The sequence below is a fragment of the Haliotis cracherodii genome, unplaced genomic scaffold, assembly GCF_022045235.1.
Source record: "Haliotis cracherodii isolate W230 unplaced genomic scaffold, xgHalCrac1.p SCAF_15, whole genome shotgun sequence".
In the NCBI taxonomy this organism is placed as follows: domain Eukaryota; kingdom Metazoa; phylum Mollusca; class Gastropoda; order Lepetellida; family Haliotidae; genus Haliotis; species Haliotis cracherodii.
In genome coordinates, this window is record NW_027266270.1 from 1,139,899 (window position 1) to 1,284,077 (window position 144,179).

The 144,179-nt window shown below is 42.9% G+C and overlaps 7 protein-coding genes across 13 annotated transcripts in view; 2 read left to right on the forward strand and 5 right to left on the reverse strand.

Moving 5' to 3' along the window:
* Positions 1–1,227: 1,227 nt before the first annotated feature.
* Positions 1,228–29,419, forward strand: LOC139462160 (uncharacterized). 7 transcript variants are annotated; one of them, XM_071243687.1, is made up of 5 exons: positions 1,228–1,528; positions 9,832–9,955; positions 18,973–19,167; positions 25,280–25,869; positions 26,384–29,419. In XM_071243687.1, exons 1-5 carry the CDS (start codon positions 1,319–1,321, stop codon positions 27,710–27,712), a joined length of 2,448 nt encoding a protein of 815 aa, XP_071099788.1. In that variant the 5' UTR covers positions 1,228–1,318; the 3' UTR covers positions 27,713–29,419. The 7 variants fall into 7 exon arrangements, with proteins under 7 accessions (XP_071099788.1, XP_071099789.1, XP_071099786.1 ...); XM_071243688.1 differs by lacking the exon at positions 1,228–1,528 and adding an exon at positions 4,072–4,404; XM_071243685.1 differs by lacking the exon at positions 1,228–1,528 and adding an exon at positions 4,638–5,578.
* A 5,651-nt stretch (positions 29,420–35,070) lies between these two features.
* LOC139461690 (neuronal acetylcholine receptor subunit alpha-2-like) lies at positions 35,071–39,963 on the reverse strand. The gene is made up of 4 exons (XM_071243151.1): positions 39,873–39,963; positions 37,215–37,348; positions 36,442–36,596; positions 35,071–35,899 (listed from the first exon to the last, which is right to left on the reverse strand). The coding sequence occupies exons 1-4, from the start codon at positions 39,928–39,930 to the stop codon at positions 35,542–35,544; spliced, it is 705 nt and encodes a 234-aa protein (XP_071099252.1). The 5' UTR covers positions 39,931–39,963; the 3' UTR covers positions 35,071–35,541.
* Positions 39,964–46,871: 6,908 nt separating this feature from the next.
* On the forward strand, positions 46,872–64,473 carry LOC139461691 (endothelin-converting enzyme-like 1). Its single transcript, XM_071243152.1, has 14 exons — positions 46,872–47,643; positions 49,994–50,059; positions 51,462–51,608; positions 52,597–52,686; positions 53,262–53,401; positions 54,435–54,657; positions 55,453–55,551; positions 56,775–56,852; positions 58,083–58,365; positions 60,009–60,166; positions 60,886–60,957; positions 61,555–61,653; positions 62,022–62,098; positions 64,202–64,473. The coding sequence occupies exons 1-14, from the start codon at positions 46,954–46,956 to the stop codon at positions 64,299–64,301; spliced, it is 2,322 nt and encodes a 773-aa protein (XP_071099253.1). The 5' UTR covers positions 46,872–46,953; the 3' UTR covers positions 64,302–64,473.
* A 4,014-nt stretch (positions 64,474–68,487) lies between these two features.
* LOC139461692 (endothelin-converting enzyme homolog) lies at positions 68,488–81,852 on the reverse strand. The gene is made up of 14 exons (XM_071243153.1): positions 81,139–81,852; positions 80,424–80,489; positions 79,496–79,642; positions 78,898–78,987; positions 77,937–78,076; positions 76,738–76,960; positions 76,194–76,292; positions 75,293–75,370; positions 73,886–74,168; positions 73,231–73,391; positions 72,351–72,422; positions 72,114–72,212; positions 68,934–69,010; positions 68,488–68,587 (listed from the first exon to the last, which is right to left on the reverse strand). The coding sequence occupies exons 1-14, from the start codon at positions 81,850–81,852 to the stop codon at positions 68,488–68,490; spliced, it is 2,349 nt and encodes a 782-aa protein (XP_071099254.1).
* Positions 81,853–116,177: 34,325 nt separating this feature from the next.
* Positions 116,178–117,125, reverse strand: LOC139461693 (inversin-like). Its single transcript, XM_071243154.1, has one exon. The coding sequence runs from the start codon at positions 117,123–117,125 to the stop codon at positions 116,178–116,180; it is 948 nt and encodes a 315-aa protein (XP_071099255.1).
* A 23-nt stretch (positions 117,126–117,148) lies between these two features.
* LOC139462607 (ankyrin repeat domain-containing protein 50-like) lies at positions 117,149–122,882 on the reverse strand. Its single transcript, XM_071244442.1, has 4 exons — positions 122,832–122,882; positions 119,282–119,417; positions 117,222–118,405; positions 117,149–117,181 (listed from the first exon to the last, which is right to left on the reverse strand). Exons 1-4 carry the CDS (start codon positions 122,880–122,882, stop codon positions 117,149–117,151), a joined length of 1,404 nt encoding a protein of 467 aa, XP_071100543.1.
* A 19,138-nt stretch (positions 122,883–142,020) lies between these two features.
* Positions 142,021–144,179, reverse strand: part of LOC139461694 (ankyrin-1-like) — a 4,616-nt gene continuing 2,457 nt past the window's right edge. Inside the window, exon 3 of the mRNA XM_071243155.1 lies at positions 142,021–144,179. This exon is cut by the window's right edge and continues 270 nt beyond it. Within this exon, the coding sequence (XP_071099256.1) occupies positions 142,021–144,179 (2,159 nt within the window).

Genomic DNA, 144,179 nt, shown 5'->3' on the forward strand with positions numbered 1-144,179 from the left:
TGTACCACCGACTTTAATTACATGTAATTAAAACCCGAGCTGAAGCGTTTTGGCTGAGAATCTGAAACGACCATATACGCTAATCGCGGTATAGCGAGGGACGATCTGGCACAGGCCATGCAGATCTGGCACAATGTCAAGGGCGATTCAGCACAGGATGCCTCGCTTTTAAGCTGTGTGTTAAATAGCGTTATCAGCACAAGACATGTAAGCAGACGTGTGTGTGTGTCTTGGTTAAACGTATGGTTTGATGCAACTATTTCTAAGTTGTAAAAGACCTTATTTGGAAAATATGCAATTTGAGAAAAGCGTGACGACCCGAGGGGCGGACTGTATAACGCACAGTGGCTATAAGTACAGTTACCACTATAAAAGTATAGCGGGAAACATCACGTGGCGATGCACGACCAGAGGCTGTTCGGCCATGGTGATCACCAACAGTGAGTGTGTGTTCGAGACCGACAACAACAAGGGACACAACCACCAACCCTCCAGCGGGAGACGGAGGAGATCTAAGGCAAGTCTCCATACTTCCCGGTAGATGGGGTGGATACAACATAGCATACCCATAGAGGGTAAAATTATATTGGAGTATCGGGTGGGTATAGCATTTTGATTGGGTGATACATATTGGGGTGGATATAGCTTTGCATATCCGGTGTGCGCGCGCGCGTGTGTGTGCGCGTGTGTGTGTAACGGCTGGGTATAGCATTTGGTTGATATGTATTGGTGTTTTGGGTGGTTATAACGTTGCATATCCGGGGTGGGGGGTTGTCTGATAGGGGATAGGTTTGGGGATAGGGGTGGATATAGCGTTGATTATCCATGGGTTTCAGAATATTTTTAGGGTAGGGATGTATATGGCGTTGCATACCCATAGGGGGTCAGAATATATTGGGGATAGGGCGTCGATATAGCGTTGCATACTCATAGGGTCAGAATATATTTGGGATAGGGGTCGATATAGCGTTGCATACCCATGGGGTCAGAATATATTGGATCTATGTTTGGGTCAGTGCTTGTAACAGATAAACAGAACGTAAGCAAAGGGGATCTGACGAAGCGGCCTAAACGACATCGTGCGTGTTCAACATGAAAATCGTTATCGCGGATCTGGAAGCTCCTCGTGGAGAGACCCGCTAGTCACGTGGTGTCTTTGAACTCCCTTACTGTCGGTCGGTCTCAAGGGGAGTGCATATGCCGTTATTGAACTGCCCACATCTCTCAGACGCGAGTCAAGGCAGGAGTCGGTGCTGGTGAAGACGATTCAGGCAAGGATAGCTTTGAGAATCCCTGTGCTCCCTCCCGCCTGTCTGAGATGGGCAAGACGAAGCGCTGTGTGTGGGGAGACTGCAACAGCGATACAAGGTATCGGCACAAGGGTCACATGACCGACGTGACCTTTCACCCTTTTCCCAAACCCAAGAGGAGGCCCCATGACAGCATGCGGTGGATTGTCGCATGCGGGAGGTCGTTCGAACGTCTCAACATTGACAAAATTAAAAAATATCATTTTGTCTGCTCAAAGGTAAGTTAAATGGGGTGTTGCGATCATGGGGAAATATGCAGGGACTGAACAGACATGAAGTCTGCATGCTCTTGAATTACTATTTAGTGCTGGGCACTGTGCTTGTGCCTCCGAGTGAGTGAGTGCGTGAGTATGCTATGTACGTCCCGAGAGTCTCAGTGGGCTATAGCAATCCAACCAAGACATCCATTGCGGAGAGTGAGTGAGTGAGTGAGGCAAACCCCGCTTTGAACTGAAATATATTTTTATCAGTTATGTTACAGTATATGTTTGTGCCAAAAGACAATAAAGCAATAGTATTGGACTTGACCTGAGACAATACTTGGGCTGGATCTGGGACAAGTAGATCCTGGTACTGATAAGGGACACAACTCGACTACAAGTTAGAAATTATGTTATTAAATTCATGCATATTGATTGTTGCCGGATTGTGTCAACGTTGACCCTTACAACGTGGATTGTGTGAACATCAACAACGTGGCTTGTGTCAACATCTACCCCTACAACGTGGAATGTGTCAACGTCTACCCCTACAACGTGAATGGTGTCAACATCTACCCCTACAACGTGGGTTCTTTCCAAAGTCTAACCTTACAACGTGGTTTGTGTCAACATCAACAACGTGGATGGTGTCAACATCTACCCCTACAACGTGGATTGTGTCAACATCTACCCCTACAACGTGGATTGTGTCAACATCTACCCCTTCAACGTGGGTTGTGTCAAAGTCCACCCGTACAACGTGGTTTGTGTCAATATCAACATCGTGGATGGTATCAACATCTACCCCTACAACCGTGGAATATGTCAACGCCTATTCCTACAACATGGATTATGTCAACGACTACCCCTACAACGTGGATGATGTCAACATCTATCCCTACAACGTGGGTTGTGTCAACATCTACCCCTACAACGTGGATTGTGTCAACATGTATTCCTACAACGTGGATTGTGTCAACATGTACCCCTACAACGTGGTGTCAACATCTACCCCTACAACGTGGATTGTGTCAACATGTATCCCTACAACGTGGATTGTGTCAACATGTACCCCTACAACGTGGATTGTGTCAACATGTACCCCTACAAAGTGGATTGTGTCAATATGTATCCCTACAACGTGGATTGTGTCAACATGTATCCCTACAACGTGGATTGTGTCAACATCTACACCTACAACGTGGATTGTGTCAAAGTCCACCCGTACAACGTGGTTTATGTCAATATCAACATCGTGGATGGTATCAACATCTACCCCTACTACGTGGATTGTGTCAACATCTACCCCTACAACGTGGTTTGTGTCAACATCAACAACGTGGATGGTGTCAACATCAACAACGTGGATTGTGTCAACATCTACCCCTACAACGTGGATGGTGTCAACATCTACCCCTACAACGTGGTTTGTGTCAACATCAACAACGTTGATGGTGTCAACATCTACCCCTACAACGTCGATTGTGTCAACATGTATCCCTAGAACGTGGATTGTGTCAACATCTACCCCTACAACGTGGTTTGTGTCAACATCTACCCCTAGAACGTGGATTGTGTCAACATCTACCCCTACAACGTGGATTGTGTCAACGTGTATCCCTACAACGTGGATGGTGTCAACATGTATCCCTACAACGTGGATTGTGTCAACATCTACCCCTACAACGTGGTTTGTGTCAACATCTACCCCTACAACGTGGTTTGTGTCAACATCTACCCCTAGAACGTGGATTGTGTCAACATCTACCCCTACAACGTGGATTGTGTCAACATGTATCCCTACAACGTGGATTGTGTCAACATCTACCCCTACAACGTGGTGTCAACATTTACCCCTACAACGTGGATTGTGTCAACATGTACCCCTACAACGTGGATTGTGTCAACATCTACCCCTACAACATGGAATGTGTCAACGCCTATTCCTACAACATGGATTATGTCAACGACTACCCCTACAACGTGGATGGTGTCAACATCTATTCCTACAACGTGGGTTGTGTCAACATCTACCTGTACAACGTGGTTTGTGTCAACATCAACAACGTGGATGGTATCAACATCTACCCCTGCAACCTTGGATTGTGTCAACATCTACCCCTACAACGTGGTTTGTGTCAACATCTACCCCTACAACGTGGATTGTGTCAACATCAACAACGTTGATGTTGTCAACATCTACCCCTACAACGTGGTTTTTTGTCAACATCAACAACGTGGATGGTGTCAACATTTACCCCTACAACGTGGACCAGCCACTGATTACAAAACGCCGTGGTATCTCGGTAACATAGCTTACTACTACATAAAACAGCATAAGCTCGTATCGGTAAAACCTGGGTGAGCACCCCAATGGTTAGTTTGTACAATTAGGATTAACCCACTTCCCTGTACCTGGTCTTCAAAGGGAAAGAGAAACAGTCCACCGCAGTGTATTCCTCGTTATAACGCCTGTTATATACATCCTGTTATCCCTTCCCTGTAACGTGAACCTCACAACAACCGTGTGGGGATATGGTCACGTGACAAGGTGCTGCTCGCACCTGCTCTTTCCGGATGCAGTGAGGATCATTGACCGTGGACCGCGCTTTGCACATATCAAATCAAATCGTCATGTTGTGTGTGGCTTTCTTTGACGACTTGGGACAGGATTAATTGTTTTCATCATGGTGAAAAATAAGGCTTGTGTGTGGGGCGATTGTCATTGCGACTCCCGGTATCTACACAGGGAACAGCATCCAATCTCGTTTCATCCGTTTCCTAAACCCAAAACGAGACTTCAGGATTGTCTTCGGTGGATAGCAGCTTGTGGTCGTCCGTCAGATAGACTTAACGTGCACAAAATAAAACCATACCACTTTGTATGCTCCAAGGTAAGATTGAACACATAACACATAGTATAGTTTTGTTGTTAAATGTGTGCTAATTGAAACATGACATGATATCATACCTATGGCTACACCAAATAAATCTTGTCCCAAGTCGTCTGCTGTGACGTCTGCTGCAATGTGACCTGCAATACAAACGACCAGACACACCACCACTGGTGTTGACCTAGTTATTCGCGGGAAAGCGTGCAGTGCGTGTCGGTTTCCTCTGTGTGGTTGTTAGTGCATAAGTCCATGCAAGGATAACCTCAGATCAAGTTGGGATATGGGATACGAGTGTGTGGTGTGTCTGTTTTAATCGATAGGCCTGTATTACGGTCGTGAGTGTTCAGTGTGAGGATTAGACGGGATAGACACCACCACCTCGGCGATCGCTCGCTCGCTGTACGTATATATCCCTCCAAGCCTCGCTATAACGCTGGTTGTGTACCGCCGGTTGGGTAGGTTCAACCAGAATTGTGAGAGCAGGCGGCACGCGGGTAGTGGATCACCATGGTAACGACAGAACTAGGGATCAAGATGCACCACCAGAACACATAAAGACGATCATCTGAAAGGCAGAAGGTTATAGTGTGCTTGTACTTGTCTGGTGACCACAGAAGAAACCGAATTCACTATACCGAGGAAATCCGACGAAGTGGATACCGAATTCAGCCGACTCGTCAGACAACCCACCCGGCGTTAGGTGCCACTATAGTTTTTAGAGTTCCACGTTATGGTACTAAGTGTATTATAGTATTAAGTCCCACGCAGTTACGTTTGGCGTCGTCATTGGGTAACGTGAACAGTTATTACAATATCCCAGATAACGTGGTGACCTTTAACCTTGAACATGGTGTTCTGCATGGCGTTCGGGTGTTCCAACAAAAACGATGCTTACGAGAGGGGGGTCAGCTTCCACCGTCTCCCCTTAAACCAAGCAGCGTTGCTAGAACAGTGGTTGGTGTCTATGAGGTTGGAAAACCCCCACGTGACCCAGCATGCGCGGGTATGCTCGGACCACTTCAGTCCAGGCTGTTACCTGCCGGACAAGAAGCTCGACCTTGGCATGGGAGGGAAGCGGAAACGCCTGCTTAAGCCGAATGCTGTACCAACATTGTTCGACTTTCATAAAGTTACAAAAATGAACAGCAGAAGTACGAAAAGGATTCGAATTGAGGTGAGTGAGGATATTAGATGCTTTCATGCCCGAATGCTCATGTGGACTGTCATAAAAACAAAACAAATGTGGACTGCCAAGTGTTTATAAGGGCCCGATTCTTGGAGGTTTTCGTGCAGTCAACCTTTACTCGGGACACGTATGGCCACTATAGTACGCTCTGCAGAGTTACGTCCCTTTAGAACTACAAGGATCCGCTAGACGTTGGTTTGAATCTATGATTCCTCCTGGTTATGATCCTGGTTTGTCCGCACCATAACCGTCCTCGTGGTTCCAGGGCAGTGGTTCACGTCGACGCCCGGCACTACTCGGGCACTCTACACACTTTAAGTTGACACACGGTGCTACCGTTTTGTTTGTACAATACATATGTACAATATGTGAAGCCATTTTTTGGTTTCCCTGGGTCCCACTGTAGTATGCGGTGTACAAATCACGCACTTAAACACCACCAACAAGAAGAAAGAAACTTCTGTAGCTCTAAAATTACTGTTCTTGAAACAAGTTTAGAGCTGTCCCGTGTGTACACAGATCCGACATAGGTCTAGGCGACCAATGGGGTCGGGGGGTCGGGTGGTTAGGCTCGCTGAGTTGGTTGATACATGTCATCGTGTCCTAATGTTAGCGTAGATCGATGTTCATGATGTCAATCACGTGATTGTCTGGTCCAGACTCGATTCTTTACAGACCGCCGTCATATAGCTGAAATATTGCTGAGTGCGGCGTTAACAACAAACAAACACACAAAAACAAAACAACTTAGTGTTGAAAAACAAGCCGGGTATAGAAACGAGAAAGAAACGAGAAAAGTTTTATCTTGTTACACTTTCTTTTGATACTTATCTCAGTGACAGGCATTCACGTATACATAATTTGCATCGTTAGGATGAACATAGGTTTATAACACTAAAATGTTACAGTTGCGTTAGCGCAGACGAGACGCGAAAAGCTCAACAGAAATGTGTATACATGTAGCCTACACTTAACGCTTAAGTAACGCACCCGTCCAGCGCCCCACAGTAGATTGTGTTGTCACGTGACCCATTACTCCTCGGCAATAACCATCACGTGGGCATAGGGAGTATATATTTTCTTCCTCGTTGTTATATATCGTTATTGCCCTAGCTGCAGCCTCGTTGTTGCTGCGTGTCGTCATATACTTCTGTATAGAAGATTCGTTCAGAGGACAGTGACCATGGTCAAGACGAAGCACTGTGTCTGGGGGGACTGTAACAGTGACACGCGCTACATGTTTAGAGAGGAAACGGAAGTGACCTTTAACCCTTTCCCAAAACCCAAAACCAGGACGGAGGATTGTGCACGCTGGGTGAAGGCTTGTGGTCGGCCGCACAACAAACTCAATTTAGACAAAATAAAAAGATATCACTATGTTTGTTCAAAGGTAAGGACTATACTCACATTTAGTGTCTGAATTTGGAAATATCTAGAGATATCATTTTTTCTCAGTTTTCTTTTGATATATCAGAAAGGAGGCGAGATAACGGAGTGTCTTTATTTTCACATCTGAAGAAATCTAGACTTGCTCGGGATTTCGGATATTTGTTTTATTTCAGGTTCCTTTTGACATTTTACATGGAATTGCTTGCAACTCGTGTTCGCGTTCAACGTGTTATTAGTTCCTAATTAAAATCTCCATAAGCACGTGGCATCTGTTCAGGTCCCCACAAAAGGCGGTGGTCTGTGTGCAAACCGTGGTACAGCGACACTCGTAGAACAGACTTCCATACAGTCTCTGAAATGAAACTATATATTTCAAAGATATTTGTGACCAACCGTGGGATAAGAGACCTTATGGGTGAAAAATCACATTTTGACTTTTCATTATATTTTAAAACTTCCTCATCTTCGAAACACTAAAATACACTTCACAAGCTTCTATTTATTACAGAGATACATGACATCACACATGGCGACCTTGACTAAGTAAGTTGACGTCAAACGTCTGTATGACGTCATAAGACACTTGTATCCCAGCACCCATAAGGTCCCTTTTCTCCAGCTTGGTCACATGTCTTGTTTCAATGCTGGGTTATATTATTTCGACCAACCTAGTTTTGTCTGAAGAGGCGAATACATGGATCGGGTGGTCGGGCTTCGGGGATTTGTTGGGTATCATCGTACCCCGACAGCGGTGGGGTTGCTTATAATATCAATCACTGGTTTGTATGGTCTAGAGTCGATTATGTACAGGCCGCTGCCGTGTCGCTGGAATATTGCTGACAGTCGCTTAAACAACAAATTCAGCGTTGTATTTTACAATAAGTAATGGAGCGCAGACAATATTCAAAGGTTCGGATTATTCAGGGTTCGGGTTTGACAGATTCAACTTTCCAGTTATTAAAATGTTTCAAATTCAGTTAATGACAACTGATATATCTTAAAAAAACCATAATGTTAAAAGTCATTTGAGCTTTTTGAAGACGATTTAAGAAAAAGCCACGTCGGTCCAGGTTCTAAAATAAAATTCCACAAAAGTCAACTATTTAATCAGCACATTTGACAATGAGAATTCGATAGTAGAGCACCCTTCTTGGGCCTCACTGCCAGCTGACTGACACGTCAAGAGCCCGGATGCAAGGCGAGGTCAGACAAGCAGACATTGTACGCCGCCCTCAGCAGTTGTTGTTCAAAACTCGAGTTTCCCAGCAAGGACACAATGGTTAAACGGTGCATGTGGGGCGCCTGTAAGAGTGACACGCGGTATCATTTCAAGGAGTCGATGGCCGGCGTAAGCTTCCATCCTTTCCCCAAACCCAAGACTAGACGTGACGCGTGTCTGAGGTGGCTGGCCGCATGCGGGAAACCAGTCGAGAAACTCAATGTGTTCTCCGTCCGGAAGTATCACTTTGTATGCTCCAAGGTAGAGTATAATCCACACACAGCCTATTTTCCCCCTTTCGAAAGATCTTTGATTATGTCACAAATCATTAATTAAACAAATCACTTATCGGTTTTGTTGTCGGTATACCGGGGCGGAGACAGTATACCGGGGACGGAGGGGAGTAGCAGGGGACTGTGACTCGCTCAGATCTGTTGTATTGTTGTGTTGAACGCCTGGCTGAACGCTGAACTTACTCAGTTTAGCCCCGTCGCTGTGGCAACAGCTGGGGGCGTCTGTCTGAACGCGCGCCGCCTTGAAGGCTGTTTGGTCGACACCAGGCAAGCATTATCACGAGCTAGGCGTTGTTTATCAGCCAATTTTAGTTCTACTTTCTAACTCCTGCGCACTGCACACATACACGCACGGGTTCCAGCCAGGGCCTTGGCGGTCCTCACAAGCAAGGCGTGTGTTTGTTCCTAGAGTGTTGCACTCAGGACGATTTCTAATCTAGGCTGTGCGGATCCACAAGCCAGGACGCCATAGCAAAATATCGATGTTTATCAGCCAACCAAGGTCACCCTCGCTCGTGTGATGGAGATGGATTTCCCAGGAAGCTGTGCTGATGACAGCTTCAAGTGCTCCGCCTGTGGCAAGGAGTTCACAACAAGGGCATCTCTAATGCGCCATATGCAGACGATACATGAGACACGGCAAATCTTCCCATGTCGACTTTGTCATTTGAGCTTCAAGAGGAAGTACGACCTCGCCCGTCACACCCGAGTTCATGACAAGGCCCGCCAGTTCCTCTGCGACAACTGCGGTCGCGCGTTCTCCCGAAAGGACAACCTCAATCTACATCGACGGATGAAACACGGTACGGGACCTGCGAAACGAGTTCAAGGTCAAGCGGGTCAAGGTCAGGTCGCGAGGGATAAGGTTGAAGGTGAAATGATGGCAAAACGAGGTGAAGGTCAAGCGTTGCAAGGTCAGGTCGTTGGTGGTCAAGGTGAAGGTCAAGTGAGAACTCGACATGGACCACTATCCAGCATACATCAACGGGTAATACAGACGAGGAAGATGTACAATATATTGATTATAGAAGCATGTTCATGTGGATGTGGGCCGAATCTTGCTTCAGCCTCTAAGATCTGATTGGTTCAAATTTACTCAACTTAGCAATTTGACCAACAAAATCAGGTTCATCACTGTAAATCGAGAGCTGTCTGTGTGTCATTAGATCAGGCGCCTGGTTTAGTCGTTTTCAGAGGGGCGTGAGCAATGGTTGTTTTCAGTTTTATTTTGTAATCATGTTAGAGGGATGAACGAACGTTTGTGCCAATTTAAGACAGAAGCCCATTGGTGTATTTGCTGCAGTTTTCGAAAGTCCGTAACGTACTCTCATTTCTTTCAGCACTTCGTGGGAGGCCGAGGCCCAACCCCCGAACACCCTGACCCTGTGCCCTTCAACCCCCTCAATGCTGCCAGACCCGAATCCAGTCGATTCCAGGCCAACATAGCCGGTTTCGGAGTTTCAGGTAGGACCCCTGTGCTGTAACCATTCTATAGGGGATTCTTTGTTTCATGAACCACCACGCCAGCAGTATCAGTGACCGGTCGTCACGTCGAGATGGAGGCTCCACATGGCCGATTATGGAAACCCATTGCTTGTTCACACTTAGATTTCTTTAATCATCTAAAAATACGCCATACATTCCAGTGAGTGAGTGAGTGAGTGAGTGGGCTTTAAGGCTGATTTGAACGGTATGATTGTTTTAGTGTATTTCTCCAAACCACATGCATGGTAGGGGCGGTCGGGTGGCCTAGTGGTTATAGCGTTCGCTCGTCACGCCGAAGACCCGGGTTCCATTCCACACGTGGGTACAATGTGTAAAGCCCATTTCTGGTGTCCCCCGTCATGATATTGCTGGAATATTGCTAAAAGCGGCGTAAAACCATACTCACACACTCATTTGCATGGTTTCACCAAAGTGGTAAACGTCAGAGACCTGCATCACTTCAGGCTTTCCACCCACATTAAGCTAACACGAGGTGTTACAACTGAAATACTGTTAAAAGTGGCATTAAACCAACTCACTCACTCACTACATGATAAGTCTACAGTATATCTGGCAAGATGTCTCAGATCCTATAGTGCTACTAGAATTTAGTAATCGGGCTTTTATCCCGGCCACGAAGAGGAGAGGGAAATACAGGAACGGAGACCGTCCGTCCGTCCGTCCGTCTGCTTCTTAAAGGGGACGAATTTTCTCAAAGTTAGAAGAATGAAATTTTGCACACTGATATTACTGGTCATAATCTCAAATAAGTTCGAACATTTGGGTCTTAAATTCATTTGTACCGAGTTACAGCCTCTGCTTCGTGCTTTTCAACAAAGTTCAAAGCGTCTGCAATGGGGATTATGTTTCTCAGAAACTACTATAGTGACATGAATGACAGTTTGCTTGCTTGTCTATGGCATACTTGTCAAGACTGTTCGAAAATTGGTTACGTTATTTTTTTTCAGAGCTACACTTCCCTTGCTACATGTTTTTAGATTTTGAGCATACACAGTTACGGCTCTTGATTTAATTTTACAAATTGCATAGTGTCAGCGGTGGGAACAAGTTTCTCAGAAACACAGTCGCCTCTTACAGCAAGCATGGGTTGCTGAACACACATTCTCCCCCCGGATCTTCACTGGTGGTATCATTAGAAGTGATTCGTGTGGCGTTATGTAATGAGAAAATCGATTTTCGAACTCAGTCTTGATAAGTATCAACCGATTTCTAATGTGCCCCATAACGGGGGATAGTGATAACGCTTATTTCTTGTTCTGCTTTGTTGTAACCCACGAGTTGGTTTTCCGGGCATGACAAAGCAAGAATCATGATCTGTGCCAATCTTGAAATCGAATAACAATCGGATTCTGACCATCTTCCCGAGGCAAGGGAATTAACTGTCCAGTTTCCACCCTTGCCGAACTAGGCTGGTATTATGGAGTTACATTTTGGCTGGACTAAAGAGTCTATGCATAGTCCAATCGAAATCCGGTTCGTAAACTGTCGTGCAGATTTCGGGATTTGCAAAGCATGTGCACCGCCAACTCGTCAGCAGATATTTTCCGAATCTTTTCATGTTTTTAATCAAGTTGCTCACGTGATTTGATGCATTTCGCGATGTAAGACCTGTTTTATCATAGATAATATACATCTTGATTATCGATCAGATCGTCCTGACTCGGCGCCACCATTTTGTGTGAAACAAACGCAAGTGATACGAGAGGTGGAATCTGATTGGTCCATAGGAGAGGCTTAGAAGGGACATAACTGGTAATAGCCACTGGTGGCTGTACGATCGAGCCCAGTAATTCCTGCCAAGTTCGGCAAGGGTGGAAACTGGACTTTTAAAGTCAGTTAACTCTCTTGCCTCGGGAAGATGGATTCTGACACGATATAAGGGAGGCAACTCTGCAATGTAAATTACAGCGCTATAGACGATATATGATATAACAAAATCCTCACCTGGGCCCCGTTCCACAAAGCGATCGCAGCTCTAAGACAATCCTAACTCCCATATTTTAATATACGACTTTCGACCGTCGTAGCACTACGATCACTTTGTGGAACGGAGCCCTGTAAAACAGCCATGGATTAAGAGAGAGAGAGAAATGTTGCAAATCAAATAGTTGATGGAACATTCCCACGATTCACATCCGATGTGAATTTGACGCCGCCATATTCCATCGAAAATATGTCTTCAACAGAGCACCATACATTAGCGCCGGCGTGACCTACTTGGCGGTAGCGAGAAGCGAGGGCGCCAAGCTCGGGTTTGCATTGGTGTTATAACGAAGCTTTAATGGAAGTGGACTGCAGTGGACCGCTATTTAACTGCTTTGTCTGCGAAGGCTGTATTCGGAGTTACAGTGTTGGCGTTTAATATCGGATCTTGTGTTGTCATCGACGTGATTGCCAACGTGCTGCTTCGTGGAGCTGGCGTTTCATCGAGTCTCGGTCAATGTCAACCGCCATCTTTGTTGTAAATGCTGATTCACGGACCACAGCAAGAGCGCCGTTTACACCTATGACGTTTCGCGAATTGATTTACCTTCATCATGCGGACCACTGTGATTTAGCCCTTGGATCCTTTGTTGTTTTAATTAACGTTTGATGTGTGGAGACTTTTATAATTTGCCATCTTTACTTCGGATTAGAGTGCGGCGCTAATTAAAATGCAAAAAGGGCGCCCAAGCACATCCTCCACTCCCAACAAAAGATGCATTTTAGACGTCAGTCAGAAGAGGGAAATTGTGGAGTTTGCCACAAAAAACCCAAAGGCGTCCCAGTCGCAGATTGCCACAGTCTTTTCCAACATGTGGGGTACTCCGATTGTACGGAGAACTGTCGGGGGCATCCTCAGTCAGCGCGAGAAGTGGGAGGATGCGTTCGTGCAGCCCGGCGTGAAGAAGATCAGGAATGCCCGTCACGCGGACATGGAGGCAGCCCTGTTTTTCCGATACACGGAGGCCGTCACAGCAGGTGCGCCCATGTCCGACGCCATTTTACGAGAAAATGCCCAGACTTTGGGAAGTGAACTGGGAATATCTGAATTTGCATATTCTAAGGGTTGGCTGCTGCGGTTCAAAATGAGATACGGAATTGTTCAATGGCCTTCTGCGAGTGAAGGTTCTGTGCAAATGCCTGTAGATGGCGCAGTGGAAGCAGCGGAACATTACGAGCAGGATACGGGGTCTTGTGAAGGTTTGTTAGTGTATATTGTGGAGTGAGTAAGTGAGTATTGTTTTACGCCGCTTTTAGCAATATTCCAGCAATGTCAAAGCGGGGGACACCAAAAATGGGCTTTACTCATAGTACCAATGTGCGGAATCGAACCTGGATCCTCGGCATGACGAGCGAAAACTTTAACCACTAGGCTACCCAACCGCCCCGTTTATTGCAGAAGCACCTCTACTTGTGTATAGTCTGGCTGTGAAAGCTATATAGGTTCGGCTCCAGTGCTGCTGTCAGACGTTGTAGGTCCCTCATATCCCCCACGGGGCGGTCGGGTGGCCTAGTGGTTAAAGCGTTCGCTCGTCATGCCGAAGACCCTGGTTCGAATCCCGACATGGGTATAATGTGTGAAGCCCATTTCTGGTGTCCCCCGTCGTGATATTGCTGGAATATTGCTAAAAGCGGCGTAAAACCATACTCACTCACTCACTCATATCCCCCACGAATCATCTTCAACTATACCCACGGGGTGGTAGGGTAACTTGCTGGTAAAAGCGTTCGCACATCACGCCGAAGTTCCGGGTTCGATTGTGTGAAGCCCATTTCGGGTGTAACGTATGCTATATTGTCGCGACATTGCTTGAAGCCAGCGTTGCTATTTATAGTAATTAGTATGCAGATGAGCCGATTCTCAACTCCTTCGCAATTCCACGATAAAATACTGTTCTGAATTGGTTATAATGGTTTGGGGACTGGGGTATGAATATGTACATGGTATTTTTCAAGATCTTTGACGACCATGGGTCTAAACATTCCCACCATTAATTATCCTTGTTAATATTAATATACAGAGACAGAATATAGATTGCTCTTCAGAGTTGCTATGTTATAAGCAAGGAAGTCTCCGGTGCATTCTGACTGATAATACTTTCTAAATTTGTGTACACTGTATTGAAACAAGCGATATTATCAGTACTATTGTTTTTATGCCCGCGTAATAACGATGCTGGGCTTCCATACATTCTTGTACATGTCACGTGACCTATTTAGCTCGCGTAGACGCGCTACAGTGAATGTAGCTCATTCAAAGATGGAGACGAAAGTTCGTTCTCACTTCATCCGGACTTCCAAGAATTGCCGTGGGCTTGTATTAGGAGGGTACGAGTATAGACGCTACAGGGAAAGGGGAACCCGCGAGTACTGGCGTTGTAAGCGAGTCGGATGCTTGGGAAAAGCCATCACTGTGTTCGACACGGTGACCTGTGTGACGGGACAACATGGCCACCCGCCAACATTCACCGCTGTCTTTGGTGAGTTTATTTCTTTATTAGCGGCTAAATGTGAACGAAGCTAGCCATTCCTGGGCGTATCCTGCACATGTTTGCAAATTAGACTGTTGCACTATGGCGGTGTAGCATTATCGATTTGTTTGGGCGTGTAGCGAATGACTGGTCGAGCGAGCTACACATTATAATTGTGGGCCCTGAGGCTCTTGAACGGGCAGTAGTATCTACGTTAAATTATATTTTACATTTTCCATCTTTTAGTTTGTGAAAATTTAATTATCGTAACATACCACATATGTAAAACTGTTCAAAACTAATTTTACGTGTCGTTCCGATTTGTCCTACGTTCATGGATATCAGATTAATGAAATTCTATATTATACACGTTCACGTGACATGAAGAAATCTCATACAATTCAAAAGCCTCGAACAAAAGAATGCGTTTGTGGTATATGTTTTTTTCTCCCCAACTAAATAAATTCCTGTTCCATTTTTCACTAGATTGTCGGATTTATAAACCAAATGTTTCAACCATTCTTACAGGTACAGCGAATAGATATCATATTTATATGTCTGGAACGACAATACATGTGTCATGATGATATACCTTCACTGCAGTACAGGTCGGTGGGGTAGTCTGGTGGTTAAAGCATTGGCTCGCCACATGGGTACACTGTGGGAAGCCCCAGCCGTGATATTGCTGGAATATCGCTAAGAGGACACAGTGTCGGACCTGTATGGTTGCCGTGGTATTTTGAGTGTTATGCTATCAACTAATTGTTTGCCATGCCGAGTCTCGACTATTTACGGATCGTCGTGGGTAGCGGAAATCGTAGCGGTTACAGCGTAAAACAATATACCAACTTAGTCACTTCATCTTGCGTCACTTCAGGATAATGTTGAATAGTAGTAACGCCTTAATGTATTGTGAGGTAAAATGATTTTTAACGAAGAGGACGATAAGACCGGGCCATCCAACAAATTATCCGAAGTAGAACCCGATATTTTGAATTATTATATTTTTGTTTGTTTTTGAACACGGAACTCGGCAATATTTCAGCTATATGACGGCAGTTTGTAAATAATCTGGGCCAGACAATCCAGTGATTGACACGCAGTCATCTGAGTTACCGAGCCTGACCTCCCGACCAGTTTTGTCTTCTTTAGGGAGCATGCATTTTGATTTGTGTCGGGGTTGGTGGGGGGTGGGGGTCCCAGCTATATCTGACAAACTATTTGTTTACCATCGAACAGCAATCCAATTTGTTGTTTGACGTCTAAGTGATTTTTATACACCACTGCCATTAAACTATTCATTTGGAGCATATTCAATTTAATTCAGTTTATTCCTATATAACTGTAAGACCACAGGCCCATAGTACAAAATACATGACAATGTGGAAGCGGTTAAACAATGTTACAAGGATTCATTTCTTAATAACATGGCATGATATATGAACAGAGATAGATTTCGTATAGCCGTTTTGCTCACATGTGATATTAACCAGATAAACCGGTATTTTTGGGATGTACTTAGTATTTTGTTTTTTTCCATTAATAATCCTATTTACAACATACAAGTAAAAAACTTAAATTCGCCATTGAGGCCCATTGTCTACATAATCTTAAGCATTTTGGTATTTTTTGTGCCTGCCAACTTCAACTATTATCCTGTGTGAGCTGCATCTAAATCTAAATTGTGCTAAAGAAATTTTGCATTATCTTATAGTAACATTAATTAAATAATAACCCCCCCCCCCCCCCCCCCCCCCCGATAATGAAATTTAATGGGTGCTCCTCAAGATTGCTATCTTACGATATTCCTATAGTCTAACCCGGAATCAACTTAGAGTATATACTCGAGTAAAATATCTGATTTTAATGCGATGGTTTTACAATCATATCTGGTCCCTGGTTCCGTGGATCAGGACACCCCTCGGGAGCCTCACTGGTTTCTAGTGACTGGTCCGGGCAACTGTCTGGCTCTTGGTTTATATTGGCTTTGTGAACGTTCTCAATTCAATCATGCCCAAACACTGCGTTGCAAATGGGTGTTACAGTCGGTTTGGGAACACAGACCAGGTTAAGATGCATCGTATACCGTGGAAGCACCAAATCCTGGCGTCCAAGTGGGTGGAGAGCCTGATGGAGGCTGGTACCACGCAGGACAAGGTGACCAGGGATAGTCGTGTTTGCTCAAAGCATTTTATCGGAGGGTTGAAACTTCCGGGCGCCGTGCCGGTCCTGTTCGGTACACTGCTGCACCAAGGTAGGCTATTAACCCAATGCCTCGTCCTCCACCGCTGCCTGGCTCCGTTATTTAAAGAGAATAATTACTTCCACGGAACCAGATAGGGAAAATGATTTATATTATTTTCGAAAGATTAGGTTAATTTGTTTTTGCTTTTACAGCCAGGAAAGAAATTTCAAGATTTGCATTGGAAGCGCAGTGATTTTTTTTTTCAATAAATGAAACTGCGCTTGATGGGTGGGTCGGTATACACCCTCTTGGTTCCCGGGACCGAGGTAGCCAGAGGTATCATCGACTGGAATCGTGCATTTCCGGTTGGGAGTTACCGACATTTTGGGGATGAAATGGGAAATTGACAGTTCTTCTGCTGTCAGTATTAACGTACGATACCACAGTGCCATGCGCTGGACATTCGTGTCTAGATTAAACTTTGATAGCTCATACATGTTGAAGGTAAGAACGACTCTGCTGACGGTCGGCTTTGACAGTTTGGAAGTGGACTGTGCGCACGAGATGACAAGCGCTTTGTTGCCATAAATAATCACAAGTGAATCACGGGAGTTAACCGTGCTTAGTGGATGTGCGGATTACACGCATTATAAAGTAATATGTTATGTTTGTGGTTATTGGTCAGATTAATATGCGTTAACGTTTATTTCACTGTATTAAATACAAACAACGATTACCTTATAAGCAGTCATGTGGTCCAGATTGTTATTTTTTCTGTTTAGTCGATGTTGAATCCGATGTTTCAATCAGTTGTATAATGAGTGATAAGGTCACGTTAATAAAGTTTTAAGCCTTCTTATAACGGAAACATAATGTAAAAGTCAACATTGTAAAATAATACGATTCAACCTGTTGTAAATTAAAGTATACTACGTTGCTAGAAATACTCAATCGAACGTATTTTCAGGTGCATGGGTTCATGGTGAATGTACAATATATCTTTTAATTCGTTGTGTACAACATTATATGAAACATTCACAAACAATTATGTGTTAAGGCGTTGTATTGTATGAGGCTGACCACTTTATCCCGGTAGTCACCTTAAGACTAACCCTGTTTATAGAATTGTCTAATGTGAAACATCAAGTTTTATGTGTGTATTGTTTGTTCACTTGTATGCAAGAACTGTTAAAAAGGTTTACTGCCACACAGAGAATAAGTCTTAGGAACATAGTATTTTCATAACAGTTTACAGATTTCAGAGAAATTTGATTACTGGTAAATATTTCTGAAATTTAATTATTTTTTTATTGTTTGATTTGAAAATTGAATGACATAAATAGGTGTTTGTTTTCTAATATCCTATAGGATATCTTTTGAAATGTCTGAGTAAAGAATACATAAGATAAGTTCTTTTCTTATTTTTATAAGAGAACATGTGGATGTACCATGTATACTGGTAAATAATCTGTAAATAATTGAGCCTGGACCAGACAATCCAGCGATTGACATCATGAGCATCGATCAACGCAATTGGGCTACTGTGACATGCATCAACCAAGTCAGTGAGTCTGACCACCCGATCCCGTTAGTCGCCTCTTATGACAAGCATAGTCGCCTTTTATGGCAAGCATGAGTTGCTGAAGACCCGTTGAGAACAAGTAATTTTAGAGGTGTGTGTCTAGGACTTTGAAAACAGGGTGCATGCACATGGTCACATTTGACATGTAAGGTGTCGTAAATCTGTGGGGGACTCACACACACATGCATGCAAACACACTAACACACACAGTGAATTTTTAGTGAATACTAAAATATTTTGAAAATAAACCCACAGAAAAGAGTTGGAAGGTGTATATTATAGATGTGTTATGCTCTCATCCTCTTGAAATGACATCACACTCCTATATCAGCCTTTGTTTGTTGCAGAGAAAGCAAAAGATTATCAGTTTGTCGTAGTTGTGAAAGTCTCAACAAGCACCTGCGTTGTTCATTAAACGAATGACACACTGGCGTGATCTACGTGCCAGTTCTTGGAGTGAAACAATTGTAATGTGGAGATTTCCACTGGGTTGGGTGTAATTCTGTCTGCAGGGGCTTGTTGGTAGCCTGCAAAGACATTTGAATAGAATAAACTAGACGTTTTTTTCCCACAGCACATTTTATTTAGAATAAATTGTTCTTTTTAGAGATCTAACAATTTATTTCTGTAAAGACACCTTTAACACATGCACACATGCTATGGGGTTCTGGATGGACCTGACAGCAGGTTATATAGTTTCTTGAATGAGGGTCCGAGTTTGTAAGACTTGTTTAACCTTGACCTTTTGTTGCAGGGGAGCCCAGTGGAACGTCGAGTGTGGTGGATCCCTCCGTGTCCATCCAGGAAGTGAAGCCCCATATCGTCAACAGACTGGACCTGGACCTCGTTGGTCAACCCAACTCTCTCCCACATCCAGCTCCTGCACCAGCCAATAGGAATCCCAGCTACACCTTCAGACCAAGTTTTGCACAGCAAAGAATCGCAAGAGGTAGGTTGGTTGTCTCCATCTTTACTAACTCTTACTTGTGGTACCTGTTTTTCTGTTCCTGTTTTTGTAACTAACATTTATTTGCTGTGTGTTTGCACATGGTACATATTTATTCCCATGTTTTTTTACCGTGATTTTATGTACAAGACAATATTCCATTGCACGAGAATTTGGTCCTGTGACATAGGGTTAGAGGTCATCCATCACAAGCATGCATTGGGTGTATCATTGTTCAGTTGGCCTTCAGCAAACTATGTCTGGCATGCCAACGATATTTCATTGAGGTCCTTATTTACCAGGCTGACCTTGACCTGCCCTTGACCTGAAATGGACCAGTGCGATGGCATCCAGTTCATCACGACCCGCAGAGGCAAGACTGCTGTTCAGTTTCGTGGGTATCGTTATTACAATGTACGAGCTCTTGGACATAAGATCTACTGGCGGTGCTGCACGCGCACCTGTTCAGCCACATTGGTCACAGCGAACGGTGTGCTGACGAAGGTCGGCGATGACCACAACCACCTGATGGACCTGACGCTGTCGTCACCCTGCCAGGAGGACTTAGCGGCCGTGCAGAGAGTTCTCAATGAGGAGACGGTCAAGTCTTTGTTTAACATCAAGAAGGAAATAGACCCAGGGGTTGAGTTGGAAGACAAATTCAATTCAAATTGTCATTCGGTTTCTTGTCCTGAGGAGGAAATGGACTCCCTTCAGCCATCTTGTGTGAACAGATTTGTCGGGAGGAGGTTATCCATTGAACAGTCAATGCAGATCAGTAAGGATGGAGCTTCCAGATTCAGGAGAGACGTAGCGACTCGACTCAGTTTAGTGGAGAAAACGGGAAACAATTCCCGGAGATTCTCAACAAGTGATATGGACAAGCAATCAGTGACTTCCCCCAACACGACGTGTAATTCAGGAAGCGAGAACCATACCCTGTCCGTCCGGAGGTCCCCCATCCAAAGTGTGGCTGATGTTGTTGGCATGGGTGAGGGTGGCCCAGTAGGTCAGGCTGCAGCACCGGATCAAACTCGGGCAACTCTGTTTACAGGCAGAAATGCTGCCTTCCCTGACTTCCTGAAGAAAGGTATCTGGTTAGGTGTGAAATACAAGTTGTGACGTATAGAACATCTCCTATATCGGCAGCATGCTATTGGATTTTTTTACGTATATAATATAACATACAATATAATAAGGGTGCCTGGTAAATTGAGGTCCATTCCTTCCAAGATACGTATCACAATATCATTTTTAATGCTTGGTATATCGTGTGATTTCAAATAGCAATTTCTTTCCTATGTTTAATATTATACTCTTGGCAAATATTTTCAAAATGATTCCATATTTGCAAACTGCAAATTCGCGAAGGTAGAGGTTAATTCCCAGTTAGCTCCTTAATAGGTGCATGTGCATTCGTACACTTTCCTCATCAACATCGGGGGCCCCAAGATGGAGATTTGGTCAGTTGTATGAAATGTGAAGGTTAAGCCATAGTGTGGAAGCGCTTTGGTCTAAAACAAACGGATGTCAAAATTAATGATGCAAATATTGCAGTCTGTCCGATTTCAGAATTTAGAATTATATAATATATCGTGATACGTATCGCAATACGTCCTTGTGCATCGCAAAAAATTGTGAAACACCCTGTAAACCTTCAATAACCATCCCTTCAATGTAATGTGTCTCTCTCCCTTCCTCCCTCCCCCAATGGGACCCCAACAGTCTGTTGCTGATGGGAGACAACGTTCAGACAAAACACAAATCATAGGTACTTAGAAACTTAATATCAAAATAGATAAGGTGAACTTGGTTAGATAGTTTGGGAAGGGGCATAAAATATTTCCAGGATATTTTGTAATTTGCACTCTGATGGAGCTTGTGGAGGTTGGTACAAATTCAGCATCAGACTCCAGGAGAATGTTGTGAAGGTGTGGATTGTGGCTGTGTACGAGTGACCTGTGGACGTCAGATAACAGCGGAGCAGTATAAAGTGACGGTGTTGCAGATGATACTTTGCTATCTATATGGTATGCTGTCTCACTGAAGTTCCTGTTCGGGAGATACTTCTCAATTTAGGAAATGAAGAAATGAAATGCCAGGCAAATTAGTTAAGAATCCTAGATGAAAACCTTTAATATCAATCACTAGCTTGTGATGACTTCACTCACTCACTCACTAATATCAGATGTTGCATGAACCATGCATGTATTATCAAAAGGGGGTATGTATTTATGCAAAGTGATCAAATGACAATTTGTTTTTAACCTAACATATTGGATACCATCTGTAAAGATCTATAATATCTAAACATGACAGAGCGAATCAGCGTTTATTTGGGGGGTAGTGGTCACAGGGTATATGTTGCCATTAACAGATCTGTGCGGCAGGTGACATGTGACCTCCACCTGGGCCCTGCTAGCTGGCTCCCTGTCTGACTGACCTCCAGGTGTAGGTCAAGATCTTTGGAGTGTAGCAGTCACACAGGACCTCCATCTGGGCCCTGCTGTCTCCCTGACCTCCAGGTGTAGGTCAAGATCTTTGGGGTGTAGCAGTCACACAGGACCTCCATCTGGGCCCTGCTGTCTCCCTGACCTCCAGGTGTAGGTCAAGATCTTTGGGGTGTAGCAGTCACACAGGACCTCCATCTGGGCCCTGTTGTCCCCCGACCTCCAGGGGTAGGTCAAGATCTATGGGGTGCAGCAGTCACACAGGACCTCCATCTGGGCCCTGCTGTCTCCCTGACCTCCAGGTGTAGGTCAAGATCTTTGGGGTGTAGCAGTCACACAGGACCTCCATCTGGGCCCTGCTGTCTCCCTGACCTCCAGGTGTAGGTCAAGATCTATGGGGTGTAGCAGTCACACAGGACCTCCATCTGGGCCCTGCTGTCTCCCTGACCTCCAGGGGTAGGTCAAGATCTGTGGGGTGTAGAGGGTCACACCTGACCTCCACCTGGGCCCTGCTAGCTGGCTCCCTGTCTGACTGACCAGTGTGTGTAGGTTCAGAACTATGGGGGGAGGGGGAGGCGGAGGCTGTGTTGCTGGTCACACCTGACCTCCACCTGACCTCCACCCGATCCCACCTTGGCACTGCGTGACTATGACCTGCCATCTGGAGGTCCACGCCCTGAGTTGAGAGGGCAGGCTATGTTGCAGGCCACACATGATAACCCATCTTAGCCCAGCTAGCTGTCTCCTGTAGCCCGCTATTGGTGGATCAATACAAGCTATATTTAGCCTCATCTTCAGCCCAGCCCAGAATGTAGCACACATTAGCAGGTTTGCTGTGCGAGGAGGTGGAGTTTGTCCTGGGCTTGCTGGCTCAGATTGACTGCTGCCTCAGACATACAGATGGGGTGAGGTCTGTTGGAGATAGCTTCAACATAGTGACACATTGTGCACATAGTTCAACACTGGGACTGTATTATTGTGTTACGTGTGGAATAATAGATTTGTTGGAAGGTTCCTGCTGCTATAGAAAGTGTTTGGATGTATTCTGATTGGATCATTTTGGAGGGGATATATCCACTTGTATATCAATTGCACTGATATATCACAGATGGGATGAAGACTACAAGGAATTACCTATTATTTTGTGTTACTTTAAGAATGGTGGTTGAAGATTGCGAGAAATCCGATTGACATTTTGTGCCTGTTGCTTGCATAACTCGAGGGACAAAGACTTTCCAGGTTTGGATTCTGTGGTACTTTAAAAACCTGCATTTGTATATATGCCTTTTGAATGGAGGATTCAACTCAGAAGCGCGCCTACAATTGGTCAGAATCTGAGGTGCTGACATTGTTTGAACTGTGGAGTGACCCGTTTATCCAGAAGGAGCTGAAGCACCTTTACCGCAACAAGACGGTGTACGAACACATTGCCCGCCTCCTCAACACGGCCGGCATCAGGCGCACCTGGGTCCAGTGCAAGGAGAAGATCAAGAAGTTAAAGAAGGAGTTCTATCGTGTCCAGAGAATTTGTGGTGACCTTGACCCTGATGCAGGACCAGTCACTGGGTGCCGATTCTACAAGGAGTTATACCCACTACTGGCGTCGAAGTCGGGGAAAACACGTTTGTGGATTATATATTTTCACTGTTCCATGCGAGGTCTTGGTACACAATGCTCATCTTCCTGTGTGGCTGCTTTAAGAGAATAGGCCTCTAGTACACCATGCTTGTCTCCCCGTGGGGATTCTTGGACAGAATAGGTCTCTAATGTCCCATGCTTGTCTCCCCTAGGGATTCTTGGACAGAATAGGTCACTAGTACACCATGCTTGTCTCCCTGTGGGGATTCTTGGACAGAATAGGTCTCTAGTACACAATGCTTGTCTCCCTGTGGGGATTCTTGGACAGAATAGATCTCCAATGTCCCATGCTTGTCTCCCCGTGGGGATTCTTGGACAGAATATGTCTCTAGTACACCATGCTTGTCTCCCTGTGGGGATTCTTGGACAGAATAGGTCTCCAATGTCCGTTGCTTGTCTCCCCGTGGGGATTCTTGGACAGAATAGGTCTCTAGTACACCATGCTTGTCTCCCTGTGGGGATTCTTGGACAGAATAGGTCTCCAATGTCCCATGCTTGTCTCCCCGTGGGGATTCTTGGACAGAATATGTCTCTAGTACACCATGCTTGTCTCCCTGTGGGGATTCTTGGACAGAATAGGTCTCTAGTGCACAATGCTTGTCTCCCTGTGGGGATTCTTGGACAGAATAGGTCTCCAATGTCCCCTGCTTGTCTCCCCGTGGGGATTCTTGGACAGAATATGTCTCTAGTACACCATGCTTGTCTCCCTGTGGGGATTCTTGGACAGAATAGGTCACTAGTACACCATGCTTGTCTCCCCGTGGGGATTCTTGGACAGAATAGGTCTCCAATGTCCCCTGCTTGTCTCCCCGTGGGGATTCTTGGACAGAATATGTCTCTAGTACACAATGCTTGTCTCCCTGTGGGGATTCTTGGACAGAATAGGTCTCCTATGTCCCATGCTTGTCTCCCCGTGGGGATTCTTGGACTGAATAGGCCTCTAGTACACCATGCTTGTCTCCCTGTGGGCATTCTTGGACAGAATAGGTCTCCAATGTCCCATGCTTGTCTCCCCGTGGGGATTCTTGGACAGAATAGGTCTCTAGTACACCATGCTTGTCTCCCCGTGGGATTCTTGGACAGAATAGGTCTCTAGTAGACCATGCTTGTCTTCCTTTTGGGATTCTAGTACACCATGCTTGTCTCCCTGTGGGGATTCTGGAAGGAGAATAGGTCGCACTGTCATGTGGATCATTGTTGGTATAGTCTACCACAAGTTTGCAGTCATTTGAAACTGGTAATTTATTCTAGAGAAGTCTGTTCATGTTGTGTCAGGCTGGTGGAATATGGTCTGCTCACCGATATGAGGTGTACTGATGTCAAGTAGAAAGCAAATAATTCACATCAGAAAAGTAGGTCCTGCATATTTTACGAAGCATTTTCAGACTGGGCGTGTTCGGACTGGGGGAGTTCAGACTGGGCATGCTCAGACTGGGGGTGTTCAGACTTGGGGGGGGGGGGGGGGGGGGGGGGGGGGGGTTGTTCAGACTGGGCGCGTTCAGGCTGGGCATGCTCAGACTGGGGGTGCTCAGAACTGGGCGTGTTCAGACTAGACTGGGCGCGTTCAGACTGGGCATGTTCAGACTGGGGGTGTTCAGACTGGGGGCATGTTCAGAATGGGACATTCAGACTGGGGGGCGTTCAGCCTGGGCCTCTTCAGCCTAGACTGGGGGCGTTCAGACTGGGTGCGTTCAGACTGGGCGTGTTCAGACCATCGTGATTGTTGGAATATTGTTAATAGTAGCATAATACCATACACACCAATTTCTGTCTTTCCATTCTTTTAAATAAGATTGGTATGTCATATTTTCAAATAGCAATTTAGAGAACTAAAATCTAGGTTTGATGGCTTGTCTAAAAGGCATTGTGTTGGCATTGTATATTCATGTTTGTTTGTTGTTTAATGCTGCTTTCCTCAATATTCAAGTTGGGTAAATAATCTTGCAGGACATACATGAAGAACAGTCTTTTTTTCAGTAGTTAAATCTTAATCATCTGTCATTCATGTGGTTTATTCTCGGTTCCAGCACAGCAGATTCACCATGGCAACTCGCAGGTGTCCTCCAGACCGGGGATGCAGAGCCGACCCCAACAGGGGATGCAGAGCCGACCCCCACAGGGGATGCAGAGTCGTCCTCCACAAGGGATGCAGCCCCGGGCGAGGATGCCCGCACCATCTGCCACGGTCACATCAGCTACCCCGCCCCTCAAGCGACCCCGACTAGAGACTCAGCGGGCAGTGCCACAGACGAACAGACAGATGGGCCAAGCATCAGTTCAGAGACAGAACATGTCAACATTCGACCAATCACATCGCATGCCGGCACCTCGGTCTGTTGTACGATCTCCACAGAGACCGGTTGGTGTCCAGCAAATGTCGACCCAGCAAGCACGGCCCATGCAGCATCGACAAGTGTCAAGGTCACCTCAGCGACAAATAGCAAGGTCAAAACAGCAGATTAGTCAGAGTAGGAATTCAGAGCCAAAATCTGACAGCACAGAGAGAGCATTCCTCAACCCTGACCATAGCTCTCACATCATGACAGAGTTGTCTGCCCTTTGGAAGTCCGGGAAGTTTGTGGACGCTGCCATCATGGTGGGAGGCATGAAGTTACAGGTATGTTGTGTAGTTGGGTGTTGTCGTAGAATGGATGATGATTGTTTCTTGTGAATATCGGAGCATTTCGATTGGTTGTAAGCACTGCTGGGGTCACGGTACACCTGCCTGGAAGCCAGTAGTCCATGCCATGTGCAGGAGAGAGTGAGTGTTAACATTGGCGTTGGTTCAGCCATATGATGATTTGCTGAATATGTACAGGTATTTTATTTGTGTTACAGTTAATGAATTGCAAGTGACCCCTGATTGTCGGGTATTGTAAATGAATGGAGTATGTGCTGCAATTTGAGTGGTTGAAAAACATTCAATGGAATTTGATTGGAAACTGGACTTTTCACTGCATATGAATGTCTCTTGATAATGTGTTTTCGTATCTGCAGGTGTTTGAGAATTTGGTGGTCATGGGGGTAACAGTTGTAAAATCAACCTAACAAAATCAGTTCCAAATGAAATTTCCGGACATTAAATGCTCTGTGAACACACACTGTAGGAATGTCCTGATTCCATGTTTCAGGCTCACCGCATGGTGTTGTTCGCTGCCAGCCCCTACCTGCGGGCATCCTTCGACCACCTCAACCCTGCCACCGAGCTGCGTCTCAAGATGCCATCGGACATCAAGCTGGACATTGTCTACCAGTTCCTCACCTACATCTACGACGGCATCCTCCGCTTGAATCCGAACAACGCGTTCTCTCTTCTCAAGATCTCTCTCATGCTTCGCATGGAACACCTGACAATGTGTTGTCAGGAATACATGACATACGCTGTCAATTCCGGCACAATTCCGCCAATGGCAGTCAAGGATGTCAAGTCTCCGCTGCTGGTGCTGGTTGACCAGAAGGCTCAGGAAACTGGTCAGGGGAAAGCAGACATGTGCACCCAGACCATGTCCGATTCCGAACCAAGTACCATCCGGTCTCCACCCAAGGTGGACTTTGACCGAGTCTTTGGCGAAGAAGACCAAGCAACCACTAGTTACCATAGCAACCAATTTGATCATAGCGTGCAGTCAGACATGGACTTGTATCAGAACTACGACCAGGGGCTTGGCGATGGTGGGGGAGGGGGGCGGGTTGTACACACACAGGACGATGGGGATGCTATGCCCATGATTATTGTGAAGAACGAATGTATTGATCCTGAATATGAATTAAGCATTAATCCTCCACACCTCACCAGTCCCCCTCCTGACCTTGATAACATGAGTCCAGCATCCAACCAGAGCGAGCCCAGGTCTGACACCGAGCAGCACATGAGCAGCCAGACCGACCCCCTTCCCGACACTGATATCAGCAGTCCTGCAGCCCAAGCTGGGGTCGAGGCCATGCAGGTCGTCCCCGGCATCGACCTGGATGTGTCTTCTCCAGACACACCCGACCATGACCTTGAACAATCAACCAATGGCAGTGTCCATCAATCACCACTCACATCTACATTTGACCAATCACAAGTCGGCACTTCTGAATTTGATCAATCACAAGTCAGCACATCTGCATTTGACCAATCAACATCCAGCACCTCCACAGATCAACTTCATTCATTAGAACAATCTTCAGTTTCTCAAAGTGAAACAAATGGGACTCCTTCATATACATTTACTAGTGAAAGTAATATTGCCGAGGGATACGATGAGTCGTTCCCAGACAGGACTAGTGATAATTCTCACACGAACACTGAAGATCAAACATCAGCTTTCACTCAGTCAGCACCTGACCAATCATTGCCCCTCGTGGAGTCCGGTGACCATGCGACGCCTCAGTTTGGGACGGAGGAATTCCTCAGTTCTGACTTTGATGTTCAGATGTCAAATGCCCCCAAAAGTGAACCTGATGACCCAGTATAGCATCAAGTGTGACCTTGACAGGTGTGGAGTGAAACGGCCGTTGACGATATGTCCGTCTACTATGTCTGCTCCCTAAGTGTGTCATCCCGATGTGGTGGTACAAAGTGTGGTACAGGCAGTGCAGGGGTATAAACACGTAGTTGACACACGCTGAGCGATAATGGTATCGTATCATGCATTTTGAGATACAAGGAGCAAGGGCGGGTCCAGCATTTCTAGAAGGGAGTGGTCTGATCCAGCATTTTTCTCAGTCAATTTTACTGCCTACAACATACCATGTTGGGTTTTCCAAAAGAGGGTAGGTGGGGGAACCTCCTCCCTCCCTCTCTGGACCCCCCTATGAGGAGTATACGATACATCAGGTCTGTTATTTGTTGTCTGTTGGATTTCAAAATATTTGGCCCCAAATTCAAAGTAGGCAGTCAACAACAAAACTATGCATCAATGTCAACTTCAAAATTAACTTGCTACCAATAACTGGAAACAAATAGGAAGTGTTGGGAGTTTATGTTAGGAGCTACTGATGTGACAATAGTTATTGTGGATTAAGTCATCATATAGACCCTGGTCCCTGTGATGACATCGATGTAGAAATAACATGCCCCCTCCAGCAGGTGGTCATGTAAACTAACCGACTTGCTTGAAAGGCCTTGAATGAAGGATATAGCCACACAACGTCAGGATCAAGTATCAGATCAAAGTTTTATATAACTGGGGAAAAAAAGCAAAGTGATTTTTCTTTTCGAAAGGTACTTTTTTCTTTTGTTTGGGTGTCAATTGTTGATTTTGACATGATAGAAGTGGACAACTGAATCTTGATCACTGCCATTTTGTAAACCAAACTCATGTGCAGGTATTTGAAATAGTCTTTGGTTTGATACAAAATGAATCCATAGTACATTGTATCCTTGATTTAGTTTCACACCAATGCGTACAGCGTTTAGAAAATGGCAAGTTTCATTTTGAATGATTGCATTTATTAACCTCAGTTGTAATAATTTTTAGTGTTCGAAAGATGCTCTAAGTTATCTGCATTGATGGGCGATTCTCACTGATGGGTGAGTCTCACTTGCCCTGTTGTTGGGTGAGTCTCACTTGCCCTGTTGTTGGGTGAGTCTCACTTGATGGGTGAGTCTCACTCGCCCAGTAGGAAGATTCAGCTGATGTTTGGTGCATGTGTACTTGGTTTCCCACACTGTTTTGGTTATGGAAGTTGAGACTTCTTGTTATTTTATGATTCATTTCTTCCAAACAGCAACATCATTTCTCTAGTTGTGAAGGTTCTGTTGCCATAGTAATGAGTCCCTTGAAGATTTGGGGAGAGTAGGTCTTCAGCAACCCATGCTTGCCGTAATAGGCGACTATGTTTGTCGTAAGAGGCGACTAACGGGATGGGGTGGTTAGGCTTGCTGACTTGATTGATGCATGTCATTGTATCCTAATTGCGTGGATTGCTGCTCATGATGTCAATCACTGGATTGTCTGATCCAGATTCGTTTACTTACAGACCACTGTCCTATAGCTGGAATATTGCTGAGTGCGGCAACAAACAACAAACAAACAAACAAACAAAACCTCGGGACAGCAGTAAACATTCCCAAATACCAGTTTGTTCCATGGTGTGACGAAATGTACCTGGCACTGGAACCTTGAAACGTGGGCAAATCACACGCCCTCATTGCCATCATCTCATTGTACGGACAGTGTTATCATGTTATTTATTTTCTTAATAAAAAAACTAAATTAAGATATTGTTAAGAGTTTTGTTTTCTGAATGTTTGTGTTGCTAACAGGATTTGGTTTGTCCTGGTCATATAACGTGCATCTAATGATGATCAGGTGGTCGCAATGCAGGACATGACTGATCCTACACATGTAGTAGTTGCAACAAGCATCTAATGGGGATTGGGTGTCCCAATGCAGGACATGGCTGATCCTACACATGTAGTAGTTGCAACAAGCATCTAATGGGGATTGGGTGTCACAATGTAGGACATGGCTGATCCTACACATGTAGTAGTTGCAACAAGCATCTAATGGGGATTGGGTGTCACAATGTAGGACATGGCTGATCCTACACATGTAGTAGTTGCAACAAGCATCTAATGGGGATTGGGTGTCACAATGTAGGACATGGCTGATCCTACACATGTAGTAGTTACAACAAGCATCTAATGGGGATTGGGTGTCACAATGTAGGACCTGGCTGATCCTACACATGTAGTAGTTGCAACAAGCATCTAATGGGGATTGGGTGTCACAATGCAGGACATTGCTGATCCTTTACATGTAGTAGTTGCAACAAGCATCTAATGGGGATTGGGTGTCACAATGCAGAACCTGGCTGATCCTACACATGTAGTAGTTGCAACAAGCATCTAATGGGGATTGGGTGTCACAATGCAGGACATGGCTGATCCTTTACATGTAGTAGTTGCAACAAGCATCTAATGGGGATTGGGTGTCACAATGCAGAACCTGGCTGATCCTACACATGTAGTAGTTGCAACAAGCATCTAATGGGGATTGGGTGTCACAATGCAGGACGTGGCTGATCCTTTACATGCAGTAGTCGCAACAAACATCTAATGGGGATTGGGTGTCACAATGCAGGACATGGCTGATCCTTTACATGTAGAAGTTGCAACAAGCATCTAATGGGGATTGGGTGTCACAATGCAGAACCTGGCTGATCCTACACATGTAGTAGTTGCAACAAGCATCTAATGGGATTGGGTGTCACAATGTAGGACCTGGCTGATCCTACACATGTAGTAGTTGCAACAAGCATCTAATGGGGATTGGGTGTCCCAATGCAGAACCTGGCTGATCCTACACATGTAGTAGTTGCAACAAGCATCTAATGGGGATTGGGTGTCACAATGCAGAACCTGGCTGATCCTACACATGTAGTAGTTGCAACAAGCAGTTAATAGGGACCTGGTGTCACAATGTAGGACCTGGCTGATCCTACACTTGTAGTAGTTGCAACAAGCATCTAATGGGGATTGAGTGTCACAATGTAGGACCTGGCTGATCCTATACATGTTCAGTTGCAACAAGCATCTAATGGGGATTGGGTGTCACAATGCAGGACATGGCTGATCCTTTACATGTAGTAGTTGCAACAAGCATCTAATGGGGATTGGGTGTCACAATGTAGGACCTGGCTGATCCTACACATGTAGTAGTTGCAACAAGCATCTAATGGGGATTGGGTGTCCCAATGCAGAACCTGGCTGATCCTACACATGTAGTAGTTGCAACAAGCATCTAATGGGGATTGGGTGTCCCAATGCAGAACCTGGCTGATCCTACACATGTAGTAGTTGCAACAAGCATCTAATGGGGATTGGGTGTCACAATGTTAATCCTCCGTCTACTATATATTATGTACAGTGTTCCTCATTCAGTCTCGCTTGACAACGGTAGGATCTATATCGAAACGTCGTAAGAGGTTGTTATCCATAAATTTTGTCTACTTTGTCTTTTATTCGTGAATGATATGTTTTACAATTGCCCATGTGATTAGATTGAACACTACACACTGTTTCTTCAGCGCCCGGAAACCCATAACACGGTGATACACGCGTTACCACTTTACTTCTGATTTTTCTGTTGATAACATTACCACAACAGTTTAACAAGTTAACAAGTTAATACTGTCTAAAGATTCATTACTGTGTCAAATGAACAACTAACACTCACGAAGAAGACATTGCAGCAAAACACTGAATGACTAATACTTAAATTGATACGAAAACTTCTGTTGAACCACCGATTTGAATGATTGACAAATACATACTTCCGGGTGCAAGCTAAAACGGCACCTCTATTTTCAATCACGATTTAAGTAGTAGTAAAAATGCTTTATTTAATGCTTTATTGTAATGTTGTAGCATTTGTGCTTTATTTACATTGTCATTGTCTTCCACAGTTATTCAGTTTCGTGATAATATAATATACAATATATACAGAGTCGGCGAGTAAATTGGAGTTGAGGCTTATGAAAACTTGTTCTAACAATTCACAATTATTTGTGTTTGCAAGTGACCATGCGAATTTGATTTCATGTATTTCTCCCAATTGCGTGGATCAATGTTCGTAATGTTAACCACTGGATTGTCTGGTCCAGACTCGATTATTTACAGACCGCCGTCACATAGCTGGAATATTGCTGAGTGCGGCGTTAAACAACACCCAAACAAAAACAATCTTTGATTTCTGTACCGAGGTAAAAAAAAATAAGGCGCCGTTTTTGTCAGGCAATAGTAGCCGTTTTCTATGGTGGCCGAGAGGGGACATCGCTTTATCGCTTTCTTGCTCTATCGCTTTCTCGCTTTCTCGTTTTCTCGCTTTCTCGTTTTCTCGCTCTATCGCTTTCTCGCTCTATCGCTTGGGTGAGATCAAGCGATATCTACACTGTAGATATCGCTGCAATGAAATTGCATCACAATGCTTTGCAGACCATTGTGACGTCATTGGCTACCATGACGTCACAATCAAATGACATCACTAATGGCTCTGCTAACAACTGTTTGCAGTACTTTTTACACTTAAGACACTGCTTATTACTTTCTACAAACTGAAAAAGTTGGAAGAATGATGTTGGATGATAAATAAAATATCACCCTCGTGTCTTTTGATATCAATGTATATCAACACTCGTTGATAAAAGTGGAAAAAAATCCTCGGCAAGCCTCGGAGTTTTCAAACGTTTATCAACTCGTGTTGATATATTTGATATCAAAAGACACTCGGGTTAGATTCTCTATTTATCATCCAAAACTGGCTCCAACAGGAGATACCGCTTGGGCGGGATCAATCGATATCTTGCATCACAATGCTTTGCAGACCATTGTTACGTCTTTGGTTACTATGATATCACAATCAAATGACATCACTTATGGCTCTGCTGCTGAAGCTGTCAGAAGTACTTTTTACACTAAGATACTTCTTATTACTGTCTAGAAATTGAAAAAGTTGATGTTGGATGATAAATAAAATTTCACCCTTGTGTCTTTTGATATCAAATACTAGTATATCAACACTCGTAGACAAAAGTGGAAAAACTCCTCGGCAAGCTTCGGAATTTTTATACACTCGGGTGAAATTCTCTACGTATTCGGTTTTGCCCAACATGGCGGCAACAGAAATCATCGTGACGTCATACGTAAAACCTTGCGTCAACCTTGCGCTAACCCATGCGTCGCAACTAGTTGTGACTTGATAATTACGTTATCAGCCACCTGTCGATTAGCATCTTTACATAGGGACATAGTTTTAAAAAAATAGGGGGATCTAATTTATTATTAAATTTAAGCATTACACCAGACAAAATACAAGCAGTTCTGAAGGGCTAACCTATGCGGACCAGTTGCTTCCCTGCTGGTAGTGAAGAGTTGACTAATGACGAACAGGTGGGTCACGTGGCTACAGGGAATCACGTGTCAATGTGCTCTGACGGCCCGGGCCGTTTCTCATGCACGAGACGACTTTCTTGAAAATGAACACGACCTGTTTGACAAGCACGACGCAAAGTTGGATATTTTCCAGGCGCTTTGATCACTTCTGTCGATGTTGCCGTCATCACATTGTGTTGGTTTGTTGTTTGACTCCACAGTCAGCTTTATTCCATCTGGACCAGACAAACCAGTGATTGATGTCATAACGCAATCAACCAAGTCACAGAGCCTGACGACCTGATCCAATTGAGCCGACTCTTACGATAAGAATAGTTTTCGGGGGACCAGATTTACCCAGGTATCTCCACAGGGCTAGGCTCTATCACCATGGAAACCCCCGTCCCAGTGTATTTCCACACGTCTCGCGTCACACACATTGGTGGCTCCGTGGAATAATTCGCTACGTATACGCGTCCAATACCCATTAATTCTGGGTTCGAATCCTAGATTCACTTTTATTATGCGCCTTGAGGTGTCAGCTTTCCTGTGTTTGTTTTCACTAAAGTGGGGCACGTCGATAGGTTGACATAACGTAAACAGCGTCGGATATTTCACCAGCGTTCATCATGCAGCGATTATACCAAGTACTAACTGACATTGCTATGTAGGCTATGATAAATACTAGTACCTCGTGGGATTTACATCTCTGCCCGACTGCTTGCTGTCACAGGGGTTAAACGTTCATAACCATCTGTGTAAGGTTTGTTTGTTTGTTGTTTATTCCAGCTATATGACGGCGGTCTGTAAATAATCGAGTCTTGACCAGACAATCCAGTGTTTGACATCATGAGCATCGACCCACGCAATTGGGATCGATGACATGCATCAACCAAGTCAGCGAGCCTGACCACCGGATCCTGTTAGTCGCCTCTAACGTCAAGCATGGGTTGCTCCTATTCTATCCCGGATCTTCACGGGTGTGTAAGGTACGCTTTAACAGTGCTCGTCTGTCGGAAGAACGATTATTCAGCTTCAGCATAGTTTCTGACAGCATATGATATATATAGGCGGAAAGAAGTACTTGTGCTTAATATAACATTCAATAAAAATAATTTTGTTCTGAAATTATATAATGCGTCTTTCAATACATATTCATGAAAACATCTGAAAACTTTAAGGTCGTGATTCACAATTTGTACGTGCATGTTCATGGACGGCGCATACTTTGGATTTTTGCGTGTTTGTTCGGAGCATGATACATTAACTGTTTAGCTATCGGGTGCTCATAAAAAACAACATATTTATCCGTAAATAACGCTGACGCAATGCGACGGCTTGCTGACAAAATTCAACGTGTACGCGTGCCGTGGGTATACTGCATACTGCCGTGGGTATACTGCATACTGCCGTGGGTATACTGCATACTGCCGTGGGTATACTGCATACTGCCGTGGGTATACTGCATACTGCCGTGGGTATACTGCATACTGCCGTGGGTATACTGCATACTGCCGTGGGTATACTGCATACTGCCGTGGGTATACTGCATACTGCCGTGGGTATACTGCAAACAGGAATGCCGCAAAACGAAGTTGTAAGACAATTTAATGCTCATCGAAACAAATTTCATCTCTTTAGAGAAGTTATCTACAGCAAGGCAGCATTCATGACTTGCCACGGGCAGGTCGCCCACGTGTGATGTCACATCAACAAGACAACCATATTCGGTTGGTTCATCTACGGAATCGATACCAAACTGCCTCGTTTATGGCGTGTCGCTCTGCGTCCTGTTACCAGGTATGGGTTTGGCAAGGAATTTGTGATGATAAAACGTTGGTCAGGTGAATGACCAAATATTACGACGTTATTTTCAATAACATAACATCTACACCACTTTATATGATGCATATTTACTTCCTTCCGTTAGTGTATTATGACATGCAATAGGCTCTATTAAGAGAACAGAACATCCATTTGGTTTTAACCTTTTTATTTATCCGTATATGAATGTAAAGGACACATGCTCAACACCGAGACAACCCTGCCGCAAATACCCGCATGAAGGAATGGGCTTGTCAGTCATGCTTCCCTACTATTCTGTATTACGATTAATAAAGCAAGCAAGACACATATAAGTCCCCTCAACAATCAAATCAGTGTCCTTTTCCTAGTTTTTGTTGAACGCTGTATCAAGATTCTGTTTATACTCTCAGTTCTATCTAAATTGACAAGGTTAAAAGGTACACAATGTATACTGTAATGCGCCTGTACTGAAAATCATGGAACACGTGATTCCCTTGTATTTGTTAATGGGGAACGTGTCATCTGAATCTTTCTACGGTAGATAACAGATTCTCCATGACTACAAAAATGAATGCTTTCAGTACTATTTGATACCAGGTTAGCAGACGCTGCAGGCGACGTCTATCGCCTCCTTCTCCTCCTCAGTGCTGCAGGCCTGAAGGTCAGCTTGTAGGAGAGGTCGATGTACTGTTCCGGGCAGCAGTCGTAGAGGATGACGTTGCGCACAGCAGTGTTGTTTACGATGTCGAAGTCGTAGTTGGGGACATAGTCAGTGAGGTCAGCCTTATGCTCCCCTTGGAAATCAAGATCGAGTTCATTTCCGTTGTGAACCCAGGATCCGAACTTGAGGGTGCATGTGGTGGGGTCACTTCCTGGGAGGACGGGGCAGCGCGACCTGATAGTGGCTGGTCGGATAAGAAACACACTTCCGTCACTGTAGACCAACGCTTGGACTGTGGCAGCGCGGATACCAGACGCCCTGGGGGATAGTCAGTCCAGGTTAGTGTTTAGTAAAAAGTACATTGCGAGAAACACATTTTGGTTCACCAGCGATAGTGCTGGAATATTGCTAAAAGCGGCGTAAAACCATACTCACTAAAGAGAAAAACGAAATACTTTTTTTAACCCCAAACCCCACGATCTTTAAGGTCTAAAGCACACTAAAGGTGCAATTTCAATATCACGTTTCATCGTATTTCTGTTTCATGTGGGGAAACACGAAAAAAATTGTGCACACAAAACAGTGACGTCAGTATCAGTGGCGCGCGTCAGTGACAGAGGGTGGGCGGTCGACAAAGTAGACCTAAAAACGACGGAGTATGTGGATAAAGTCTTTCTCTATTGCAATATGACATGGTTCATGAATAAAGTAATTCCGATAAGCCCCTTTAATTTGTGAAAGTCGCGTTAGATCAAACACAGGAACACGGGTGGTTAAATGAGCCATGTGGCCAATGGAGGAATGACTTGGCCTTCACCCTTTAGACTTAAGATTCGCTATGACGCCATTACAAGACCTACCCGTTATACAGCATGATGTCAGGGATCCACACCTTGCCTGCAGGGACGGCCATTTTCTGAACGTTGTTGAACTCTGCGGGATCCCATCTCAGGCGCGGGTCCTGCCACGACAACGTCAACCACACCTCCGTCTTCAATAGCTGGAAGGATACGCTCTGGAAACAACGCGACGACGTCATTAAATGTGGAGTGCATTGCAACAGGTAATGCAGGTACAGACTGAGAGGCAAAGATATGGGCAATCGTATTCTGCTGGACGAGCGAGCGTTTCAAACAGCATCAATTTAACTGAGGATAATTAGATATAGGTAGTCATTCCATGCACTGCTTAATATAAAATTGAGGCTTGCAATATCGTGTTATCTTCTAAATAGTAGTTAAAACTCCCAGTTCATTGTGATATATTTGGGTCACGTGTTACTTGAGGTCTTCCAGTCTTTGGGTATCACTCGATGGCTTCCTTTAAAGTGGGAATAGGGAGGCCACTTAACAGTTTGACAATGTCATTCTTTGTTTTCCAAGTCAAATTTGAGTATATCAAGCAATAAACATCCTACATGCATGGATCTAATACAATCTTTTAGTAGACCGGAAGTGGAGGCACCTTATTAGCAGACCGGAAGTTGAGCCAGACTGAGAAGAACGCAGTTATTTTTGATAACACGAGGACAGGTTTACCTTGTTGATCCTAAACCGGTCCCGCTACTGCAATACGTTAAAGCGAGGCGCATCTAGCCACGGATGTCTGTGGGCACAAGCCTTGTGTTACTCACCAATTCATGAACCTGTATGAGCTGCAGGTTAAACTTGACACTGATGGTGGAGTTGACGGAGGTGCGGGGCATGACGTCCCTGGTGTAGCCCTTCATCAACGTCCGGAACAGGCGGTCGTACAACTGGGCGGACGCTAAAGTGGACAACGTCAGACACTTTGACGGGTAGGTTGCACGGTAATTATAAACAGCGACAAAACCCTTTCCATATCCAATAGAAATCTTTGCATAAAGCAGAGTCGATTGTACGATTCCGACTATATCATGAGCATGTGTTTATGAATCACTATCAAACAGTCATGATACCAGGTGTTCGCCAAAAGGTGAGCGTATCCTGCCCCACCGGTGGCACCCGTCACAAACACATGCAAGATCAAGTCAATTGTTCACCAGAATAAGCACGGGAACATAGGGTACAAGTCAAAATTAGGAATTGTATCGGACATCATTTTTGACACTGATGCGTCAAATTTGGAAATGTCCTCTCTTGCTTTACTGAGACCTTGAATGTTGTTACCTTGATCAAACAACTTCTGAGTGAGAGTTGTGTGATGTGTTTTGAAATCTTGGTAGAAAGTCGTGAAATGTAAACACCAAAGGCTGGAGCTGCTGGTGTGCTGCTCGACCTGAAGGGGAAGTTTAAGTCATCCCTCCTGTCACACAGTCGCGTGGAGAGTGTTTTGTCACTCTGAATCTTTATGCATAGATCTAAATATGAAACAGATGAGGCGTTCTGACTGTCGCCTTTGTTTCTAGTCCAGGTGGGTAAATCAGTGGAGTGAGTGAGTGAGTTCGGTTTAACGCCGCTTTTAACGGTATTCCAGTTATATCGCGGCGTGTCAGCTTAGTGTGGGAGGAAAGCCCGAAGTGATGCAGGTCTCTGACGTTTACCACTTCGGTGAAACCCACGAGCACGGGTATGGTGCTGACAAACCTAGAAACATAATTGGGGCGAACCAGGATTCGAACCCACAATCATAGGTTTCTGGCGTGTCCAAGGGACGCAACTCTGCACAGCGAATCGCGGCGCCTTAGACGACTGGGCCACCCGTGGCCCCTGTAAATCATTGGAGCGAATCGCGGCGCCTTAGACGACTGGGCCACCCGTGGCCCCTGTAAATCATTTGAGGGGAATTGGCTATGTGATTGTTATTGAACGATATCAGATCTTCGATAAACCTGAAGCTTAAGTTAAACTTCTTGGCCAAATTTCCTTCTTTTGACTTTGCCAATCCGAACAGACATTCCGAATTATATGCAGAAAGAAAGGTGCCCATGGAGATGTCTAATTTTAGCCTAAATGTCTTACTCCCAAATGTTTCGTAGATGTTATCAATGAGGAAATTCAGCATTTCACATATTGTAAACTTCAGATGGCATTTGCTTTCATTTTTCAAATGTACAGCCAGTTGGTACAGTAAACTAGGATTATGACGAAATCAAAGGGACCAATAATTTCAGTTCGTAATAAACATAGTTCGTTATAAGCATATATAACATGTACAACAAATGGCCGTGACTAAAAAATAAGTTCGTTCTATCGGTCAGTTCGTTATAAGCGTGTTCGTTATAAACGTAGTTTACTGAACACCAAATCGTGTACTAGTTGTAATCATCATGCACTTCTCCAGTGTATCTACAGTAAACTACGTTAATAACGAACACGCTTATAACGAACTGACCGATATAACGAACTTATTTATTAGTCCCGGCCATTTGTTGTATATATACTGTAAATATGTTTATAACGAACTACGGTTATTACGAACTAAAATTAGTGGTCTCTTTGAGTTCGTTATAACCGTAGTTTGCTGTGCTTCCTAATCTTCTTAACTGTATGAACACTGCCTCCTATCTGTATATATACTTGTCGTCATGAGGAACGACGTGGGCACATGGACCTCACGTATTATATGGGAGGGGAATCGAACCCAGGGCTTCGGCTTGACGAACGAACGTTTTATCCACGAGACTACAAAACCACCCACCAATCCTCGGTCAGGATACCCTCTGTTTTCCACGATTCCGCGGTCGCGGAATATTTTGTAGGAAAGCCTACTCGATGCAGACATTTAGATATCTTGCAGAAAATCGCATTTTGTCTAGAACTCGCATTTTTGCATTTATCTACTGCACAGAACTTTAACATGTGAGACGAAAGCTGGTTTAAACGTACGGAAATTTATTTCGGTTTTAAGTGAAGTTGACTTTTGTGTTATTGCTTACCGAAGGTGCATGTCTGTATGTCTACACAAGTGATCTCCAGATTCACTTCAATGAGCTATTAATACCTGACACAAGTCAAACAGGGACAAAACTACCAAATTCACGAAAACTAAACATAATGTTTTGCAAAAATGTATGCAGAATTACAAAATTTGGTTTCAGAATTTCCACAAATTGACAAAATTTTGTTTTATTTGGCCGCGAATCACAGCAGGGCCTGTTACAGCACTATACCAGCAGCATCACGGGGAGGACATCAGAACTAGCTTCACATGTTGTACCCAAGTAGGGAATCGATACCCGGCACCCCGCGTGACGGGCGAACCCTTTACAACTTGGCTACCCACCGCAACCTACAATTATGAACAACATTAATAAAAGACAATGAAATAAAAAGATGTTACCGGGTAACATTATAACAAAGTGACTTACCCCCAAACACGCAGACCGTGAGACAGACGAGGACACACGCCAACTTCATGCTGTTCATAGTGACTCCTGTGTGGGAAGACTTGACGCTCACCCACGGGCTCTGGGATGAATGTAGCCCCGCGGTCAGCAAGACTCCAAAGAGACCCGGGGGTGAGGAAGTGACCAATCCGTCCTTCCGTGGGTCAAGAAGGCTACTTAGACGTGTCACCATGGTCACGGAGCACGAGGTGTCAGGTGCCCTGGTTTTACCAGAGCTTGGGTCATGGGCGCTGTGACCAACATCTTCACTGACGGATGCAAGGGGGATGCATGGGCGTTTGAATGCCATGACAAAAAAATATTTATTTATTTATTTATTTATTTATCCACCATCCATTCATCCCCATTCATTCATTCATTCATTCTATGTGTCACACTCTGCAAGTTACGCCAAACAATACATGATTTTGGTGTAAACTCAAAGCCCAGGCTTGTGAGGCTTACGAGACACAAACTCTCTTAAAATACCACATCTGGATACAATTGATAAAAGTAACATATATTTAAGAACTTAGCGACATGTGGGGGTTGTTTATCGTACAATAAAACACAATAAAACAGGGAGAATAAACCATGAGGGATACACAACTCCCACTCGTCGTTTAGATCTTATATGAGATATCAACAGTATGTACCGCCGCTTAGGATGACGATGAATTGTACAAGCTTTAGAAATATCTACCCGTATTTAAATAATGATGACTCCCTCAATAGAATCCGACCTCGGCAATGCCGGACAAGTCCATTTTATGCACAGGTGGGTATTACCCGCATATTCTCACAATCCTTACTTTGATTACCTGTATCTTTTCGCCCAATACCGATTGTCATATTTCTCCCGCTTTGGGATGCGATTATTCGGCCATCGCGTTTATCTGCGTTGCCCAGCTACATTTATGGGGAACAACTCGCTAGACACTCCCCTCTCAAAAAGAACGTCGTCATATATAGGACGTCTTCAAGTTGCGAGCGCATGTTCGAATCTCCAGAAATGACGTCATACTAGAACAATGTTTTATCGTGAAAAACACACAGTCTTCGTTCTTCATTGTTCTTTGCGATTGACCGCGTAGCTATCTTATAGTTACGTATATACCCCAGGCAGGATGCATTGAGAACATAATTCACAGTGCAGTTCCAAATGAAGCATAACATTGGCCCACATGAAAGTGAACTTTGACAATGCATATTCAAATCTTCTAAAATGGACAGTTTAGGGGAGGTAATCAAGGACGGGACACGATGAAGCCTCCCAATGCAGTAAGAGTATGGGGGCATATAAACGTTCAAATCAACCGTTATGTAAGGCACAGAGCGGCTAGTGGGTTGTCAAGGAGATTTTCTTCCACCGGCGCTAAGCTGGCCAGGCCTCCTAATGAACATGGACACGTATCAGCTGGTCTCTACTCCAGCAAGTGACCACTCATTACGGCCAGGAAGAAAGCAGGGGTCAAATTGTAGTGTTGACAGATTGTAATCTCAAATCTACGTGCGGTCATGATGTTGTGCTGTTTCTGAACAGACATCCTTTGTCAACCCTCAACATCACACACAGATTGTGTCAACCCTCAACATCACACACAGATTGTGTCAACCCTCAACATCACACACACATTGTGTCAACCCTCAACATCACACACAGATTGTGTCAACCCCTCAACATCACACACACATTGTGTCAACCCTCAACATCACACACAGATTGTGTCAAACCCTCAACATCACACACAGATTGTGTCAAACCCTCAACATCACACACAGATTATGTCAAACCCTCAACATCACACACACATTGTGTCAAACCCTCAACATCACACACAGATTGTGTCAAACCCTCAACATCACACACAGATTGTGTCAAACCCTCAACATCACACACAGATTGTGTCAAACCCTCAACATCACACACAGATTGTGTCAAACCTCAACACCACACACAGATTGTGACAAACCCTCACCATCACACACAGATTGTGTCAAACCCTTAACATCAAACACAGATTGTGTCAAACCCCCAACATCACACACAGATTGTGTCAAACACTCAACATCACACACAGACATTTCTTTGTCCAGGCTTACGTTACCAAACAGGACGGTTCGAAGGTCATATCCATTGACATAATAATAGCTTTCAGATCTAATCTCAGTATAATTTGGGCAAGTAAATAGGTAGTGCAAAGCACTTTCATTGAAAGAACAACATGACCATTCAACATTATCGCAAATAAATCTTTCAAACTTGTGACCGTTCAGATCACTGCATCCTAGTCTTACAATTATACATTTTTCTTAAACTGAGATACTGAAGCGGTTTCTCTCAAAGTAGAATCTAGTACATTCCAGGCGGAGACTGTGGAAGGTAAAAATGATTTTTTAAATAATTCAGTTCGACAATTAGGCTCATAGTATTCGTTGGTGTTACGTGTTTCATAATATGGACGATCCCAGGTTTTTACAGGTTCCATATCACCTAAATAACTTGGCGTTGTCCCACTTTTCATTTTATAAAATATGCATAATTTGTGAAAGTGCCGTCTTTCAGCCAAAGAAGATAGACCGGTTTCGTTATATGATTTCATATCACACGTGCCCCTGACGGCACCACAATATTGTCCTGAGTGCATCTAGATGTAGCATGTCTAGGGACAATTGTTGACCCTTAGTACAGACATTCCATATATGGTCCCTTAGTACAGATATTCCATATATGGTCACAGTAATCAAACAAGGGTAATATGAATGAACAATAGAGTGCATGTAGACTGTGTCTGTTCAAACGACATTTCAGACTACCAAAGCAATTTATCAGTGGGCTAACCTTGGCAGTTAGATTTTCAATATGGCTATGCCAATGCCCATCACTTTGTAAAGTTAGCCCGAGGTTAATAATCTTTATTTTTACATTATTCATGATGCTGTTAGTATAAGTAGTAACCCTTGATTTTTTGTGTTGTTTGTTTGTTGTTTAACGCCGCACTCAGCAATATCCAAGCTTTATGACGGCGGTCAGTAAATAATCGAGTCTGGACTAGTCAATCCAGTGATTGACATCATGAGCATCGATCCAGGCAATTGGGTTACGATGCCATGTATCAACCAAATAAGGGAGCCTGACCACCCGATCCCGTTTGTCGCCTCTTACGACAAGCATAGTCGCCTTTCACGGCAAGCACGGGTTGTTGAAGACCTATTCTACCATGAATATATTTCTACCCCTCTCATTGAATTTAGCGCTTTTCTATATACGACCGTGACGTCATATCGTTTGCGTCACAATGAGCGATATGACGTCATAATGGTAACGCGCGGTGTAGAACGAAAGCCTTGCAAAGCTTGTTTTGTTTTCTCTAGGTGTGCCCACCTCATGATAGTTTACCAAGTTGCCGTGCTTATATACTTTCAATGCCTGAAATATGTCCGAATGAAGAATTACGGTGTAAACTGCTTGAGTATATACAGCGCCATATTTTGTTTACAGGCTGTTGTCGGTGATTCCGTAATTCAGATCGACAACCCGCTCAAAACAATGGACTCAACCAATGCCGCTTCACTCAATATATTTTCTAACACCAAAGAGTTCGCATTTTATCTAGTCATGGTAGAATGGAGATAAACATACTGTGTTTTCAATGTAGAGCTAGGTTGCCTGTAGATCAAATTTAATTCAAATTTAACATTTCAAACCTCACACTGCGCGATCGGTTCCAAATTCAATTTAGCGTTGTTAAATCTACAGGTAACCTAGCTCTACATTGACTACACATCATGTTTATCTCCTAATCCTAACCCAGATCTTCAGGGGTCACTAGACCTTGACCCTTGAATAAAAGTGAATTAGCCCTGACGTGATTATTAAGTGAGTAAAAAAACATTACATGTTTTAGATACACACTAAAAAACAAGCAAAACGTGATTTGGAGACACAAACAAATTTGGGGCAGATTCGGACAGTTTGCTTCGACACAATCACAAACCACGTGATTGTTTAGATGTTGTTTGACAGGAAGCTGGGGAATTTACGTGTCTTCAGAAACTCAACTACATTTTACTGGCGCTTCGAACACTTATTGTTTTGTTCTCGACGGTACAATCTCGGAACGCGTGAGCAAAAGTATTCAGCACGTTTGTTTTCTAGAAATAACCCTGTCACCAATAAGTGTAATAATAACACGTCGTACTGAACAACAAGTTCAGGATATTGTCACAAACTGTCACAAATAGATAGTTAGAAAAACAAACCCCGTCAGGTTTGAAGGAAGTAACAACAGGCAGGCACGGAGCTTACAGGGTTCTTAAACGGTGGGGTGCAGCAGTTTGATACAGCAATGGAAAGATCGGGAGATGAATGTTGTCGTGGAAACGTGTAATTCTTGAGTTTGTTTTGTGTGTCTGAAAATTGTAAGATAAGATCGCTGATTCCCGCAAGAGTTTGTAAAAAGTAATACGTGGCTGGGTAATTTGGTGTAAGAATAGATTGGTTCCTGGACGAAGAAAGAAATTGCAACCACATGAACCCTTCGATGTTTGAAATGTTGTGCCGAATATAAATAATTTATTACTGTTTTTAAAGATAAGATGTTATAAAAAACATAATTGAGAAAGTTTAAAATCGAAAAAACATGTAGCAATTTTCTTTGAGTGTTGACTTTGCGTCAGTGCAGTAAATATATTTTGGAAATAATATCGCTAACTTAAGATTGTTTAAATTGAAAATCAAACATGATAAAATCAACTATAGTTTCTTTCGCTCCTCGGTTTATATCAGTAACTAAACAAACATCCCCCTGAGTGAGTGAGTGAGTGAGTGAGTGAGTGAGTGAGTGAGTTTGAGTGAGTGAGTGAGTGAGTGAGTGAGTGAGTGAGTGAGTGTGTGAGCAATACCCCTGCAATATCAAACCGATATTGGGAATCGAACCCAGACCTTCGGCGTGACGAGCGGACGGTTTAACCACCAGGCTACCCTACCGCCACGCACATCTATTGAACCCGTAATACAGACTGAAATACCCCTTGAAAGTAGACCAATATGTTTACATACGCCTAGGTCTGTTAAAGTATCAAGTGGACACAGGATGAACATACCACCACAGCGCTCCCCGACACGGGCGTAATGTACACCTACATAGTGTAATCACAATACTAACGACGTACATATTACTTTGGACAAAGAATAAAAAGAAGTTATCCATTAAAGTGTCATGTATTCACGTTCTTCTAACTTATACATACCTAAGTAGACAAAACATTTATGGATAAAAACTTCATATTTTAAGAAACATTTTTGCTCTACCCCCATGACTAGTGTAATACAGTATAGTTTTGCCCTGAACTATTATAGTTAAAGCACGAGTACTATATTTTCCTTCTGTTGCCACTAGTTAACCCACTCATGTTAATCCCTCTGACCCCGCCGTGATATTGCTGGAATAGTGCTAAAAGCGGCGTTAATTATATATAAACCAAACTCACTCACTCACTAATCCCTCTGACGAATGATAACTGTTGTTACTGTGAATCCTCCACCCACCATATGTATTCTCTTAAGTTCATTCGTCAGCCTTGCTTATAAGGTATAAGGATCTAAACCGAAACGTCGCTATTACAGTATAACACAGAGTTGTAACTCTTAAATGTTTTTTAATCCTTAAAAATTTATTTCCACTTGGTCCAGTGAAAGGGGATTGATAAACAGGCAGAACCTATATAAATATCTCTCCCCATCTTAAATTTCTTCTCTACTTTGTCATCCGTCAACTTCTAGGAAATGCCTATCCAACAATTCTTAATGCACATCAAAGACTTCTCTGTGTTGCCATTAATACGAGTAGTGTAGGGATGTTTACATTGTATGTACGTACATGACACACGTGGCGAGGCTGGAGTAAACAAAATGTTGAGGTGACAAGGAGATTAAGATTGTGCTCAAGATTATTGCACTTAAATAGCGACGTGTGTGTGTGTGTGTGTGTGTGCGTGCGTGCGTGCGTGCGACTCAATGTCGGTTGAATGGTACTAGCCTACTGAAATACGATCCCGCAGTCTGAAATGGATACCCCACGCAGACACATTATACTAAGTGAGAAGAAGGTGTATCTCTGTAATACCGAGCGCCAGGCAGGGAAACAACATGTACCCTAGTTTACACACCCCCCCCCCCCCCACACACACACACACAACCCCCGCCCCCCATCCACCCCCCCACCCCCACCCACCCCCACACCCACACCCACACCCCCACACCATCCCATCGTGCTTCGCCTCAAGTATCACTTCTGTAACACAAGCTACGATGTGACGAGGGCATGGGTTTGATTGGCTAGGTCCTTCTGACGTCATTCATGTTATCCTCATCTGGCACTGACTGACATACCAGAGTCGTTGTCAAACTAAACCCTATACCCAGTGCTCTCTCCATGTCTTCACCAATACCAGCAGCGGTGGGGGAGCCTAGTGGGTAAAGCGTTCGCTCGTCACGCTGAAGAACTAGGTTCGATTCCCCACATAGGCACAAGGTGTGAAGCCCATTTGCTGGAATATTGCTATAAGCGGCGTAAAACCATACTCACTCACTCACCACTACTAAGTATTCATTGAAATAAGCAAATTCATTTGAAAGAAGGTGCTTAATGTAATGTCTGATGCGTCGTTGGTTGGCAAGAAGCAGCCTTCCACACAAACTGTAAGGATACGATTATCATTTCATAACGGCTCAGTGTCAAATATCCAACACTACTTGGACGAAAACCGATATTTGTAATTTATATCGCAAGTAAACTCTTACAGTTGATATTGGCTTTAATAACCCCAGCGCTTCCACGACAAATTCGTGACAATGAGTCTAGAAGGTTACTCGAGACCTTCACGACATGTACTTTGACCTTTGTCAACACCTGAAACGTGAAATGTACCCGGCCCCACCCCCGTGACAGCGGCGACAGACATCAGTGTGGTCGTGTACGACTTCACGACACAAGCGTCTTCATGTTGTAAGGCTTCAGACACAGAATAGTCCCCTTTGCCTGTAGCTGCTGTCTTCAGGATGGATGAAAAGAGGTTAGGGAATGTGCCGGTCATTGGTGGTCTGGTTACTAGGTTTTCCCTTGGTGTCCGTGAACTTGTCCTCATAGGTATACTGGTAGTGACGGGACTGATGTTTGTCATATTCGCTGGGATGTATGGCACCACAAAGAAGAGCGAGGAAAGGGCCCAGGTGCAGGCTCTCAAAGGTGATCAAATGGACAAAACTTGTTTCAGTAAATTATGTCTGGAGAGCACAGCCTACACGCTGTCGAGCATGAACATCAGCGCTAAACCATGTGACGACTTCTACAACTACGCCTGCGGCAACTACAAGATGTTCCACCCTCTCGACGCCGACTACCCCTCACACACCTTCTTGTCAGACATGTTGGAAAGAAATGAAGACAAATTGAAAACTTTATTGGAAAAGTCAGTGAAGCGGAACACGGACTGGGCATCCGAGAGGAAGTTGAAGCATCTGTTTCAGTCCTGCATGGATGACTTCAGTTTAGAGAGGCTGAAGGGGAGGCCGTTCATTACGCAGGTTCTGAGCCAACTGGGGGGATGGAGCGTCCTCGGCACGTGGTTTGCTTCCAACTGGAACCTGAACGAGATGCTGAAGAAGGTCCAGACTGACTTCTGGGTGGATGCTATGTACGCCCCGAGGGTAGCAGTGGACTACACCAACCCAACCCAGACATCCATTGAGGTGAGTGAGTGAGTGGGTGAAGAGTGAGTGAGTATTTCAGCGAGTGTGTGTGTTTCGGTGAGTGCGTGAGTGAAGAGTGAGTGGGTGTATGAGTGAGTGTTTCACCGAGTTAGTGAGTGAGTGAGTGAGTATATCAGCGCGTGTGTGTGTGTTTCGGTGAGTTTGTTAGTGTTTCGGTGAGTGTGTGAGTGGGTTGGTGAGTGAGTGGGTTGGTGTATCGGTGAGTTTTGTTTGTTTGTTTGTATGTTGTTTAACGCCGCACTCAGCAATATTCCAGCTATTTGGCGGCGTTCTGTAAATAATCGAGTCTGGACCAGACAATCCAGTGATTGACATCATGAGCATCGATCCAAGCAATTGGGATCGATGACCTGCATCAACCAAGTCAGCGAGCCTGACCACCCGATCCCGTTAGTCGCCTTTTACGACAAGCATAGTCGCCTTTTACGGCAAGCATGGGTTGCTGAAGACCTATTCACGGGTCCGTATCTGTGAGTGAGTGGGTGAGTGAGTGAGTACGTGTGTGCGTTGGTTAGTGAGTGGGTGTTTCGGTGAGTCAGTAGTATTTGAATAATGTCAGCAGATCAAAGTATCGATGTGTTCTTCTAGGACTGGGGTGGTCGGGTTAAAGACCCGGGTTTGATTCCCGACATGGGTACAATGTATGAAGCCCATTTCTGGTGACTCCGCCGTGATATTGCTGGAATATTGCTAAAAGCGACGTAAAACCATACCCGCTCACTCACTCTTCTAGGACTGAAACGGAACATATGTTTTCACATAGGCATTGACATTGGGAAACAATGTCTGATGGAGAATCGTTCCAATTGTCAAGCATATTCTCGGATTTCAGTGCATGTGCTCAACTTGATTAAATACTGCGTATACAACTATTTTTAAAAGTGATTTTAATATCTCCTCTATATTGTACAATTGTGAAAATGTATTTTATTACTATCAATACGAGGGCACACATTTAACACTTCTTAATATTACTGTATTTTATATCCCACTAGAAGCTAGTTTGTTTACGTATTAGTCAAGGCACAACCGCGAAATAAATTTTACAGTTAGATAATAACCTTATTTTGAACACGGCACCACGTGACCAACACACACTCTCATGTGACCTGGTCAAACGGTAAATAGAATGATTATTATTGTATGTGAATGCAGTAAGACGCTCTACCATGAAAAACTATGTGTTTTAAACATTTTTATAATATTTTTTAAAATGTTTTTCAGTATTTTCTGTTGCACTTTTCACACCTACCCACAGCGACACCCACATAAGTACATACAGGAATTTATAGATACCAATGTAGATACAGCTTAGCAGGGGGTGGGGTAGTCTTGTGGTTGAAGCGTTCGCTCTTCGCGCAGAGGGCCTGGGTTGGATCCCTCACATGGGTATGTGTGCATGGGAATGTGTGCATGGGTATGTGTGCATGGGTATGTGCATGGGTATGCGTGCATGGGTATATGTGCATGGGAATGTGTGCATGGGTATATGTGCATGGGTATGTGCATGGGTATGTGCATGGGTATGTGTGCATGGGTATGTGTGCATGGGAATGTGTGTATGGGTATGTGTGCATGGGTATGTGCATGGGTATGTGTGCATGGGAATGTGTGCATGGGGATGTGTGCATGGGTATGTGTGCATGGGTATGTGTGCATGGGAATGTGTGCATGGGTATGTGTGCATGGGAATGTGTGCATGGGTATGTGTGCATGGGTATGTGTGAATGGGAATGTGTGCATTGGTATGTGTGCATGGGTATGTGTGCATGGGTATGTGCATGGGTATGTGTGCATGGGTATGTGCATGGGTATGTGTGCAACAGCTTAGCAGGGGATGGGGTAGTCTTGTGGTTGAAGCGTTCGCTCTTCGCGCAGAGGGTCTGGGTTGGATCCCTCACATGGGTATGTGTGCATGGGTATGTGTACATGGGTATGTGTGCATGGGTATATGTGCATGGGAATGTGTGCAATGGTATGTGTGTATGGGTATGTGTGCATGGGTATGTGTGCATGGGTATGTGTGCATGAGTATGTGTGCATGAGTATGTGTGCATGGGTATGTGTGCATGGGTATGTGCATGGGTATGTGCATGGGTATGTGTGCATGGGTATGTGCATGGGTATGTGTGCAACAGCCCATTTGTGTCCGCCGCCGTCATATTGCTGCAATTATTTGTTTGTTGTATTACGTCACACTCAGCAATATTCCAGCTATATGACGGCGGTCTATAAATAATCGAGTCTGGACCAGACAATCCAGTGATGTATATATCATGAGCATCTAAGATCGGCGGGGAACCGAACACACTCTCACTTCTGATTGCAGATCTACCCGGCGGGAACCAGTCGCCACATGTACTGGTACTACTATGTCAGCCCGTATGCAACACAGGTAAGATCACCAAGCATAGGTGGACGTGGCGCTGGGAACTACCGTAATATACTTTCATAGCCAGTTGGTTTTGTTTGCTTGTTGTTTTACACCGCACTTTCCAATAGTCAAGTTATATAAATAATCTTAATCAGCACTATTTCAGCTATGACGGCGGTCTGTAAATAATTGAATCAAGACCAGACAATCCAGTGATTGGTATCCTGAGTATCGATCTGCAGGGATACGATGACATGCATCAAGCAAGTCAGCGAGCCTGACAACCCGATTCCGTTAGTCACCTCTTACTACAAGCATGGATTGCTGAAGATCAGTTCTAACCCAAATCTTCACAGGGGAGACAAGCATGGGTTGCTGAAGATCAGTTCTAACCCGAATCTTCGTAGAAGAGACAAGCATGGGTTGCTGAAGATCAGTTCTAACCCGACTCTTCACGGAAGAGACAAGCATGTGTTGCTGCAGATCAGTTCTAACCCGAATCTTCACGGGGGGACAAGCATGTGTTGCTGTAGATCAGTTCTAACCCGAAACTTCACGGAAGAGACAAGCATGTGTTGCTGTAGATCAGTTCTAACCCGGATCTTCACGAGGGGAGGCAGGCATGGGTTGCTGAAGATCAGTTCTAACCCGGATCTTCACGGGGGGATCTTCGCGCAGATACTGACGTGACAACACATATAGGCCGATGATACAGTACAAGTCACACAACTGGCGTCCGTATTACTTTCCGAATCGTATTCGAGTTATGTGCTACCTGTGGCAAGCCATTCTGTGACAAGCCATTCTGTGACAAGCCATTCTGTGACAAGCCATTCTGGCACAAACCACCACCGACAAACCACCAGTGACACGTCATTCTGTGACAAACCATTTTGTATCAAACCATTCTGTATCAAACCATTCTGTAACAAACCATTCTGTATCAAACCATTCTGTATCAAACCATTCTGTATCAAACCATTCTGTATCAAACCATTCTGTATCAAACCATTCTGTATCAAACCATTCTGTATCAAACCATTCTGTATCAAACCATTCTGTATCAAACCATTCTGTAACAAACCATTCTGTATCAAACCATTCTGTATCAAACCATCACCGACAAACCACCAGTGACAAGATACCAGTGACAAACCACCTGTGACAAGCCATTCTGTGAAAAGCCACCTGTGACAAACACCTGTGACAAGCCATTCTGTGACAAACACCTGTGACAAGCCATTCTGTGACAAACACCAGTGACAAGCCATTTTGTGATAAGCCACCTGTGATAATAAAACAACTATTTTTGGACAAACTGCCATTATGTAGAGTAATATCATTGACGGTAATTAAACAATAACGGTTTGAGATATTTTTTATCAAAACTTGTGCCTTAGTAGCCTAATTATGTCGTGCGCAGATCCAGAATGACTACAAGAAGTTCATTGGACGTGTTGCCAACCTGATGGTGAGAGACTCCAACATCGAGCTTGACGCGACCACCCAGAGGGACAGAGTGGCAGAGTTTGTCAATGACGCCTTCACAATGGAGACCAACATCGCCCGGGTGAGTCGCCAACAGCCTTCACTTGAAGGCCGAGCATGCCGCACCTGATACATACTGATTGTTACAATAATCTGTGTCTAATGATGAATTAACCTAATGAGAGAATAATGTTATATATTATTATATTAATATTTCCAGAGTGAGTGAGTGTTTCAACTTAATGTATGAGGTAAGCCAGAGGTGCCGCAAGACGTTTACCTCTTTGGTTTGTTTGTTTGTTGTTTAACGCCGTACTCAGCAACATTCCAGCTGTATGAAGGCAGTCTGTAAATAATCGAATCTGGACCAGACAATCTAGTGATTTACATCATGAGAATCGTTCCACTCAATTGGGATACGATGACATGCATCAAGCTAGTCAGCGAGCCTGACCACCCGATCCCGTTAGTCGCCAAGCATAGTCGGCTTTAACGGCAAGCATGGGTTGCTGAAGACCTTTTCTACCCCAGATCTTCACGGCCTAAACTACTGTGATTTGAATTTGAGGTAGTATAACTGTAGATGGTGCTGAGAAATGAAGAAGCACATTCAGGACCAATCTGGAATTCGAACTCGCCACCACAGATACAAGCACGCCGAAGTGGCGCAGCTCTGGACAGCAAATTACGGCCTAAATGGCAGCTCGGCCACCCTTGCCCATTTCATGAACTGATATAGATATAACTCGAACACAATTTTGGCGTACAGGATTTTTTTATTAATCGTGGGCTTCGTATGTATTGTTATTGAACGCTCATTTTGAACAGTATGTGTGAAAGGACAGAACTGGAAATTGGCTGGAAATTTGAACGACAACTAATCAGATCAATCGACATAAACACATGTCGGGAGTGCAGTAAAATGTATCTCTCCTAATTCCGGATAATTGGCAGGTTGCCTCCTGGTGGAAGGATGTAGATAAACCCACGCTGTAGTTGTACTCTCACTTCTACAACAGCATACGCCCCTCTCTGAAGTGTATACGTTTATCCCCGTGTCGTTGTTGTAGTTGGCGATTAATTCCCCGTGGACAAGCTACTCGTACGCGTTCTCAAACCGGATGACCCTGAACGAGCTGACCCAAGCAGCTGGAGGACAGGTGAGGATTGTTGACCAAAGGAGTAACAGATGCTTAGCTAGCTAAATGTTAATTCATTCTAATTCCAATATGCATCCACAGATTCCACATCTACAGTCTTCAATAACAGAACATGAAACACTCTAACTGAACAATCTGCAGATAGTCTTCAATAACAGAACATGAAACACTCTAACTGAACAATCCGCAGATAGTCTTCATTAACAGAATATGAAACAATCTAACTGTGCCATCCACAGACTGTCTTCAATAACAGAACATGAAACAATCTAACTGTGCCATCAACAGACTGTCTTCAATAACAGAACATGATACACTCTAACTGCCTTTGTCGTCCGCAGACTGTCTTCAATAACAGAACATGATACACTCTAACTGTCTTTGTCGTCCGCAGACTGTCTTCAATAACAGAACATGATACACTCTAACTGTCTTTGTCGTCCGCAGACTGTCTTCAATAACAGAACATGATACACTCTAACTGCCTTTGTCGTCCGCAGACTGTCTTCAATAACAGAACATGATACACTCTAACTGTCTTTGTCATCCAAAGAATGTCTTTTATTTGTTTTCAGATAGACTACCTCCAACAGTCTGCCTATCTCTTTAGCTCAGCAGGAATAACTAGAAATAAAAAAACGTTGGTTTACAGCCTCGACTATTTAAAGGGGCTTGATAACATGATAACGAACCTCCCTTCCGGAAATCAAGCAAGGTAAGAGTTATGTCCCCTTAATTGATAACGCCACATGACATTTCTCGCTGGTTGCTCAGCTGTTCCCATACATGAAGAACTACCTGCACTTTACACCTATGTTCTCACTGATCCAACTCATACATACCAGTAAACTACGGTTATAACGAACTCAAACGGACTTCTAATCTTAGTTTGTTGTAACCGTAGTTCGTTATAAACATATCTACAGCATACATACAGCAAATGGCTAGGATAAAAAAAGACAGTTCGTTATATCAGCCAGTTCGTTATAAGCGTGTTCGTTATAAACGTAGTACTTTCGAATGCGGATTTTACTGCTTATTATATGTTGCATGCCTTGTGTCTTTAGTGTCCCATCAATGTCGACGTTCCCTCTCTCTCATATGCAGTCGTCTAAGGCGCCGCGATTCGCTGTGCAGCGTTGCTTCCCTTGGGAGCGCCAAAAACCTATGATAGTGGGTTCGAATCCCGATTCGCCCCCATTAAGTTTCTTGGTTTGTCAGCACCATACCCGTGCTCGAGGGTTTCACCGAAGTGGTAAACGTCTGAGACCCGCATCACTTCGGGCTTTCCTCCCACATTAAGCTGACACGCCGCGATATAGCTGTAATACTGTTAAAAGCGGCGTTAAACCCAACTCACTCACTCACTCATCTCTGCCGTGAGCGTGTGCCTTTGCCTTCTGAGTATTCTCGGAAATTATACACAATATCCGACCATCGATCGTACTGTCCTTATTGCATGTTAGTATTGTAAGAAATACGTCCGCGACAGGAACAAGAGTGTCTCGCAACCCGACCGGGGGGATGTACGTTTTAAAAGGTAGTGTAGGTATGGTACTTAGCGTGTGAATGAGTGAGTATAGTTTTAAGCCGCTTTCCGAATCACTGCTGGGGACACCAGAAATCTGCTTTACCTAGTGTGCACATGTCGGAATCGACCTCGGGATTTCGGTAAGACGCTTTAGCTACTCGGCTACCATCACCCCTCAGTATTTCAAGCTATGCTATACAGCCCTGCTACTCCCCAGAATGGTCCACAACTACCTCATCTGGCGGGTGATGGAGGCGTACGTGACGGACCTGTCGTCGGAGTACGTGCACGCTAACAGAGAGGTGTTATTCGACACAACCGGAACCACGGAGTTCCCGGCCAGATGGACGTACTGCTTCTCCTATGTGAAGCAAGTGATGCCGGAAGCCCTGGGCCAGCTTTACATCGCTGACCACTTTGTTGACAAGAATAAAGCCAAGGTAAGTTTGTTTTCTTTGTTGTTTAACGCCGCACTCAGAAATGTTCCAGATGTATGACGGCGCCTGTAAATAATCGAGTCTGGACCAGACAATGCAGTAATTGACATCATGAGCATCGATCTACGCAATTGGGACACGATGATTAGCATCAACCAAGTCAGCGAGCCTGACCACCGAAATTCCTTCAGTCGCCTCTTACGACAAGCATGGGTTGCTGCCAAGGTAGGACACGCCTGGGATGGACAGTGCCTTAATAAACAAGACTGATTAAGCGATGATAAATATGGCACTGTACGTACTATTCGTAAAGCTGTGATTCGTATTCAGTGAGTTGTACTATTGCAGAGAATCGAACCAAGGCGTGACGAGCGAATCTTCAAATCTCTTGGCCTCCTACTCACCCGGGGCGGTAGGATAGCCTTGTGGTTATAGCGTTCGCACGTCACACCGAAGACCCGGGTTCGATTCCCGACATGGGTACAATGTGTGAAGCCCACATTCTTGTCTTCCCCGCCGTGATATTGCATAAATATTGCTAAAGGCGGCGTAAAACACAACTCACTCACTCACCCGAAACTGGTAATTATGATCCTAAGGAGTCACACGTGGTTTCATACCCTTTTAGCGAACACATGGTGTCATAATCGACTTTCACTGATCCATTCATATGATCCCCGATTCAATTATTTTGCCTTTAATGTCCAATGGAATCTGTTCCGTTGGGTTATCGAGACTGATTAGTTTCTGTCTTTGACGTTTAATATTTAGAAAAAAAATCATCTTTCTAACATTTAGGTGACAGAAATTACTGAAACGACGAAGCAAGCACTGGTCGACCTCCTGAAAAAGACGCCATGGATGGACGCAGCCACAAGAGCAAAGGCCGAGGCCAAGGTCATCAACAATCAGTAATATATCCCGGGACATTGTCACAATCCAATCCTTACATCACAGTTATCTGGCCAAGGTCATCAACAATCAGTAATATATCCCGGGACATTGTCACAATCCAATCCTTACATCACAGTTATCTGGCCAAGGTCATCAACAATCAGTAATATATCCCGGGACATTGTCACAATCCAATCCTTACATCACAGTTATCTGGCCAAGGTAATCAACAATCAGTAATATATCCTGGGACAATGTCACAATCCATTCCTTACATCACAGTTATCTGGTCAAGGTCATCAACACAATCAGCAATATATCCTCTGACATTGTCACAATTTTAGAATTAAACCACAGCTATCTGGCCAAAGTCATCAACACAATCATCAATATCTCCTCTGACATTGTCACTATTCTAGAATTAAACCACAGTTATCTGGCCAAGGTCATCAACACAATCATCAATATATCCTCTGACATTGTCACAATTCTAGAATTAAACCACAGCTATCTGGCCAAAGTCATCAATACAATCATCAATATATCCTCTGACATTGTCACAATTCTTGAATTAAACCACAGCTATCTGGTCAAGGTCATCAACACAATCAGTAATATATATCGCGGGACATTGTCACAATTCTATCCTTACATCACAGTTATCTGGCCAAGATCATCAACACAATCAGTAATATATATCCTCTGACATTGTCACAATCCAATCCTTACATCACAGTTATCTGGCCAAGATCATCAACACAATCAGTAATATATATCCTCTGACATTGTCACAATCCAATCCTTACATCACAGTTATCTGGCCAAGATCATCAACACAATCAGTAATATATCCCGGGACATTGTCACAATTCTATCCTTACATCACAGTTATCTGGCCACGATCATCAACACTATCAGTAATACATCCTCTGACATTGTCACAATTCTATACTTACATCACAGTTATCTGGCCAAGGTCATCAACACTATCAGTAATATATCCTCTGACATTGTCACAATCCAATCCTTACATCACAGTTATTTGGCCAAGGTCATCAACACAATCAGCAATACATCCTCTGACATTGTCACAATCCAATCCTTACATCACAGTTATCTGGTCAAGGTCACCAACACAATCAGTAATATGACCTAGGGTATTATTATAATTCTACCATTGTTCGGTTGTTGTCATTCGGTTATTGTATTCTGTGTTTTCATTGCAGATAAAAAGTGCCAGCTATAAAATCGGTTATTCGGATCTGCTCAAAAGCACCGACAAGATTGATGTGATGTACCAGCCAGTAAGTAGTTAGGCAACCGACCCTACACAGTCAAATATTAGTACCGCAGTTAGGCAACTGTACCGCACAGTCAAGTAGAGGTACCATCGTTAGGCAACTGACCGCACACAGTCAAGTATAAGTACCACAGTTAGGCTCCCAAATTCGACACGGTTAAATATAAGTACCGTAGTTAGGCAACCGACCCCATTCAATCAAATAGAAATACCCCAGGTAGGTAACCAATCCAATACAGGCAAGCATTGGTAGAACGGTTAGGCAACCGTTCAATATAATCAAGAATAAGTACCGTACACAGTCAAGTATTATTACAGGATATATAGCCATCACCGTGTAAACAAATCATGAATGCTCTTGAAAGATATGTGTAAAGACATAGTTAACGGAATGTATGTGTTTAAAGTGTGACATAACATAATATACTACATAAAACAACAATAAATACTAATATTACTGTATCAATAATCCTCAATAATTATAATCAATTCATTTCTTTATCTGAAAGAGGTGTAGGTCGTCCGCTCAGTCTACAAGTTGTTCAGCATGGTCTGTAGAATTAAAACCATTGACATTATCTCTACGTTTAGACGTGTTTGAGCTGAGCAGGGAGAGGGATAGCATAGTCGATGAACACAGGTGTGCATTGAATTGAAAATAACAGTTCCCCGTGGACACATACATGTATGTGAATTTGTTCGTTGAAGGTTAAGTGTAACATTTGTCATCGGCCACTGCATCTACAAGGAGGAGCATCCCCCTCCCAAACACCCCCCGCCCCATCTTCTCAAGACAAGGGAGTTAACCGACTATAAAGGTCCAGTTTCCATCCTTGCCCAACGAGACCAGAATTTCTGGGCTCGATCGTAGCGCCACCAGAGGCTATTACGAGTGATGACCCGTCTATGTCCCGCCTATTGACCAATCAGATTCACCTCTCATACCTCTTGCATTTGCTTTTCAAACAAAATGGAGGCGCCCAGTCTGATCGATAATGAATATCTATATTGTAATAAAACGGGTCTTACTTCGCGAAGTGCATCAGATCGCGTCAGCGCCTTGATTAAATACATGAAAAGATTTTGAAAATGTCTGTTGACGCCGAGTTGACGGTACGAATGCTTTGCAAATCCTGCAATCGACCCAAATCTTTACGAACAGGGTTTCGATTTCGTTGAGCGATTTTGATTGGACTATGCATAGACACGTTATTTGACACGTTATTATACACAGATAAACATCAACGTCTCGGACTTCTTCGGGAACATCCTGAGCATGAACAACTTCCACAAGCTGGCTTGGAACAAGGAGTTGGTTAACGGCGAGGACAGGGACCAGTGGTACTTCAGCACCTTCGACACCAACATGGCCGTCCTTTGGTACTGGAACGAAGTGATCGTCCCCGCCGGGCTGCTGCAGTTCCCCATCTACGACTACCATCTCCCTCACTACTTCACATTCGGATCGTTCGGCACGATTCTCGGACACTTCGTCGTCCACCTCATCGACGAGTACGGTAAGCTGACCATGCAGGTAGAGGTGTCTGTGGAGACTCGTTCTGGGTTCTGAATCGTTTCTATGTACAATCTGTGGACACGAAGCGAGAGAGTCAGGTATAGCGGCGGTTTTAGCCAACTCCGGCCGCATCACGGCATCATGATAGAATGCACAACCCGCAGGAATCTGTCCTCGTGACGAGTCTAGGCTTGAAGCACGGGGCTACTGCAACATACACAAGGGGCTGGGCTGGGAATGTATCAAAAACACATATTGTTCCTGAAACTCTCGAAAAGTAACAATTTAAGGAAAATACTTCAAATAAATAAGCTGAAAAATATATCATCTCAAGACAAAATCTCAGAAATTGTCTGTGTGACACTGGGACATTGTGTGTGTGACACTAGGACATTGTGTGTGTGACACTAGGACATTGTGTATGTGACACTTGGACATTGTGTGTGACACTAGGACATTGTGTTTGTGACACAAGGACATTGTGTGTGTGACACTGGAACATTATGTGTGTGACACTAGGACATAGTGTTTGTGACACTAGGTTATTTTGTATGTGACACTAAGATATTGTGTTTGTGTCACTTGGACATTGTGTGTGTGACACTGCGACATTGTGTTTGTGACACAAGGACATTGTGTGTGTGACACTGGAACATTGTGTGTGTGACACTAGGACATAGTGTTTGTGACACTAGGTTATTTTGTATGTGACACTAAAATATTGTGTTTGTGTCATTTGGACATTGTGTGTGTGACACTGGGACATTGTGTTTGTGACACTGGGACATTGTATGTGTGACACTAGGACATTGTGTGTGTGACACTAGGTTATTTTATATGTGACACTAGGACATTGTGTGTATGACACTGGGACATTGTGTGTGTGGCACTAGGACATTGTGTGTCTGACACTAGGACATTGTGTGTGTGACACTGGAACATTGTGTTTGTGACACTAGGACATTGTGAGTCTGACACTAGGACATTGTGTGTGTGACACTTGGACATTGTGTGTGTGGCACTAGGACATTGTGTGTCTGGCACTGGGACATTGTGTGTGTGTGACACTGGGACATTGTGTGTGTGGCACTGGGACATTGTGTTTGTGACACTTGGACATTGTGTGTGTGACACTGGAACATTAATTGTGTGTGACACTAGGACATTGTGTATGTGACACTAGGACATTGTGTTTGTGACACTAGGACATTGTGTATGTGACACTGGGACATTGTGTTTGTGACACTATGGGATTGTGTGTGTGACACAAGGACATTGTGTTTGTGACACTAGGACATTGTGTATGTGACACTAAGACATTGTGTGTGTGGTATCAAAGTGGTATTTGAGAGTTTTTGGAAACACTCTCTCCCCAGAGTGAGTGAGTGAATGAGTGAGTTGGGTTTAACGCCGCTTTTCAGTATTCCAGTTATATCACGGTGTATTTATGGTGCTGACAAACCTTGCAACATAATCTGGGCGAACCGGGATTCGATCTCACAATCATAGGTTTCTGACGTGCCCAAGGGACGCAACTCTGCACAGCGAATCGCGGCGCCTTAGACGACTGGACCACCCGTGTCCCCCTAGAAGTAGACGTAGTTACCTGCAGTTAATGACGTCGGCGGCATTGTCTCCTTCCAGGGAAGAATTGGGATTCAACTGGCACTTATCTGGGATCTCAGTTCTCGTGGTGGAGTAACGCTACTTTGACGTCATACGGTGACGTCAAGAGCTGCATGATCGACGCCTACAACACGACCCAGGGGCCTTTCATTCAACCCGATGGCAAGCAGGTGTATGTAAGTAGACGTCAGCCCGGCACGCCTGTCTGTATACATATCATCACCCGTCCTTACTTAACTTAGTGCTGAGTCCATGGGAGTCGGTTGGGTTCGACGCGGCATTGAATATGTCGGTTATACCAAGGCTTGTCACTGTGGTGAAGCCGAAGAGAACTGCCACGATGATATTAATTAAAAAGTCTGGCGAATCTGGCACTATAACTCACGATCAACGGATCCTGGTCACTAAGGGACGCAACTCCTTAAACACCTTGGTCTGACACACTGACCTTGTGTTGTCCTGACATTCAGCGCACTTTTAAATCCCAAACCCAGGCTTACATTCCCCCGTTAGTCCTTGTGCGAGGTGTGTATCTACTTGTGACGTATTAGGTCACCTGTTATTTTGTGTCTTTCAGCCTTTTGGAGGCGTTCGATTGTTTTCTTTACAGGCTACATCGCTACCAGGTACATTTTGTGTCCAGCGGGGCGGTGGGGGTAGCCTAGTGGTTAAAGCGTGCGCTTGTCACGCCGAAGACCCGGGTTCGATTCCCCAGATGGTTACACCGTGTGCAGCCCATTTCTAGTGTCCCCAGCCGCGACGTTGATGGAATATATGTCTTAAAACGACGTTAAATCATATTCACTCACTCATTTATTCTTTGTATGTCCAACTTTGTGTGTTGTGTACACAGACATGTAAGTATTGTGCATTTAGAATTATTTTCGTTTTACAGTTTCCCATACAATCCGCGAGGACAGCCACTGATAACATAGCACAGGTTGCGGGTGTACGACTTGCCTATAACGTGAGCATAACATGCGTTTCCTCGAACATATCCAGCACAGTTTGAGATAGAAAAATAACAACAAACCAAATTATGTTTTAATAATGCGGTGTTCAAACTCTTTGTTATTGTGATCAGTTTTAAAAGTATTTCAGGCATTAAAGTTAGATATTACATATGCCAGGTAATAAATACTTATATGTACTTATCTTCTGTTATCGTCGAATGATTTTTGTTATCAATTTTCCAAATCTGAAATGCAATAAATCAGATGAGACAAAGTGATAGCGGTCAAAATCAAACTTGCTTGGGCTGCCTCTTGGCCGCGATACTAGTCTGCCTTTAAGTGGACTTCCTGTGCGGCCATGATGGACTGACTACGTCAAACTGTCCCCGGATGTAGGGACCATTTATTGTATAATGCTCAGGGATCGGTCATTGTATCATATTTACACTGACTGATCCAGACCTCTGCCATAGAGCTGAAATAGTGCTGATTCGGCCTTAAATAATAATAATAATGATAATAACAACAATAACAACAATTTCTACACGTGGAACATGCTGATAACTCATTGGTACACGTATTAAGTGATGATGGCGTCCATTCTCACCTAGGCCTATCAAAAGTGGGAGGCGACACATGGCGTGGAGAAGTTAGCTCCCTCGGGTCAAGGTTTTACCAACGAACAGCTCTTCTTCATTTCATATGCTCAGGTAAGTTTATAGTGAGTGAGTTTGGTTTGCCGCCGCGCGGGGTATGGTGATGACAAGCCAAATATATAAATGGGTGGAACCGGTATTCGAATCCACGAGCAGCGAATTGCGGCGCCTTTGACGACTGGCCCACCCGTGCCCCTAGTAAATATAAACATGAATGTATTCAAAATCTTTGAAAATACAACTAATGACTCCTTGAATTGATCAAATATCTGGTAAAGTGCCCAACGAGGTCATAGTTCAGAGTTCTTGAGATTACATAACTCGCATACATTAATGATTTCATTTCATACGTATTCAGTGTTTGGAACAGTGTTTTTATCTCGAGAGGTAAATAACAACATGTGCAACCGATTATTTTCCAGACCTACTGTTTTAACCGCGACAGCTCGCTTGCTTACCGCCAGGCACGGTACACCAGCAGGATCAGGGAGGATTACAAGTAGGTCGTCACCCCCACAACACCGTGCTCCAGTAGCGGACAACGGATACGTTCAAATAGGGGCCCTCCTGTTCAACAGTCGACAATACGTTCAAATAGGGGCCCTCCTGTTCAACAGTCGACAATACGTTCAAATAGGGGCCCTCCTGTTCAACAGTCGACAATACGTTCAAATAGGGGCCCTCCTGTTCAACAGTCGACAATACGTTCAAATAGGGGCCCTCCTGTTCTATAGCTGAATCAGTGTTCCAAAAGTGCCCCTTGTTCAATAGCGGAAAATATATATATGCAAATAGTGGCCCTCCTGTTCTATAGTTGAATTTGTGTTCAAACATTGGCCTTCAGTTCTATAGGTGAATTTGTGTTCAAATAGTGGCCCTTCTGTTCTATAGGTGAATTTGTGTTCAAATAAGGGCCCTTCTGTTCTATAGCTGAATCTGTGTTCAAATAGTGGCCTTCCAGTTCTATAGAGGACAATGTGTTCAAATAGGCGCGCTTCTGTTGAATGCGGACATAAATTCAAATTGCGATCTTAGTGTTCAATAGCGGCCGTCCTGTTCAGCAGTCGACAATATGTTCAAATAGTGGCCATTGACCCAAAACAAGGACAAAATCTCCAAACAGTGATTTGCGTGTTTCCAATAGAGACAGTTTTCAAATGGGGATTCTTATATTGAAGGATGATAACATGTGTTTCAATAGTGACCGTCATGTTCAATAGCGGAAAATATGTTCAAATAGTGACCCTCCTGTACAATAGACACCAGTATGTTCAAATAGTGACCCTCCTGTTCAATAGACACCAGTATGTTCAAATAGTGACCCTCCTGTACAATAGACACCAGTATGTTCAAATAGTGGCCCTCGGATTCATTATCCAGCAATATGTTTAATATCGGACAGTAAGTTCAATAGTGGACGATATGGCTCTCTTAGTTCATTTGTGGACAATATGCTAAAATATGGGCCATTATATTCATGGAAGATGATATGATCAATAGGGTCATTGTGTTAAATTGTGGACAATATATTCAAATAGTGGTTATTGCTACACATAGTGGAAAGTATTGTGGTCATTGTGTTCAGACGTTGACAATATGTTCAAATAGTGTCCGTTGTTATTCAATTGTGGACAGTTTATTCTATTGGGGGTCATTGTGTTCAACAGTTGACGGTGTCTTTACTTGGGGTCATGGTGTTCAATAGTGGACAGTGTGTTTATTTTGGTCAATGGTGTCGTTGTGGTCAATAGTTGGCAGTATGTTCTAGATGGGGTCATTGTGGTCAATAGTTGGCAGTATGTTCTAGATGGGGTCGTTGTGGTCAATAGTTGGCAGTATGTTCTAGATGGGGTCATGGTGGTCAATAGTTGGCAGTATGTTCTAGATGGGGTCATGATGTTCAATAGTTGGCAGTATGTTCCAAATGGGGTCATGGTGTTCAATAGTTGGCAGTATGTTCTAGATGGGGTCATTGTGGTCAATATTTGGCAGTATGTTCTAGATGGGGTCATTGTGGTCAATAGTTGGCAGTGTGTTCTAGATGGGGTCATTGTGGTCAATAGTTGGCAGTATGTTCTAGATGGGGTCATGGTGTTCAATAGTTGGCAGTATGTTCTATATGGGGTCATGATGTTCAATAGTTGGCAGTATGTTCTAGATGGGGTCATGATGTTCAATAGTTGGCAGTATGTTCTTGATGGGGTCATTGTGGTCAATAGTTGGCAGTATGTTCTAGATGGGGTCGTTGTGGTCAATAGTTGCCAGTATGTTCTAGATGGGGCCATGATGTTTAATAGTTGGCAGTATGTTCTGGATGGGGTCATTGTGGTCGATGGGTGTATTCTTCAGAACTGGGTTAGGCTGACGTAAATGTGCTGTCAATTTTCCAAATAGTTGTTTCAAGTTAAAAAAAACTTTTCTAACTGTAACCTTATTCCTGTAACCTTGGTTGTTCACAAACATCCCCGACTCCAACTTACAAATCTATTTCCTCTTCAACGTTACTTTCAAGTCTCCTTTTGATTGTCTTTTTGGGGCGTCTAAAACTATGAATATTTCATTACGGAATACATTATAAGTATTTTGTTTTTAATTTTGTCAGAGTGAACCTGGCTGTCAGTCAACTTGACGAGTTTAACAAAGCCTTCAAGTGTTCCGCCACCTCCAGGCTGAACCCTTCTAACAAGTGCGGCCTCTACTAATTGACCTCTCGTGGATACAGCTGGCAGGATGACCACTACCCAGCAAGGGGATTCACGGGGAACAATTATCAACAGGAAACACGGGGCAAATGACATGTGAAGAAGTTTTAAGACGTCCAGTGATATAAGTTGGGACTCGCCAAGAAAAGGCCATCTATATCTCATGGAACTGTATATCAGATCATGTCGTGACTTGTTGAGAGATAGTGAGAGCGTTAACCAAGTTAAACACAATGTATGTGCAGATCATTTCTATCTTCAACACGATGTTTATTTACATGTGTTTATATCTGTGTCAATAAATATTTAATCCAACCATCATATGCATGTTTTCTCCGAGCTTGTGTGGAACGTGCTTCTTCTATTACACTAACAAGTAGGACGTACTCGGTGGGTGCATGCAGTAATGCACATATCATACTGTTGTATTAATATATAGTTGTATCATTGTGAGTGCTTTTGAATCGGCAGTTGTAACAAATAAACAATAAAAGAATCAATAAAATGAAAAATGTAAAATATACATTTATTATATGTCTTAAAAACGCGTGTTTCCTGTTTATTCGCCTCCCATAGCAAGTAGCTTGTCATTGCAACATTTTAGAAATATATCACTTCATCAATTATAATCGGATGAAGAAACTTATATCTGGTTACCAGTGTAGTAAGCGTTGATAGGCTGACGTGGATGTGATTGCAAGTGTACCTTGTAGCCGTCGCTTACAACAATGTCTCGGTTACAACGACCCTCGACACAGGGCGCCCCGTGTAACAATGTAACACTCGGACGTATAGTGTTTCAGGGCCACGTGGGACTTACCTCCAATATGCTGATACAATGTATACTCTGGACATCACCCACGGAGAGCGTGCGTACAGCATGCATGTTTACACAGTTTCCCGTGCAAGTGAAGACAATAGTATATGGGAAAGGAGATCTCCTTGTCGAATCACCGTTCACTATTCCGTCTACGTTGAGGGTGACCTCTTGACCCCGGGGCGTATAGAAGTCACGTGGTGTGTATGCGAAACTTTTTGTCCGTAATAGGAGGAAAATTGGAATGAAATATATTTAATAGCTTTGGGTGCCATGGATATCAACACAATCTTTCCTTAATATGGATCCTGTAAGGATCACTTGTCAACAGAATGTGATCAAGATGGCACAATACGCCAACTTCACCCCTACAGAGCTAGAAGATCAAGGCACCTGGTACAGGGTGTCGGTTACATCATGTAAACACCATCTAACTATGCCTTGATAAAGTCCAAACTTCCCACACCAGCACTATGTATACAGTTGTATACAGTGGCCAACACTGACATAACTAACCCTACCTGTACATCTAAAAAAGTAGATGGCACAAAATTGGCGTTTTGTATGATGAATTTCAATATAGCGTCTGTCGAATTGTTGCCAAACCCGAATCACAAATTCAGCCCAAATTTCCCAAACAAACTTTTTTTTAACTATATGAGGTTCTTTGTGGATCTGATTATGAAGCACCTGTTACTTTTTATTTGACATGACACATTTGTTCATGAAACGGAACACACACGCAACTAAACTAATTGGGTGCTTCAGTCTAACCTGACATTGACCTCATAGTTGTGATAAGATGAATGCGTCACTATGAGGCATGTATCAAGTATACTTGAAATTTATTTTCTACTGTATTTCAATACCAAAAGAAAACAGAAATCGTGGTGTATGTATTTATTGTCTGGTAACTTCTTAGATGTGATTCAGCGTGCCAGTGACGATCCATGCATCTTGAATCCTCACTGCGTTGGGCGATACTGACAGGACTACGAGGGCCGCCCATATTAACAACATTGTATTTAAATTTGGATTTTTCGGTTTGCATGGATATCCCAGGCAGTAGGCAAACAGATACAAGCAGAGACTCTTTTATAATTTACAGCAAACCTGGTGCGACAAAGGCAACAACCTATTAGACTCATACTCTTATAAACATTTTAAATCACTTTTAAACACTGAACCCAACTAACATATCCTTCAGCCATCTCATCTTAGAACGATTTTATCACGCTTCAGATGCAGCAACTTAAACACTGCAGAAAATACAGGAGGACTCTATTCTACTCCAAATGAAGAAAGACGCTGTTGTTCATAATATCCATGTAAGGGAAAATCTTTAATTGAATATGAATTGCATATTTTGTTTGTGTTTGAACTTTATAATATCCCAAGAAATAACTTATTGGGTAAATATATAACCTCCCAACCATACGCTCTTTCATCAACCTGATTTCATCACAAGATTATGAAATATTGCACAACATAAGTGTATTCTTGCGGAAGGTAAATCGAATAAGAAATACTCTTCCTCCAATTATTCTTGGTGTTAATACACATTTATTTCTGTGTGTGTTATGTATAGCGTTTCATTTGTGCAGATGGCCATATCTCTGCTATGCTGATGTAATTGGGGCCAGTTGCCTTATATTGAATAAATGTCTGTCTGTCTGTCTGTCTGAATCAACCAGCTGACAGATGATATGTACACCTAGTAAGTAACAGTGGGCACCCCATTAATCAAATTAATTAAACTGTATTAAGTGAGTTTAACAAAATAATCTAATACTTAATACACTCTCTCTTACATTTTATAACTATATTTAAGGTATAAAAGAGGCGTTCTACACATAGCGCTTTGAGGATGCTTTAAGGTGTGACTTTGTCGCATTATTAATGCGCATGTTAATATTATTATTATCACATCTACCAATCATTGATATAGACGTAAATATTTATATTCACGGAGATAGTAATTTCCTTATCAAAGATGCGCCTTGCAATTTAATATTAATATTTGGCAAACAGTGAAAATATCATCATTTACAAGCTGCTGTTTGGTGATTCGTCCGATTGTCATCGAGGAATGTTACTGTTATTCTAGAACGTGCGAGATACCAAACGGAAAGATGCTTTGAATGTCCCGATCGTTTGTTATCATTTATTATGTAGATGCTTCCTTGTTACAACAAAACACAATAACTTTTGTTATAGGTGTGATTATCACTGTAGCTTTAATTTTAATCCCTGTCATAATGACACCAAGTGGGGTCATAAGAACTATCTATCTTAACATTGAACAATCCATGGATTGATGTGTAACGACCTCCTGTAGAGAAATCAGGACATTATCACAGCTAGAAGATTCATTGCTGGTCGGCTGTTTAGTGTAACTCTAAACCCCATCACACCGGGGACAATGGAGAGAATAGTACGGGTGTAATGGGACCCCCTTGACGAATCTAGGGCCGCTATTCTGCATATGTTGAATAACGATCATTAGACATTCGATATCAATTATTCGCTAGGGGGCGTGTGTAAGTCACGTGATGTCTGTGTGATGTCCACTTTAATATCCACATACGTAACGTGCTAGAATAAATATTTCATGAGATCAAAGGTAAATATCCCAACACCTCTGTCAGGTGCATGTTGTGAAACGCCTATGTTGTCAACCTGGCCAGTACATATCTGATGTAATAATGTTAAATAAATCGGCAAATATAAATAATTAGAAAAATGTTTTTTTAATATTTGACGATATACAAATACAGAAGAATCAAGAAATAAATACATTTTTATGTACAACATTACATATTTGTATATATGGTGAACCATGAACTCCGTCGAAGTCAGTGCCGACAAGGCAGTGATAACACCAGCAGCACTATTATCACAGACAGACCGCGGGCAAGTGGTCTTTATCATGCATACAGGGTTCATTATAGTCTTTCCGCGTAGATGTGGAGGTTATTGCAGATGGCTGTTGTTGTATACTATTTGAGAAGTAGTGCGCATTGTACATTGTTGTACAGACACTAGAGTGATCACGTGTATAGCACCATTCCTTAGATGTTGTATAACTCCGTGAATAGATTGTTGTGATGACGTCAGACTGAGGCATCGTGACGTCACGATGACGTATATAACTCCGTATCAACGTCAAAACACGTCCGTACAGGGTGCACCTATTAGGGGGTGGTATGTGACGTAAGTACAGGATGCACTTGTCGGGAGGGTCATGAGTGACGTCAGTACGGGGTGCACTTGTCAGGGAGGGGGTGAGTGGATGGAGGGTCACATGTGACGTCATTACAGGGTGTACTTGTCAGGGGTGTATGGGTGTGTGTGGGGTCACGTGTGGCGTCAGTACAGGGTGCACTTGTTAGGGGGATTCATGTTTGACGTTGGGCCGCAGCCAAATGTTTGACTGAATTCTTTGAGTTGACCCAAAGCTGTGTTCACCCTGGAAAATAAATTAACACAAAATTATCCATCTATCTCTCTATCCATCCATCCATCCATCCATATATCTATCCATCCATCCATCTATCTCTCTATCCACCCATCCATCTATATATCTATCCATCCATCCATCTATCTATATGTTTGCTATATATACTATTAATTTTAAAAAGATGGGGCTACACCACTTGACATAAGTTTATAGCGGCGCATAACGATAGGATGTAGAGACGCATGACTGCGAGCATCCCAGGTTCCATCTGCTGTAGAGTTTCTCTCTGATAACTTCTTCCACGTTGCTCTTTAAGAATAGATAACCCACTCGTGTTGTTGCAAATACCCCCTACCTCGTGTCTCCCAGCAGGTAGTACCCAAACCGCAGCCTCCGGTACATCAGCTCGTTGTCTGTGTTATAGCAGTACATCTGAAACACGGAGCAGGTTCAAGACTGAAACATTTCTCAATTGACTTGCCTGTACATGTGTTTGTGACGGATGACACCGGTTGGGCAGAATACGCTCACCTTTTCGCAAACACCTGGTATCATGACTGTTTGATAGTGATTCATAAACACATGCTTATGATATATTCGGAATCGTACCATCGACTCTGCTCTTTTCAGAGATTTCTATAAGATACGGAAAGGGTTTTGTTGCTTTATCTTAAAACGCACAGAGTAAATAAATAAGAGAAAACGTAAACGAGGGATGGCTAAAAACTATGACCCTAACTATGACAGACTACTACTACTACTACTACTACTACTACTACTACTACTACTACTACTACTACTACTACTACTACTACTACTACTACTACTGGGGGCACGGGTGGCCCAGTCGTCTAAGGTGTCGCGATTCGCTGTGCAGAGTTGCGTCCCTTAGGCACGCCAGAAACCTATGATTGTGGGTTCGAATCCCGGTTCGCCCCGATTATTTTTCTAGGTTTGTCAGCACCATACCCGTGCTCGTGGGTTTCACCGAAGTGGTAAACGTCTAAGACGTGCATCACTTTGGGCTTTCTTCCCACATTAAGCTGACACGCCGTGATATAACTGGAATACTGTTAAAAGCGGCGTTAAACCCCACTCACTCACTACTACTACTACTACTACTACTATTACTACTACTACTTCTACTATAGAGCAAACTTCCGCGTCAGCGAGGGACATGCTCAACACAACATATGTACCTATATACCACAGAGAGGGGACAGATAATATAAATATACACATTCAGTTGTAGCGCTCAGAAAGGTACGCCTTGGGTCCAGACTTAAACGCAGTGATGCTACTTATATTTCAACATAATCCCCTCCGAGGTCTAGAACGATCCCCAGTTGTTGAAGGCTTCCTCCTGGTGGTGTTGGAGTCCTCCACAGCAGGAGCAGCGTCATCATCATTTGCTTGCCAGACGGTTCTTTCTTCAAGTTGGGGAAAAGGTGGACATCCAATGTCACATTCACGCTTTGCCACCATGACAAAAACAGGCTTTTGTGCGGGCGCATTAGCCTGGTGGATTTGCAGGCTTGGAGTGAGTTTTCCACTACGTTCTGCCACGATGTTCTCACGCAGGTGCCTCAGCAGAACATCCTTTAATGATCGTATTCCTTCGGAAACACAGACAACCGAAGCCATCATGATCACCTTGTCAGCTGATGGAACAGACTTTGCTTTCTTCGAAGGAGGCGGCAGTTGTTTGGTCTTATTGTGGCGACTCAGGCATGGTTACAGATCGCTCACACAATCACCCGTGCCTGCTTCAATACGCCATACATCTACACGAGAGATGAGGAGCCCGGGGTGTTTCTGATGAGGAGTCAGAAGCCTTTGACCCCAGCGTGCTGAAACCGTTGTTATGCCCAGTTCATTCCTCAGGATGTTCTCAACTCTCTCGGTGCTCGCTACACTGGCTGGGCGATGTGTGGTGAGTCGTTGATCATCCACAATCATATGATGTTTTTTATTAACAGTTTCGTCAATGGTTGCAGTAATTGGTATTAGATCCCCTTCCACACTTCCTCTCCCCTTCTCGAACTCCAGAGCCAACCTCTTAACAATGGCAACGGAAGTAACATCATCCATAACGTTGGCACCATCTCCACATGATGGTTGTTGAAGCCCTTTCAGTTTGACATCGTTGATGGCAGGCATTTTGGATTATTTCCATCAACAGAGAATACCTGGTCTGTTTGATGTCTGAATAAATAAGCTGCCAGGTTGGGCATTTGGTTTAATTATATCTTCAAAGGGAAACATCGCGACTTTTACATAGAATAAACCCCTTAATGGAAAGATTTGTATTTTTCAGTATTCGATAGCGTGAGCTTGTAAATTGTACGAATGGCATGTGCTACCGGTAGGACAGGCATTCGACTTATTTACCTGGTGTAGTCACTGATTTTCGGTGTTCTATTCATATAATTTCCACAGCTATTAGCCCTATTACGCCAAGTTGAATCGGTTTCGGCAGAAATCCTAGGATGGGTATTCTCTTGCATTGGCAATTTATATACATTTAATGCACGTTGACGTCTTACACACATGGCTGGTCACACAATCTGACTGACGACCATATGGGGGTGATCTTTACCTGGACACACAATCTGACTGACGACCATATGGTGGTGATCTTTACCTGGACACACAATCTGACTAACGACCATATGGTGGTGATCTTTACCTGGGCACATAATCTGACTAACGACCATATGGTGATCTTTACCTAGTCACACAATCTGACTGACGACCATATGGTGGTGATCTTTACCTGGACACACAATCTGACTGACGACCATATGGGGGTGATCTTTACCTGGACACACAATCTGACTGACGACCATATGGTGGTGATCTTTACCTGGGCACACAATCTGACTGACGACCATATGGTGGTGATCTTTACCTGGTCACACAATCTGACTGACGACCATATGGTGGTGATCTTTACCTGGGCACACAATCTGACTAACGACCATATGGTGATCTTTACCTGGTCACACAATCTGACTGACGACCATATGGTGGTGATCTTTACCTGGTCACACAATCTGACTGACGACCATATGGTGGTGATCTTTACCTGGTCACACAATCTGACTGACGACCATATGGTGGTGATCTTTACCTGGACACACAATCTGACTGACGACCATATGGTGGTGATCTTTACCTGGGCACACAATCTGACTAACGACCATATGGTGGTGATCTTTACCTGGACACACAATCTGACTGACGACCATATGGTGATCTCTACCTGGTCACACAATCTGACTGACGACCATATGGTGGTGATCTTTACTTGGACACACAATCTGACTGACGACCATATGGTGGTGATCTTTACCTGGACACACAATCTGACTGACGACCATATGGTGGTGATCTTTACCTGGACACACAATCTGACTGACGACCATATGGTGGTGATCTTTACCTGGACACACAATCTGACTGACGACCATATGGTGGTGATCTTTACCTGGTCACACAATCTGACTGACGACCATATGGTGGTGATCTTTACCTGGGCAAATGAAATGAAGAACAGCTTCTCATTGCTGAGATTCTTCCCATTGGGCGCAGTCTTCTCCATCCCCTTCTGACTCAGCCACAGCTGATATGCCTGGAGAACACACAACACAGTGGGCCACAATGATTGGATCTGATAGATAGTCAGTCTGTCAATATTATGTGTTACAGTTACAAATTGACACCACGTCTTACTATTATTAGGGGAATTTGTCCATGGCTCGGAATGTACCTTGTAAGAGAGATGGACTCCCGAAGTGATGGCGATAGTTTCTGTAGCTACTCCGGCGGCGTTAATGGGCATCTATAAGGAAAACAACTCAATTTTCATAATACACAACATACACGGAGTTTAAACTTTGACGGTTAATGACGTTGAGGAAGACTGTTGATGATGACGAAACCGACACCGTTGATGCAGCGTCACGGCTTAATACTGGTTGTCAATAGGACGGCCGCCTCCCACATCATGTGTGTGTGGGTGGGTGCCTCGCCTGACATAACAGGATATGTATGAACACTTGAATAAAGTTAACGTAAGTGAGACATTTATGAAATTGGTGAACTTGGTTTGTATTATGATAGTTTGGGCCGTTTAGCCGTCAACAAAACTTCATCTCGACACACTTGCCAATATGCACCACACTTCACTACACAACACCACGCCCCGCCACGCTTCGCCCCGCCCCGCCTCGCCCCGCCCCGCCCCGCCCCGCCCCGCCACGCCTCGCCGCGCCACGCCACGCCACGCCACGCCATGCCACGCCACGCCACGCCACGCCACGCCACGCCACGCCACGCCACGCCACGCCACGCCACGCCACGCCACGCACAAACCCCCCACAAACCCCTCTCCCTGTGTGAATTCCGTGTTAGATTAATCGGTTCCCAGGAAACTATGCTGGTCGTTCGAGGCGACTTAATGGAACAGGTGGAAAGACTCGGTGACTTGGTTGATGCGTGTCATCGTGGTTTGTGTGGTACAGAGGTTGAAGCGTCTTATAGATGCGGTATGGCTGGGTGCGGCAACAAACAAACAAAACGATTACTACCTACGTCCACACAAATGTTATGATAAGACGCCCCACAACACAATGTGATTACGTACGTACATCGACTTTCTTTCCATCAGGTCTGACCACAGGCCCCTGTGTTTTGTTGGTGAGGGCGTCGATCATGCACTGTTTGACGTCGCCGTATGACGTCATGGTGGCGTTCGTCCACCATTCTGTATTGGCGCCCATATATTCGCCATCTTTGTCCCAGGTGCGACCTATAAATTGACCCAGTCAAGTTATGTGAGGGCGTGACTTTGGTTTAACGCTGTTTAAGCAATTTTCATATATATCACAGGGTGTCAGGTTATTGTTGGAGAAAAAGGGTCAAGGAGCCATTTGTCGCAGACATTCACTCCTTGGTGCCGCGTGAGCACGGGTTTGGTGCCAGCAAACCATGTATGTTGATTTGGGGAAATCTAAAAATCGAACTAGACGTTAGGCACAGAATTCTGCACATCCTCATCAATGACTAAAGGCACAACAAGTCCTTTCAGTCGAATATCTTCGTACCCAATTAGCGACTAACGAGATCGGGTGGTCAGTCTCGCTGATCCCAATTGCGTGGATCGATGCTCATGATGTCAATCACTTGATTGTCTGGTCCAGACTCGATTATTTACAGACCGCCGCCATTTAGGTGGAATATTGCTGAGTGCGGCGTTAAACAACAAACAAACAAACAAACAAACTAACAAACAAAGAAACGTACCCCATTCATCAACGATGTGCAGGACATAATGTCCCAAGAGGGACCCAAAAGACCCAAACGTGTAGAAGTGGGGCATGTGGTAGTCGTAGAAGGGGAACTGAAGCAACCCCGCGGGCGCCACGACTTGGTTCCAGTACCACCACACCGCCATGTTGGTGTCAAACGCCCGGAAGTACCACCGCTTCCGGTCCTCGCCTTCCCGGAGCTCCTTGTTCCAGCGGGTCTTGTGGAACTGGTTGATGCGGAGGATGTTCCCGAACCAGTCGGACCCGTTAATCTGCAGCTACAACATGATAATAATAATGTCAGTGTTGATTAGGTTGATGGATCTGTACTGCTTGGCGGTACAGAAATTAGTGTCAACCAAGTGAAGTGCCACATCAAGTCGGCCCAGACTCAGTTTTTCAAGGAGAGTCTATCTGAACGACCACTGCATCGAGTTTATGTGCAGTGTGTTGAGAAGCTCAGCAACCCTGCAGAGTCCTTCGCCTGGGTGAGGTCGGCTGGCCTAAAAAGTGAAACAGAAGGCTTTCTGGCTCAGGACCAGTCCCTTCCCACTCGAAACCGTCAATGTGTGATTTTGCGTGAAAATGTAAATATAAAATGTAGATGATGTAATGAATTTAATGAGACTGTCCAACACATTGTCAGTGGATGCCCAGCTTTGTCACAAACACAGTATCTTAAGCGACATGAAGGAGTGGCTCGATCATTTTATTGCCGTCTTCGCCAGGCTTGTGGTTTTGACAAAGAGGTCCACCCATGGTACGACCAAGAATATGTAGAGGGCGTCATGGAGAATGATAAATACAAAATTCTTAGAAATAGGCCCATTTACAGCCTCAGACGTATCCAGGCCAACAAACCTGATCTTGTCCTTTTTGATAAATCCAATGAAAGCATGTATATCATTGAATTTTCTGTCCCTTTTGACACTGATGTGATTGACAAGATTCGGGGAAAAACAAATATGCAGACCTCGCTTTCGAAATGTCACGCTCGCCTCCCAAGTTGTCCGACTCCCCATTCTTCTCGGTGCCTTAGGTTTGGTACCTCCCAATCTGTCGACTGACTGACATTGGGAGAGTACCCGGGTTTGCTACCAGGAATACAGCCCTTCTGACAATCTGGGTAACGCAGAAGGCTCAAGCGTTGGGGGGTCTTCACATTCTCCGAAAAGTTCTGGGTGGGTTTGACTAGGCAGCGCTTCCTGGGCTGCGTGTAGAGGGGTCAAGGGTAATGAGCTGATGATGAGCCTGACTGTGCCAGGATCACCCAAACCCTCTTTGCTGCATGTTTATTTTAATCTACTACTACTACTACTACAACAACAACAACAACAACAACAACAACAACCACTACTACTACTACTACTACTACTACTACTACTACTACTACTACTACTACCTGGTTGTAGATGCTGTCGACGCTGTCCTGGTTCACGATATAATCAGGGTAGCCGAGCTTGAACGTCGTGGCCTTCACCTTCAAACATAACAATTTATCCCCGGATATAATGGAGTCGGTTACAGTGCAGTCGGTTACAGTGCAATCGGTTACAGTGCAATCGGTTATAGTGAAGTTGGTTATAACAAAGTTGATTATAGTGAAGTCGGATACAGTGAAATATCCCACTAAACTGAAAAAACAAACAAATAAGGTTTTTATCGACATATTGTTTGCTAACACTGACAATAGACCCTTGTCTTGACAACTTGCTTACTATACTCTCAGCATAGGCCCTCGTCTTGTCGTCCAGCCTACCGTACTCTCAGCATAGACCCTCGTCTTGTCGTCCAGCCTACCTTACTCTCAGCATAGGCCCTCGTCTTGTCGTCTAGCCTACCGTACTCTCAGCATAGGCCCTCGTCTTGTCGTCCAGCCTACCGTACTCTCAGCATAGGCCCTCGTCTTGTCGTCCAGCCTACCGTACTCTCAGCATAGGCCCTCGTCTTGTCGTCTAGCCTACCGTACTCTCAGCATAGGCCCTCGTCTTGTCGTCCATCCTACCGTACTCTCAGCATAGACCCTCGTCTTGTCGTCCATCCTACCGTACTCTCAGCATAGGCCCTCGTCTTGTCGTCCAGCCTACCGTACTCTCAGCATAGACCCTCGTCTTATCGTCCAGCCTACCGGGCGGTCGGGTAGCCTAGTGGTTAAAGCGTTCGCTCGTCACGCCGAAGACCCGGGTTCGATTCCCGACATGGGCTCAATGTGTGAAGCCCATTTCTGGTGTCCCCCGTCGTGATATTGCTGGAATATTGCTAAAAGCGGCGTAAAACCATACTCACTCACTCGACCAGCCTACCTTACTCTCAGCATAGGCCCTTGTCTTGTCGTCCAGCCAGGGCGTGGCCTGGAGTAGATCCCCCAACGCCTGCTTGGTGGTTGACGTGATGTCAATGACCTGACAGAAACAGCTGATATAATATATACAGGCATACGACAACAATAACTACTACTACTACGACTACTACTGCCACGACTACAACGACTAGAACTACAATTACTACTACTACAACCACCATCACCACCACCACCACCACCACCACTACTACTACTACTACTACTACGACTACTACTACTACTACTACTACTACTACCACCATCACCAGACCCGTGAAGATCCAGGGTAAAATAGGATCCGCATCTGTGCTTGTCGCGCGACTAACGGGATCGGGTGACTACTACTAGTACTACTACTACTACTACTACTACTACTACTACTACCACCATTGCTACTACTGAAACAAATACTGCTACAACAACTACTGCCACTACTACCACCACCACCACTACTACTACTACTACAACTACTACAATAATAGAAGCGTCAAGTACATGACAGCAACCTTTGCTTTGTTCTGGTCTGCGAAGTGGTCCGCCACAAAGAGAGCCGCCATGGCGTCCGGGAGTCTCCCGTTGCTGTAGTAGAAGCAGTACCTCCACTTCCCCTGGAACTCCCTGTAGCCGGTGATGTCGACGTACACCTCTCTGTTGGCGTGGACGTACTCCGTGGACAGGTCCTGCACGTACATCTCCATCACACGCCACATCAGGTAGTTGTGCAGTGTTCTGAAACAGGTGTCAGTTTAGTGTTGTAGGCAATGAGTGAGTGAGTGAGTGAGTGAGTATGGTTGTACGCCGCTTTTAGCAATATTCCAGCAATATCACGGCTGGGCTTCACACATTGTACCCATGTCGGGAATCGAACCCGGGTCTTCAGCGTGACGAGAGAACGTTTTAACCACCAGGCTACCCGACCGCCCCGGAAAGCAATGAGGAAGAGAATTTATGGATGTCAACTTCTTCATTATGAGGAACACAAGATTACTCCTCAGGTGAAGGAGTGAGTATATACTCCGAAACGTTGTGTTCTTCATAATAAAGAAGTTGACATCCGTATATTCTCTTCCCTATGTGTATCACTTCTTAATGCCTTTCGAAGATTTGAAAGCAATAGTCATCAATAGTCCACCTTAATCGCGCCGCCTGTAATTAATCGAGTCTGGACTGCAGAAACCAGTGGTTGATAGTATGAGCAGCTTCCGAAACCATCTGGTTACGATGAAACCAATTCACCGAGCCTCGCCACCCGACCCAACTTAGTGGCGGATTATCTCAACACTCAGTGAACACACTGCTCCCATGGTGCGTTTGTGTTTCCCAGTGGTCAGAGCGTGAACCAGTCACATCTTAGGCCCGGATGTGTACCTCCGTGATACAGCTGGAATATTTCTCAGTAAAGTACAGATTCTCGTACTTTTCGGGGCTGAGTCCCATCCTGGCGATTAGGTGTCCCATTGCCTCATTAAGTACGATTAAGTACCATTGTGTGTTCATAATTCACTCACTGTTATGTTAGAAGCACACTAACGTAAGGTTCTAACTGTGGTGAGTTAGTTCTCTTGGAATCGCCATGGTGTCTATAGCAAGAGAGTGAGTGAGTGAGTTGGGTTTAACGCCGCATTTAACAGTATTACAGTTATATCATGGCGTGTCAGCATAATGTGGGAGGAAAGCCAGAAGCGTATTTGTACAACGGCCTAACCTCGCCCTATCAGCCGCACTGATGTTGTTGATGACGTCAGCGATGTGTGTGAGGTAGTTGAAATTGTACACGGCAACTTCGGTGCTGCCGCTCACTCCGGCATCGTTGAAGAGATACGTCATCTGTTGTTTCCAGTCAATCTGTAACAATAAACAAGTCCTGAAACATTTTGTAGAAGTTATGTGGTGTATATAAGGGCACATCTGGTAATGTATAGTTCATGTGTTTGCGACGTTTACTTCCTAAATCACAGCAGATTTTAAATTCAACAATCTTTCGTCCTCCTTAATCTGTCGAGTAGGGTAATCGGTTGCAAGAAACAAGAACGGACATTAAAGATTGTCCGCTTATCTGAAGCCATTAGGCCACTTCGCGTATATTGTTTTGGTCTTAAGGTCGCATGATACACCTACATTCAACCGAGCGGTACAATCTATTCGCCCTTTTCGCAGCAAATCATAAATGTTAAGTTGAGTGATGTCTAAACTGCACTTGACAAGCCAAACAGACCCTATAATCTCTCGCCCTCCTTCCCCAATCTCACACAGACACACAGAGACACACACACACTGCGCATTGCATCGTCCGTCAAGTGCGATGTGGACTTTCGTTTTGGTAATAACATCACCCTGAAGATCCAGAATGGCGCTTATGCCGCTACCTACACAAGACCATAATTCCCATAAATACCCATAATTCAGAGGTACGTGTACCGCCAGATCCCGCTGCATGTAGTTCGTGTAACGTGGGAAGCGGTTTTGATTACCTGTTTTTGAAGGATTAACAGAAATTAATACGTTATTTGATTTATAGAAAAATCTCACAGAAAAAAATCAAGGTTATGACTGCAACCAGGTTTGCTACGTGATAGTCACGTGGCGGAATGTAGTTCCAATATGGCTTCTTCCCAATGGTGGTCGGACTTGGGGACTGAGACGAGCCGAGAGGGATAATAACTAACCACATTCCTTGTCCTGGTAGTGAGATCGTCTAGCGAGATCTTGTTGGTGTCAGTGTAGGGGTTCGAGGTCCACTGAGTCCCTGACGCGATCTGCAAACGACGTGAAACAGAGGAAACGCATTTCGTTCATATCATAGGCCATAAAAGGTGAAGTCTTTGGGGTTTAACTTCGCATTCAGCAATATTCCAGCTATATTATGGTGGCCTAAAAATAATCGAGTGATTGATATTGTGAACAACGATCCACGTTTAGGGAAGCCTGACCTACCGATCCAATAAGTCGCTTCTTAAGACCAACATGGATTTCTTGGGATCAGTTCTAACCCGGAGATCCCACTGTGTGCTTAACGTAGAAAGGTGACGTTAGTATACAACTATACACGTGAACATCTGGCAGCTCTAAATCGCGTAACGAAGCAGAACAAAGCAATAATGATGCAATCTTATATAACTGTCTGATTGACATGTATGTGACAGAAGCCTCCTAATTTCAATATTTATCTGTGGAAAGTGTTCTGAATCTTGCAAGCTTGTGAATCTCTTCTCTCAAACCAGGACCTGTCATCACTGCTGTAGTTATGTTAGATTCTTTACCCACCCTTGCAATGTGTGTCTCCACGCTGAAGGCGTCCGTGATAAACTGTTGCACCCTCTCCTGCTGTGTCTGAGCAGACAGTGTTATGTTGGAGTCCCTGATTATCAAGCTGGCCACACGGCGCATGAACGTCTTGTAATCGTTCTGAATCTGAAAGACCGGTTGTAGAATTAAAAAATGCCCAGCTGAACATCAATCTCTGCTTTGAGGAGACAGTGGTTTCCTATACATAATTTGTTTTCTGCTTAACTGACAGAATAACACTAAAACAACCATGGTAACACTAAAACAACTACAGTAACTCTAAAACAACCATAGTTACACTAAAACAACTACAGTAACTCTAAAACAACCATAGTTACACTAAAACAACTCACCACAGTAACACTAAAATACCCAGTAACACTAAAATAACCACTGTAACACTAAAACAACCACAGTAACACTAAAATACCCAGTAACACTAAAATAACTACTGTAACACTAAAACAACCACAGTAACACTAAAATACCCAGTAACACTAAAATAACCACTGTAACACTAAAACAACCACAGTAACACTAAAATACCCAGTAACACTAAAATAACCACTGTAACACTAAAACAACCACAGTAACACTACACCAACCACAGTACACTAAAATCACCACTGTACCTTTAAAACATCCACAGTGACACTAAAACAACCACAGTAACACTAAAACAACAACGGTTCCACAAAGACAACCAGCATAACACAACTAAGACAGCAGGATTGTTTGTTGTTGTTTAGTGCTGCAGTAAACAATATTCAAGTAGTACCACGGCGGCATTAAAAGGAAATCCAGTGAGGGCTAGACGAATCAATGACGTTACTGGTTACTGATACCTGTTACTCTGGATCCATAACAACAACAACAACAACAACAACAACAACAACAACAACAATACCTTCACGGCACTGGGGTCGGTGTAGTAGTACCATCTCATATACCTCCCGGTCCCAGCAGGGTATATCTGAAAAGGTCAAGACAGTGAAGGACAAGGTCAAGACTATGAAGGACAAGGTCAAGGCTGTGAAGGACAAGGTCAACGTTTTGAAGGACAAGGTCAACGCTATGAAGGACAAGGTCAAGAATATGAAGAATATGGTCAAGAGACAATTTCATTTCTATGAAGAGGTTGGTCAAGGCTATTAAGGACACGGTCAACGCTGTGAAGGACGATATTGGCTTCGTCAAGTTATGTCATTGTTTCAGAAAAATAACAATGGCGTAAGTTATAACATGAATTAGAAGCAAATATCGGTAGAACCTTGGTACTTCTCTTGCATAGTAGTTTAATATAATCTAGTTCTTGAATATAGCTATTACTGCTACTAATCACATCATTAACGTTGTCTTTAATGTCAGCAATATGAAGAAAACAGTTATGTTAAAGATAAATATATACTGATGGCCATGGCACTATCGTCTACGCTTGTGCCACATATAGATAGTCGCTTTTAGAATTACAAAGTTTAAGATTTATTTAACACACACCTGATACGTGATAATGATCCATGCTTGTCGATATATTTATGACACATTGACATATAAACAGATCAGCTATAAAACACTCACTCACTCACTCCATCACTATCGCATATGTTGTTCATTATTCGTACCTCAATCGATCTTTTTTTAGGTTCATTCCAATCTTGCCCCACCCTCGGAGCCCACAGGGCGTCCACCCAGAAGTCAGACTGGACTTTTTTCAGAATCCCGTTCAGGTTCCACGTCGATGCCTCCCACGTGCCGAGGACGTACCATCCCCCCAGAGGCTTCAAGATCTGCTCCAGGAACGGCGTCCCCTTCAACTGCTCGAGCGTGAAGTCATCCATGCACGACTGGAACACATGCTTTAACTTCCGCTCCGACGCCCACTCGGTGTTCCGCTTCGCTGGAGCTTCCAGAAGTGTCCTGAGTTTCTGTTGGTTCTTGTAGAATAAATCCCGTAGAGGACTGTGGTCTTTGTTAACTGCGTCTAGGGGGCGTTTAAGGCGGTAGTTACCACACGCATACTCATAGAAGTTGTCACAGGGGTTGACACTGAAGTTCATGTTGTCGAGGGTGTAGCTGGTAGCATCCAGACACGCTTTAGTGAAACATGTGTTGTCAAACTGGCGTCCCCTCTGTGCTTCCACCCGAGCTGCCACCTCGTCAGATTTAGTGACAGCGAACATAACGACAAACACAACACACAGCAATACGATGCCAACTACAACAGCAACCAACACCAGCTCCCGCAAGCCCAGGGCGAAGCGTCTCATGACCTGCGTGATGATAGAGGCATCGTTGTACTCCTTGAAGTTGTCCTCGATCTTGCCAACATCTGCCATTAGGGCGGCTCCTGTGTTAAAACTCAGACAAATGACAGGAGGATACAAAACAGGTGCTCGCTGGTGTGCAGGAACACGTCTTCTCAACAAGTGTTTGTGTTCACTCGTCCACAGGGTGTTATAAGGCCTCGTTCCAGGCGAACGTTATCACGTGACCTTAAAATCGTGATTTAACGGGGAGTATGGAACGACATGAGGCGCATAACTTACATGAACTCAGGAGAACTTGATACATCTTTGTCTGGCGCTCCGACGATACAACTCCTGGAACTGCTGTCATGTAAATGATTTTATAGCAATTGTGAGAGAGATCGTACACAGATACCACAGGCGATCACTCCTTGTTATCAGGATGTGGACACCAGAGATGCGTGGCAGATTACAGATTAATGATACATATCACAACTCAAATAACATACCTCAACTAACACAACTCAACTAACATACCTGAACTAACACAACTCAACTAACATACCTCAACTAACACAACTCAACTAACACACCTCAACTAACACAACTCAAATAACATATTTCAACTAACACAACTCAAATAACATACCTCAACTAACACAACTCAAATAACATACCTCAACTAACACAACTCAACTAACATACCTCAACTAACACAAATCAAATAACATACCTCAACTAACACACCTCAACTAACAACTCAAAGAACATACCTCAACTAAGACAACTCAAATAACATACCTCAACTAACACAACTCAACTAACATACCTCAACTAACACAACTCAAATAACATACCTCAACTAACACAACTGAGATAAAGCAAGGTTGTACCGTTAACCGGTGACTGACAAATTATAATTCAGTATCGTATGGTTCGGTGTGAACGTCACAATCGGAAAGGTGCGGCGAGAATGCCACGTGAGTGAAGCGCTATCACGCCGAAGAAATATCTTGTCCGTTATTCAAAATGCTTTATATTGAAATATAGTAAACTACGGTTATAACGAACTCAAAGGGACCACTAATCTTAGTTCTTTATAACCGTTGTTCGTTATAAGCATACATACAGCATTTTTACAGCAAATGACTGAGACAAAAAACCCAGTTCGTTATATCCTTCAGTTCGTAATAAGCGTGTTCGTAATAAACGTAGTTTACTGTATGCAGATTATGAAGTAAACTGAGGGACAAAAGAAAGTATAACGGGTCTGTTTTCAAAAAAAGGTATAACGGGTCTACATTTTATGTAATGGGATATTGAAATTGTTTAAACTCTTGTAAATTTGATTGGTCTATTTAACCATAACTCATTTCTGAAAAATTGTAAAAAGTTATCTGATATTTTAATAAGTTTTAAAACTTTTAAATCAAGTTATATTTTAAAATGTCAAACCATGCCTAAGTATTATACGAGTGCTGACTACGTGCCTTTACAATTCATTTTTGTAATATAATATCGCAATCTTCAGACATTTTCAATTAAAACTCAAACATATGATAAAATCAAGTGATGGGTATAGTTCTTTCGCCCCTCAAATTAAATCCGTTATCTGAAATGTATGTGTGATGGTTTTTGAATACACTAAGCAGACAGACTGCAGGAGACGTTACATTACCGAGGCATCAGTTTCTTTTCTCCTAAGTTTATTGATGATGGATGATTATCCGATAACACAAACAGCACAGATAACACAGATACTATATATACTGAACAACAAAAGTTCCTGTGACATTAAATAAGATTTAATGAAAAGTTATGTTTTTTACAAATTCTGAAACAATTTCGGTTTGCAACAGATAAACGACTCCTGTAAGTGTTCAAATGGTGTAATTTGCCATACTAACTTCAGAAAATGCGTGATTTCATAAAATACCACGAACATGCCAAAATGTCAATTTACAAATCAATAGCGAGTGTGTCCACCTCTGGTTGCGATGCAAGGAACACATCTTCGCCTCATGGAATGGACCAGGCGTCGCACAAAGTCCTGTGGGATACCTGTCCATATCTGCTGGAGCATGTTTCGAAGTTACTTGAGTGTCTGTGGAACACGTGGTTGACGTCGAAGGCACAGATCCATCTCATCCCACACGTGCTCGATTGGTGAGATATCAGGGGAGCGAGCCGGTCAGGGGATGAATTGACGTTGTTTTGGTGAAGAGAATCCTGAACAAGTCGAGCAATATGAGGCCGGGCGTTGTCATGTTGAAAGGTAATGACAATGATTTATGATATCCGTTTGTGTTGCAGTGCTCAGGTTGTTCCTGTTATTTGTCTTACCTGTTATTTCTGTTACCTGTTATTTCTGTTACCTGTATCTATGTTACCTGTTATTTCTGTCACCTGTTATTTCTGTTACCTGTATCTATGTTACCTGTTATTTCTATTATCTGCGTGGTTCTGTTACCTGAATGTCTGGAGCACCTGTTGTTGTTCAAAGAGATGTCAATGACTTTCCCCTACAAGTACTATGTGTCTTCTGAACTGGGAAACGACCTTGGGATTGAATGTCATGAGATGACACTCGAGAGTTTATGTCGCGAGATGAGGTTTGGATTGAATGTCACAAGACTACACTATTTGTGAATATGAAGAATGTTAAAGTAGAATTATTTATGCCAATGAATGTTCATTTGAATATGTTTGCATGTAACACACTTTGACTTGATGTTACCATCTGGCAAGTTTCCTTCATCATGACGTGATGCCATTGTTGTTCCCATACTAAAACAAGGACGGGATCACACAGATCCTTCACATTATACATTGACTAGCAACGTTTTCAAAAAATATGGAATGCATGGTCAATAATAGATTGACATCGACCTTAGAATCCAGTAATTTACTAACAATTATTCAAAGGGGTTTTCGTAAAAATTTAGTTCGATTGGTGTCATTGGTGTCATTTTCGATCTAGAAAAGGCATATGACATTGCATGGAAGCACGGTATTTAAAACGATTTGCATTATTTTGGATTGCGAGGCCGTTTGCCTCATTTTATATAAAACATTTTAACATTTTTAGCTTTTAACACTATTCCAGTTATATCGCAGCTTAATGTGGGAGGAAAGCTCGAAGTGATGCAGGACTCAGACGTTTACCTGGTCGGTGAAACCCACGAGCACGGGTATGGTGCTGACAAACCTAGAAAAATAAACCGGGCGAACTGGGATTTCGAACCCACAATCATAGGTTTCTGGCGTGGCCAAGGGACGTAACATAGCGAATCGCGGCGCCTTAGACGACTGGGCTGCCCGTGCCCCCTTTAACAGACAGACAACTCCGCGTGGTGCTACCCTTTCTGATCATTATAATCACGAACGCGGTGTCCCACAAAGCAGTATTTTGTATGTCTTGTCTTAGTATTAAAATTAACAGTTTGTCAAAAGTTTTAACTGATTCAGTAGATGGATCACTTTTTGTGGATGAATTTTATATACACTCTTCAAAAAAGAGAAACGCAATACGGATATTTTTGGTCATAAAAGCAAAATTAGCGGACCAAGAGTTGCAAAATGTGTCACATGTCCTGCTTGACTGTGTTGATTTTTCCATTACAAAGGTTAAATATTTCAAAGTTTGATCAATAAAGGATCTTTTTAAGGCTCTCATTTAATTCTTGGATTTTGAAAAGAAATTGAATTAATTGATAAATTTCAATGTAGAAATGTATATATTTTAAATTTATAAATTGGTAGTATATGGTTATGCACTGGTAAATACTACGACAATCTGTACCGCCACAGATTTAAAGTTCTAACTGACAATAATCCCCACACATATGCACCTACCACCCCAAAACTGGATGCAACTGGTCATAGATGGATGGTGGCTTATGATATCAGCATTGCATACCATCCAGGAAAGACAAATATGGATACCGATGCGTTGCCAAAGTTGTCAAGGTCGATGGAGGAAGATGATAAGCTAGAATCCCAGATGAATCCTATAGAATCTGTACAATCTAGTATTTGTGGAATGATGAACACTCAGCCATGTGTAGAGTCCCTGAGCTTATCAGCCAGTGCTGTTGACGATACACCAGTTAATAGTACAAGTTTAGTACAAGTGACAAGCCGTGATCCAGCATTGAGACAGTTCTGTCAAACCAAGATGGAAGTACTTTTTAACTTTGCAGAACGAAGAGCCTTGATGAAGATATCTGATCACCTTTGGTTAAACGATGGTGTTCATTGCAGGCGTTGTTAAAGAAATGGCGAGGCTTATGACCAATTCATACTTCCACTTGACTACCGGGGAAAAGCGCTAGGACAATTACATGACTATATGGCCTTGATCGGTTTAATTCAGGGTCATTTCTACTGATTTTCAAGAGATACAGCAGAGTGAATACAACGTTGCCCCAGATGTCTCAGGAAAAAGACTCCAACAAACAATAGAGCTCCACTCGTCAGTGTGTAGAATACATATCCCATGGAGCTGATATGTTTAGATTTTTTTAGTCTTGAGATAGCAAAAGGTACTATTTCAGCATATATTGGTTATTACCGACCATTTTACTAAGTTTGCCCAAGCTATCCCAACAAAGAATGTGACGGCAAAAACCACTGCTGATGTTCTCTGTTACCACTACATTTTACACTATGGTATTCTGGAGAGGATGCATAGTGATCAAGGGGTTACCTTTCAAACTAAGGTCATCAGGGAGCTGTCCTAGATAACCAACATGGATAAATCTCAGACAAGATCATGTCTCTCTATCGGGAATGGTGTTAGCGAGAGGTTTAACAGTACTTTGTTGAGAATGTTGGGCCAAGGTGATCAATCCAAGACGGCTGACTGGAAATCCTATGTATTTGCTCTTGTACATGCTTATAACTGCACAAGGCATGATTCACCACATGTTTTGTTATTTGGACACTATCCAAGACTCCCTGTTGATCTTTCAGTTGGGTTGGATCGTGATGGGGAACCATCTACGTCAGGCACATGATCAAGCAACTTCCGAAGCAAAGCATGCTCAAGCCCGTCATTGATGATCGACTATCGTTGAAACTACTAGCATTTGAGGGTAAACACAAGATTTCAGACAGGTATACATTACGTGGTTCTTGAACAGCAAAATGCTGGTATTCCAATTTCGGGTAGTTCAAAGGGAGGATGAAGTTAAGAAAACAAGAAAAGTCAGCGAGGTTGATCACCCGACCCCGTCAGTCGCCCCTTGTGTGGAATGCAGCCCTGAGCTCTTCTGTGCCCACCACAAGTAGATATACACTAATGTCCAAGTGTTTGAACGGTTATGGAAGAAAACCAAATCCATGTAGAAAATTCATTTTGATATATTTTATTAAAGCACTCTTTTAATATCAAACATACAAACATTCATTTCAATCAAACTTTAACATGGAGACGGACAGGCCCATAAAGACGTGTGGGGTCAACAATGAAAGTCACAGTCATCACACATGATGAAGCAAGTGTGTAAACTGTATCATCATACTGTCACGTTAATATCTGGTATCCGGTTGATAACGGGCCGATGACGTCACACGTCGGATGACGTTGGGGGCAATGCGTTGCCATTCGGCAAGGAGAAAATTTGAAAAAAATTGAAGAAATGGAAACAATAATTAAGCAGTGGATTGTCTTTTTCAGACAACTGTATACACCATCTTTTAGCTTATATGTATGATGTTAAATACAAAAACAAAATAAAATAAGATAATTACCCATTACATAGTACCTGTAGCCACAATCCATCCAGCATGTCCAAAGATCCAGACCATTTGCCTCCCCATAATGGCTTTGTTGGTAATTATGCCAACCATACATATTATTGGCGTTATGTTACCTTGATGTGCTATTGCTTATAAGAGGTACCATATCTATAGGCGGGTAGCAGTGCTATCCTTTATGATATCCATAACAGAAACCTCTCAAGAAGTATAAGCAAGTGGACAATATACTTCCTAATGCGCCAGGTGGGGGACATCTTGTCTGACGGAAAGGTAGACATTATCAAGAGAGAAGGAAAGTACAAGAAGACACAGTGATAGAGGCAGTAAATAAAGGACATGGGAAAGTGGTTGACTTACTTGTGAGTAAAGGATGTGGTTAGCACCTGTTGATACTAACAGAGACAACATTGTTCACCTGGCCTGTGAGATCTTTGTCAGATATATTGCGACGGTTGTGTGCCATGTGTGAAGACAGAACATGTGGCAAGTGCATGGTTAGAAAGGAAATCGTCCAAAATGCTTTTCCATTTAATGTCCACTAATCTGTGACTAAATCACGTTTACAATAAAAGGAGCAACATCCCCTACCATCACTGAGCCACCTCAACATGTCACTGTTGCTGGAGAGGAGGGGACGTCTTGTTGGCCTTCTGGCCCTTAATACTTCTGCATTCAGTAGACGCTTGATGGTGCTAAGCGATACTCTGTTGTCGATACTCTGTTGTCGATATGCCTGTGATGACGAAGAACAGTGCCAGATGAAGTTGGCAGCCGTTTTGCATGGCATACAAGGACCCGGTCCTCTCTGGCACTTGTCTTCGGTGGACGTCCTGATCTCAGCAAGTCCTTTATTTTCATTTTCATTTTCTCATGACTCGACTGATTACAGCATGATTAATGTTCATTACGGCGCAATAGCCTGATATAACATACCAGTTTGATGCATGCCAATGATTTAATCTTTGATTTTCTGGGATAGTAAACTTCGTCATTTCAATTACAATCGTTCCAAAGACAGACGTTCAAATTGGTAGAACTTTCATTCAAAATTAATAGCAGCAAAGACGCAGGAACATTATGTCATCCAACCTAAACTTCTCTATAGAGACGCCTCGAGTGTACATACACCTCGCGTAAACACAGCCACAAGGTTGGCCAGTTAAGGTGGCTACCATTCTAAAGGCAGATGATGTGTCCACACAGTGTACCATTTGAAAATCTCTCCATTGAACATGGTCACGCAATGGTGTGATACTTTTGACGAGGTGTGCAATTAGAACTTATTACTTTGCATTTTTCTGTGAAGTCGCGCTGAGTAGGGGAAAATGAAATCGCGGGAAGAAAGTCGTAACTAAGTTCTGGATAGTTTGACAACAATGAAATAAAACACATTCTGTCATACAGATAAAGGATAAACCAAAATAGTATCAGAATTATAGCTGTGTGTAAACTGGTCGTTTTGAGATAACAAGATAGACGTGAATGGTGAATGGAAATTCTTTTCGAAAGAATAAGCGGTCGTAATTATTTTTTTGCAACCCGTTGAAACATACACTCTTAAAAAAAGAAACGCACAAGAAGATTTTTAGGAAATGTATTATACCTAATAAAGTTGATATATTTAATTTAATCTCATAGATACAAATATGAAATTTTGGAGCTCGATAGCCACATGTTGTCGTTGTACAAAGACTTTGGAAACTGTTCATTGTCATGTCACATAAGGCCATAAGGTTGCGCTGAACTCAGTATCTCGTGTGACCAGCCCGGGCAGCAATCACGGCTCTGCCACTCCTCGGCAGGGACTGGATAAGTGTACACATTCTTTTCTGCAGAATTCTGCGCCATTCTGCTTGTAACGCATTGGCCAGTTGTGGGAGTTTCTGCGGTGTGTTCTGACTTTGACGTACATGTCGGTCGAGTACATCCCAGAGGTGTTTGATTGGGTTGAGATCTGGAGATCTCGACGGCAAGGGCAAGACGTTGATGACACGAGCTGTGTGCATTGGATCATTGTACTGTTGAAACAGCTCCCTCTGGCGGTCAATGATTGGAAAAAGGTGAGGTTAAAGAATTTCATTCATGTAGCGAGTTGCTGTCAAATTTCCCTGAACCACAACCAAGTCAGATCTCGTGGTGTAGGATATGGCCCCCCGCACCATGACACTATCGCCACTGAATTTGTCGATTTTAAGTGCACAATGTGGGGCAAAACGCCCATTTCGATGACGATAAACATGTTGTCTTCCATCTCGCCGGTGAAGAAGTAATCGAGATTCATCGCTAAACCACACTCGTCTCTAGTATCTCAAATTCCAACGCTGTAAGGTATGGCACCAACGCAAGCGTCGCTGTCGATGGATCTGTTGCAAAACAGGGACGATAACTGGTCTTCTGGGTCGGATCTCAGCCTCGCGAAGATGTTTCCTGACATCTTTGCGAGTATATCGTCTGGTTCAATATCCTCCTTAAACCAGGGATGCGTCCTGCAGTCTCCATAGCTGTGGCATTGCGTAGGTGGAACGGGCGAATGCAGGGGTGGTAACTCTTGGTCGACCGGTTCTCGGACGATCTGCAGTGGAATTGAACTGTGTGCATCGGTCACAAAGGCGACAAATGGTGCTGTGATGGACGTCGAAGTGGCGTGCAACAGAAGACTGCGATTCCCCTATAGGCATTTTCGAACTTGTAAAATGTTGATAATTGAATGACAAATAAGTGGCTTATGCTTGCCTTTTTATAGACACTACCACGAGTTACAAATGCCATCACTTGCACGTGCGTTTTGCTTAGGTGTTTTCCTCAAAGACATTTTGAACAAGTGTGAAAACAATGCATTTAAGACTTTGCAAATCGACAATGGCTGCGTTTTGACGCACCGTTTGTCGAATATCAGGCCACCAACATTTTCCAATAACATTTATCCAATTTTTATACCGGATTATTTGTGTAGTCAGGTTCAACGAACTACATACTACCTGTGCGTTTCTTTTTTTGAAGAGTGTATCACGAAATGATAACACTTGCAATATAACACCTACACCTATATAACTCCAAATTAAACTTACATGTTTAATATGTTTCAAAGACAAGGGTTTATATTTAGATATATGTTAATTGTTATAAACCTACAGATATTGACAATAAGATCACTGTTATCGGTGAAAATATTTTCAGATAAATTCTCACTGAGGCTTATCATTTGTTCGTCATTCTGATTGGTTAGTTCACAGCAGTTATTCCAATGTTTGTATCTTTGGAAGCAGTCCATAGCAATGTTATAAAGCTGCATTGCCGCAAGAATTGAAGTTGATGTCATCAAATTGTTCATGGTGTCCAAGTCGGTTTTATGTGGCGTCTTTCCAACAGCAGACTGACTCAGCTGGTGTGATTGACGGATGTACAGTTTCCACTTTTAGTAGCGAGCACAATGCACTTAATCAGCATATAAATGAATTACTGTCGATGCCTCAACAACTTTAATATCCCCATATCCCTCGCTCTAACACATCTGACAATGTTGATCAGGGTATTTGATGGAGATGCTTCCGACCCTGACGTCATATGTAATGACCATGTGGACGACACCAGGATCCCGTGTCTCGAACGGGTGCACAGCCACAATCTTGGAATCCACCATCACCTAGATGATACAAAGAGTTAATGACTTGAGTTTAACGTCACTTTGACAGCATATAATTCCTTTGAAAAGCTTTCCTCCATTACATCGTAGCCAAATATTCTTGTTATGTGGTTAACATCACACTTTCAACAGACATACTCGTCATGGTCAGACATCCTAATCAGTAGTTGGATATAGCGCATATCGTGCCAAATGCCTCAGCATATAGACAGGATGGAAAAAAACCCGTCACATTGTACTTGTTAGTGCCAAGCCCAACACTTGATCATTGAAGCACTCAATCAGCCATGACAATCTCGTCGTTTTAGAATGTCTTATACGTGGACACTAACACCCCAATGATTATCAGAGTGTTGGCTGAAACTAGTGTTCTTAAACACGGTCGGCGCTAGTCGTTGCCTATTTATCGCTGCATCTTATTTTGTATAAACCTATACTCTTCAAAAAAAAGAAACGCAAAGCCAGATTTGTGTGAGGTAGGATTTACATTTATATGTGGAACCGTACAAGGTATTGAGTCAAAATGTAGTGGAGAGGAAACTTGGTGATTGCAGTCATCTCAGTTATCGGTACGGAGGAAAAGTCCAAGGTGAAGGTCAGCCACCATGAATAACGCATATTCACCCATTTGGAATTGATAGTGGCCTGGCATCTCCTGCCCATGGAAGAGACGAGTATGCGAATCACATCCTTGCGAATGGTAGACCACTTGGCCTGCAACGCAAAAGCCAACTCATGCAACGTCTGGAGATGTGGTTGACGTTGGCGTAGCCGTCTATCCAATTCATCCCACAGGTGCTCTATCGGGTTCAAATCCGGGGATCTTGAGCGCCAGGGGAGAACATTAAAAATGTTGTGGTTGTGTAGACAGGCTCTTGTGATCCGTGTTGTATGCGGTCGAGCGTTGTCTTGCTGGAATACACCGTTGCCGTTGGCTGCAATAGGGAGGACGCGTGGTAGGAGAATTTCGTTGATGTGTCGTTAAGCCGTAGGATTACCTTGGATATGGAGCAAACCTGTCCTGCAATGATTGGAGATAGTCGCTACCTACACCAAACCTGTTCACTTCCCGACGTCTTTAGACCCGTACTCTTCCATCCTCACGACGGAGGAGAAATCTTGATCGCCGCTGAACCAGACATCTCTCCATCGCAGTTATGCCCATACCCTGTGTTGACGACACCAATAAGGTCGTTGTTGACGATATGTGATCCAATATGACGCGTTGAACAGGACGTCTTGCTCGTAGTCCTGCTGCTCTAAACGGTTTCGTACGGTCTGGTCGGAGATTTTGCACAGTCCGGGTGTTTGGGATGCGGTTGAGGTGGCTGTGGCTGTCCTTTCACGTAGGCGGCGCAGTCGGATGTAGCGACCTTAGGCGGATACTTGTTGACCCATGCTGTTGAAACCGACCCCATAGCCTTGTGATGGTGCTGGGCGCTATATTAAAAACCCTGGCTACAGCTGATCGGGATTCCCCTGTCCGCAAGCGGCCAATGACGTTGTTTCTTTGCACTTCTGTTAATCTTGGTATGTTGTTGAACTGTCACTGTTCGATTGACGCAGATGCCCGGAAATAAAAAACCCTGCACTTTAATATTGTTCATAGTGCTGCTGCACGTGCAGTTCATGCAGCTCCATGGCTCTTTTGTTAATGCACTGGGTGCGTTTTTCCGAATCGTACGTGTTTCTCGACTAATGGTTTGCATGTCCTTGAGGTGATCATTTTGATCCGGGAATTTGGTCACTGACACTATAACACATTAAACCTCTTCATTTTGCACCTCTGGGTCCACTAATTTTGCTTTTATAGTGAAAGATTTCCGTTTGGCGTTTCTTTTTTTGAAGAGTATATTTTCATGTCAAATACCTCTGGGTCGGAGTTACAACTTTACATTTCAGATAAATGCTTTTCCCACACAACTGGAAATAATCAAAACATATTTTTATCTTGCAAAGTTAGCAGAGTTTCTGCAACACACTATCAACCACAGGTTTGCCTCACCCACACTAGATTGTGTAAAGACCCCGCGCTTGTGACAACTTGAAGCACTTATGGTTTCGTATAATCTAAATATATATATTCGTATTTTTTAAATTTAAAGTAAAGGGCCCAACACTCTTGCATAACGCCTTGTGTGCCTGACCCACGATCGATTATTTACAGACAGCCAGGCTAGTTGCAACTTGAATATAAATCTGTGGCATAAAACAAAAGTAAATCACCCACTTACTAAAAATATACATACCGAAAACTTGGTAGGCATCAACTTGAAAAGCATCTTAAATGGCTTGGTAACTTTGAAAGGGAAGAGCCTTTTGTTACGATTTGGCCTGCCCAACCTGCCTCTGACGTTAGCTGTAATCTGTATGACGTGTTGAAGACTCCTGACACTGACTGTAGTACTGGTACCACTTTGGGCGTATATCAGAGTGAATTGCATTCTGTAACATGCCGTTTCAATAGGCAGCAGTTAAAACATCATTTCGGTTAAAAAGCATTTGTTATGTATTTTTGGTCGGGTGTGAAATCAAGTTGTTAAACGATTTACAATTCATGTCAATAGATAACTCCTAGGTTGATAGAAATATTATTTTATTTCATCCCAGCCCGCCTCGCCACTTAATAACCAGCCTCACCACTTAACAACCCGCCTCACCACTTAACAACCCGCCTCACCACTTAACAACCCGTCTCACCACTCAACAACCCGCATCACCACTTAACAACCCGCCTCACCACTTAACAACCAGCCTCAACCCTTAACAGCCAGCCTCACCACTTAACAACCAGCCTCACCACTTAACAATCCGCCTCACCACTTAACAACCAGCCTCGCCACTTAACAACCAGCCTCACCACTTAACAACCCGCCTCAACACACAACAACCAGCCTCACCACTTAACAACCCGCCTCACCACTTAACAACCCGCCTCACCACTTAACAACCCGTCTCACCACTCAACAACCCGCATCACCACTTAACAACCCGCCTCACCACTTAACAACCAGCCTCAACCCTTAACAGCCAGCCTCACCACTTAACAACCATCCTCACCACTTAACAACCCGCCTCAACACACACCAGCCAGCCTCACCACTTAACAACCCGCCTCACCACTTAACAACCCGCCTCACCACACAACAACCAGCCTCACAACACAACAACCCGCCTTACCACTTAACAACCAGCCTCACCACACAACAACCAGCCTCACAACACAACAACCCGCCTTACCACTTAACAACCAGCCTCACCACTTAACAACCCGTCTCACCACTTAACAACCCGTCTCACCACTCAACAACCCGCATCACCACTTAACAACCCGCCTCACCACTTAACAACCAGCCTCAACCCTTAACAGCCAGCCTCACCACTTAACAACCAGCCTCACCACTTAACAATCCGCCTCACCACTTAACAACCAGCCTCGCCACTTAACAACCAGCCTCACCACTTAACAACCCGCCTCAACACACAACAACCAGCCTCACCACTTAACAACCCGCCTCACCACTTAACAACCCGCCTCACCACTTAACAACCCGTCTCACCACTCAACAACCCGCATCACCACTTAACAACCCGCCTCACCACTTAACAACCAGCCTCAACCCTTAACAGCCAGCCTCACCACTTAACAACCAGCCTCACCACTTAACAATCCGCCTCAACACTTAACAACCAGCCTCGCCACTTAACAACCAGCCTCACCACTTAACAACCCGCCTCAACACACAACAACCAGCCTCACCACTTAACAACCCGCCTCACCACTTAACAACCCGCCTCACCACTTAACAACCCGCCTCACCACTTAACAACCAGCCTTACCACTTAACAACCCGCCTCAACACACACCAGCCAGCCTCACCACTTAACAACCCGCCTCACCACTTAACAACCCGCCTCACCACACAACAACCAGCCTCACAACACAACAACCCGCCTTACCACTTAACAACCAGCCTCACCACACAACAACCAGCCTCACAACACAACAACCCGCCTTACCACTTAACAACCAGCCTCACCACTTAACAACCCGTCTCACCACTTAACAACCCGCCTCACCACTTAACAACCCGCCTCACCACACAACAACCAGCCTCACCACACAACAACCCGCCTTACCACTTAACAACCAGCCTCACCATTAACAACCCGTTTCAACACTTAACAACCCGCCTCAAGTCATACATTCGAACATCATATTCAAGTGTTTGTTTCTTACTTTGTTGAGACAAACAAATATTCTTTGGACACATATTCTTTCATTTGTTTGGTTTATCAATATTCATGAATGAACATGACAAGCATCTGCATTCTTTCACCTGACATTAGATGGATGTGTCGTCTAGTTGACTGTTACAACATACTATCACTGCCCTAGTTTGAAGTTTATATTTTCAACGTAAGATTGAGAATGAAAGCTATAGTAGCACACCTGTCTCAATCTGTATCGTGAGGAATGAACTTGAAGTAATGTGTTACATCATGGTTACATCAAGTCAAAGCATGTTACACAAGAGTGACATGCAAACATATTCCCATGAACAGTCATTAGCATACATAATTCCCCCTTAAGCATAAAAGAGTAAGTGAATGTTACATACACCTATAGGTAACTAAATATAACTTAAAGGACGAAATCTGGTTTTCTTACATAACACGACCGTAGGCGGGTGCCAACTGAAGGCTAATGATGCCTGCGACTACCCAAAAAGAAACAGACATTCGATCCCAAGGTCATCTTGTGAGATTCAGTCCAAAGGTCACCTCATGACATAAACCCTTCAGGTTCTCCAGAGACCTTTTTCAACGGATGTCATCTCGTGACATTCACCCCTGAGGTCATATGTAAGGTCATCTCGTGACAATCACCCCTGATGTCATATGTAAGGTCTTCTTCCAGGTCATTTCATGCATCTCTATGAACAATAGGTGCTACAGACTTTATTTCATGTAACTCTATGAACAATAGGTGCTACAGACTTTATTTCATGTAACTCTATGAACAATAGGTGCTACAGACTTTATTTCATGTAACCCTATGCACAATAGGCGCTACAGACTTTATTTCATGCAACTCTATGAACAATAGGTGCTACAGACTTTATTTCATGTAACCCTATGCACAATAGGTGCTACAGACTTTATTTCATGTAACTCTATGAACAATAGGTGCTACAGACTTTATTTCATGTAACCCTATGCACAATAGGTGCTACAGACTTTATTTCATGCAACTCTATGAACAATAGGTGCTACAGACTTTATTTCATGTAACCCTATGCACAATAGGCGCTACAGACTTTATTTCATGCAACTCTATGAACAATAGGTGCTACAGACTTTATTTCATGTAACCCTATGCACAATAGGCGCTACAGACTTTATTTCATGCAACTCTATGAACAATAGGTGCTACAGACTTTATTTCATGTAACAGAGCCACGCGTACAGAAATCACAGGTAATAGAAATAACTAGTAAAAACATAACGGGTAACAGAAATAACAAGCGAAATAAATCAGATCAGAAACACAGGTCCAGAACGACGCATAACATTAACAAGAACAGGTACGATAACTACAGATAACAGACACAATAGGTAACAGAAATAATCGGAAACATGATAACAGAGAATAAACAAACAGGTAACACAAATGACAGGCACTACCTGAAATTGTCCCCCTGTGGGCTGCAAAACAGAAAAGGAAATCCTAAACAATGTATCAATTCATTTGAATTAACGAGAGGGTTTAATATAGCTTTAAAAGGTATGTGAATATTTCACTGTGTTTCAGCTAATGTTGGAGGAAAGACCGAAGTGATGCGTGTCTCAGGTATTTACCTGAGTATGGATATGTGCTAACAGCTACAAACATACTCAAGGCCAAACCAGGATATGCTACTGTCGTGTCTATATGTTACTGTCGTGTCTATATGCTACTGTCGTGTCTATATGTTACTGCCGTGTCTATATGCTACTGTCGTGCCTATATCCTACTGCCGTGTCTATATGTCACTGTCGTGTCTATATGTTACTGTCGTGTCTATATGTTACTGTCGTGTCTATATGTTAGTGTCGTGTCTATATGTTACTGTCGTGTCTATATGTTACTGTCGTGTCTATATGCTACTGTCGTGTCTATATCCTACTGTCGTGTCTATATGTTACTGTCGTGTCTATATGTTACTGTCGTGTCTATATGTTACTGTCGTGTCTATATGCTACTGTCGTGTCTATATGTTACTGTCGTGTCTTTATGTTACTGTCGTGTTTACATGTTACTGTCGTGTCTATATGCTACTGTCGTGTCTATATGTTACTGTCGTGTCTATATCCTACTGCCGTGTCTATATGTTAGTGTCGTGTCTATATGCTACTGCCGTGTCTATATGTTACTGTCGTGTCTTTATGTTACTGTCAAGTATACATGTTACTGCCGTGTCTATATGTTATTGTCGTGTCTATATGTTAGTGTCGTGTCTATATGCTACTGTCGTGTCTATATGTTACTGCGGTGTCTATATGCTACTGTCGTGCCTATATCCTACTGCCGTGTCTATATGCTACTGTCGTGTCTATATGTTACTGTCGTGTTTATATGTTACTGTCGTGTCTATATGTTACTGTCGTGTCTATATGTTACTGTCGTGTCTATATCCTACTGCCGTGTCTATATGTTACTGTCGTGTCTATATGTTACTGTCGTGTCTATATGTTACTGTCGTGTCTATATCCTACTGCCGTGTCTATATGTTACTGTCGTGTCTATATGTTACTGTCGTGTTTATATGTTACTGTTGTGTCTATATGTTACTGCCGTGTCTATATGCTACTGTCGTGTCTATATTCTACTGTCGTGTCTATATTTTTCTGACGTGTCTATATGTTACTGTCGTGTTTATATGTTACTGTCGTGTCTATATGTTAGTGCCGTGTCTATATGTTACTGTCGTGTCTATATGCTACTGTCGTGTCTTTATGTTTGAGTCGTGTCTATATGTTACTGTCGTGTTTATATCCTACTGCCGTGTCTATATGTTACTGTCGTGTCTATATGTTACTGTCGTGTCTATATGTTACTGTCGTGTCTACATGTTAGTGCCGTGTCTATATGTTACTGTCTTGTCTTTATGTTACTGTCGTGCCTGTTGTTACAGTTGATCCCACATGTTATTACTTACGTGTTGCTTGCCCTTGTGGGTACACCCTTCACGGTGATTATTGTTCCTCTATGGGCCGGGCAAGGGAACCGCCGCCTTAGAGGGACAGCTGGCTGAAACAAGGCAAAATAACACTTCATGGTGGCTCAGGGTAAACGTTCACTATGGTACACTGAGCTGGACATGTTTACCAATTATCACCGCCAAGGTCATACCTGTCATCACCCCCAAGGTCATACCTGTCATCACCCCGAAGGTCATACCTGGAACACCCCGAAGGTCATACCTGTCATCACCCCAAAGGTCATACATGTCATCACCCCGAAGGTCATACCTGTCATCACCCCAAGGTCATACATGTCATCAACATCAAGGTCATACCTGTCATCAACCCCAAGGTCATACCTGTCATCACCCCCAAGGTCATACCTGTCATCACCCCAAGGTCATACATGTCATCAACATCAAGGTCATACTTGTCATCAACCCCAAGGTCATACCTGGTCATCACCCCAAGGTCATACCTGTCATCACCCCGAAGGTCATACCTGTCATCACCCCCAAGGTCATAATGTCATCACCCCAAAGGTCATACATGTCATCACCCCAAAGGTCATACCTGTCATCACCCCAAAGGTCATACATGTCATCAACATCAAGGCCATACCTGTCATCAACCCCAAAGTCATACATGGTCATCACCCCCAAGGTCATACCTGTCATCACTCCAAGGTCGTACCTGTCATCAACCCGAAGTTCATACCTGTCAATACCCCAAGATCATACATGTCATCACCCCAAGGTCATTACTGTCATCAACATCAAGGTCATACCTGTCATCACCCCAAGGTCATACCTGTCATCACCCCAAGGTCATACCTGTCATTAACATCAAGGTCATGCCTGTCATCAACATCAAGGTCATACCTGTCATCACCCCCAAGGTTATACCTGTTATAACCGCCAAGGTCAAACCTGTCATCAAGCCCAAGGTCATACCTGTCATCACCCCCAAGGTCATACCTGTCATCACCTCAAGGTCATACCTGACATCAAGATCAAGGTCATACCTGTCATCACTCCCAAGGTCATACCTGTCATCACCCCAACGTCATACCTTTCATCACCCCCAAGGTCATACCTTCCAACAACCCCAAGGTCATACCTGTCATTAACATCAAGGTCATACCTGTAATCACCCCAAGGTCATACCTGTCATCAACCCTAAGGTCATACCTGTCATCAACCCCAAGGTCATACCTGTCATCAATATAAAGGCCATACACTTGTGCGACATCCTAGGTCTTACATGTCACTGACGACACGTGAAGATCCGGGATTGAATAGGCCTTCACCAACCCACGCTTGTCGTAAAAGGCGACTCTGCTTGTCGTGAGCGGCTACTAACGGTATCGGGTGGTCAGACTCGCTGATTTGTTTGATGCATGTCATCGTATCCCATTTGCATGGATCGATGCTCATGATATCAATCACTGGATTGCCTGGTCCAGACTTGATTATTTACAGACGGCCTGTTATACAGCGGAGTGCGGCGTTAGACAACAACCAAACAAACAACACATCATCAACACCATGGTGATATCCGTCATCAACATCAAGGTCATATCCGTTATTAACAACTACGTTAAGGCGGTCATACACAGTAAGGCCCTACCCGTCCTTGATACCCAGGGTCCTACCCGTCCTAGGCACCCAAGGTCCTACCCGTCCTAGGCACCCAAGGTCCAACCCGTCCTAGGCACCCAGGGTCCTACCCGTCCTAGGCACCCAAGGTCCTACCCGTCCTTGATACCGAGGGTCCTACCCGTCCTAGGCACCCAAGGTCATACTCGTCCTGGGCACCCAAGGTCCTACCCGTCCTTGATACCCAAGGTCCTACCCGTCCTAGGCACCCAAGGTCCTACCCGTCCTGGATACCAAGGGTCCTACCCGTCCTTGATACCCAGGGTCCTACCCGTCATAGGCACCCAAGGTCCTAATCGTCCTCGATTCCCATCCTCGACAGTACGGACATCCTATAGCATCGATGCATTAAGCACTGGGGGTTTCGTGTAAACTAAGTATATTCGTAATGATGAAACTCCAGCCTAAAGGACCCAACGCTCTTGCATAACGTATTTTACTTCACTCAGTCGAACAAATGTTAACCTGTACCGCCTAACTCTTACCTTGACACCCTAACCGTCAACAGAGCGTCAGTCCGGAATATTATCGGGGTAATTTATCTTGCTATTACTAGTCTTTTGTCAGTTTCCCCAGTTGTTGCCACAAAGGTCTGAAAATATACCTCTATCCTCTAAACGTCTACAGAGCGTCTAAGGAGGCTTTTACATCAGTGGTGATTTACCAGAGCACTTCTAGAGTCTCACCAGTTTGTCCCAGTAAATCTGATGACACACAGCTGAAGGGTCGAGGGTACTCCAGTCGCCTGACTTGAGGCAGGTCCTGGTGTTGTCCACTTTGCGACAGAAGCCGTAGTTGATGTTGCAGGTGTAGCTTGCAATGTCTCCTTCTTGTCTAGATGGAGCTGACACTTTAGCGTTGGGGATGGAGCTTGGCGAGCTACACCCTGAGGGACATACGGAATAGTGTTTCTTGTATTTAGTGCGCGAGTTTTCTTCAGAACTATATTTATGTCTGTTTAAATCCATCGATACATAGTTTTCTACGTATTTTCTCAGTTAAACACGTACTTCTTTCCTTTTGGATCTTTTGATGAAAGTTCAGTTCTAGTGTATTCTTTTCAAACCATTAGAACGATGATAACCTTTTGATCAAATTTGATATTAGTCCACAACTATATATATATATATATATATATATATATATATATAGCTATATACTCTTGTTGTTATAGGAATAAATGCTTCATAGCTACAGGAGTTATAACATCATTGACCGTGATGTATTTAGGATTTATAACGTCATTGATCAGGTTCTTAAAGGAGTTTTAAGAACGTTTTATCTGGTATGTATTCGAGTATTTACAGCGCTGTGATATTGCTGCAATATTGGTGTCAATATTCCTTCTCTCACCTGTCGCTAAATTGAGTTTTGTATATACACAGATAGGGATGTAATGAGCGCTTAGATATTATTTGAATTTACCAGTGGGTTTGAACCAAACAATTTCTTCTACAAGACATGATAAAAGGGTTGGCATCAACGTCCTGGAAGTCAATTTTATCTTTTTGTCCAGCAATAATCGAGTATGCTCTTTCAACTTTTTAATGAAGCTTCAGTGAGTCGATAATCTGATATCGTTAAAGCATTATCAAGAGTCCCTTCCAGTGACTTACCCACCTGTATAAGAAACAAAGGAAACAGTGAGGCAGCCTCATCTGTTTCCGATATAGATCTATGCATAACGATTCAGAGTGAGAAAACACTGTCCACAAGACTTTCCTACTTTCCTATGGTCAAATTTCCCCTTATGTCGAGCAACATTCCTGCAGTTCCATGTTGTCAACATGTCACATGTTTTAGGAACAATCCAGCATGCTCTTTCTGCCAGGATTCCAAACAACATCATACGAATCTTGCTCAAAGAATGTTTCATCAATGTAACATTCAAGGCCTCAGTAAAGATTATAAAACGTTTGAGGGTAGGCATGTGGATGACATTTCCAAATTGAAGCATCAGTAAGTACCATATGCTCCCGTATTTTGTTCAGGTGTACAGTTGAGATGCTTTTGCATGTGTTATGATGGGTGCCGCCACTGGGGCAGAATACGCTGACCACTACACGAGTAACTGGTATCAGCACAAGTCGATATTAATCAGTCAATGCGCTATCGTGTCACGGGATTTACTGGTCCATTGGTCACGTGATTGTCTGGTTTGGTTACAGGTCACTGTCGCATGCCGGGAGTACAGCTGTGCGGCGTCAGGCCACAAATACTTACTTCTACATGCACATTGTGTGAAAGGCGGGTGCTACCGGTAGGGCAGGACATGCTTACCCTCTTCGCAAACACCTGGTGTCATCACTGATTTTCAGGGGTCCACTCATATAATGTTCACAAATATTTTGCCCTTTACACAAAATGGAATGTGTTTCGGCAGATAATCTAGTATGGTTATTGTCTTGCAGTAGCAGTGTACATTTAATATGAATATGGAAAGGTTTTTCATGTTTTAAAAAAAACAATCTGGCTTATGATAACACACCCAGCATGTTCGTGGCCCCGTCAGGTACAGGGAAATAGTTTAACGCTTTTTATTTTACAACGCAGAAGTGCAACATGTATCAAACCCGCTTCTGGTGTAACACATGCAGAGTTTGAAGAATGTCCGAATGCTTTCAAACCTACCTGGGACACCGTCGCCGGTGCTGACGTGGCTGGAGATGGAGACGTCGGATACAAATGTGACACACGAGGCTTCTTGGCTGCACTGAACGCCTGTCCATTTCGTGCCAAACACAGTGATACTATAAGACCGTGATGAGTTCATGGACGCCAGCTTCGGGATTTCATATTCAGCAGCGGTCAGCATCGTACATATGAACGCTAAGGCACAAGAAACAATGGGGGACATATCGACCTGCCTGTATCTTACATCGACTGCAACAGTTCCTGCCTCCTACCCCTTCAGTTAGTATTAATATAAATAATTCAACAATCACTTTTGAAAAAATGTAAAAACATCTGCAAAAATGTCATCAGAATGTGGATTTTGATATGAACGATGATAAGTACGTATAAGCTTATCTTAATCATAGAAAAATAAGAGTTCAGATCACATTACATTTATCTATACAGTTATCTTTTCAATTCACTATTGACCTTGTCCTTAAATTCACCGCCATTTGCTGTCATTGTTTGTTATATGTGCCACTGATTGTAGATTGTAATTCTAGACTCGTCCGGACGTCTCAGCATCATGCCCTTGTTCATAGGTATCATCCCGCCAGTGAATAGGTTGTGCAACCTTGGGACGAACAATGTTTACAGATGGCTACAGCGTTGTCACTACCCATAGTGTACTCAAAAGAGTCCACTCGCCCAATGGTAGATGACTAGATGGTGGGAGGATGAATACGTACATACACACGAAACACAACTGTCAAAACGCGTGGTATCACATCGGGTAAAGGACTTGGTTCAAACGTGCCTCTGTTCACCCAGCAGGGAATAGGTACCCGATATGTGAGGTGGGTGTAAAAACCCTCTAGCGCCCCTAGGCACCTTGGTTTGTATACTCCCCAGGGAGTTGAGAATGATAACTGGAATGCAAACGCCTACTCTGATCAGTGAACTGGCAACCCCGTATTTGAGCAGATACTAGTTCCTGGATACCGGGGTTCATAAAGATGATATACTACTAACAAAAACTGAATGACGAGAGAGACGACTTCAAATTTCCATTAATCAACTTTCCCTTTTTTAGCAGTACTCCAGCCTTTGTGTTTACATTCACAACTTTTTGAGGTTCATTTGAGCATGCTCTTTCTACCAGGATTTCAAAGATTTCACACGTCCCTTGTTTGGGAGATAAGGTAACACAATTCAAGGCCTCGGTAAAAAAAAGCTACAAAAACCTTTCCTTACTTATCCGAAAATGTCTGTCAAAAGTCGATTTATGATTCCGACACATTTGAAAACGTCCTCTACATGTTGACAAATTTAAATTTGACGCATAAGTGACGGAAATATATCCGACTTGACTTGTACCACATGTTAACTTGCCCTTTAACTGTGTGATGACTGGTGACACCTGTGGGGCAGGATACGCCCATCTTTTCTTAAACACCTGGTATCATCCCTTTTTGATAGTGATTAAAAAAACCATGGTCATGATAGAGTCGTAATCGTACAATCTACAAAGATTTATTTTGAATAAGAAAAGTGCTTTGTCGCTTTTATTCACATATATAGCTGGTGGTCCTATTTCGAACGATATTGCCCAAATAACATTTCATATTTCATCATATGGATCACCTGGTGTCGCTAATTGGTCTGTGGAGATAAATTCTCATTATTTTCTTTAATATTTTGCCTTTTATGCCCAGTGGAATCTGTTTTGGCAAATGAATTTAGTCTCTGGTGTTATATAGTGAATGCATTTTTCACTTGCTTCGAAACACGTTGAAATGGGGCAACTTCAAGTTTTCATTGTTTAAAGTTTTATCTATTAATTATTTTTCATCCTGTTCATAATAATCTCGTTTTGTCTGTGTCGATTTTCAACCGAAGAAACACAAAGTTAAGATCTGCATTGCTGCAATTTGCTGCATCATTTATTATGATAATATTCTTAAAGCAATATGTCACAACTTGTGAGTGAGACTCAGGAACAACACGAGAACATGAAATATTTACCAACATTTATTCTATACACAAGAAGTCAAACGATGTTAATGAGTTACAGGAACTGTGGTGACATAGGCGCTGGAGATAACTTGAAGGATATTAACACAAATATTTTTTTACTAACCGGTGCGAGTGCGAGTGCGAGTGCGAGTGCGAGTGCGAGTGCGAGTGCAAGGTGTATATTAGTATGTATAAGTAGTTATGGCAGCTGCAAATCAAATTCTGAAGATGGCAGTTTTAAGAACACGAACTCGATACGTCTACGTCACTACATGACTATAATTTAGCAATATGTATACAATTGTACATTCAAAGGAGGTCTGGGAATTGTATGTGAAAGGTTACAACACCTGACCATATGAGTTTCAGACTGGTTTACAGACTACTTAACAATAAATGGCATGCCTATTCCATCTGACTGAGTCCTCTCGAATCAAGAGAATAGACAGAATGTAATCAACAAATTCTGACAGTGAATCGTCTCTGAATTACAGTCTTATGGCAGTCTGTGAATTAGCACAAACATACTTTCGGGCACACATAGAAGTAAACAGACACCTTGCATGTCAAAGTACACATGAACATACATCAATACAACCAGGCATACTGGCCTCCCCAACACGTCACGAAGACGTAAATACACACAAAATGTTCATTCCGAACAACAGGAGCACAGTCTCCAAAACACCGGGATTCAATCCCAAATAGAAGCAGCTCACCTTCAAGTAAACACCAGCTCTGAACGGAACCACCGGATACGCAAGAAATGGGCGTTTCTCACAATGCCAGCAATTACCTGCTCTTCGGTTACCTGTTCTGTTGGGACATACTGTGTTCTCATGGGGCTGAACCACACGCCTCTCTGAATACTGTCATACCATCATCTATATGTGAGGGGCTCAACCACACGCCTCTCTGAATACTGTCATACCATCATCTATATGTGAGGGGCTCAACTACACGCCTCTCTGGATACTGTCATACCATCAACCATATGTGAGGGGCTGAACCACACGCTCTCTGGATACTGTCATACCATCATCTATATGTGAGGGTCTGAACCACACGCCTCTCTGGATACTGTCATACCATCATCTATATCAATAATGTTTGTACGCAAGTGAGCTAAATAAATTTATAATCGACACACTAAACGACTAAAATACATCACCCTTTCCTTTTTACAATTTAATTCTCACGAATAACTGGATAAACATTCAACCCGACAACAGATTAATAATCTGTACTCCCGCTTCCCTGCCAACCCCTTAGCCTTATGATGGTTGAAAAGAGGCTCGCTCATAAATATGTTGGATTCAAGTGCGCGCTCATTCATTTAGAATATCTGAAATATTCATTTCAGTTTGTGATCGTGACACAATATATCTTTTCAGTTTCGTAATACATGTTTTAGGACTGACTCCAATCATTTGTTATTCATACTGATTTCAGAACGTTCTATTCCTGATATATGTAACCCCTATCAACTGTATTGTACACCGCCAAAATAACAACTTATCTAGTTCCAGTCGTGTAAACGGGGTCGTGCCACTCAGCGGGTGGATAGTCGAAGAATCAGCTAAGAATCATCTTCAGTAAACATTTCTACAGAAACCTGAGAGATCATGTGTCAGGTTCATCAGTGAGTGAGTGATGGGGGTGTACCGCCGCTTTTAACAGTATAACAGTTATATCACGGCGTGTCAGCTTAATGTGGGAGGAAAGCCCGAAGTGATGCAGGTCTTAGACGTTTACCACTTCGTTGAAACACACGAGGACGGGTAGGATGTTTCTGACAAACCTAGAAACATAGACGGCGCGAACCAGGATTTGAAGCCACAATAATAAGTTTCTGTGGTGCCCAAGGGACACACTTCTGCACAGATGATTGCGGTGCCTTACACGACTGGACCATCCGTGCCGCTCAGGTTCATCAACTAATAATTACCAGAAAAAGTGGATGTGAACTGGGTTCAAAGTAGATAGTCCAGATGTATGTGGTGGAGAAATTCATTGTGCAGAGATGCATCCCTTCGATGCGCAGGATCGTTTGTTCTCCCTTTGTATGACTATGATCCCTGACAGCACCACTCCTCTGGTCGTGGATCTCGATATATGTGGTGAACATCTACGACCAGCGACTAGAACCTGAGACGTCGTGATATATAACTGAAATATTATGCTGCCCTTTAAGACCCAGGCTCGCTGACTTGGTTGATGCATGGCATCGTATCCCAATTGCGGGAATCGAAGCGCATGATGTCAATCACTGGATTGCCAGGTCCAGTCTCGATTATTGACAGCCGTCATATTGCTGGAATATTGCTGAGTGCAGCGTTAAAAAACAAACAAACTAACAACAACTTGATACAATGATTCTATAACGCTGGGTTTTTTGTTCAGCGGCGCTCAGTATTTTGAAAACGTTTTTGAGGACAAAAGCTCCATGACGTTCAAGGGTATTGTTATTGTGCAAACCCTTTCAATAAAAGTATTCTTTAAAAAATCATTTATCCAAAATGCCTAGTCATTTCAATATGTTTTCAAAGTGCACCGACATTCTATCTCCTTTGTATACAGCAAACATTCGGAATATTCCCTCTAATCATAAGCCCCCTCCGGACAGGACAGGGCCTTAATGCCCAGCACTATCTATAAGTGTCAATTAACACCTCCTGACGTCGCCGGATGTTACGTATGTAGATGTACGTATGTCACTGACATTGCACCACGTTAAGTAATTCCTCTCTTTACGAAGTCTGACTAAATCAGGAGACGGGCACAAATCATCGACAGAAGCGGGCGTCCGCACCGGAAACATTGGCTACTCGGTCCGGTGTGCGGTCTGTCACATTATTATCAACCTGTACCCTTTCGACTTATTTCAACTAATCAACAATAAACATGGCTGCTGTGGTCTTAAACTTCACCCTTGAGTTTTGTCACCTTTAGCTACAATCCAAGGGCAAAAAAAAACGCCCTTGGACAGTACCATACCTAGGATACAATAGCCGACGGGAGACATGCCTTGCTTTTTGTATCTTACATCGACTGCAGCAGTTCTTGCCTCTTGCGAACTAGTCTTTCGTCAATGTCAATATAAATTATTCATTAAATACTTCTAAAATGAATGAAGGATTTCAAATGGCACTTGATGGAAGATCAATAAATATAAAGTTATCTTAATGACAGAAGAATTTAAAGATAAAGTCAAATTTTATTATATCAATAATTATGGGCAATGCTCGACTGGCGAAGCGCTCCAAGTCGCTTCAATTTGCTGTCAGTCAAATGTGCCACTTTTTGTAGGTTAAAATTCTTGACTCGCCCTGGTAAACATCACTGTTTCAAAGTGAATCATGAACACATGGTTATGACATAGTCGGAATCTGCGAGAGATTTTTTATGAATATGAAAAGGGTTGTATCACTTTTATTTACATATATAGCTGGTGATACTATTTCGAACGATATTTGCCCTTATTAATATTAAAGATTATTTCAATGGTCTTAACTGAAAGTGTAATCTACATCTAAGAAGAGGTGAAACTCACTTATATTGAAAAATTGCTAAAGATGTAGAGGTTATCATGCTTGTGTGTTTGGGGATAGTAAATATCCTGCAATAGGAATAAACATTGTATTTAGCGAGCCTTGGTGAGCACAAGGCAGTTATATTTATTACGTCACAGGATAAGTGATTTGACAGTGGCCAATATAGTTCCAACTGAAATCTGTTTCTTATGGCGAAGCAACATATACGCAAAACAACAATTGTTTTTACTTGCCTTTCGCGGCAATCCATCGGTCTGTTCGCCAGAGTAACTGCCCTTTGTCAAAGGGAAGCTACCCTTACCCTAGTCTATGAGACGTCACGCCCACGTTCAGACGTTGTTGACAGTTGGTCTGTCCTGTCATAACAATTCAAACATTTTTCGGCCAAATCCAGCAATTTTTATTTGTGGAAAACGTTTCAAGGCGCTGAGCACAAGCACAGATATGGCTACTGATCCCGCTTGGTTTGGCCTAGTGCCCTCGCAAAATTGTTTCGAAATTTATATCTCCAAAGTTGCCAAAACGTTAACGTATAAAATGCCTTAGCTACGTCACAGTTAGACACGGATTTTCCGTATATTAGACGTTTCTCCAGATTCCCGATGGTTAATTCTGACTCGATTGCCGAATGACAAGGTCGACGTCATGTTTATTTATAAACACTGAAAGTAGTCCCTACCTGACCTTTGACATTTGCATCTCTATCTGCATATATCGGATATATCGTTTTATCCGTTAGCTTTATCCTGCCGAGAAACCTACCCATAATATGATAAAGAATGTTTACACGTGATAAACAGGTCACATAACAATATTCATCAAAAGAACAACAAATATGTTTATTTGCTATATTTCATTCTTACATTGTTTAAATCTATCTTCATAATTATCCTTATAATCTATTGTGTCAACATGTAGCTGTGAGTCAGTTATAAGAGACATTACCAAAGTCAAACGTTGATGTCGGGTCTTTTGAATGATTTTATAATTCAGTTCAAATTGTACATAGCATTGTGTTCTTAGTCATCGTATCATATAGTGAGTGAGTGAGTTGGGGTTTACGCCGTTTTTAACAGTATTCCAGTTATATCGCGGCGTGTCAGCTTAATGTGGGAGGAAAGCCCGAAGTGATGCAGGTCTCAGACGTTTACCACTTCGGTGAAACCCACGAGCACGGGTATGTTGCTGACAAACTTAGAAACATAATCAGGGCAACCTGGATTCGAACCCATAATCATAGGTTACTGGCGTGTCCAAGGGACGCAACTCCCTTAGACGACTGGGCCACCCCTTCGTATCATATATACAAGTCATCAAATTACATGGTAAATACCATGTGAAAAATATACGACATGTAACTTGTCAATAAGTACACATAACTAAGTTATATAACTATAACGTTGTAATAATTGTAGGAGATATCGATATTAATTCCTTATTTTGACCATATGTTCCCGTGTTTTTTCAGGTGAACAATTGATTTGTCTGTGCATGTGTTTTGTGACGAGTGCCACTGGTGGTACAGGATACGCTCACCTTCTCGAGAACACCTGGTATCATCACTATTTGATAGTGGTTTTATAAACAGATGCTCATGATATCGTCAGAATCGTACAATCGACCCTGCTTTTGGCAGTTATTTTTATTGAATGAATGAATAAGGAAGGTTTTACGCCGCTTTTAGCAATATTCCAGCAGGGGACACCAGAAATGGGCTTCACACATTGTACCCATGTGGGAATCGAACCCGGGTCTTCGGCGTGACGAGCGAACGCTTTAACCACTAGGCTACCCGACCGCCTCTATTTTTATTGGATATGGTAAGGATTTTGTCGCTTTATTTAAGTAAGTCAGTCTGCTTATGGTTAACTCCATTGCCTTCCAATTTGTAGTAGAAGAAATTATTGTTCTGTTTCTTCTTGCAAGGAACAACTCGACAGGATGTCTTTCAGGATATGTCTATATGATATAACATATGGTTTTATTACTTTAATATCTGTTATGCATATGTGTCTTTTAAAAATAATAATAATGATAATAATAATAATAATAATAATAATAATAATAATAATAAGTGATCCCATAGGACTTTATTTGTACATCCAAAATAGACATCTCATAATAACATGTCCGTACGTGGCATGTATAAAACCATACTTCTTTGGTGGGGTAGGACACGCAGGTTGAGCTCACCTTTCGAGAACGTCACCTGGTATCATTATTATTTGATAGTGATTCATAACCATATTCTCACGATATAGTCGGAATTGTACAATCGACTCTGCTTTTGGCAGTTATTTCTTTTGAATATAGAAAGGGCTGTGTTGCCTTCACGGATTTTCACATAAGAACGTTCTAAATATAAGTGAGAACTGTTTTGATAATTACAGGTTGATGTTCACGGGTTGCTCTCTACCAAGATTATGTGTAACCATGTCTTTACAATGTATATTATGTGTAAGAATTTGAATTTAAATTCTAATATTTGTCTATTTTTTTTAGATTTTCTCTTTTGTAAAAATACATGTTTTCAATAAATTTGATGGTTAAATTCTCATTTCAGTTTATCACAATTACTTGAAAATTAGATGATGAAATAAACTTCTCATAAAACGTCCTTGAACCTGTGCTTGTCTAAATCAAATCATGCCATGGAGGAGACATGTTTAATTGCTTTGTGATTAGATTTTAGCGTCACACACACATTCTTTCCATGGCTTAGGGGTATTTTAAAACAACCGGTTATAGTTGAATGAAGTACCTCTTATGCCATACATTACATTTAGCTCTGGAAATCTTTTACTTGGTAAAAAACTACGTGTATACAAATTCTAATAATATAATCTAGAAAATTAATTTATGATTATACTATAATGATTGCATTAGATTTCCATTAACAACATTTCCTTTTTTACATGTTTGTTTTATTAGTTCCAAGCATCTAATGTGTCTTTCCAATATGGATTTTGGACATCGGATTGGATTAGGGATATACACCTCCACTCCTATGCTACAGTAGCCAACCTTAATCGATTGAGGGATAAGGTGTTCGAGAAAAGGTGAAGACGGTAAATTGTTTGACAGCTGTGCCCGACTGTTGGTCAAGATCCATGGCAATGTCATCTCCGATCATGCTGGCAAAAGGCAGCGGGTTCTGTTACGGACAATGCCCCTACATGAGCTCAGTGTCCTGTGCACTGAGACAACAACTTTGATATTGACAAACTCTTTAAATTTGAGAAGATTTACAGATTGTTGTCTCCACGCACATTCTACAAGGAGAGAGCCAGAACGAAGCTTAGCGACATTTGTAACTTTGCCTCAAATACCAGTGATACCTTTGGAGATAGCAAATGGATTTAATTTGATTGGTTCTTTGTCTGAAGCTTCGATTGCCAAGAAACGTGGCCAAAAGTCGGATCGATTGGATGTGCCCTCGTTAGACGAGGTATTGTCAGTCTCTGTGTATCGTCTTTTTGAACCAGGGGGTTTGGAAGCCATGTTGAAAGGAAAATATTTCAGCACCCCTTTTCCCCACCCACTATGGAGTGTCTTCAAGGACCGTCTTATACTGCAGCGGATTTCCAAGCTGCAAAACCCGAGGATAAAGGGGTGGTAAACTCCAGCAAAACTATAGCTATCTGCCAAATTTAGGGTCATTTCGGCCCATGACAATTAATTGGAGACGTACATAATTCGGAGGTCAGCATCACCAGATTGGCCAATGAGCCAACACCTTTTGGGCATAACGCTTTAAGCCAGTGTTTTTATAGATTGATAGATATGAAACATTTAAAATAGATTTAATTTCAAATACCCAAAGTGTGCGTGAAATAGTTTATGCACCTGGCATGACATGACCAGTCGATTGATAGAATCAGACCCTAGTTAGGGTCGAAGTGGCGTGTTGGACTAAGGAGCACTATTGTCGGCTCCGTCGTCCTCAACCACCAGACTGCCCAATTCGGTCGCCTTTCACGACCAGCAATGGGGTGCTGAGGACACATTCTTGTTTATCTTCCCCGGGTCCCCACGGGGAGCTGTTCATGTGAAGTGTTCACGCTCAAGTCTGTCTGGCAGTTTATTGACGATAGTGTTGATTTACAGGGTGGATCAGAGTGTGTTCTCTCGATAGACGCACATGTTTCTTTTAGTTTTGTAGTTTGAAAAGTTTATTTGCATCTGCAAAACTGATGTTTCTTGTGAAATATATTTCATTGATTTCCATTTGTTGTTTCAAGATTCTTTTGAGAACAAGGAGTGACCCTTGAGCAAGTGTTGACAACCTGAATGTTCTTTTGGCATTAGGAGCATCTCAGAGGATTAGGAATGTAGATTTCAACATTCATATTGCAGTAACCTGCCCTTGTTGATTTGGAGCATTTTGAGATGAAAAAGAAAAGAGGAATGCGCTAGATAGTTGAGAATTTTTCCGGGTTTAGGATCTTTTCACAAACGGAACACCTGTCTCGCACAATCCCTTTACTCGTGTTGAGAGTCCTGTGAGCAGAGCTTGATCTCAATCTTGATGTTTTTAACCTCACCTACAATGGCATGGACACCCATAGATATTGTAAACCAGTGAAGATCCGTAGCAGAATAGGTCTTGTTTTGGTTGATGCATGTCATCGTAGCTCCGCTTACTGTCATATTGCTGAGTGTGGCGTTAAACAACAGACAAACCAAACCAAACCAAAGATATTGCAAACGGGTTCAATTAAAGAGGTGGCTTGTCAATTGTCTCAATCAAAAGGAATCGTGGTCAACATGCTATAGATTTTGGAGGCCACTGTTCATCATCATTATCTAGTAGACGTTTAATTTTTGGGAGGGTCTATCTATATTCATGTGGGTATGTATATTGTTTCATCATCCTGGCTGCCCATCCACCATGGAGTACCATAAAGACAATAGTAATAAGTGGGGGTTTCCGACTTGCAGCACCGAGGATACTCAAGTAGAATAACCAAGACAGTAATTATTCCATTAGATTGGCCCATGACTCTGGGCATACGGCTCTAGGCAAAGTAAATACCTGAAACATGGCCATTTGAAATTTGATATCGATTGCTATAAACAAACAGGTCCAAACATCAAGTCAAAAAAGACCGAAATACAGTTGGTGCAAGTACAATTACTAATGTACAGGGCTTGGCGCGACTCATAGGACCGGGACCATCCTTGAGAGGAGATATGTGGCGTTATTGTGTTTCAAGTGTTATCAGAGACTGAACCAAGTCGTTCTACAGTTTGAGATGTCACCACATCTTGTATCGATCTTGAGAAGTTAAGTAAATCGCTTGTGTATAAAATCCTTCTCATGTCATTTCTTCCCAGGAGGCAGCCGACCAACACCACGCATTAACAGTATCTTTAGAAATATTGTCACAACTGAACAACCTTTGTCAGCCCAAACGAAAAACTACAACTGAAAAATATGTTCATTTGTAAGGTCATCTTTATATTTGATATTATAATTAGTTTTGGTGAGCGTTGAGTTGAGAACAATACTTAAAGAAACTATGAATCACAAAAACCTGGACATAAAGGCAATGTATCTGTTTCATCTTCCTAATGTTACAGTGCAAACCATTTCAATGCTTTCATTTAAATCTTCATTCATCTAAACTACCTAAATGTTTCAATATGATTCCAAAGTCACCGAAATTCTATCCCCTCTGTGACCCGTGAAGATTCCGGGGTAGAATAGATCTTCAGCAACCCACGCTTGCCGTAAAAGGTGACTCTGCTTGTCGTAAAAGGCGACTAACGGGATCGGGTGGTCAGGCTCGCTGACTTGGTTAATGCATGTCATCGATCCCAATTGCGTGGATCGATGCTCATGATATTAATCACTGGCATGGATTGTCTGGTCCAGACTCCATAATTTACAGACCGTCATCGTAAAGCTGGAATATTGCTGAGTGCAGCGATAAACAACAAAGCCACCGACCAACTATCCCCTTTGTACACAACTACGAATCACATAAACCTGAGGATCAAGGGAAAAGTATCTATTTCATCATCATAAGACAGTAAACGGCCCAAAGTGAATGAGTTACTACGACAGTCATTACTGATCCAGCTTTTCCATGGTATCTGGACGCACGCACGAATAAGGTGTTAGCGTTGGGCGTCTCAACGTGCGTGATTCCCGTGCACTCTTTCGAGTTGAGTTGATTGGTTCAACTGTGTCATATGGCCCTGTGACGCAGGGGTAGCATTATGCAGATGGCTGTTTCAATGAACATGTCTGGTTATTGATGAAATATAGTGATAGCTAAATAGACAGATTTTTTATTCATGCACCGATTGTCTTTAAATGTAATTTCCAGTTATGTATGTTTAATAATCTCATACCAACTTTGACTGGAGTAGGTCTGATAGTTTTTCAGATATTGTAGTAAACGTCGGTACCTTAAATTACCTTCCAGACTATACAAGAACTGGTTACTAGGGACAAACTCAGCGAACAGACAAAATCAGTCAGACAAACCAGTCAGACAAGCCAAACTATTTGCTATCAGCTTTTACGTTAACTGTTGTTTGCAACGTACAGTGTTATGGTGATGGAATGCGCATTTTCCGTTGTTTGAGATGAAATGACGTGAGCTTGTGATTTCTTTTTAACTGTATTGCATTATCAAAAGACGTGTGTTAACCCGGATTTTTTACCTTTACTTATTATCCCCCGCCCAACAAAGTTGGCGGGGGATATAGAAACGGGTTCCGCCAGTCCGTCCGTCACGTTTCGTTTCCGGAGCATAACTCATAAACCGTTCAATAATTTTTTCATCAAACTTTGCAGGTCTGTCAGGGACATGCTGAACTGGTGCCTTTTGCTATTTAGAAATGTTAGAAAGTTTTATTTTTTACGTTTCCAATATGGATATGGGTTCCAAACTCTTCCTTTTTTACAATGTCCATGACAAGTTCCACCTCGGTTAAAAAAAATTAGGGTTTGTTTAGATTAATTATGTCATAAATTCTGCAACAGGGGCGGGGGATATAGCCACGTTAGTGGCAAACTCTTGTTAAACATTCTTTTATTACAATGTTATTTAAACTTGTTGACTATATATGAACTAGATAGGGACTGAAGGATTGTAGTTCAAGATCGTCAGCTCCTGATTAGATCAAACACAACACACAAAGCACAAAGCAAACGCTGTCAATGAGCTGACCACTCTGAGAAGGCCGATAAATAGTTTCTCATCACCTTTATCAAATGGGTAGGTACATGTGTGGGGTTGTTTTTAAATTCCATTTTTAGTTCGATTTCCCAACTACTCTAAAGTAAGACCACAATTGTACTAAATGTAACAGTGTATAAGAAATTCCGTATTTGAAAATTTAATTTCAAGTTTTCAGGATGGGTTACAATACAAGTAATCCGTAATTGATAATAGCTCTATACAATTCACTTTCCTCCCACATTAAGCTGACACGCCGCGATATAACTGGAATACTGTTAAAAGCGGCGTTAAACCCAACTCACTCACTCACTCACTGACGCTTAGGAGCCAGTTTCTTCTTATGCGACATGCAATAGAACTATAGCTATATGACCAATGTATATCTTCTTACAGAGAGTGACAGGTATTTATTACTCCCAAGATTATAATTATCAGCGTTTAACACCAGCTCGCCGGAACTCTGATTTAGAGGTTACAGAGTGCTCTGATTGGTAAACTAATACTTTTGTGATTCTAGTTTACTTTTCCAAATGCTTATGTCTGACAATTAAAGAAGAATGTTATTATGATATGTTATAAATCTCTTCTTATCATATCATTTAACCAACAATCTTTCTACCTCATCGAGCAAAACAGCTTTTATTTGAAATGAGAGAGTAACCAAATGTAATGTTGACAAATTTCATTTATCTTTAAACATGAAGAAATCATCTAACCTTAATCATGACCACAAACATCTCACCTACCGCGCGTGAGCGCCACGGGACACAAGAAGATCAAGCACGTCAAACCATTTCAAGGATTTCACTATCATGACTGCATTCTGTCCTTTGTTGTTCCTGGCGTCTACGTCCACCATGTCCTGTGAGAGGACATACTTCACCAGCTCCACATTGGTTTTCTGACAGGCTAAGTGAAGGATGTTATTACCGCCTTTATCCACTAGTGTCACATCAGCTCCTTTATGCACAAGTAGCTCTACCACCTCTTTATATCCCTTCTCAGCTGCCTTCATCACCGGTGTCCTCTCGTACTGTCCTCTATCGTTAATATTCACCATGTCCTGTGAGAGGACATACTTCACCAGCTCCACATTGGTTTTCTGACAGGCTAAGTGAAGGATGTTATTACCGTCTTTATCCACTAGTGTCACATCAGCTCCTTTATGCACAAGTAGCTCTACCACCTCTTTATATCCCTTCTCAGCTGCCCTCATCACCGGTGTCCTCTCGTAATGTCCTCTATCGTTAATACCCACCATGTCCTGTGAGAGGACATACTTCATCATCTCCACAGTGGTTTTCTGACAGGCTAAGTGAAGGATGTTATTACCGTCTTTATCCACTAGTGTCACATCAGCTCCTTTATGCACAAGTAGCTCTACCACCTCTTTATATCCCTTCTCAGCTGCCCTCATCACCGGTGTCCTCTCGTAATGTCCTCTATCGTTAATACCCACCATGTCCTGTGAGAGGACATACTTCACCATCTCCACATTGTTTTCCTGACAGGCTAAGTGAAGGATGTTATTACCGTCTTTATCCACTAGTGTCACATCAGCTCCTTTATGCACGAGTAGCTCTACCATCTCTTTATATCCCTTCTCAGCTGCCCTCATCACCGGTGTCCTCTCGTACCATCCTCTATCGTTAATACCCACCATGTCCTGTGAGAGGACATACTTCACCATCTCCACATTGGTTTTCTGACAGGCTAAGTGAAGGATGTTATTACCGTCTTCATCCACTAGTGTCACATCAGCTCCTTTATGCACGAGTAGCTCTACCATCTCTTTATATCCCTTCTTCGCTGCCCTCATCACCGGTGTCCTCTCGTACACTCCTCTATCGTTAATACCCACCATGTCCTGTGAGAGGATATACTTCACCACCTCCACATTGTTTTTTTGACAGGCTAAGTGAAGGATGTTATTACCGTCTTTATCCACTAGTGTCACATCAGCTCCTTTATGCACAAGTAGCTCTACCACCTCTTTATATCCCTTCTCAGCTGCCCTCATCACCGGTGTCCTCTCGTACCATCCTCTATCGTTAATACCCACCATGTCCTGTGAGAGGACATACTTCACCATCTCCACATTGTTTTTCTGACAGGCTAAGTGAAGAATGTTATTACCGTCTTTATCCACTAGTGTCACATCAGCTCCTTTATGCACGAGAAGCTCTACCACCTCTTTATATCCATTCCTAGCTGCCCTCATCACCGGTGTCCTCTCGTACACTCCTCTATCGTTAATACCCACCATGTCCTGTGAGAGGACATACTTCACCAGCTCCACATTGTTTTTCTGACAGGCTAAGTGAAGGATGTTATTACCGTCTTTATCCACTAGTGTCACATCAGCTCCTTTATGCACGAGTAGCTCTACCACCTCTTTATATCCCTTCTCAGCTGCCCTCATCACCGGTGTCCTCTCGTACTCTCCTCTGTCGTTAATACCCACCATGTCCTGTGAGAGGACATACTTCACCGCCTCCAAATCACTTTGCAAGCAAACTATGTGAAGGATGTTGTTACCGCTATTATCCACGAGTGACACATCAGCTCCCTCACTCACTAGTAACTTCATCACTTCTCTGTGCCCATTTTTTGCTGCCTTCATCACTGCTGTCAGCTTCATCGATCCTCTAGCATCGATGTTCACCAAGCATTGTGACAGGACATAATTCACCACCTCCATTTTACCCCTCCAGCAGGCCAAGTGAAGGATGTTGTCACTGTTCTTATCCACGAGTGACACATCAGCTCCGTAACTCACGAGTAACTCTACCACTTCTCCAGATCCCTTTATTGCTGCTGTCATCACCGGTGTTCTACTATTCTTCCTGCAGTTAATGTCCGCCTGACCCACTGACAAGATGCGTCGCACAGCTAATAGGTCCCCGGATAAGCAGGCAGAGTGGAGTTTTGCGTCTGCTGGCGGGAGCCGCGGTGAGGCAGTCGGTGTTGCTGTAACACAATGCTGACTCTATACATCAAGATGAACAATATTTACAGACAACAGTCTATGTATCTATGTAAGTCTACTGACCAATTACACACCTTCACATTGTCTGTATGTAAACCCTGGTAAGCTAACAGTAGAGGCTGAGGTTACGAAATTGTTGCTCTTCTGTTTGTCTCTACAAGTGAGATCAAGACAAAATGGTCACTACCCAGGTCGGGATTGTTTGTTAACTGATGTGACATGTCGGCGATATTTGAAACTTTAATTGAACATGCCATGTCGGTAAACTGTGTACTTTGTACAACAAATGTAGAACAATTGAACATTCAATGGAACCGTTTGGGATATGAATGAATATTTCAGTTTGAAGTAAGACATTATAATTGTGTTCTTTGGTGCTTGCTCTTGATGTTTGTGAAAATCTGATGTTTAACTACACTGCAAGAATCATATTATTTTAAATTGTTGTGTGATCTCTCCTTGTTGTGCATGGAGACTGTAAACTAGTATCAATATCATATCATGGCTAGACAGTGAATGTCTTTGCTATGTCGTCACCTCCACACAGTATCTCGTAGCCACAATATATCATACTTGAATGATATATTTCAGACTATAAACTCCACACCCCTCACCCTACCACGGTCTGTAGAATACAAAACGCGACACGTAAATGCAGTCTGAACTCTTAAATGGCTTTTTTAAGATTATGAATGTAGTAGCAAAGTTAAAAGGATAATAAAAAACCAGAAGCATGCCCTATAAAGAATCCAAGTATCCATATTCATCTTTAAAAAATCATTTCAAACCCAGCAGGAGAATTGGTGAAATTATAGAAACAAGATTAAGGCGTATACTTCTCTGCTTGAGACATATACCTTGCACACGGACAGCTTTTCCCGATCCAATCTCCAGACATCGACGAGTCAGATTGCAGACCTTTGCTGTACAGTGTTTGCTTGAGACCTTGTGACAGCAATAAAAAGGAACTTGTGAGATTCTGTCTGTTTTTTTCTATCCATAGGAAATGTAGAGGTTAATATATTTAAAACGTTTTTATTTGTAAGGTCTTGAGTTCCTCGGGCCTTATGTCATTATGCAATAAATGCACTGCAATACCCTTGACTATATCGGTTAATGCTTCGTGTTTAGTTGTGAACCTTATGAATTTGACTGTTTGTATAATGTTTGGAGAGTATTTCTAGCATGAAAACATAATTCAGCGTTACTTATTATTGTAAAAATTATTTGCATATAATGTAAACGACCATGACACTTCACTAGTCAGCTGATGATATATTGGTTGAATTTGTTGTTCAATTTTATTTGATTATTTAAGGACATGAAGCCAAGGACCTTTCAACTATGTTAGAGATAACGCTTTTATCAGGGAATTGCCATTTGCAGAAGTCATATGCTGACTTTCAAAGACCTTGGGTTTCTGCAATTCATAATCCCCTAAATGTAGCTTTCCTTTTACATTTGTTTATGAATAAATTAAGCATGTGTATTCAGCTTCAACATAAATGAGTTCATAACACACCATGTTTTTAGAATCCATCATTGCTTTTCACGAGTCAGCTGATGATACATTAGTCGATAATGCTCCATACTTTATCTAAGGAGTCTGTTTCGGCAGATGGTCGAGACAAGTTATTCAATGGTGTTTTCGCCATACATTATCTTAAATGAAGTATCTTATCTTAAATGAAGAAATATGTTTTAAAAGTCATTTTGGTAAAGGACAATTTCTACTGATAACATTATCTTATAAAACTCCCTACCAAAAGTTGTTATTCCATACATTTGAACTGAGGTGCACACAATGTTGTTCCTGTGCTTCAAGGTAAGATAAACACACCGGGACAGACCTACACACGCTTGACATAAACATAACTTACACTGGGTTGATTCGTAGATCCGCCGATCTTCTCAGTCTTCTTTGATTTACCAGTTGATTGATGACAGGAGGCAAAAATTAAGAAATTTTTCATACATCTAACTTTGCACAACTTGATGTCAACATTCCTTAATGTGACAGATCTGTTCTTCATTTCCCCTGACATCTGCAGTCCACAAGTCTTTGTATGGCATGTGGAAAGCCCAAACATGAGGTAAACAGTTGCTGTTAATGCCAGCTGCAGAATGCAGCAGTTACTTGAACACACCAGCATCATTTTTAAGAGTTAACAAAGGAGTACAAGATCCACTAATTGGTGAGACGACTACCTGATCCAAAGTCTGGAGACAGCAATGCATCAGTTAAGAGATCACCACCCTGTAGACTATACCTCCATTAACTATTTACTGACTGAATATGTTCGATACAAATATATCCAACACTATTATTTCTTATATTGCTTCCGTTGTAAAGGTCCTACATAAATAAATCATAACTTCACAAAGTTTTCTGAAAGCCAAACAGATTCGAAAAATATACACTGTGCAAGAAAGAAACGCAAAAGTGATAGTAGATGTATATTTTATATAGCATGTGGATACTGAACAAAGAGAGTGACAGTTTTTTCAAAACAAATTTTTCATTTTTTTGTTAACATAGCATCAAATTTGAAAATGTCCTCAACATGTCTACAATAAAACTTTTTGAAAACTTTGTCTGAGCGTATGACGCTCTTTGAAATGTTGGTAGAAAGAGCATGCTCTATTTTATCTCAAAAGTTAAATGTAAAACCCCTAAGGCTGGGGCTGTTGGAATATTGCTCGACATGAGGGGAAAGTTGAAGTCATCCCTCCAGTCACACAGTCCTGTGGAGAGTGTTTTGTCACTCTGAGTCTTTATGCATAGATCTAAATAGAAGTGGAATACATCCTTGACCGCTTCAAGAATCCAACTATTCGGAAATAACATTTGATACTTTATTACCTGCTGTTGTCTTAGAGTACATATCACGAATTATATTCAGCATGTTGCCTTTAATATCTTGTTAAGCTAACACAAACCATAAACGATTCCTATTGATGGTATCAATAGCTTTTTAAAGTCTTCGAATAAACAATATAATTTACCCCTAGATCTGGATAAATACTTCTGAATTGGTGATTGTAGAGTAAAGATATAATCAGCTGTAGAATAGCCACTAAGAAATCCAGCTTGAAACGCAGGGTTTTTGTTTAACAAATCTGCGAAAGGTTTAAGTCTTATTTAAAACACACGTAAATATTTTACCGTATATGCCCATTACAGAAATTCCTCTATATGTATTCACATAATTTGTATTGCCTTTCTTATGAAGTGGGAAAATTATACTTTCAGATCAATGCAATGGAAAATCAGCAGAATTCAAAATACTATTAAAATGAACTATGAGTATGGTAGAAATACATCATCTCCATGTTTCCACATTTCAGGAGGAATTCCATCAGGTCCAGCGGCTTTAACACATTCTAAAGAGGACAGTGCTTCAACTATTTCTCCTTTTAATATCTCTCTATTTAGAGCATTATTAGGATCATCACCAACATGAACAGGTATAACTTGGAAAAGGTAATGTCAAGCAAAGGAAACAAAATTCATCATCTAACACATTATGCTAATATTCAAAATATTTTTAAAAAGTCAATCCACTGAGAACCGTTTAGAATATGTATTCAATAATTGCAACAAAGGTAAATAAGTTCTTTTCCAAAATCGCAAACGTCTTTATCTCTTGAATGCCTTGGTATATGAAATAAATCTTCTATATCTTCTTTGAGAGGCATTTAGAAGTTTGAGTACTAAGTAAGGATAAATCTTATGGATGAACAACTTATTTATTACAATAAGGAACGACGTTTCAGTGTAGGTTCTAGTGAGTGAGTTAATATTTTACGTTACATCGGCAGTAACCCAGCTGTGTAGTGACATCGTGACTCCGTGAAACAATGCTATCATTGAAGGATACATTTACATATTTCTTCCTGTGTAAACACATTTCTGATGAACAATGAGACTCCATCTCTATTGATGTACACTCGATTATTTACATACACTGGGTAATCTAGAAAACATTGCTCATGGGTATCTTATGAACAATTACTCCATTTTTTAGTAATTCCAAAAATATCAAACGAATAACAATTTTCAATCGATTCCCTATTTGGTATATTGTTATCGAAGCCATGTACATTCCATGTCATGAGAGAGTTATGACATGACTGTCCTCACAACCTCTGACGACCCGTGAAGATTCCGGGGTAGAATAGGTCTTCAGCAACCCATGCTTGCTGTAAAAGGTGACTCTGCTTGTCGTAAAAGGTGACTCACTGACTTGGTTGATGCATGTCATCGATCCCAATTGAGTGGATCGATGCTCATGATATCAATTACTGGATTGTCTGGTCCAGACTCGATTATTTACAAACCGCCGTCATAGACCTGGGATATCGCTGAGTGCGGCGTTAAACAACAAACCAACCAACAACTACAACCTCTGACCCAGCCTTCTTCCTATTTGCGACCTGTGAGACCTTCTCATGCATTTCTCGTGAACCTCGAGATCCCTCATGCGGGTACATACGCGCGCGTTTTGATGAGTTCAAGCACAAAAATACATGTTTATCAAACAGCATCCGTCTCTGCTCTGGCTTTTTTTTATTACTGATAAGAGGCTTTTACGTTTATTCCTCATTCCTTAAGGAAAACAATTCCGGCTATTTAAAATACTAAGGCTACTACCTTTAAGGAGTTCATGCAGAAGTGTTATGGGTATCTGATCAGTTAATATCAGTTACATGAATAGTTAAGGCCTCGGCTGTTTTCATGCAGAAGTGTTATGGGTATCTTGCCCCGGGTGGGTTCTACGCCTGAACGCAATAACTGCATGGCTATGACACTGAACAGTTTGAAAGAAGTCGGTAACGCTTCAATGACTACCACCCCTTTTGTCTTACCCATTACCGCGCTCGGGTGCAAAGTGCTTCAAAAGACCTGCACACTTACGTAAAAAACCCGAAAATTTGCACGTTTCTTAAACCCACAATGTAGACCAATGTTTTTTACTTTTGCCCAATTGAATATACTTTTGATGGAGAGATGAAACTTTTCTCAAATATCGAGCGTGATGGCTCGTTGGAAAGCCATCGTTGGAAAGCTCTCCCAATCCTGAGACGTTTGATACCAAATCCGACACACCTATAAGAGATCATTTGGGAAATACAACCGTTTGAAGATGGTTAAATTGACGTTAGAGGTATTTGTTCAGGTGCTATCACATTTCATGAGATTTGGTCACTGCAAAGTGCTTCAAAATGCCTGCACATTTACACCAAAAACGCTACACCAAAAAATGGCGCCTTTCACAAACACACAATGTCTTTTCCGTTTGCTCACTTGGATGTACTTTTGATTGAGAGATTAAAAACGCACTTTTCTTCAATATCACGCGATCAAATCCGACACACTCATAAGGAGTAGTTAGGCAAATACAATTGCTTGAAGGTGTCGAAATTGACGTCAGAGGCATCTGTTAGGGTGCTACTGCACGCGCATTCGCGGCACCATGGTGTTATTTTAACATAGTTGGATAGCCATTGCAACCCTTTCAATGTTAACACTGCCCTGTGTGAACCCACTGGAACTCTTTGATCAGATACAATGAATTTGTCAAAGACTTTACAGTTGATGTCAATAAATAACTGTTCTTAGGTCGTAACAAATTAGATGTAATTTGATTCCCGCCAGTCTCACCACTTCACAACCCGCCTCAATTCATAGAGACGAGCAACATATCCACTTGTGTTGCAGTGTTTCTTTACTTTGTTCAGACATTAAGAACTTCCTTTGGGACATACGTTCCTTGATATATTTGATGAACAGAGTGAACAGAGCAAATATCTTTATTCTTTAACCTGAAATTAGCTGGACATGTCGTCTAGTTGACTGTTCAGGTCATAATTTATTGAAACTGCCCTAGTCCTAGGATATATTTACTACTGCCAGAATGACAATACTAGTAGCTCACCTGTCTCCATATGTACATTAAGGAACGAACTTTCTGGAGATGTACTTCCATCAAACACTAGGTCCAAGTTCATCTCACTTATCACAGAATTCGATGATGTTTTTGACACAAACATTGAAGGACAAAATGGTGCATCCAGAACATTCCAAGTATTTGTTAACATGGAACCGGTACAACTTCCCTAACGCAACGTATTCAAGTGACAAACTCTCTGAGGTCCAACAGAAGTTTAATGAACTGGAGTATATGGGAGTGTTCGTTCGACCAGAGGATGTCGGCATTCACGTGGAGTACCACAATCCGTTCTTTTTCGTCAAGAAGTCAAGTGCAAGTTACAGATTAGTGACTGCATTCTCTGATGTTGGCAGATATAGTAAGTCACAACGTGTCCTTCTGACAGATGTGGATTACACACTCGGACGCCAAATATCGGTAAACTGCAGAGAATGGGTACCAAAACGTTCTTGGTAAACATATGACAACTCAAGAGCCGGGAATGAATAGTCGTGCTAATAATGAACATTATACATTGTGAACTAATACTTCTCGTTACGCTTCGAATAGCAACTTGGAACATACGAGGCATTATGCACGGTACGCATCAGTTATGTGCCGGACTAGACAACACATGACTGTTCTTTGTGACTGAACATTGATTTAGTGAACAAAATGCCTCTCTTATCAACACTATACATGGTGATACTACATATTGATGTTTAATGTTTACCACAAATTCGGCTGTACCAGTACTTCTCAGCAAGGGCCAGTTGGTATAGCAACCTTCCTATGTAAAGGCGATTGGTGTCGGGTATCCGTTGTTAATTCATAACAAAGCCAAACTGTAATTGAAGGGAGTCTACAAATAGGTAGTAACACAGTATATGTGACAGAAACTACACTACTTTCTACTAACACCATAGGCAGTGCACATTTCGAACAGCGAGACTATGTGGTTGAGTTGTATGACATAAACATATAATGGAGATTTTAATGCAGATGTACGACAATCTGCTTCCAAAAGACATATCTCATTGTTTTCATAGGGTACTAAATGAACGAACCCTATATTCAGTTGCACAATTAGCTGATATAATTAAGTATACGTTCTTAAACAAATGCAAAGAGATGAGATCAATGAAAGACTATATGTTTGTAAGTGTTGACTATTCGAATAATATTATTGGTTATACCATTGACACTGATACCTATCCTTCTGTGTATAACAAATGACTGTCTTAAAAATCAAATGGTTGATATAAACTCAATTAGAAGAAAGCATGTGATATTGATCTTATGTTGTATCGTTATTAAACTGAAACTTACTAAAAGCGGCGTTAAACCCAACTCACTCACTGAAAATTACTTAAGTAAATACATGTAATGTATCCCAATTCGCATCCCCTAATGAATATTAGTATCCCAAGTATTGCGTCAAATATGTTTAAATCCAAAATCAAAACCTACAGGAAAAAAGACAATCTGAACATGATGAACTGCACAGCAAAAGACGATGGGCTCACCAATGAACATAAGAAGTATGATGGAAGATCTATATTAAAGCATATTATGGTATTATTCAATGCTATTATTAAGAAATGAATACATACCCAAAGTAAATCATATTGGAGACTTCTTACCAGTACATAAGGGTCGAGGAAAAAGTAAAAGTGATCCACCTAACTACAGGGGCTAACTGTAACAACAGTCCTTAGTATGCTTTTCGAAAGAATCCTTCTCAAATGACTCGAAAAATAGACACGTAACAATATAACCTTTCCCCACCCCTACAATTTGGATTTAGATAAATGATGGTATTGAAACGGCTGGTCTAGCTCTTCCTGAAAGAATTGCATACTTTAAAGAACCATACACACCAGTTTATAGTGCCTTTCTCCGTGACGAGAAAGTCTTTTATCCCGTTTGGCTTGACGGTCTTTTTCAATAAATTACTTTAATTTAGTATCAATGGTAAGTTATTGAGAGTTCTAGGTCTTTCTTATAACTCTATGTACTCATGCAATAGCTTTGCTGGCTTCAAATCTGATGTTTTCCCTGTGAAACTGGGTGTAGGTCAGTGTCCTGTCATATCACCATGACTCCTCACTCTTAATATCAACAACTGCATCAGGAAAATTTGACGTATTGTAGAAATTAAATGCAAATGAAACCATTTTCTCCCCAATTCCTTTGAAGTTTCTGTATGAAAGCAATTTGGTATTTCTGCAAACACTTTTACAAAATCGTTTGAAAGATACATGAAGAGGTACAGCAGCAGTCCGCTTGACTCAGGGCTCCCTCACGCATCAGTGTGTGTCGTTTCTTGCCCAGTTGATGTAATAACTGTTCCCCTGTACAGAGAGATACCCACAGTCTTCTTTCTCACATTGCAGTGTATCCAGGACTAAATGCAGAAAGCCCTCGGTCTTATTGTAATAAAAAACGCAAAAAGGGAACATGAGAACAGACGTAACTAAAGTTAAGAACGGCATGCTGCTGTGAAGTTAAACTCTCTCTAAAGACCCGTGAAGATTCCTGGGTAGAATAGGTCTTCAGCAACCCGCGCTTGCCGTAAAAGGTGACTCTGCTTGTCGTAAAAGGCGACTAACGGGATCGGGTGGTCAGGCTCATTGACTTGGTTGATGCATGTCATCGATCCCAATTGCGTGGATCGATGCTCATGATATTAATCACTGGCATGGATTGTCTGGACCAGACTCGATTATTTACAGACCGCCGTCATATAGCTGGAATATTGGTGAGTGCGGCGTTAAACAACAAAGCAACCAACCAACCTCTCTCTAAAAGTCTGCACTAAATATTCTCGGCATCAAATCACAGGCTGCAATGATATAGCTGGAATATTGCTAAAAACAAATTAAAAAACATCTGAATAAACGAGACACTTTCCGTTATCCTAAGAAATATCTGCAAAAAGCAGAGTTCATTTCAACTATATTATGAGAACGTGTTGATGAATAACCATCAGTTTCAAAGTAAGTCGTAAGTAAAAATCAAACTCACCAAGTAACATTTCTTATTCAATCAAAATATGTCCCTAAATAAATTATTTTATGTCAATAAAAGCAACAGTAATATTTCCATTATCATAAGAAATCTCTGATAATAGCAGGGAACACTGTTAGTTTCCGACTTTATCATAACCAGGTTTTTATCACTATCAAATATTGATGATATCCGATGTTTGCAAAAAGGTGAGCGTATTCTTCCCACCGATGGTACCCGTCACAATTCTTTGCTCATTTGTCACAGAAACATATGGTACAAGTCAAACCAAGGAATTGCATCTGGCACAAATTTGTCACTAATGCATCAAATTTGAAAATGTCCTCTACATGTCAACCACAAAAAATTGAAGGCCATGCTGAGGCCTTGAATATTGTAGCCATAATTGAACAACTGGTGAGCAAGAGTCGTATGAACGATCTTTGAAATCTTGGTATAAAGAGCCCTACCTTAAAAGTTGTGAAATGTTGTGACGCCAAGTGCTGGAGCTGCTGGAATATTACTTTTCATAGAAGGAAAGTGGATAATTGGAAAGTTGAATTCTTCACTCCTATAATATAAGTTTTGTATTTTGATTGATATTCTGACTCTTCATACACAGATCTTAATATGAAACAGATGAGGCTGGCTCACTGGTTTCTTATATTTTTATACTGAACAACAAACGTTCCTGTGACATTGAATAAGATTTAATGCAAAGTTATGTTTTACTAAATCTGAAACAATTTCGGTTTGCAACAGATAAAAGAATCCTGTAAGTGTTCAAATGGTTTAATTTGCCATACTGACATCAGAAAATGCCTGATTCCATAAAAAAAACCATGAACATGCCAAAATGTCAATTTACAAATCAACAGCGTGTGTGTCCACCTCTGGTTGCGATGCAAGCAACACATCTTCGTCTCATGGAATGGACCAGGCGTTGCACAAAGTCCTGTGGGATATCTGTCCATATCTGCTGGAGCATGTTTCGAAGTTCCTGGAGTGTCTGTGGAACACGTGGTTGATGTCGAAAGCGCCGATCCATCTCATCCCCAATTGTGCTCCATTGGTGAGAGATCAGGGGAGCGAGCCGGCCAGGGGATGACATTCATGTTGTTTTGTGAATCCTGAATCCTGAACAAGTCGAGCAATATGAGGCCGGGCGTTGTCATATTGAAAGGTAATGCCTGGGCCATGACGACGCAAAAACGGTAGAACAACAGGGCCGATGATCTCGTCGCGGCAGCGCTGTCCATTGAGATTTCTCTCTACCACTATCAAACGGGTCCCTCTGTCTTGCTGTAATCCCACCCTTACCATAACGCTGCCGCCCCCGAACCGATCTTCTTCCATGACATATGATTGACGTAACGTTCACCTCGACGTCGGTACACTCGAATCCGTCCATCGCTGTAGCTGAGGTGAAAACGAGACTCGTCAGTGAATAGAACTTGTCCCTACTGCATGACCGTCCAGCCTAGACGCTGTCTGCACCACTGTAGACGTGCTTGGCGGTGGTTTCCTGTCAAAATGGGACGTCTGGCGGGTCTTCTGGTGACAATCCTTGCCCATCTGAGGCGGCGACGTACGGTTTGTGAAGATATTCGTCGACACAATGATTGACGTAACGTTCAAATCGTTTCTTCGAGCCTGAAGAATGTCAAATAGTCTCTGATATACCACTACAGCTCTCTCCAGACCTTCCCATAAGAGTGAGTGAGTGAATTAAAATTTAACGTCACATCGGCAGTATTTCAGCCATAGCGTGACGAGAAGTACATTAATAATACATATATTTGTACTAAATAATAATCTGTCAACGGTGAACTCTACAATAACTAGAATACAACAGATTTGATTTAAAACTTGTTGAGAATATTTAAAACCAGAAAGGATTAGTTGACGACACAATATAAAAATGGGCTTGAGATCGTCAGTCACTGAAGGGTGATCACCATACTAGGGACCATGGGGACTTACAGTACCTGCGTGGACCCCGGTAGGATTTATCACCCTACAGTCACTGGCGATAGTTTACCAGTTAAGCCTAAAATTTAAATGACAAAAATGCTACGTTTAAAAGTCTGGCATGCATAAGAATACTTCGAATGATTTTTGACTTACATACCCTCTTAGGGGGACAATAATTTTACGCTACTTCAAACCCCCTCGAGGGTACAGCCAATTTATAAAATAATACATTAAGGACATCAAAATTTATGGACAAGTTCGATTTCTTTTTAAAAGAATAGTATTAAATGAAAATTAACATCATTAAAAAGGTCCTTAATTGATTTAACACTGAAATATGTATCCCTTGTGATGGAAAAATCAATACAGTCAAGCAGGACAGGCCTGACCGTGATTCTTTCATCACTAGAGATACAAAACGGAGGATCCACACCTTTTAATAAATACTCATGCGTATATCTCGAATGGCCAATACAACATCGTCGCATAATGACCTCTTTAAATCTGGACTGACAGCCCAAGTAAACTCAACAACAAAAGTTTCTGTGACACCAATATTCTAGTGTAGTTTTGAATCAAGTTAACTTTGGTTTTCAATGTTGTAGTACATGTATGGAATCAAGTCACAAAAACGCAACTGCTACAGAAAAGCATGCATTCCATGCAAAAGTTTACTTTTATGCAAGCCCCATGACCTTCGACGAATATCTTCACAAACCGTACGTCGCCGCCTCAGATGGGCAAGGATTGTCACCAGAAGACCCGCCAGACGTCCCATTTTGACAGGAAACCACCGCCAAGCACGTCTACAGTGGTGCAGACAGCGTCTAGGCTGGACGGTCATGCAGTAGGGACAAGTTCTATTCACTGACGAGTCTCGTTTTCACCTCAGCTACAGCGATGGACGGATTCGAGTGTACCGACGTCGAGGTGAACGTTACGTCAATCATATGTCATGGAAGAAGATCGGTTCGGGGGCGGCTGCGTTATGGTAAGGGTGGGATTACAGCAAGACAGAGGGACCCGTTTGATAGTGGTAGAGAGAAATCTCAATGGACAGCGCTGCCGCGACGAGATCATCGGCCCTGTTGTTCTACCGTTTTTGCGTCGTCATGGCCCAGGCATTACCTTTCAATATGACAACGCCCGGCCTCATATTGCTCGACTTGTTCAGGATTCAGGATTCACAAAACAACATGAATGTCATCCCCTGGCCGGCTCGCTCCCCTGATCTCTCACCAATCGAGCACATGTGGGATGAGATGGATCGGCGCCTTCGACATCAACCACGTGTTCCACAGACACTCCAGGAACTTCGAAACATGCTCCAGCAGATATGGACAGATATCCCACAGGACTTTGTGCGACGCCTTGTCCATTCCATGAGACGAAGATGTGTTGCTTGCATCGCAACCAGAGGTGGACACACACGCTGTTGATTTGTAAATTGACATTTTGATTTTTTTAGGAAATCACGCATTTTCTGATGTCAGTATGGCAAATTAAACCATTTGAACACTTCCAGGATTCTTTTATCTGTTGCAAACCGAAATTGTTTCAGATTTGGTAAAAACATAACTTTGCATTAAATCTTATTCAATGTCACAGGAACGTTTGTTGTTCAGTATAAAAATATAAGAAACCAGTGAGCCAGCCTCATCTGTTTCATATTAAGATCTGTGTATGAAGAGTCAGAATGTCAATCAAAATACAACACTTATATTATAGGAGTGAAGAATTCAACTTTCCAATTATCCACTTTCCTTCTATGAAAAGTAATATTCCAGCAGCTCCAGCACTTGGCGTCACAACATTTCACAACTTTTAAGGTAAGGCTCTTTATACCAAGATTTCAAAGATCGTTCATACGACTCTTGCTCACCAGTTGTTCAATTATGGCTACAATATTCAAGGCCTCAGCATGGCCTTCAATTTTTTGTGGTTGACATGTAGAGGACATTTTCAAATTTGATGCATTAGTGACAAATTTGTGCCAGATGCAATTCCTTGGTTTGACTTGTACCATATGTTTCCGTGACTTTTAAAAAAATGAGCAAAGAATTGTGACGGGTACCATCGGTGGGAAGAATACGCTCACCTTTTTGCAAACATCGGATATCATCAATATTTGATAGTGATAAAAACCTGGTTATGATAAAGTCGGAAACTAACAGTGTTCCCTGCTGTTATCAGAGATTTCTTATTATAATAAAAAATATTATTGCTGCTTTTATTGACATAAAATAATTTATTTAGGGACATATTTTGATTGAATAAGAAATGTTACTTGGTGAGTTTGATTTTTACTTACGACTTACTTTGAAACTGATGGTTATTCATCAACACGTTCTCATAATATAGTTGAAATTTGATTTGATGCCGAGAATATTTAGTGCAGACTTTTAGAGAGAGGCTGGTTGGTTGCTCTCTGTACAGGGGAACAGTTATTACATCAACTGGGCAAGAAACGACAAACACTGATGCGTGAGGGAGCCCTGAGTCAAGCGGACTGCTGCTGTACCTCTTCATGTATCTTTCAAACGATTTTGTAAAAGGATAAAAGGCTTTCTCGTCATGGAAAAAGGCACAATAAACTGGTGTGTATGGTTCTTTAAAGTATGCAATTCTTTCAGGAAGAGCTAGACCAGCCGTTTCAATACCATCATTTATCTAAATCCAAATTGTAGGGGTGGGGAAAGGTTATATTGTTGCGTGTCTATTTTTCGAGTCTGTTGAGAAGGATTCTTTCGAAAAGCATACTAAGGACTGTTGTTAGAGTTAGCCCCTGTAGTTAGGTGGATCACTTTTACTTTTTCCTCGACCCTTATGTACTGGTAAGAAGTCTCCAATATGATTCACTTTGGGGATGCATTCATTTTTAATAATGGCATTGAATAATAACACAATATGCTTTGATATAGATCTTCCATCATACTTCTTGTGTTCATTTGTGAGCCCATCAGAGATTTATTGTTTTGAAGCCCTTTAACTGTACTTAATACCTCTGTTAAAGCGAATGGTCTCTTCAATGGATATTTATCAGTTTCATCGTAATCAGCATCAGGGGTTACGTTGTTTTCAGTACTTGTGACTGAGCATATAACTTCATCAAGAAAAGACAGGTCAAAATTACTTCCATGGTTGGGATTGACAAGCCTCTGAAGTATATGCCAAGGATGTCACAAATGCCTTCCGCGTTACTACTTTAATTACATTTATAAAGAAGTTTGTGTCCTTGGCCCTTATTTTTGTTATATGGTGTTGCAGTTTTAAAATATTAATTTTTATCATATAATGGGTAGGTTCCTCGGCAGGATAAAGCCAACGGATAAAAACGATATCCGTTGGGGTCATATGCGGATAGAGATGCAAATATCAATTGTCAAGTAGGGACTACTTACACTGTTTATAAACAAACATGGCGTCGCACTCGTCATTCGGCGATCGAGTCAGAATTAACCATCGGGAATCTGGATAAACTACAGGGATAATTGCTATCATTATCAAAAGAACAGTCTAATAAACTGAAAATATGTGTCTAACTGTGACGCAGCTAAGGCATTTTATATGTTTTGGCAACTTTGGAGATATAAATTTCGAAACAATTTGGCGAGGGCACGAGGCCTAGACAAGCGGGATCAGTAGCCATATCTGTGCTTGTAGACCTCTGCGGCTTGAAACCTTCTCCACAAATTAAAATAGTTGGATTTGACGGAAATATGTTTGAATTGTTACCTTGTTTCGTTTTTGTCGCTGTGTGTACATCTGAGAACATTTCTTAACGTTATGACAGGACAGACCGACTGTCAACAACGTCTGAACGTGGCCGTGACGTCTCATAGACTAGGGTTAGAGTAGTGTAGTGATCGTAGGTTTCCGGAGGTCTTCGGAAAGGTTCGAGTTGGTCATCCCGTGGCTGACCACGGGAGACCCCGAGATTCAGAAGTGTTGTCAGCCATCGTTGTAAGTAAACCAGGTCGAGTACCCAGCTCAATGCAGTATTGAATAATATACTGACTTGACGAACTGACAGCCCTTGTACGTGAGTAGAAAACAAGGTTTGTGAAACCGAGATATCGTTTTCACAACAGTGGCGCTGTGAACACATCGAATTTTCTCGGGAAAAGATTTTTTCCGAATTCGTCGACTGCTCGACTTTGCCGCCACGCCGTCGCCATCTTGCTTGTCTTGGCTACAGGGACAAGAGGGATATTTGGCTAAGGTTGAATGAAACTTTAGCATTTCGCGACGAGTGGAAACATTTTTCGCCCGGTTAGTACCGTGCGACCTTGTAGTAGTGATTTCTTTTCACGGCCGGTTCCGTATCGGCTGGTAAATTTATAGTTCACCGCACGTGGAAATCTACGTGCGTTGATCAAGTACGGCCGTTTTCGTGGCTGTGCAAAATAATTAATAATTAGGGAACAGTAGCGTATCGGAAATTTATATTCTTATATCAATTATGACACTTTCAAATGCGTAGTTGTGTGTGACAATTGGTGACTGCTCGTAACGGATGTTTGTTGACATTGCCTCGCGAGTGTCACCTATTTTCGTCACGGACGTATAAGTTCGTGAGTTGGTAGGTCATAACAAATAGCGTAGGTGTTTAGTGTAAGGGGAAGTAGGAATATTATTGTTATTTTCATTAGGATTCAGGATAAATAGTTGTCTAAATTTATTGTTCATTGCTCTGTGTGATTTTCCAAAGTATTTTACACACTGTTGGAAGATGGAGGAAGAGGGGGTGAGAGTCAATTATGCCACTTGGTCTCAACTTTGTGAAATCCAGGGGATTGATATAGGACTGGCGCAGAGGATCATAGACCTGAGAAGTGTAGTGGGCAATCTCATCCTGGATGATGTCCGCAGTTTAGAGGGATTTGATGACAGTGACGAGGTGGTGAGCCAGTTAGACTTTGCCATAAATCCTGACCATGGCAACAGGCGAAGGAACCATACCGAGAGGATGGAGGATCGGCATGTGCAACAGCCGGAGACAAATCCATACAACTGGATGCAGGAGGGTGGAGAGGACCAGGCCCGAGGGGGAATGGCACAAACCCAGACACATCCAATGGGGTGGGAAGTTATGGAGAGCCTGTTGGACCATCAGAAAAACATGGCAGAGGCTCAGGAAAGGAGACTGTCAGAGATGCTGGCAGCCCAGGCTGAAACTAGCCGGGAACAGATGAACGAGATAGCTAAACTCCAGGCTGAAACTAGCTTGCGGATGAGTCGGGAACAGATGAACGAGATAGCTAAACTCCAGGCTGAAACTGGCTCGCAGATAGTCAAGGCTTTGGCTAATTTGGCTCCCACACTACAAGGCCCGGGCAAGAGTAACTCGAGCCTGCAGCAAGACAGGCCGGCACTTATGAGTCCGTCGCGGGAAATAGTTTCCAATATCCAAAGGGGATCACGGGTTCACCCGGAACTGAGGTTGGATGAGAGCCCACAAAGACAGTACCACCCTTCTTCAAGAGCGGAGGGGAGCGAGTATAGTGGGGAGACGGTTTTTCCCGGGAAAGCACCGCCAGTAAAAAACGAGCCTGTAACGCCGATCCCACAGGTGTCGAGGGAACAGGACTACAGATTGCCACCACCTGCGCTCTCGACTTACAGCGCTGTTGGGGGTGGACAGGGGGCGCGAGTCAAGGACTGTGGATTATCTGACCACGGAGCAGAATCGGAAGCATGCTCGAGGATCACCACAGGGAGGTACTCCCCAGTTTCAATCGGACAGTTCTGGCGAGTATGCGAACTCAAGTCTGTACTACCACAAAGAAACCCCAAACAAGGGAGCCAATTGGGGCTACAGCTCACCCTGTAACCCCCGGAAGAGCATGGATGCACATGGGCTGAATCCATCCACTGGGGATTACCCTTTGCCCAAGCAAGTGAACAGCTACCAATCAGCAATTGACCATCAAGTCGCACCGGATCCCAAGGTGGTCAAGCAGGAATTACCTGATCGTGACCAGACCACGCTGGACAGAGGACTTAACAGAAGAGGCCCCGATAGAAGAGATTCGGATGGTCGAGGCGACCAGGACCGGGCCCCCATGGATAGATATCATGCCGAGGAGAGTGACGTGGATGAGCGAGAGGACCCACGAGAGCCTAGCCGCAAGGGTGATGCAGTTAGACGGGATAGGGGCGTGAATAGAGGTCCGGTTCGCCGAGGCCCAGAACGACGGGAAGGAGCAAGAGACCAGCCCCAACGCCATAGTACCCCTAACCTAACATATGACGGAAGATCTGGTTGGTCAGGTTTCTACCTCAAATTCCAAACATTGGCCCGCAGAGAGGGTTGGTGGGAACAGGAGAAAAAGGATCAACTCACGTTAGTGATGCGAGACGTGGCAAGTGACTATATAACTATGTGCCTGGACCGGGACCCGGACTTGTCCTTTGAGGATATGGTGTTTAAACTACAAAAACGGTTTGAACGCAGTGAACTTGTGGAGACGGCACAGATACGATTCCCTACCATGAGGCAAGAGGGGGGAGAGACATTAGAAGACTGGGCACATGGATTATTGGCCACGGCTGTTGTAGCTTTTAGGGATTGTCCAGACCAGTTCATCGATCGACAGGTGATAATGCGTCTCTGCCAAGGATGCGAAAACAAGGAGGCTGGACAATTCGTGTCTAACATGAAACCAGGGACGCTGGAGGTCGCCATTGCCAGCTTGCGCCAATACCAGCATAACACACAGGCAGTGTATGGAAGGGCCCGTCGGGAGATACGGCAGGTCGCTACAGACACATCACCACCACCAGAAACACGGGTGAAGGTGGTTCAAGCCTCGAGCCCCAAGTCATCGGGTAGTTCTGGCGATTCTGGCACAGAGATAACAGGGAGACTGGAAGCTGTGGAACAGAAAGTCAGTAGCCTCACCCTGTTTGCAGAGGAAACCAGGACCTTTATGAAAGAAACCAGGACCTCTATAAAAGAGATCAATCTTCTATGGAGGAAATCAAGACCATGGTCACAAAGCTGGCGGAGAATGTAAACAGTAGAGGACGTCCAAGGTCTCCGAGCCCGAGCCGACGCACTAAGGGATGCTTTATCTGTGGAGCTGAGGGGCATTTCAAGGCAGATTGTCCCTGCAAGAGCCCCAGCGAGGAGAGAAAGGTGTCCTTTGTAAAGCCGTCTGGGGGCGTGACTTTAAACATGTAGGGGGAGGGCGGACAGGCCAGAATCCCTCCCCCACATCTCACGCAGGTCGACCAGACACAAAGGGACCACCTCCATGGCCACCAGACACAACAATAGAGCCGGTGCTGCTGGTTCATGACATACCGGACGGGGAACTGAAGCCGGTGAGAACAAGCAGCTTATCTATAATGCCTCACAGGACATTCGACAGGGACAGACCACCTCCATGGCCACCAGACATAGCAATAGAGACGGTGTCACTCGTTCATGACACACCGAGGGGAACCAACAGAGTCTCCACACTGCCTCACAGGACATTCGACAGGGACAGACCACTTCCCTGGCCGCCGCCAACAGCAAACAAGCCGGTGCCTCTGATACACAAATCATCGGACAAAGAGCACAAGTCGGCAAGAACCAGCCAAGACTCAAACAATGAGCCGATACAATTGAAGCCAGGAGAATCACCCAGACTTAGCAAAGGCAGAGACGATAGGGGAGTACTTTTGCCCGGATTGCCAGTAGATGAATATGATGACTGGGGACAAGTATGGGGCAGACGTTCATTCCATATTGAGGGAACGCATGCCATCAGATCAACCCCTGCAATGATTGTGGGGGGTAGCAGTCCTTGTTGCAGCCATAGCTGGAATTGGGAACCACGAGCTGTTGCAGCAGAGCGTGGAAAACGCCGGCCGGAGAACAGCTCCGAAACCCTTGACCGTCATGGCTATGGCGGTCCCAGTAATTCAGCTACCGGGTGTAACTGACGTGCAGTTGGTTGCTCTCCCAAATCGGGGAAACCCCTGAAGACCCATTTGAAAATTGTGTATTCCCGGCAATGGATCTGTCGGGATATGTTTAAGGTGTGAGGAAGCCCCTTCATGGTTGGGGGGGCTTAGTAAACGGGGAGGGATGTAGTGATCGTAGGTTTCCGGAGGTCTTCGGAAAGGTTCGAGTTGGTCATCCCGTGGCTGACCACGGGAGACCCCGAGATTCAGAAGTGTTGTCAGCCATCGTTGTAAGTAAACCAGGTCGAGTACCCAGCTCAATGCAGTATTGAATAATATACTGACTTGACGAACTGACAGCCCTTGTACGTGAGTAGAAAACAAGGTTTGTGAAACCGAGATATCGTTTTCACAACAGTAGCAACAGTAGTCTCTGTGTATCGTCTTTTTGAACCAGGGGGTTTGGAAGCCATGTTGAAAGGAAAATATTTCAGCACCCCCTTTCCCCACCCACTATGGAGTGTCTTCAAGGACCGTCTTATACTGCAGCGGATTTCCAAGCTGCAAAGCCCGAGGATAAAGGGGTGGTAAACTCCAGCAAAACTATAGCTATCTGCCAAATTTAGGGTCAGGCTGGTTCGGCCCATGACAATTAATTGGAGACGTACATAATTCGGAGGTCAGCATCACCAGATTGGCCAATGAGCCAACACCTTTTGGGCATAACGCTTTAAGCAAGTGTTTTTATAGATTGATAGATATGAAACATTTAAAATAGATTTAATTTCAAATACCCAAAGTGTGCGTGAAATAGTTTATGCACCGGGCATGACATGATAGAATATGACCCATTCTACCGCCCGTCTAGTTAGGGTCGAAGTGGCGTGTTGGACTAAGGAGCCACCAGACTGCCCAATTCGGTCGCCTTTCACGACCAGCAATGGGGTGCTGAGGACACATTCATGTTTATCTTCCCCGGGTCCCCACGGGGAGCTGTGAAGTGTTCACGCTCAAGTCTGTCTGGCAGTTTATTGACGATAGTGTTGATTTACAGGGTGGATCAGAGTGTGTTCTCTCGATAGATGCACATGTTTCTTTAAGTTTGGTAGTTTGAAAAGCTTATTTGCATCTGCAAAACTGATGTTTCTTGTGAAATATATTTTATTGATTTCCATTTGTTGTTTCAAGATTCTTTTGAGAACAAGGAGTGACCCTTGAGCAAGTGTTGACAACCTGAAAGTTCTTTTGGCACTAGGAGCATCTCAGAGGATTAGGAATGTAGATTTCAACATTCATATTGCAGTAACCTCCCCTTGTTGATTTGGAGCATTTTGAGATGAAAAAGAAAAGAGGAATGCGCTAGATAGTTGAGAATTTTCCGGTATGAGGATCTTTTCACAAACAGACACCTGTCACGCACAATTCCTTTACTCATGTTGAGAGTCCTGTGAGCAGAGCCTGATCTCAATCTTGATGTTTTTAACCTCACCTACAATGCCATGAACACCCATAGATATTGTAAACCAGTGAAGATCCGTAGCAGAATAGGTCTTGTTTTGGTTGATGCATGTCATCGTAGCTCCGCTGATATTGCTTAGAGTGGCGTTAAACAACATCATCATTATCTAGTAGACGTTTAATTATTTTTTTTGGGAGGGTCTATCTATATTCATGTGGGTATGTATATTGTTTCATCATCCTGGCTGCCCATCCACCATGGAGTATCATAAAGACAATAGTAATAAGTGGGTTTCCGACTTGCAGCACCGAGGATACTCAAGTAGAATAACCAAGACAGTAATTATTCCATTAGATTGGCCCATGACTCTGGGCATACGACTCTAGGCATAGTAAATACCTGAAACATGGCCATTTGAAATTTGATATCGATTGCTATAAACAAACAGGTCCAAACATCAAGTCAAAAAAGACCGAAATACAGTTGGTGCAAGTACAATTACTAATGTACAGGGCTTGGCGCGAATCATAGGACCGGGACCATCCTTGAGAGGAGATATGTGGCGTTATTGTGTTTCAAGTGTTGTCAGAGACTGAAGTCGTTCTACAGTTTGAGATGTCACCACATCTTGTATCGATCTTGAGAAGTTAAGTAAATCGCTTGTGTATAAAATCCTTCTCATGTCATTTCTTCCCAGGAGGCAGCCGACCAACACCACACATTAACAGTATCTTTAGAAATATTGTCACAACTGAACAACCTTTGTCAGCCCAAACGAAAAAATACAACTGAAAAATATGTTCGTTTGTAAGGTCATCTTTATATTTGATATCATAATTAGTTTTGGTGTGCGTTGAGTTGAGAACAATACTTAAAGAAACTATGAATCACAAAAACCTGGACATAAGGCAATGTATCTGTTTCATCTTCATAATGTTACAGTGCAAACCATTTTAATGCTTTCATCTAAATCTTCATTCATCTAAACTACCTAAATGTTTCAATATGATTCCAAAGTCACCGAAATTCTATCCCCTTTGTGACCCGTGAAGATTCCGGGGTAGAATAGGTCTTCAGCAACCCACGCTTGCCGTAAAAGGTGACTCTGCTTGTCGTAAAAGGCGACTAACGGGATCGGGTGGTCAGGCTCGCTGACTTGGTTGATGCATGTCATCGATCCCAATTGCGTCGACCGATGCTCATGATATTAATCACTGGCATGGATTGTCTGGTCCAGACTCGATAATTTACAGACCGTCGTCATATAGCTTGAATATTGCTGAGTGCAGCGATAAACAACAAAGCAACCAACCAACTATCCCCTTTGTACACAACTACGAATCACATAAACCTGAGCAAAAGGGAAAAGTATCTTTTTCATCATCATAAGACAGTAAACGGCCCAAAGTGAATGAGTTACTACGACAGTCATTTCTGATCCAGCTTTTCCATAGTATCTGGACGCACGCACGAATACGGTGTTAGCGTTGGGCGTCTCAACGTGCGTGATTCCCGTGCACTCTTTCGAGTTGAGTTGATTGGTTCAACTGTGTCATATGGCCCTGTGACGCAGGGGTAGCATTATGTAGATGGCTGTTTCAATGAATGCTCGTTCCACCCGACACTATTAGGTCTGGTTGTTGATGAAATATAGTGATAGCTAAATAGACATATTTTTTTATTCATGCACCGATTGTCTTTAAATGTAATTTCCAGTTATGTATGTTTAATAATCTCATACCAACTTTGACTGGAGTAGGTCCGATAGTTTTTCAGATATTGTAGTAAATTACCTTCCAGACTATACAAGAACTGGTTACTAGGGACAAACTCAGCGAGCAAACTAAATCAGTCAGACAAACCAGTCAGACAAACCAAAACATTTGCTACGTTAACTGTTGTTTGCAACGTACAGTGTTTTGGTGACGGAATGCGCATTTTCCGTTGTTTGAGATGAAATGACGTGAGCTTGTGATTTCTTTTTAACTGTATTGCATTATCAAAAGACGTGTGTTAACCCGTTTTTTTTACCTTTACTTATTATCCGCCGCCCAACAAAGTTGGCGGGGGATATAGAAACGGGCTCCATCCGTCCGTCCGTTCGTCCGTCACGTTTTGTTTCCGGAGCATTACTCATAAACCGTTCAATATTTTTTCATCAAGCTTTGCAGGTCTGTCAGGTACATGCTGAACTGGTGCCTTTTGCTATTTAGAAATGTTAGAAAGTTTTATTTTTTACGTTTCCAATATGGACTTGGGTTCCAAACTCTTCCTTTTTTACAATGTCCATGACAAGTTCCACCTCGGTTAAAAAAGATTAGGGTTTGTTTAGATTTAGTTATGTCATAAATTCTGCAACAGGGGCGGGGGATATAGCCACGTTAGTGGCAAACTCTTGTTAAACATTCTTTTATTACAATGTTATTAAAACTTGTTGACTATATATGAACTAGGTAGGGACTGAAGGATTGTAGTTGATAAGATCAAACACAACACACAAAGCACAAAGCAAACACCGTCAATGAGCTGACCACTCTGAGAAGGCCGATAAATAGTTTCTCATCACCTTTATCAAATGGGTAGGTAAATTCCATTTTTAGTTCAATTTCTACTCTAAAGTGAGACCACAATTGTACTAAATGTAACAGAGTATAAGAAATTCCATATTTGAAAATTGAATTTCAAGTTTTCAGGATGGGTTACAATACAAGTAATCCGTATTTGATAATAGCTCTATACAATTCAGTATCGGGAACGACAGTTGGATGTACATATGCTGATGTCCGCTCGGATGTCCAGACATTGTAGTCCCCCATCATCAGACAGCATCCCCTGCATTGCATGTACATCTGCTGCATTTCCAAGCGCTCGGAGCAAGTATTCATGTATTGGGCAACTGACGCTTAGGAGCCAGTTTCTTCTTATGCGACATGCAATAGAACTATAGCTATATGACGAATGTATATCTTCTTACAGAGAGTGACAGGTATTTATTACTCCCAAGATTATAATTATCAGCGTTTAACACCAGCTCGCCGGAACTCTGATTTAGAGGTTACAGAGTGCTCTGATTGGTAAACTAATACTTTTGTGATTCTAGTTTACTTTTCCAAATGCTTATGTCTGACAATTAAAGAAGAATGTTATTATGATATGTTATAAATCTCTTCTTATCATATCATTTAACCAACAATCTTTCTACCTCATCGAGCAAAGCAGCTTTTATTTGAAATGAGAGAGTAACCAAATGTAATGTTGACATATTTCATTTCTCTTTAAACATGAAGAAATCATCTAACCTTAATCATGACCACAAACATCTCACCTACTGCGCGTGAGCGCCACGGGACACAAGAAGATCAAGCACGTCAAGCCATTTCAAGGATTTCACTATCATGACTGCATTCTGTCCTTTGTTGTTCCTGGCGTCTACGTCCACCATGTCCTGTGAGAGGACATACTTCACCATCTCCACATTGGTTTTCTGACAGGCTAAGTGAAGGATGTTATTACCGTATTTATCCACTAGTGTCACATCAGCTCCTTTATGCACGAGTAGCTCTACCACCTCTTTATATCCCTTCTCTGCTGCCCTCATCACCGGTGTCCTCTCGTGCTGTCCTCTATCGTTAATACCCACCATGTCCTGTGAGAGGACATACTTCACCATCTCCACAGTGGTTTTCTGACAGGCTAAGTGAAGAATGTTATTACCGTATTTATCCACTAGAGTCACATCAGCTCCTTTATCTACGAGTAGTTCTACCATCTCTATATATCCCTTCTCAGCTGCCCTCATCACCGGTGTCCTCTCGTACCATCCTCTATCGTTAATACCCACCATGTCCTGTGAGAGGACATACTTCACCATCTCCACATTGGTTTTCTGACAGGCTAAGTGAAGGATGTTATTACCGTCTTTATCCACTAGTGTCACATCAGCTCCTTTATGCACGAGTAGCTCTACCACCTCTTTATATCCCTTCTCAGCTGCCCTCATCACCGGTGTCCTCTCGTACCATCCTCTATCGTTAATACCCACCATGTCCTGTGAGAGGACATACTTCACCATCTCCACATTGTTTTTCTGACAGGCTAAGTGAAGGATGTTATTACCGTCTTTATCCACTAGTGTCACATCAGCTCGTTTATGCACGAGTAGCTCTACCACCTCTTTATATCCCTTCTCTGCTGCCCTCATCACCGGTGTCCTCTCGTGCTGTCCTCTATCGTTAATACCCACCATGTCCTGTGAGAGGACATACTTCACCATCTCCACAGTGGTTTTCTGACAGGCTAAGTGAAGAATGTTATTACCGTATTTATCCACTAGAGTCACATCAGCTCCTTTATCTACGAGTAGTTCTACCATCTCTATATATCCCTTCTCAGCTGCCCTCATCACCGGTGTCCTCTCGTACCATCCTCTATCGTTAATACCCACCATGTCCTGTGAGAGGACATACTTCACCATCTCCACATTGGTTTTCTGACAGGCTAAGTGAAGGATGTTATTACCGTCTTTATCCACTAGTGTCACATCAGCTCCTTTATGCACGAGTAGCTCTACCACCTCTTTATATCCCTTCCTAGCTGCCCTCATCACCGGTGTCCTCTCGTACCATCCTCTATCGTTAATACCCACCATGTCCTGTGAGAGGATATACTTCACCATCTCCACATTGTTTTTCTGACAGGCTAAGTGAAGGATGTTATTACCGTATTTATCCACTAGTGTCACATCAGCTCCTTTATGCACGAGTAGCTCTACCACCTCTTTATATCCCTTCTCAGCTGCCCTCATCACCGGTGTCCTCTCGTGCTGTCCTCTATCGTTAATACCCACCATGTCCTGTGAGAGGACATACTTCACCATCTCCACAGTGGTTTTCTGACAGGCTAAGTGAAGAATGTTATTACCGTATTTATCCACTAGAGTCACATCAGCTCCTTTATCTACGAGTAGTTCTACCATCTCTTTATATCCCTTCTCAGCTGCCCTCATCACCGGTGTCCTCTCGTACAGTCCTCTATCGTTAATACCCACCATGTCCTGTGAGAGGACATACTTCACCATCTCCACATTGTTTTTCTGACAGGCTAAGTGAAGGATGTTATTACCGTCTTTATCCACTAGTGTCACATCAGCTCCTTTATGCACGAGTAGCTCTACCACCTCTTTATATCCCTTCTCAGCTGCCCTCATCACCGGTGTCCTCTCGTACCATCCTCTATCGTTAACACCCACCATGTCCTGTGAGAGGACATACTTCACCGCCTCCAAATCACTTTGCAAGCAAACTATGTGAAGGATGTTGTTATCGTTATTATCCACGAGTGACACATCAGCTCCCTCACTCACTAGTAACTTCATCACTTCTCTGTGCCCATTTTGTGCTGCCCTCATCACTGCTGTCAGCTTCATCGATCCTCTAGCATCGATGTTCACCAAGCATTGTGACAGGACATAATTCACAACCTCCA

Coding starts and splice junctions, on each gene's coding strand:
- LOC139462160 (XM_071243683.1), top strand. CDS start 9,012: ATGGAGATGGATTTCCCAGGAAGCTGTGCTGATGACAGCTTCAAGTGC. Junction 9,480..9,831: donor TATCCAGCATACATCAACGG/GTAATACAGACG, acceptor CATTTCTTTCAG/CACTTCGTGGGAGGCCGAGG. Junction 25,870..26,383: donor TGGGAGGCATGAAGTTACAG/GTATGTTGTGTA, acceptor TCCATGTTTCAG/GCTCACCGCATGGTGTTGTT.
- LOC139461690 (XM_071243151.1), bottom strand. CDS start 39,930: ATGAACAGCATGAAGTTGGCGTGTGTCCTCGTCTGTCTCACGGTCTGC. Junction 37,349..39,872: donor CACGGTCTGCGTGTTTGGGG/GTAAGTCACTTT, acceptor TGTCCACTTTAG/CGTCCGCCCAGTTGTACGAC. Junction 35,900..36,441: donor GACATCATGCTGTATAACGG/GTAGGTCTTGTA, acceptor ACTATCCCCCAG/GGCGTCTGGTATCCGCGCTG.
- LOC139461691 (XM_071243152.1), top strand. CDS start 46,954: ATGGATGAAAAGAGGTTAGGGAATGTGCCGGTCATTGGTGGTCTGGTT. Junction 60,167..60,885: donor CCGATGGCAAGCAGGTGTAT/GTAAGTAGACGT, acceptor TTCGTTTTACAG/TTTCCCATACAATCCGCGAG. Junction 60,958..61,554: donor GTGTACGACTTGCCTATAAC/GTGAGCATAACA, acceptor ATTCTCACCTAG/GCCTATCAAAAGTGGGAGGC.
- LOC139461692 (XM_071243153.1), bottom strand. CDS start 81,852: ATGGCAGATGTTGGCAAGATCGAGGACAACTTCAAGGAGTACAACGAT. Junction 79,643..80,423: donor CCGACCCCAGTGCCGTGAAG/GTATTGTTGTTG, acceptor CCGGTCTTTCAG/ATTCAGAACGATTACAAGAC. Junction 78,077..78,897: donor CTACCAGGACAAGGAATGTG/GTTAGTTATTAT, acceptor TTATTGTTACAG/ATTGACTGGAAACAACAGAT.
- LOC139461693 (XM_071243154.1), bottom strand. CDS start 117,125: ATGGTGAAGTATGTCCTCTCACAGGACATGGTGGGTATTAACGATAGA.
- LOC139462607 (XM_071244442.1), bottom strand. CDS start 122,882: ATGCATGAGAAGGTCTCACAGGTCGCAAATAGGAAGAAGGCTGGGTCA. Junction 119,418..122,831: donor GGAAGAAGGCTGGGTCAGAG/GTTGTAGTTGTT, acceptor TCCTATGGATAG/AAAAAAACAGACAGAATCTC. Junction 117,182..117,221: donor AGAAGGGATATAAAGAGATG/GTAGAGCTACTC, acceptor ATGTGACACTAG/TGGATGAAGACGGTAATAAC.